The sequence below is a fragment of the Aquarana catesbeiana genome, linkage group LG12 (genome assembly GCF_042186555.1).
Source record: "Aquarana catesbeiana isolate 2022-GZ linkage group LG12, ASM4218655v1, whole genome shotgun sequence".
In the NCBI taxonomy this organism is placed as follows: Eukaryota; Metazoa; Chordata; class Amphibia; order Anura; family Ranidae; genus Aquarana; species Aquarana catesbeiana.
This window is the reverse complement of record NC_133335.1, coordinates 19,299,073-19,430,330: the sequence shown is the minus strand read 5'-3', so window position 1 is coordinate 19,430,330 and position 131,258 is coordinate 19,299,073. Positions and strand designations below refer to the sequence as shown.

The window sequence follows — 131,258 nt, the reverse complement described above, 5'->3', positions numbered from 1 at the left end:
ACAGAGAGAGCTGGACTTTGAAAAAAAATCTTTCAGGAAGAGAAAAGGTTAAACTGCAGAATTTTATTTCTGAATGCTTAGACGGCGGGCGCCAGTAAAAGGCCCGAGAGCTACGTGACTAGAAGAATAAGTGGGAGGAGTTACCCTACTTGCTACCGCGTGGGACACGTGTAGGTGTTTGGCGCCAGAGGAAAAGAGGAGCCTCGTGATCGTGCTGAGAAGATCAGAGTGTGGTCATGTCTTTTCCGGCGATGCAACCAGTTGTGGGACTGAGAATGTTCCCTGCAAACACCGTGATGAATACTGTGCTGTCTGGAACCCTGCTGACGGATACTGGAATTCGTTTGAAGCCTCAGGGGAGGTTTGTCCTGTATACCTCAGGAGATGTTGAGGGACTGGGCATGATCTGCCATCGATGTGAGGGATTGGCCGTGCATCTTCGTCCATTTGGCCAATGTCCGCAATGTGGAGAGTACTTGTTTGAACGACAGGTCACCACTTTGCCTGTTGTTGCTGATAGCGTTCCGGAGAGAGACACTGCTGCTGTCGTCTCGTCAGGGGACGTTACTTTGGTTTCTGCATCCACTACGCCTACTCCTGTTGTGCCTACTCAAAGGAAGGTGGGCTATGTAAAGGCTTCCCGCGGCCGTGGTCGAGGCCTACCCCAGAGGTTACCTGAACCGGAGCTATCAGAGTTCACGTCAGGAACGGGTAAGCCACTGTTGGAGAATGTGTCCAGGACTGTGAATAAATATTTGCCAGCAGAAGAGTTGGGAGATTCGGAAATAGAATCCATGTTGGATCTTTCCAGTGATGATGACCTATTTGAGACTATGTCACAAGAGCTGTTATGGTCACAAAGTGAGGATGTTGTCTCTACTATGACTTTCCCTGAATGGACAGCCCTGAGTTCTGGGAAGACGTCACCCTGTGTGGAGCCACACAGTACTGTTACTGGGACTTTGCCAAAAGTTGCTAGTTCACTACAGACACTGGCTGGGTCTATGGTGAGCAAATCATTGGATTCCTGTATACCGCCTGGTATGGGGAGAGACAGATCATTGCCAAAACTTGCACGCTTACAGAGTATGTTGAACAAGCGTGTGGCAGCCGAGTATGGTTTGGAGTTCCCCTATGTGCCCCAGAATATCATGCAGGTGATTGAATCTAACAGACCCACTTAAACCAGCAGCTCCACCGTGAGTTATTGCTACATACAAGCAGACACTAAGGTGCTAAATGTAATTGATTCCAGGACTGCAGATATTGAGCTGTAAAGAGTTAACCATATATGTAAGCAGCCGTGTACATGTGTCCATTGAAGCAGAGTAGTAAAGCACAGCAAGGACACAGAGGGTTCATTATCAGAGAGTCAGTATTTCAGATAACATGGTGATAGGAGAAACAAAGTTGGAGCACAGATAAGCCCTGTGTGAGGTTTTCAAGGAGAGACAGTGAAGAGGATCAGTATTTTCCTCTCACCCTCCAGGATATGCAGACTGTAGCTGGGTCTGCCCACTGAAGCCACAATCCAAAGATGCTGACAAGTTCTTTCTCTCTCCTGTCTGTGCAGAGGGGAAGGTGTGGGGGAGGGGGGGGGAAACTGTGAGCACACGCTGTGCTCCATGTGAGAGACGCTCACATGGAGCACAGCGAGCAACAGCCAGCAACCTCCTGCAGTGTGTGGACTGACTCGGGAGGCGGGGGGGGCTTTTTTCATGCGGATCGGCGGCGCCCCCCCCACAAAGTGCCGCCCTAGGCCTGGGCCTTGTTGGCCTAGGCCAAAATACAGCACTGTGTCCTATGCCTACATAATTTTGCTAATAGGTGTCCCTCGTTCCCATCTCAAAAAGTTGGGAGGTAAGCCTGGGAGTTTTGGATGAAGCTGAAGTTAGCTCCTTATTCGACCAGCTTCTTATTCAGGTTGGATCTTTATTCACAAAAGTGATTATTTACTGAACAATCATCTGCAATGTTTATAATAAAATTGTGAACTTTAACAACAATTCTATCTCCCTAAGGTCCATTCACACAGGGGCAACACGACTTCCAGCGCGACTTTGGGAGGCAACTTGGACACGACTTGAGTATGAATCACAGCACGACTTGGGGCAACTTGAAGGACAGGGGACTTTGCCAGTGGCCAATCACATAATAATCAGCTCTGTGGGAGGGAGGGGTTTGCCTAGAAAACTATTTTTACTTCCTGGAAAGTTGCTTCAGTTAAGACAGAGGATCCGACTTGGAGGCCACTTCCATTGAAATCAATGGGTACAAGTCACCTAGAAGTCGCATTGAAGTAGTACAGGAACCTTTTCTGAAGTCAGAGCGACTGCAGTAGAGTGCATTAAGATGGATCAATTCACTTGCATTGATTTTTTCATCTAGTGCGACTTGAGGCGACTAGGGGTGGCTTGGGGCGACTTGAAGTTGTATCCAAAGTTGCCCCTGTGTGAATGGACCCTTATGCCATGTATTTAAAGGGGTAATTCTGAATAAATATCTGAAAACCATCTTGGCTCACCCAAATTCCACATGTTTTATACTCATTGGGCATCCTACTATTAGTTAAAGTTCAATTTGTCCCGAGCCAAGAGATCTAAATCATAAAATATGGCACAAAACATGGCACCATGACAGCCATGCATTTCAATGGGAAATTCTGAATAAGAAACCAAGATATTCCTATATGAAAACCATCTTGGCTCATTGGCAAATTCCACTTGTTTTAAACTCATTGGGCATCCTACTATATAGGAAAGTTCAATTTGGCCCGAGCCAAGTGATTGAAATCATAAAATATGGCAGCAAACTTGTCACCCTGTCACCCATGCATTTCAATGGGAAATTCTGAATAAGAAGCCAAGCTATATAGTAGGATGCCCAGTGAGTATAAAACAAGTGGAATTTGGGTGAGCCAAGTTGGTTTTCATATAGGAATATCTTGGTTCCTTATTCAGAATTTCCCATTGAAAGGTATGGCTGTCAAGGTGCCATATTTTAAGATTTATATCACTTGGCTCGGGCCAAATTGAACTTTTCTATATAGTAGGATGCCCAATGAATATAAAACAAGTGGAATTTGGGTGAGCCAAGATGGATTTCATATAAGAATAGCTTGGCTTCTTATTCGGAATTTCCCATTGAAATGCATGGCTGGCAAGGTGCCATGTTTTAGGATTTCCATCACTTGGCTCGGGCCAAATTGAACTTTCCTATATAGTAGGATGCCCAATGATTATACAACAAGTGGAATGCCAAGATGGTTTTCATATAGGAATATCTTGGTTTCTTATTCAGAATTTCCCATTGAAACGCATGGCTGTCATGGTGCCATGTTTGGTGCCATATTTTATGAATTAGATCACTTGGCTCGGGCCAAATTGAACTTTAACTAATAGTAGGATGCCCAATGAGTATAAAACATTTGGGTGAGCCAAGATGGTTTTCGGATATTTATTCCCCAGGAAGACGCAAGGTATTGCGAAACATGTAGGGCGGTGCGTTGTGCTGACGTCATCACGCCATATGTGACCCCGGCATGCGGATGTTTTGTTTTTAGTTTTGTCTAGCTGGCTTTTATTGTTCGTTTGTCTGTATTTGTTTTTGCAGGCATCCGCACGTTTTTAATAAACACGCTTCTCTACTACACAATTGGCGTCCCCTATCTGGCCCCAGGAAGACGCAAGGTATTGCGAAACATGTAGGGCGGTGCGTTGTGCTGACGTCATCACGCCACTTGTGACCCTGGCACGCGGGTGTTTTGTTTTTAGTTTTGTCTAGCCGCTTTTATTGTTCGTTTGTCTGTATTTGTTTTTGCGGGCATCCGCACGTTTTTAATAAACACGCTTCTCTACTACACGATTGGCATCCCCTATCTCTCTCGCTTATACACTCGGGGCCCGGAGCCCGAGTGTGTTTTTTCTTTTCAGAGCTTGAGAGATCAGTCTATTGGCTTTTTGTTCTGCTTCCTGCTGGACACCTGCATTCATCAGAGCGAATCGGCGACCGAAGGCATCAGATACCAACACATCTACAGCTCCCCACAGAGGGTAATCTGTCTGCTTATACGACCCTGCGCTGGAGGGGGTCCACCTTGTCCGGTAAGGGACTGCACATACAGATTGCTGCTCTATAATTTGTGACTCAATCATATATTATCCATGCCCCTGGGAGTTTTCCATATATTTTTCACTTTGGGATTCAATATACTGGCTGTGTGTACCAATCCTTCTATGTTATGTTATGTGGACTATGTTTCTTTGCACTTTGTGATTGCTTTTCACTTTTTTTTTCACTATATAGGGAGTGCATTTAAATATTTATTGTATGAAATTTTCACACTATCACTTTTTTTAAGCGCAACTTTATTTATTTACCAGGGCTTTTTCCTGTTTTTTTGTTTGTTTGCCTGCATGAACCCATATGTGGGTAATGCGGTTTTAAGCTTGTTTTTAGCCTATTAAATATTTTGGCATACTTCACGATGGGAGTTTTTTTTATTCATTTTCTCCCCATTCATGGCACTCATGGTCTCTATGACCCATCTGTACTTGGGAAGTCCATTCGCATGCATCCAATCAGCCACAGTGTTCCCGAAGGTACCTGAGCTCCAGCACCTGAGTCCCAGCGCCTGAAACTTAGCCGTGACCGCGAGAAGCTTCATTGGTTGTTCTTTAAGGGTGTTTGACTCCTGTCATGGGAGTCACTTCAGTCTGGTGAGTAGGCTGTGTGGCTGGTGATGGTGGCGGAATACTGTTATCCCATGCTTTGCTGAACCCAAGGAAGATTTACCCAGAAGTTTATCTTACTCAGAAGCTCTGATTTACCATTGTTTGAACATTTCTTGATTCATCATTGTTTGAACATTTTTTGAACACATTTATATTTTTGGATTATTTTTCATATTTTTCACAACTCTCACAATTTTAGTATTTTGAATTTTTGTATTTTCTTCATTATGATGATTTAATGTTTTCACTTAGGTGGTAGTTATCATCACTGATATTATTTAACCATCTTCTATGGTTTTGTTTCACGTTAGAGTGTGATTATGCATTTGCACCTTAATAAGGAGCGCGGTTTGTAATTAACTTGTTAATTATATTGCTTTTTCATTATTGATATAACGTGCTGCTCGCCGAATTGATTAATTTTTCCATTTGCGCGAGTTGGTAGTTTCTACCATTTTCTACTTAAACCCACAAGTGCCTTTTTTATAACTGCTATTCATTTATATTGGCTTTTAGAATTTACAAATGCAGCAATTTAGAAATCAGATGAAAGGTTTAGCACTGGGAAACACTTTTTGATAGATAAAAAGTGCATTTTATATACAAGTATATAGATCAGACCAAAATGAGGGACAAATGAGGAGGAACGAGGGACAGAGGGACATTGCTTCAAATCAGGGACAGTTGGGAGCTGTGCTTTCCCAGTGACCCCCGTTACCCCTTACTTCTTGTCCTGTTGTCACAGAGGGCAGTTGAATTATTTAAAGCAAATAGGCTGTTGACTTTGCAAGGGAATTTTCCCTTAGCTTAGTGAAGGAAGTTAAGCTATGCCAACCTTTATCTTTAAACTATGTGTACGCAAGAAAAACTTTTATTTTCCTTGCATGTGGTTGGGAACTCCCCATGCAAAAAGTTATTAGTTAAAGTGATACTAAAGGATAATTTTTTATTTTTTTTTAAAATAACAAATATGTCATACTTACCTCCACTGTGCAGCTAGTTTTGCACAGTGGCCCCGAACACCAATTTCTGGGGTCCCTCGGCAGCTCTTGCGGCTCCTCCCTGCATTAGATAACCCCCTTGGAGAAGAGCTCTCCCGAAGGGGGTTACCTTGTGGGCGTGCTCCCGAGTCCAGCATTCGGCATCCATAGATGCCGAATGCAGGACTTGGCCCCGCCCCCCCCGTCATTGGATTTGATTGACAGCAGCGGGAGCCAATGGCTGTGCTGCTATCAATCTATCCAATCAAGAGTCGGTAACCCGTGGAGAGAGGGAAGACAGGGACGCGCCGACGGAAATTCGGGGCTCAGGTGAGTATAATGGGGGGGCTGGTGACTGCAGGATGCATTAAGGTGAAAAAACACGAACCTTTACAACCCCTTTTAACGGATAACTTCACTTTAAAAAAAATTAAAAAATAAATGCGCATACTTTAATTTTTTTTTGGAACCTGTAAAGCATTGCACCCGCGATCAGCAGATCACTGGTGCCATGCGCATCTCCTGCAGATCTGTCAGTGTACAGTGCCTTGAAAAAGTATTCATACCCCTTTAAATTTTCCACAATTTGTCGTGTTACAACCAAAAACGTAAATGTATTTTATTGGGATTTTATGTGATAGACCAACACAAAGTGGCACATAATTGTGAAGTGGAAGGAAAATGATAAAATGGTTTTCAAAATCTTTACAAAGAAATATGTGAAAAGTGTGGGGTACATTTGTATTCAGCCCCCTTTACTCTGATACCCCTAATTAAAATCTAGTGGAACCAATTGCCTTCAGAAGTCACCTAATTAGTAAATAGAGTCCACCTCTGTGTAATGTAATCTCAGTATAAATACAGCTGTTCTGTGAAGCCCTCAGAGGTTTGTTAGAGAACCTTAGTGAACAAACAGCATCATGAAGTCCAAGGAACACACCAGACAGGTCAGGGATAACGTTGTGGAGAAGTTTAAAGCAGGGTTAGGTTATATAAAAATATATCCCAAGCTTTGAACATCTCACACAGCACTGTTCAATCCATCATCCGAAAATGGAAAGAGTATGGCACAACTGCAAACCTACCAAGACATGGCCGTCCACCTAAACTGACAGGCCAGACAAGGAGAGCATTCATCAGAGAAGCAACCAAGAGGTCCATGGTAACTCTGGAGGAGCTGCAGAGATCCACAGCTCAGGTGGGAGAATCTGTCCACAGGACAACTACTAGTCGTGCTCGCCACAAATCTGGCCTATGGAAGAGTGGCAAGAAGAAAATCATTTGTGAAAGAAAGCCATAAGAAGTCCTGTTTGCAGTTTGCGAGAAGCCATGTGGGGGACACAACAAACATGTGGAAGAAGGTGCTCTGGTCAGATGAGACCAAAATTGAACCTAAAAGCAAAACTTTATGGGGTTGATTTACTAAAGGGAAAAAGACTGTGCACTTTGCAATTTGCCCTCTGCAAGAGCAGTTGCTCCAGAGCTTAGTAAATGAGCAGAAGCTCTGCTGACTTCCATCATCCAATCATGTGCAAGCAAAAATGCTGTTTTTTTAATTTTCCTTGCACGGGATTGGGTACTCTTTGCAAAGTCAAGCCTTACCTCATTTACTAAGCTCTGGAGCAATTGCACTTTCAGAGGGCAACTGCACTCTGCAATGTGCACAGTCTATTTGCCTTTAGTAAATCAACCCCTATGTGTGACAGAAAACTAACACTGGACATCACCCTGAACACACCATCCCCACTGTGAAACATGGTGGTGGCAGCATCACGTAGTGGGGATGCTTTTCTTCAGCAGGGAAAGGGAAGCTGGTCAGAGTTGATAGGAAGATGAATGGAGCCAAATACAGGGCAATCTTAGAAGAAAACCTGTTAGAGTCTGCAAAAGACTTGAGACTGGGGCGGAGGTTCACCTTCCAGCAGAACAACGACCCTAAACATACAGCCAGAGCTACAATGGAATGGTTTAGATCAAAGCATATTCATGTGTTAGAATGACCAGTCACAGTCCAGACCTAAATCCAATTGAGAATCTGTGACAAGACTTGAAAATAGCTGTTCACAGACGCTCTCCATCCAATCTGACAGAGCTTGAGATATTTTGCAAACAAGAATGGGCAAAAATGTCCCTCTCTAGATGTGCAAAGCTGGTCGAGACATGCCCAAAAAGACTTGCAACTGTAATTGCAGAGAAAGGCGGTTCTACAAAGTATTGACTCAGGGGGGCGCCATACAAATGTACCCTACACTTTTCACATATTTATTTGTAAAAAATGTTGGAAACCATTTATCATTTTCCTTCCACTTCACAATTATGTGCCACTTTGTGTTGGTCTATCACATGAAATCCCAATAAAATACACTTAAGCTTTTGGTTGTAACATGACAAAATTTGGAAAATGTTAAGGGCTATGAATACTTTTTCAAGGCACTGTATCTGTGTGCCAGTACATCTCGTACGGACAAGCAGATACACGGAGAGGAAGAATCAATGAACTACCACATCGCTGTGGTAGTTCATTGAGAACTACAAGCTGACAACTGCAAAGGATGTCGCGGCTTGTAGTTCATTCATACACAGAGCTGTGTGAATGAATGACGCAGCCATATGGGCGGAGCCCCGCACACTGATTTCGAAAAATGAGACAACTAGTACAGGGAACTTCTCCCCGTACTGCTGTCGCAGGGAGGGGGGATTGGGCATCAGCTGCAGCATTGGGAACATGTTACATGTTCCACTCTAAAAAATGGAGTGAAACATGTAACATGTTCCCAAAGATGAACTTATCCTTTAAATCAGTGGATCTCAACCTCAGTCCTCAAGTACCCCTATCGGGCCATGTTTTCAGGTTTTCCTTTACTTAGCACAGCTGCTTTAAATCAATAAAGGGGCTGTTAGCAGTCGTCTTTAATAATGATTGGACCCTGGGCAAACATTTTCTTGGGCTCCCCCCCCCCCATACAATTTCGCGCTCCACCTGCTCTGAGACATACAATAAATAGCAGCTAGACTTAAAATCAGTTTACTGTATCAGATCAGGCAGTTGGTTGCCAGAGGTTACAGTGTATCATTACCGCTTACTGACTGGTTGCTAGAGGTTACACCATACATTACAGCTCACTGATTAGTTGCTAGATGTTACAGCACAGGATTTCTGCTTGTTGATTGGTTGCTAGAGATTACTGTACAGTATTACTGCTCACTGATTGGTTGCTAGAGGTTACAGCACATCATCTCCTCACTGCAGGGGGCATGATATACATATGAATGCCGTCTTTATTTATATATCTATGCTGCCGAGCGCAGCTATTTACATATCAATGCCGGTTATTTACATGTAAACACAGGTCTGCAGGCGAGTTATCTGTACAAAACAATAGGGCAGCATTAGTACCAGTACTTCACACTGAGATATCAGGACACAGCAAGGGACAAGAGAATTTAAACTGGGATAGTTGGCAAGTATGAGCCAGCTGCTTTGGGCCCCACAACAATGACAGGGCCCAGGGCAGCTGCCCCTTTTGCCCTGCCTTAAAGACGGCCCTGGGTGTTAGGCTCTAATAGGCTTCAAAATAGGGTGCACTCGGAGCCCACCCAGGTGTGTTAGAAAAGCAAATGAATATTCACTTTTCTAACACTGATTTGCCTCTCTGCCAATCAGGAAGCGTGGGTCTGATACCCATTTCCTGATTGGCTGAAAGGTCAGGCGATCCTATTGGACGCCTAGGAAGAGGAGGATGCACGGCGGAACGCCCCGTGATCCACACCACAGTGCCGGGCTTTGATGATGGGGGGGTTGCCGCTGCCGCCGACCGTCTGACCCAGGGGGAGGGGGTGGTGGCTGTTTGCTGCCCCCCCAAAAGAAAAAAACACCAGCCGCCACTGAACCTGAAGGTTCTAGTTACGCCTCAACAGTAGAAATGGGACATGAGGAGAGGATAGGGATCCCTAGAGATCATAGAGAAAAAAATACACTTTAATATTCTGGAAGTTTTCTAGGTGTCATGACATAACAGTGGAATTCCCCTCCAAATAAAACTCCAATGTAATGTAGATGACCCTTTCCTGGAAGAAGACATAATAATGTATAGCTCCTCTCTGAATTGTTGAGTGGCTGATAATTCTCAGGAATGAAGAACAGGAAGAAGAAAGGAGAGCTCCAATCTGGACAGAACTCCTCTGAATCATCCATGGAATCAGTCATGGGTTATATCCTACTCATTGTTTTAGGCTAGGTTCACATCTATGGAGGTTGCGGTTAATGCATTTTTCCAGTGAGTTTTGCGTGTTTGACGTGTTTTGCGTTTTTTTTTGGGCTAATAGGAAAGTATTACAGTTCTGTTCATAGAGTGCGACTTTGATGCGACTTAACTCTCTCTGGCACTCAAGTAGCATCAAAGATGCTCTGTATGAACAGAACTGTCATACTTTCCTATTAGCCAACCCCCCCCCCCCCCCCCCCCCCCGCGAAATACATAAAAAATGCATCAAGAAACACAATGGTCCATTGAAGTCTATAGCATACGAAACATAATCTGCTGCGGGAAAACCCTTTCCAAGAAAATGCACCGGCTCAAAACGCACAGATGTGAGCTAGATCCATAGGTAACCAAGTTAAATGGACCATAGTGCATTTCTGCAAAATGCACTAAAGAACGCATGGGTGTGAACAAAGAGTTAATTTGTGGCATGAGCCACAGACGGCCTACTGCTGGAGGATTAACCTGTAGCAAGGTCCCGGGTCCCCAGAGGCCTAATGGTGACCTCCAGAGTTAGGGACAGCTGACATCCTTCTATGTAGAGTGGGTTACGAGGCATGGTGGGTGTAATGCAAGGTAGATTAATTGGCGCCAGACACTTCTTGAATACAAAGAGATTTATTGTCTCTTGAACAGAACTATGGGAGAGAGGGTTTAGGGCCAGGACACCCTTAAGTGGTTGCAATGTCAATTGGCAGACTCTGAGACTTCTATAGGCAGACAGCCATGGAGGGAAAGGCATCCAGCAAGACACCACATCTGCATGAGTAGGAGCGCTGTCTCCTATGGCAACGGTCTTGTAACAGTTTCTAACACAAGTTTTAATAAACTTCTTTACATCCTCTATAATCTCTTCTTGTAGACCTTCACTCAACCGAGCTCCCAGTCTTTCTTCCAGCCCCTGGAAGACGTCATCTGTGACGAAACGGCATACGGAGGAGCGGAGTGCTGACGTCACCACATACCGCGCTAATCCCGGAAGCAACGGGCACCTATTGAGAGCCGGCCGGCTCGTTTTTACATCTGAAAACGCTATATACCTACAGCGAAATTGTAAGTGCAATACTGTTTATTTTTAATAAATGTTTTTAAACGAGTTACACTATGGAAGCCTTTATGTCCTTTTTTGGGGAATGAGCGAACATCATTTGTACAGAGGATACCCTGAGCAGAGAGTCTGGGAACATCCAGCTATCCAAGAACAAAGACCCGGGGCTGGGGATAAAAGCCACAGGCACTTGCGATCTCCTTAAACAAGAGATCTAACAAGCTGGTAAGCGGCAGTATTATTACTGGTGGAGGAACTTTCCTGTCGCACTCTGTCACATCTTCTTTGGTGGTGTGGTCGCATGTCACTACTGAATAGAGGGTTGAGGAATCATCACCTGGAATACTATTAAGAACTGTATATTTATTCAGTGGAACTTCTTTTTAACAGTCCATCAGAGTGGATTGGATATTTTTGGAGAACTTTTGCTATTTTTTTTTCTTTTATTTTATTCAATTATTTTTTGCACATTCACTTGCGTATAATTACTTATGTATTAATAAGCTATATCACCTACCCTGTTTCCCCAAAAATAAGACCTAGCGTGATTGTCGGTGATGGCTGCAATATAAGCCCTACCCCCCAAATAATCCCTAGTTAAAGTCCTTGTAGGTCTTATTTTCAGGGTAGGGCTTATTTTCGGGGAAACAGGGTAGGGCTTATTTGGGGGGTAGGGCTTATATTGCAGCCATCACCGACAATCATGCTAGGTCTTATTTTCGGGGAAACAGGGTACATGTCACATTATTTTTTGATCACTATAATTATACAGCGCAGCTTTCTTTTTTATGTTTCTTAGTATATATATCTTAGTGTTTCTTTACAGTATGTGTGTATGCATGTAACTGAGTATATATATTTCCTGGATCCTCCCCATGTCAGCCTACTATGGGTCAGCTCCGCCCCCTCTGACCCCTCCAGGACCACCTCTTTTCTAGAAGGGCGGCTGTCTGCCCACACCAGTGTTCTTTTTTTGTCCTCGCTCCGGACGCCTTTTAAAGTTTATTTTTATTTATTTATTTATTTTATTTTTTCTCCATCCATCCATCCTGTCGGGTTCAGCCTCTCCCAGTTCAGAAGACCCCCCCCCCCATATAGGCTGTAAATCTCCTGAGGAGGTGGGTTCCCGTGGTGCTGGGATTGTATGGTACAGTATAAATAACTGTGTATTTCTGGCAAAGGTCACTGGCAGTATAAATGACTGTATATACCTTCGTTAGGCAGGTGCTGGCACTCTCTCCTTCCATGTGTTATTGTGTGTTCAGGCAGTGGTTTGGCTCGCTGGGACTTGTAGTTCACCGCCTCCACCTCCTCCTCCGTCTCTTCCTCAGAGGAAGGTCCAGGAGATCCAGTCTCAGACAAAGCAGTGATGGCCAGGCCTTCTATGATGCTGAAGGAATGCATGCAGTATCTGGGGGTTTTATCAGCCACAGTTCCAGTAGTCCGGGTCAGGTGGCGCAGAAGGAGGTTTCAATGCAATTTTCTTCTTCAGTGGGATCGTCTGCCAATTCCGATAATCTGGTCCCTGGTTGGTGGTCAGTAGCTCGCAATCTTTCCCGCGGAGTTCCGTTGAAGGCCTCAGAACCAATAGTGGTGTCAACCAATGCCAGTCTGGCAGGCTGCAGGGCACACTGCCTGGGACAGCAGGTTCAAGGCCAATGGAACCTTTGTGGGGCGAAGAGTTCAAATTTCCTGGGATTGGATGCTGTCAGACGCGCTCTTATGCCCCGTACACACAGTCGGACATTGATCGGACATTCCGACAACAAAATCCTAGGATTTTTTCCGACGGATGTTGGCTCAAACTTGCCTTGCATACACACGGTCACACAAAGTTGTCGGAAAATCCGATCATTCTGAACGCGGTGACGTAAAACATGTACGTCGGGACTATAAACGGGGCAGTAGCCAATAGCTTTCATCTCTTTATTTATTCTGAGCATGCGTGGCACTTTGTGCATCGGATTTGTGTACACACGTTTGGAAATTCCGACAACGGATTTTGTTGTCGGAAAATTTTATAGCCTGCTCTCAAACTTTGTGTGTCGGAAAACCCGATGTAAAATGTGTGATGGAGCCTACACATGGTCGGAATTTCCGACAACACATTTTCCGTCAGAAAATCCGACCGTGTGTACGGGGCATAAGCGTTCCAACCTATGTTGTGAGGTCGAGCTGTCAAGATTCTTTTAGACAACAAAACTACGGTGGCTTATGTGTCTCATCAAGGGGGCACAAGAAGTCAACCTCTCCTTCAGGTGGCATGTCAATCTTCCTATGTGCAGAGAAGAATTTCGGCTCTCTTACAGCATCTTATCTCCCAGGGCCTGGGAATGTTTTAGCAGATCACTTGAGTCGAGGCTTTGGGGATCACAACAAATGGGGCCTCAACCCCAAGTACCTACGCAAGATCTTCAGGGTCTGGGGGACGCCTTCGCTAGATCTTATGGCATTGGAGGAGAACTGTCAACTGCCTTGCTTCTTCTCCCGGACCTGGCATCCACAGGCATTGGGTCAGGGTGCTCTGTCCAGGTCTTGGAACTTCCCCTTGGTGTATGTGTTCCCGCCGCTTCCATTGGCTCTCAAAATCCTGCTGAAGATTTAGCGAGAAAGGGTCACAGCAATCGTAGTCCTACCTTACTGGCTCAGGGAGCTGTGGTTCCCTCTTGCTTGGAGGATAAAGTTGGGCTCACCAATCCCTCTGCCTCCTTGTCAAAATCTCCTTCTGCAGAGTGCGGCCTGACACCCGAACCGCAGGAGGATAACGTTAATGACATTATTACAGGCTCGTAAGAATGAATGTAACCTATCGCCGGATCTGGAATACTGGAAAGGGGTTGGGACCTTGGATCTCCTTCAGTATCTAACATTTTGGAGTTTCTGCAGAGTGGTCTCCAAGGGTTAGCTTATAATTCCCTGAAGGGTCAAATCCCTGCCTTGTCGGCTATGTCGTGTACAAGATATGCTCTACATCCGTTGGTGATCTGATTTTTAGGGGCAGCCAGAGAAATCAGATCTCCACTGAAATCGTTTTTTCCAAAAGAGGACTTAACACTAGTCTTGGGAACACTGCTGGTTCCTCAGTTTGATCAAGCTTTCTCTTGTTCATTATTTATTTTAACAGTTTTTTGTTTTTGTTTTTGTTTTTTACTAGCCGTGGCCTCGGCCAGAAGAGTCTCCGAGTTGTGCGCCATCTCATCTAAAGAACCATATTGTTTGGTGCTCCTAGATAAGATAGTCCTTAGGCTGATACCGAGCTTTCTACCTAAGGTGGCCACATAATTTCGTATGAACTGGGAGGTCATTCTTCCAGCCTTTCCGGCGGATACAGCTGATGATGAGTGGAGTAGGTTAGACCTGGTCTCTGCGGTTTCAACCCACCTGAAATGGACTAAAAGCTTTTGAAAACAAGATCAGCTGTAGGTTTTCCCATTGGGGCCTAAAAAGGGTATGCCAGCAACATCCAGAGTTGTGTCTTCCTGGTTTGTCAAGACCATGCATATTCATAGCTCCCAACTGTCCCTGATTTCAAGGGACTGTCCCTGATTTGGTGCAATGTCCCTCTGTCCCTCATTCCTCCTCATTTGTCCCTCATTTTGGTCTGATCTATATAATTGTATATCAAATGCACTTTTTTTCTTTTAAAAAGTGTTTCCCAGTACTAAACCTTTCATCTGATTTCTAAATTGCGGCATTTGTAAATTCCAAAAGCCAATATAAAGAAATATTAGTGGTAAAAAAAGCACTTATGGGTTTAACCAATCTTGTTTTTTTTTGTACAATTCTCCTTTAAGGGGACGTGGCAAGGGGTGTGTCCTATGCCTGCATACTTTTGCTGATAGATGTCCCTCATTCCCATCTGAAAAAATTGGGAGGTATGGCATACAAAGCGCTGGGCCTTCCTCCTCCTTCAGAGATCAAAGCACATTCAACGAGGGGTATGGCAGCATCCTGGGCATACACGAAGGTCGCCCCTGAGGTAGTTTGCAGAGCAGCAAGCTGGAGCGTGCCCAACACCTTTCATTAGGCATTACAGGCTTAATATGGCTTGTCCGCCTGAGGAAACGTTTGGCTCTGCGGTTATTACGGCGGCTGTTGCCCATTAAAAATTTTGAGTAGCATTGCATTGAGGGTTTGGCTTATTTTTTATTCTTTGTCTTCCCTCCTTTCTTAATATTGCTTGGTACATTCCATAGTAGGCTGACATGGGGAGGTCCAGGAATAAGGAAAATTGTTATCCATACTTACCGTAATTTTCCGTTCCTGGATCCTCCCCATGTCAGCTGGAGGATTCCCACCCAGTTTATCTGTCGCGAGGCGGGGCTTTTTTGAACACTGGTGTGGGCAGACAGCTGCCCTTTTATGGGTTAGAAAAGAGGTGGTCCTGGAGAGGTCAGAGGGGGCGGAGCTGACCCATAGTAGGCTGACATGGGGAGGATCCAGGAAAGGAAAATGACGGTAAGTATGGATAACAATTTTCCTTAATATATATATATAGATATATATATCTATATATATATATATGTGCATATGCTGTATGTAATTGAGCATATGTATATATCTCAGTATCTGTATGCATTTGAGTGTATATGCATGTTATTAACTGAACATATTTCTATATCTGAGTATGTAATTTACTAATATATACAATACGTATAGAATAGTGTGTTAATTGCTTTTAGGTTTATGTATATATGGGAAGGATTATTAAAGGTTAAGTTCAACTTTTGGAAAAAAAAAAATTTAAATGCCCCATTTTTTTTGCAGGTAAAAAATATGCAAATATTTTTTTTCTAAGAAATCTGTGAATAAATGGCCCAGCCTTGTGGACGCACACCATCATGGGGGGGGGGGGGTATTGGGTGGAGAGGGAGGGGTGGATGCTGAACATGTTACATGTTTGGTGTGGGAAGGATTTGTGCTAGGTGATGGAATTTGGGCTTAGAGGAAGGATTGGATTTGGAGGATTTGTGCTGGGGAGGTGGCATTTGTAGGGGAAGGGATTGTGCAAGGAGGGGGATTTTTTTTATGGGGGGGGGGTTGTACTAGGAGATAGAATGTGGGGGAGCTACAGCTGCTGATTAGCATTTTCTTGACAGGGTCTAGTGCTGCTGTCGGAATCCAATAGGGAGATTCCTCCATCTACATTACTTCATTTGCTTGGATCGAGTTAATTTTTTTTTTTTCGTTCAGCCCACTGGCTGAATGAGAAGTAACTGTGTATGGCCAGCTTAACAGACTCCTGCACTCTTCACACTATTATACATTACATACTTCTGACCAAAGTGATCATTGTCTCCACAGTTGCTGGTTGCTAATCAGTCCCTGACTATTTTAATGACGGTCTTCTTTAAGGTAGGCTCAAAGAGTTAGCTGTCTGTTTATATTCAGTGCACATAAAATCGTATGTAATGGTAGCGTTTCATATTTTTAAAAATGATAGTGCTGATGGGTATGCATATCTGTGAGACTATTTCTTGTCACAAAGCAAACAAAGCCTATTTTATGAGTTCACAAAGGTTTGATTGATTAAACCATACTCCTTTAAGTCCATTCACTGTTCTCTGTAATTGGGCCAGCACCCGATGTGCATGCCACATTACTGCTTGAAGCGGAAGTAAACCAATCCATAAAACAGTTACCTTTCCGGCACGTGCCGGAAATGTAACACTCCCATTGGTTGCGCTCTCAACCAAACTGTCAAACCATCCAATGGCTGGTGTCATAACTGATCACATGTGCAGCATCATGGCAGTTGTAGATTAAACAGAGTCCAAGATGGCGGCTCCCTTGACTGAAAACGATAGGGGGGTTTACTTCCACTTTAAGTTTGGGTGCCCCAGGTCTTGTATAGTTCTAGCAAGACCCCTGTATTGTACCCAGGCCATCCACAATGACCACCAACCCCATAAGGTACACAATACTCCACTCCTGGGTTGATTTAACCTAACATTTAAACAGATTGCAAAGTACTCATTGAAATTTTTTTAGAAGCATTGTCCATCTCACTACCCCCCTGTCCACTCCCACTCCAATGTCTTTAACAATCCTATTGTCTAACTAAAAAAAAATGCCGTGCGCCAGTAGTGTTCGGGTTTGGCTTGAAGAAAAGGTGGCAACCCTATATACACATGGTATACAGAGATGGTATACACAGATAGTATATACACAGATGGTATACAGAGATGGTATACACAGATGGTATATACACATGTTATACATAGATGGTATATATAGATGGTATATGGATGGGGTATACAGATGGTATATGGATGGGGTATACAGATAGTATATACAGATGGTATATACACATGTTATACAGAGATGGTATATACAAATGGTATACAGAGATGGTGTATACAGTAGGGCTGAGGAAAAAATCTATTTAAATCTTGATTCAAGTTGAGAGGTCAAATCGATTCAAAATTTCAGCAAATCGATTTTTTTAGAGTTTTTTTTTTTTTTCACCAGGACCGGCGCTGACCCCGCGAAGCCGCGGAGTCGCCTAAAAACTCCTGCCCGCAGCTCCTCAGGACTGGCGCGGTGTCCAAAAAGAAAAAAACTCGATTTGAATCGTGAATCAAGTTTTTTTTTTTTTTTGTTTTTTTTTTTAAATCGCAGATTTTTTTTTTTTTGGAGAAAATCGCCCAGCTCTAATATACAGATGGTATACAGATGGTATATACACATGTTATACACAGATGGTGTACACAGATGGTATACAGAACGCCCCCCAGAGATGTAATTTCCTGCTTGTGTGATTGGCTCAATGATATTCCTAGAAGTCTGCACTAAGATAAGTCAGATTTGAGCATCCCCTGCAACAGAAATGTGATTTTTGGTGGGATACTCTCAGAGGTTGGGGTCACACTTGCGCACATTTCGGCTCTCAGGAGGGTCCGGTGCGTCTCTATTCACCGTTTCAGGTCAGATTTCACCCCAAATTTTTGGCTGAAAAGGACCTTAAAAGGATCCAAAAGACGCACAGGACCCCCCCGGGTGCAATTCCCACTGGAGCCGCTGCAGAGATATGTGAACCGGCTCCTGCTATGCGAATTGGAAAAAAGGGAAATCACGTCTAAAGGGATGCAGACCCTGCCAATTTCCCTGGGCCACTTGTAACTGCACATCAATGGCCCTTGGATAAATAGAATGTACCAGTATGGCAGGAGCAATGTCTCATTTAGCTTCATGGAATGTTGGTGCAGGTCGGCCAGTGCTATATTTTTACTGGCCGGTCTGGATATGTGAAGATCGCAGCCATCAGAGGAGGCAAATAAGGACCTGTTGAGGCGGGGGGGGGGGTTTGTATTGGGGAACATGCGGGAATTCATAGTAAAAAGTGAACAAGTTGTTTATTGGACGGCTAGTTGAACACTTGTGACAATAATTAATCATCATTATAGGAAATACCAGGTGAAAGGGTTACAAAGCGTTGTAGAGTAAGGAACAATTAAGCCGCGTACACCCGGCCGGACTTCCCGACAGAAAAAGTCCGATGGGAGCTTTTGGTCGGACATTCCGACCGTGTGTATGGCCCATTGGACTTTTTCTGTCGGCATTTCCCGACGAACTCAGATATAGAACATGTTCTAAATCTTTCCGTCGCAAATGCCAATGGAGTTTAGCCCGTTGGCAAGTCCGCCCGTGTGTACGCAGCATAAGAGGAGCTTACTTTCATTAGTGAGTCTCAATCATGGATGTTTGCGGAATAAAGCGGAAGGGTAATAAATGATTATTTGGCTTGTAGGGAAAGGTACATTGATAGGAAGATGCAAGCTGAGTTCGGTCTTCTCTTTGGCAAGCTCTTAGCATGAAGTAATATCAGATTTGTCCACCACGTGGCGAAGAAGTCCATGTAATCGTGCAGCCACTTCACATTATTATCATCCTGCAGATTTTGGTGTTTATAGAGCGGAGTTAAATTGTTTAAATATTTTTGTACTTTTTGTGTTACCCAATAAGCACCAATAATGGTGGAAAAACTTCAAAAGAATTTATTAAGCACTTTAGTGATATCACAAGAGAATTGCAGGTATACTAGGCTATTTTTATTGCAAATAGTCATTGAAGTCAAATATGATATCAGGAGAAAGCTTTTGGCTGTGCCTAAATTTTTTACATTATTAATGACAAATTAATATAAAAGAAGCGTCCCCTAGGTGCCTTTTAGAACAGCATTGGCTGAAATATTCACCTTCTCTCTGGCATTGTCCTTGGTAGTAATTGTTTTATTCCACTAGATGTCCTCAGTCTTCCAGGTTGAATGACTCCCACTCTCCCAGCGTACTTCAGTCCAGAAGACTGAGGACATACTTTGAGTACAGGGTATCATGGACTCTTAGGCTCTATTCACACTAATGCGTTTTTTTGATGCATTTTGCAGAAATGCAGGGACATTTTTTAACATGGGTTCCTATGGAGCATGTTCACATTAATACATTTTTCTGCCTCTGCGTTTTTGGAAAGGGTCGGGGACTTTTTTTCCCCACAAAATGCAGTGTTTTGCATGTAATGGAATTCAATGGACCCGCATCCAAAACACGATTTTACCGTGATTTTGGTGCGATTTACGTTTTGCGTTTTTTTTATTTCTTTTTTTTACACTGTATGTAGTTGGTTGCTAAGGAGGGGGCTGGGAAGCTGGCCGCCGCGTCCACAACTGATGAGTCATCAGCTGTCAGCTGGCTTCCCGCTGAATGTAAAAAAAAAAATGCCGGCTAAAAAAAAAAATTGTGAAAAAAAACTGCGTGGGGTCCCCCCAGCTCCATACCAGGCCCTTGGGTCTAGTATGGATTTGGAGGGGACCCTCATGCCCAAATTTTTTTTAAAAATTGCGTGGGGGTCCCCCAAAATCCATACCAGACCCTTACCTAGCATGCAGCCCGGCAGGTCAGGAAAAGGAGGGGACGAGCGAGCGCCCCCCCTCTCCTGAACCATAACAGGCCGCATGCCCTCAATATGGGGGGATGGGTGCTTTGGAGCGGGAGGCGCTCTGCGCCCCCCCACCCCAAAGCACCTTGCCCCCATGTTGATGGGGACAAGGGCCTCTTCCCGACAACCCTTGCCCGGTGGTTGTCGGGGTCTGCGGGTGGGGGGGCTTATTGGAATCTGGAAGCCCCCTTTCACAAGGGGGACCCCAGATCCTGCCCCCCCCCATGTGAATGAGTATGGGGTGCATTGTACCCCTACCCATTCACTAAAAAAAAAAAAAATACAGTAGACAGTTTTTGACAAGTCTTTTATTAAAAAATCTTCTCCGCTTCTTCCTCCGGTCCTCCTCCATCTTCTCCCGCATCTTCATACTCCGTTCTTCTCCTTCTCCCCCTGCTTCTTCTTCCGCTCTTCTTCTGTCTTCTTTGTCCGGTGTTCTTCTTCCTCTGGCGCCGCTCCCGCCGCCGACCCTCCTCCAATGCTGCATCCCGCTGATCTGTGGGCGCCGATGTGCCGCATTTCTTAAATAATATTGGGGGCGTGGCAATCGGAGAAAGAAGCGGAGAAGATTTTTAATAAAAGACTTGTCAAAAACTGTCTACTGTATTTTTTAACACTACACTACTTTTTTTTTTTAGTGAATGGGTAGGGGTACAATGTACCCCATACTCATTCACATGGGGGGGCGGGATCTGGGGGCCCCCTTGTTAAAGGGGGCTTCCAGATTCCGATAAGCCCCCTGCCCGCAGACCCCGACAACCACAGAGCAAGGGTTGTCGGGAAGAGGCCCTTGTCCCCATCAACATGGGGCCAAGGTGCTTTGGGGTGGGGGGGGAGAGCCCCCCTTGCCCCAAAGCACCCATCCCCCTATGTTGAGGGCATGCGGCCTGGTATGTTTCAGGAGGGGGGGGGGGGCTCGCTCGGCCCCTCCCTTTCCTGACCTGCTGGGCTGCATGCTCGGATAAGGGTCTGATATGGATTTTGGGGGGACCCCACGCCATTTTTTTTTATTTTGGCATGGGGGTCCCCTCCGAATCCATACTAGACCCAAGGGCCTGGTATGGACCTGGAGGGGGGACCCCACGCTGTTTTTTTTTCACGATTTTTTTTTAGCCGGCAATTTTTTTTACATTCAGCAGGAAGCCCGCTGACATCTGATGACTCATCGGTTGTCATGGACGCAGCGGCCGGCTTCCCGGCACCCTCCTTAGCAACCAGCTGTATACAGTGTAAAAAAGAAAATGCAAATTGCGTCAAAATCGTGGAAAACGCATGTCCAAAAACGCGGCAAGCACCGCAAAAAGCACTGCAGAAACGCTAAAAAGCAACATGCACAGATGTGAATCGAGCCTAAGGCCTGGTTCACACCCATGTAGGTTGCAGTTTGCATATTCCAGGTGCAGTTTACTTTTTTCAATACACGTTTTTGATCCATTGAAATCTTTGGAACCAAAAACCAGAAATAAGTCCCATAGGAAACCATGTTAAATGTACTGTAGTGTGTTTATGCAAAACTGAAAATGCACTAAAAAAATGCATAGGTGTGAACCAGGCCTGAGTGTAATGATGCAGAAAGCGGCACTGCTCTTTCCATTATTGAGGACTGCCCACCGCTGGAGAAGGAAGTGAGGAAGAAAACCTGGCTTGTCATGTGACTAGCCTAAAGACATAAAAATTTGAAAAAAAGCAAAAATTACATCTGTGGGTCATCTCCAGGAAAATCTGGTGGGCCATCCCAGAGATGAGCTTAAAGGAGTTGTAAAGGCAGAAGATTTTTTATCTTAATGCACTGTATGCTATCCTCCTCTAATACTTACCTGATCCCCATCTCTCTCCAGCGATGTCCACGAGTGTCTAAGCCATCCGGGACACTCCTCCCGATTGGCTGAGACACAGCAGCAGCGTCATTGCCTCCCGTGGCTGTCAATCAAAGTCAGTCAGCCAATCGGGGCTCCGTGTCTGAATGGATACACAGAGCTCTGACTCGGCTCAGGTGCCCCCCCATAGGAAGCTGCTGGCTGAGGGGGCACGTGATAGGAGGGAGGGGCCAGGAGCTGCAATGAAGGACCCCAGAAGAGGAGGATCCGGGCTGCTCTGTGCAAAACCAACTGCACAGAGGAGGTAAGTATAACATGTTTATTATTTAAAAAATAATAAAAAAATAAAATGAGACGTTACAATCACTTTAAATCAATGATAAGATGGCTACAAGAGCATATTAGTGAATTATGGTGGACAGCACTTGTGAGAGAACTGTAAGTACCTCGGCCTTGTCAAATGTACCAGCAATAAACTGGGACCAGGCCAGGAAATTACTAGTTCAATGCTGGTAGAAAAGGAAGAGGAAGAAATTAGACTTTACATGAGGCATGATGCAATGAAGAACGTATAACCATGATTTAATTTGTCATAATGACAAATAATTCATAATATAATAAGACACAATGTACTATATTAATAATTAGCAATACATAATATAATCCTAAAGAATTAATGTTTTAGACATAATAATAATGATAAAGTATTTAATAAATGTTCAACAGACATGATTGGTACAATATATACAGTATAAATAATGCCAAACATAATGTGGACATGATTACCAGAGTATACCCACATAAACTCATACATCAATGATAAAAAACATTTACATATACAGATTAAAAATTCATACTTAAAGCAAGCTTGTCTTGGCACCCTATGTCGGAAACGACACGTTTCGTGGCATACAGCCTCTCATCAGAAGTTAGATGCATAGTTATACTAGAATGACAATAAATTCATAAAGAAAGTGATTCTAAATTCAGAAGTTTTTTTTTTAATACATTTTATGCATTAAGATTAAAAAAAAAAAAAACTTCTGTGTGCAGCAGCCCCCCTCACCCCCCCAATACCTGAGCCCCATTTCGATCCAGCAATGCTGCATGAGAGCCTCAGCTGTCCAGGACCCTCCCTCCTGATTGGCTGAGTCAATCAAAGTCAGTGAGCAAATGAGGAGAGTGAGGGGGCAGGGCCGAGCCGCGGCTCCGTATCTGAATCGACACACAGAGCAGCGGCTCAGCTCGGGTGCCCCCATAGCAAGCTGTTTGCTGGAGGGGCCAGGAGCCCCTCCAGCAAACAGCCCTATAAAGAAGGAATCAGTATACATATATTTTTTTTAAGCCGTTCCGATCCCACGCTGAGCTGTCAGCGGCGGATTCGCTGTGGAGGAGGGTGCAGAGGACATATCCAACAACAGAAGCTCCATAGTAAGTCTATGGGTGACGTCACTCATTCATTTCCCTGTGTCCTCTGCATGTCAGATTTTTTTTCCCCCACCATCTGTGTCCCATTGCGGAGATTTCCCTTCACTTCCTGTCCCATAGCCAAACAGGAAGTGAGAGGAAATCGCTGTAAATTAAGGGAATTCCTTGGGGACCCCCAGATCACCAGATCTAGTGTCTCCATTGGAAGATTTCCCCTCTTTTACTTTTCTGGGGACAATGCAAAATTTGGGATTTTCTTTTAATGGTAAACAGGACAAATAGAGAGGGGGAATGTCCTTAACGGAGGCACAGACAGCAATAAAAAACTGATAGATGTTCTAACCCATCGACACTCTTTTTTTTGTTTTTGTTTTTTTGAAAATTCTTTTTATTGAGTTGTTTAAAAAATAAAACTAAAAAGTTACATAATACAGCCTCTGGGGATACCCCGGCTGAGGTAACAACCAATAAAACAATCCTATACATTTATACTTATCTATAGAACTTCTATAAGTGAAACTACTCGTGTCATTTAGATTGAGAGGACAGGGGGAGGATAGTGTGTCATGCATTTCAGGTGACCACATCGGGTCAAGAGCTGCTGAGGTTGAGGATAACGCCTTTAGGAGAACCTTCAGATAATGGCAAAGTTAGGTCTTCACTGCTACAAGACTTATAGCTGAACCCATCGCCACTCTATCCAAAACAACAACAACAAAAAAACTTTGCCTTTAGTTATACTTTTAGACTGTAAATGGTAAAAAGATGGCTTCCCTCCAAAAATTTTTGTATTTAAAAAAAAATACTATGGTACTACTCCAGCGCTGCCCCCCCTGTCTGGTGAATGAGCGCAGGTTTTTATTAATGTTAGGTTTTCAAGTGGATCCAAAAACAAGTCGCAGGTAGGAGCCAAGAAACTGACCCCCCCCCCCCCCATATATAGCTCTACTTCATATTAGGAAGAAGGATCACAGCTTTGGATCTGCTGGAATGAAGCAGTATAAGACAGATTGCCATCCAATCTATGGCGCTCGGCTGCAAGGCATATCGCATCTCTCAGCGGTAGCATTTATTAAGCAATGATTTCCACATCTCTGATAAATATATCATCACAAGGAGCCAGCGGAGAGGCCAGGAGAACACTACACTGGAGACACTTAGAAGTGAAATATGACAGAGCGCCCAGGGCCTCCTGTATAAAAACATTAAAAAAAAAATGTAAAAAATAAAATAAAAATATGAAGGGCTCATTTTCACAGGTATTCTGGTTGCATGAATGAGTGGTTTCTTCATGCAGCTGAAGCCGCTTGTTAGGCTTGGTGACTGTCACCTAGGCTGTACGGGGCCCCATGACTTCTAACAGCAGCCCTGCTTAAAACTACATGTCCCATCATCCCTAGACTACAAGTCCCATCATGCCTAGTGCCTGTGTACATGCATGCCCCAGTCCTTCACATAAGTTGGTGTCACATTTACTCCCAACAGAGGCAGCAACCTCCCACCGGCATGTAGGCCTCCCCAGCAGCACATTCAACAGGGTTGCTCCAGGGTAGTGGTCCTCAACCTCAGTCCTCAAGTACCCCCATACAGGCCATGTTTTCAGGTTTTCCTTTACTTTGCACAGCTGCTTTAAATCAATATTAATGACATGGTATTGATAAGAGCTATTTTATCTAAGGGAAGTTCCCAAAACATGGCCCGTTGGGGGTACTTGAGGACTGAGGTTGAGAACCTCTGCTCCAGAGGAGCCTGCAAGCCAAGGAAGACACCTTAAAACTGGGAACGGGAGCAGAAGTCAGGGAAACCGGGATGGAATGCTGGGGTAGGCAATCTTTAAAGTTGAGGGAGCTGCACATCGTGTTAAAAATAGTTCAAGTTAAAAAATAAAACAATTGGCATTTAATATCACTTTAAAAACAGCAGGTTTCCAGTGTACAGGTAGAATTTTTCAGCTTTTCTTCATTCAGCAACACTTAGTTGTAATTCTTGTGATCCGAAAAGCTTGAAGCGTTGTCCTTCGAAGACCTTGCTGAAATTCAGCGAGGGCAGAGTTGCCTCCAGGTCCGTCATGATCACTACGTACCCCTGGAGGAGGAGAGGAAACCGAGGTCAGGCTTTCAACATTCTGCTGCACATGCTGTATTCAAGTATTGTCGGTAATAAAACTGGTGAGTGTGGTTAGGCTCGTTCACATGTGCTGCCCCTCTGAAAAGTGACCCCATGGTGGATTACTTTTCAGAGGTCATTGAGAGGTGGTGAGGTCGCAATATGCACTTGATTTAACCCTGTATGTGATTTGCTGGAGCCGTGATTGGCTGGAGCCGAGCATGTCTGAACATTTATTCGTTCACGGCACAGGGCTCGGAAGGAAGGACACCCGTGATGTCACTGGCTGCATGTAATGTAATGTTTACTTCCTGTTTAATTCCGGCTCCAGGCTGGAGAGGAGACAAGCTTGCTGCCAGTGCCTTTTCATTTTTAACCTCCAGGGGGAGTTTTTAAAAAATTTTGCCCAATTTTGGGGTTTAAAGTTTGTCCAACTGGAACTGTTTTTCTAAGTCTTGGAAGGTGCAGGGAAGGATTACCACCCCTGTAAGGTTTTTACTTCCAGGGCCCTATTTGAAATATTTGCCCTCAGTGATAGCAGTGTTAGGAAAAACTCTCCAACTGCAACACAGTCTGCAATAAAAGCCTCTTTCACACGTGTGGGCGAGAAGCCGTAAAAATAAGTGATAAAAGGGTAAGTTCATCTTTACAGAAAACCTGAACCTACACTGGACCCCCTCCCCAACCCCCCCCCAGTCCCACTGTGCCTGAGGCTGGTGATCACCTGCTAGGAGACATCGGGTCGCCACTTTACCAGTGCAGGGATTTGAAATCCCCGTGGCTTAATTTCCTAAACGTACCTCGTAAAGGTATGTATAGGTGGCATTCTAATTGGTTGGCACCGTCACATGCATGGTGACCAATCAGCCCTTTTTTTTCAGCCTGTCAGCGGGGGGGGGGGGGGGGGGGAAGAGAGAAAGCCGCAGGGGATTTCAAATCCCTGGACTGGTAAAAGGATGACCCAATGATTCCTAATGGATGATCGCCGGCCTCAGGTACAGCGGGACTGGGGGGGGGGGAGAGGGTCCAGATTTATTGTAAAGGTGAACTTCCACATTATTGCCAGTGACTGTGTTAATACACATCGCCACGGATGTGGTGCAGTGAAATTTTGACAACCCGTTGCATTTGGCAGGTAGTACAAATGTTTAACATGACCTATTCAAGTGCATGTGACTGCGCCGATGCAGCGGGTGTCACTGGTTAACACAGACATTTAGTAGGCAACATGTTTCCTCTGAGCCGCCTGTAAAATGCCTCTGGAAGGCGATCAGAAGGTTGCTTTTCATAGAGAGGGAAAACACCGCAGTGCATGTAAAAGGAGCCCTTGGAGTAGGGTAAGGCAGTAGCAAGATTTTTGTGGCTCACTATGTCCCTGTTGCTGATTTTCCCTTACTTTTTTGCCTGATGTAACCATTGTCAGCAGGACAGGAAGTGAGGGGAAATCGAGTTGGAACAATTCTTATCTCAGACACTTTGATAAGGGAGACCTAAAGACTTTACCTGCATAACGCGAACCACAGGATTCTGGAGGCGGAGCATGTTCGGAGGCAGCGGAATGATATTCTTGAGGTGCCCTATAGATGGATTAAGCAGAAAGGTCAAATAAAGAGATTTTGGATGAATGGGATAATGCCAGCCACAAATATTAATTAAATATCGAAAAACCTTTTGCAAGATTTTTGTTAACATGTACATGTCTCCAAGATTTGTAATAGAGAACAGGCAGATGTGTGGCATGCAGGAAACTATCTTAAAGCATTCAGAAGGATAAAAAAAAAAAAAAATTAGGGGCCAACTCACCATTCAGGAATGGAAGCAGGATTTTCAGGGCAAAGTTCAGTGTTTTCTGTATGACATCCACCTGCAGACAAAAGGGGGAAAAATGCTTTCTAAGTAATTCTACAATGCACAACAGGGTCACAAATCTGTAAACAGTGTGCATTATCTACATTGACCCCACTTATACATTATCTACTTATGCATTATCTGCATTGTTCCCACTTATACAGACTCTTTATAGAAAAAATTACATGGCTGTTCATCTATCAAAACCTGTAAATCCATTCTGTGCGAATGGGGCAAAATCGAATATTCTCAGGCTATCTTCTCTGCGAATGGAAGAAAATACCACATTATAGCCACTAGATGGAGCTGAGTGGCTATAAAAGATAACTGTGCTCCTCCAATCCATCAAATGGCAATATGTCCCCCATTTACACCGTTCTTTTTCAGTGAAAAACATTCGATCAGCTGGGAACATTTTATTTTGTCCCATTCGCACAGAACGAACAATCAGTTTCAATGGATAAACAGCAATGCAAATTCGTTTTTTTTTAAATAAATACACCCATTAAATTGGATCTAAACTCAAAATTAAGCTCGGTAATTGAAGTTGTTTCTTTCCTCAGTTGATATAGTTATTTATTTTTTTTAGTCACTGGGGCAACAAAGTCTTGTAAAATATATTGCTTTTTTATTTACTCTTTTATGCTGTTTTATCTTTATTATTTTTGTACTTGTTGTGTATACTAAATCTGCATTATTGATCTCTGGCAGGCTGTTCGGACCCGGATCCCTCCACGATATGGTGCCCATGCTGTTTGAACAACTGAGTGTTACCTCCCTTTGCCTATATTAGATTTGTTTGAATTTTATGTTTTTCATTTATTTATTGTATTCATTTATTACACTGTTTGATTTAGCGCTGCACTCTTTTCCACCTCCCTTTTGCCTGTTGGATGATTTATTAAATTTGACTTTCATCCATATATTCATAGTGCCTATCATGTTCATTATTAATATCCTCTATATACACAATGTATGGTGATTACTATGACTATGGTTATTTAGAAGGTAACCTGATTTGTTTTGTGAGTATCTTTTAAATGTTTTTATGGGTTAGGGTTGTACTTATAAATGTTGTAATTTTGTACTTTGCTGCTTTTTTGCACTTCATTCAACTTTTTATGCAATAAAATTGATAAACTTGTCTTTTTATAAAGTATTTTTGTGGTTGCAGTGTAGTGTGGGGTCCTTTTCTCCAGCATGCAGAGGTGGTGCAGCTCCAATGTACAAAAGAGATTTCTATGTCTCTGCCGGGAAGACCGGAAAGGTCATTGGCAATCCAAAATGTTAATAGAGTCTTTAGGTGTCCCTATTGGAAGATTTACCCACACCTGTTGATACCCGGCATCGGTGACAACTATTAAAGTGGGGGGATTTTTCTCAGTTTTAGGGGGTTTCTTTCACTTCCTGCTGTGTCTTTAGCACAGGAAGTGAATGAAAATCTCCCCAAAGGGATACAAACAATAACAAATTGATGGGTGTTTATTTCCATTTGTTACTATATATATGAACGTCTTTAAAAGTGCAGTTTTTAGTTGTGCATACGTACATACACACACATATACAGTATATGTATACACACACACACATTATCACAAAGGCTCGACAAAGGGGTCCTGCATGGCCCTGGGATGTTGCACTTTAACTTGTGATGTGATGACCTAATAAACACTTGGACTTTATTTCAATGATCCTTGGTGAACTGGCAACATATATAGTGCCTTGAAAAAGTATTCATACACCTTGAAATTTTCCACATTTTGTCATATTACAACCAAAAACTTAAATGTATTTTATTGGGATTTTATGTGATACACCAACACAAAGTGGCACATAATTGTGAAGTGGAAGGAAAATGATAAATGGTTGTCCAAATGTTTTACAAATAAATATGTGAAAAGTGTGGTGTACATTTGTATTCAGCCCCCTTTACTCTGATACCCCTAACTAAAATCTAGTGGAACCAATTGCCTTCAGAAGTCACCTAATTAGTAAATAGAGTCCACCTGTGTGTAAATTAATCTCAGTATAAATACAGTTGTTCTGTGAAGCCCTCAGAGGTTTGTTAGAGAACCTTTAGTGAACAAACAGCATAATGAAGGCCAAGGAACACACCAGACAGGTCAGGGATAAAGTTTAAAGCAGGGTTAGGTTATAAAAAAAAATATCCCAGGCTTTGAACATCTCACAGAGCTCTGTTCAATTCATCATCTGAAAAATGAGAAGAGTATGGCACAACTGCAAACCTACCATGACATGGCCGTCCACCTAAACTGACAGGCCGGGCAAGGAGAGCATTCAGAGAAGCAGCCAAGAGGCCCATGGTAACTCTGGAGGAGCTGCAGAGATCCACAGCTCAGGTGGGAGAATCTGTCCACAGGACAACTATTAGTCGTGTTCTCCACAAATCTGACCTTTATGGAAGAGTGGCAAGTAGAAAGCCATTGTTGAAAAAAAGGCATAAGAAGTCCCGTTTGCAGTTTGTGAGAAGCCATGTGGGGGACACAGCAAACATGTGGAAGAAGGTGCTCTGGTCAGATGAGACCAAAATTGAACTTTTTGGCCTAAAAGCAAAACGCTATGTGTGGCAGAAAACTAACACTGCACATCACCCTGAACACACCATCCCCACCGTGAAACATGGTGATGGCAGCATCATGTTGTGGGGATGCTTTTCTTGCCATGTGACAGCTGTATATCGATTTGAAAAAAAAAAAGGTATTTACAAGATATTTAGAAGGTATTAAAAAGGTATTTTTTTTTTATATTAAAATAATTACAGTGCCATCATCCATATACAGAAATATAAGGGACAATGTAAATTAAATAATGTGTGTTTAGTGTCACTTTAAATTAGGCTACTCACTACTAGCCACATTAGGCTTATATATTTGTTTGTGGCCCCTACTTTTATTAAAATAGGGGAATAAACACATGAGCTACTAAACAGAGGGGAATAGCTATATATTGACGCTTGATGTTCCAAATGCTTCCTGCTAAACCCCTGAGCCTAAATAAAAATATTCTAAGTCCCACTTATTACCTGCCATGCTACAGCAACTCATCATAAATGTAATCATAGACCAAATGAACGTTCAAGATCCTATGATGCCTATGGGCAGGCTTGATCTACTAGGGGCTGGCTGCCAAAACTCTAGGCCAGAGCCTATAAACAGAAAAAAAGATTCCTACTTTTTACCCACCTGGGAAGGACAGGTCGGTTTAAAAGTTTTTTCATGTATGTTACAGACCCTAGACCAAATGAACATCCAAGGATCCTCTGGGGCTGGCTCAATGATTTAGAAACTAGCCTATGACTGGGGAAAAAGTTTGGAGTTGCAGGTTTGAATTTTGGTTCATCTATTTTCATTATTTAGGGGTAACTGCTCACATTTCATTTACTAAGTCTTGATTTAGTTAGCAGCCAACCAAAGTGCTGGTTGGCTCAGGAGTTTAGTGGACAGCCCATGAGCCAACAGAGATTCTGGAATTGTAGGTTCAAATCCAATTTCCTCTATTGGAATTTGTGACGATACTTAACTGCAGAAATAGGAGAACGAACATATGAGTTAGTGAGCGGAGGTGAGTAGCTCAGAGGATAAGAGTGTTGACCCAGGGCGCCGTAGACCCGAGTTCAAATCCATGGAAGAGCTGCAGACCCCAAGGGTGATATTCTATGAATGTGCTGTAGATTCCAAGGACAAGTACAAGGAAGCACAGTGGACTCCGAGCTCAAATCCCTGAGTGAAAGCTTGGAGGCCATGGACAACCCACCAGCCTGCTCCAGTCCCAGGTCCCCACAGGCCTGTAACATGTGTGGGCATTACATTAGGTTGTGGACACCCTGCCTCTTCAGTCCGCAATCTGTGACATCACTGCAACATATATAATTAGAATGGGCTGTCTTACTGGGGCAGCCCATATCAAAAGTAAGGACTTAGGTTTTTTTCCCTCACCCCAGGTACTGAATAGTACCTGAACCTCTTGATGGTAGGATAGGGTAGAGGGTCTGAAACAGTTCCCACTACTCAATCACACCATCAAGGGATTCAGGCACTGCACAGCACCCAGGACACACAAGGCTTTCCCTCAGTGGGATTTGAACTCAGGTCTCCAGCAAACCAGTCAGAGCTCTTACCTCTGAGCTACCACCCATGTTCAAGGATTGAGGTCCTCGTTCTTCTATTTCAGGATTAGGTAGCATAAATAAAAAAATAAATAAAGAGAACTTAAAAAGAAAACTGCGCTATTTTTTTCACTCCATCCCAGGTAGTTCTGCCCAAAAATCAACTTTTGCCAAAATGACTGCGCTGATCTCTAACCCTCTAAGCCAGATCCCTCTGGCTTACAGACTTCGGAGCTGAACTCCAGCAAGTAACAAAATATCTAAAACCAAACCTTTTTTTTTTTTTTTTTTTTTTTGATAGAGTGCAGAAAAGTTAGAACCTCCATCAGGGTTTTCCCCACTGGGGAGATTTACCCCTCTATTTGTCCTGGTGAGCATTGTCTCCAGAAAGCGATGGTAAAATCCCAAATGTTTGAGTTGTCACAGGAAAAGGGAGTGAGAGTAATCCTCTTCTGTTGACAACTAAGGGCCCAATCACACTTTTGAGTAGCTGTAATTCATGCATTACTTACACATAATATGTGCGTTAGTCCATTATGGTACCATTTATTTTGAATAACACTCCAATGCACTAAGGGATTTTTTTTGGCGGGGGGTTGGGGGGATTGTGCTGAGAGAGGGGGTGGGGTGTGAGCGGGGTTTGGGCTAGAAGTGGGGATTTGGGAGCAAGGGAATTTGTGCTAGGAGGGGGGATTTGAGTGACATTTGGGAACAGGGGGGTTGTGCTAGGAATGAGGATTGGGGGGGGGGGGGCTATGCTAGGAGAGGGGATTAGGGGTATTGGAGCGGGGTTTGTGCTAGGGGTTGAGATTTAGGAGCAAGGGAGTTTGTGCTAGAAGGGGGGATTTGAAGGGGTTATGCTAACAGAGGGGATTGGGGGGGTTGGAGCAGGATTTGAGAGCAAGGGATCTGTGCTGGGGGGAGGGGGGTGCTAGAAGTGGGTATTTGTGCTAGAAGGGAGGAAATTTGGGAGGGGGTGCTCGGAGGGGGAATTTGGAGGGAGGAGATTTACAATCTAAGATCACTGTAATCTGCTGCACATTGTAGGGCTTGTTCACACCAGGTGTCGTGAGGTCTCACTTGTCAAATCACATTTTACAGTTGCATGTAAGTGCCATTATTTCTTAATGACACCCACTCGCATCTGTGGACAAAAATAAAAAAAAGGGGGAAAACATGACTTAACTAGTATGTAAAGAGCTGGCTCACCCTAAATTGAAGGGATGGGGTTTCCTGGAGCCACAAGGAACTATAGGCAAAAAGGTGATGACCCCGGTAAGAAAACCGGGGTCAGACAGAAAGGAGCTCCAAATGGAAAACACAACGCAGCATAAGTATAAATCTAAATTTTATTATTAATAGAAACATGTTTAGGGTCAGTAGAAAAGATGTCAAACCTTCACCACACCATATAAAAAAGCATTTATGACAACGTTGTCAAGAGCAACAATTAAAAACAACCCGGGCTCACCGACATTCATCCGATCATACCAAAAGGGGGACACCGATTGTGCAATGGTGGGAGAAAAAGGATGAGCTGTCAAAATGTATCACTGATGGCCAATAGATATAGAAAGGGGACACAAGGGTGATGATAACAACCTGCAGACAAATCTGGTGATGATTGGATATGAGTAAACCAGCACTGAAAAGACCTGATGGTGAAAGATTGAACAGTCCTGAAGAAGCAAGCGTAAAGCAGCAGGACAGCCAAGGGGGGGAAGGTGAAGAGCAGATAAAAAAAAAATCACAGGTAGGGAGACATATCAGCGCCGCTGTGCAAGCGCAATCACTGAACAAGCGTTCGGGAATGGCGTCCCGTGAACAGTCTCACCCACGATGCAGTCAGCTCCAGATTCCTGTGAGGTTTACTGCTCCTGGATGATGATTTATCTTACTTCACTGCCCGAGATGAAGGCTCCAAGTAGCTGCAGATGTCAGTGCTAGAGACGGTGTCAATGCCAGAAACAAGCGGATCCCAAATGTAAGTCCTTGCTGGCGCTGTGTAATCCAAGGCTGGATGATGCGGAGCGGCAGGTGTGAAAGCCGCGTTAATGAACTGGAGACGCCGGGTCACATGACGTGATGACATCAATGCATTTCGCTCACCACGTGAGCTTCGTCAGGACATGCATTGGATCTAGCAAATGCGTGTATGTTTGCACCCATTAAAAAACGCAACGTGCGTAAACACACAAAAAAGCGCATGCTCGAACGCACCTCCTGGTGTGAAGGCGCCCTCAGAATGGTGTGCCCCAGGAGTGTGCACAGTTCTAAAGGGTGCCTTGACTGAAGAAAGGTTGAAAAACACTGAGTTTGATAACTTTCTCCACCCGAACAACAGCCCCTATATTTCTATGTCAACAGGCCCACTGCAGAAACATGGAACTAACTTACCTTCACCGTCCCCACACTGGAATGAACCAAGGACAGCGAGAAACTGTAAAAGAAAAAAAAAAAGTGGAGGTGGACATCCAAAACTTACACACATGACTTTGGAAAAGTTAGCCTGGAGGGGAACTTTTAATAAGATTTTACATTTTTTTGCAAAGAAAACAAACACACAAACATACAAATAAAAAAAAAAGCATATACAATACATAACTACTGAGATCCACAGGGACATCCATTTCTCCAAAACATAGACTTTATTGGACTACTGAGTGACATTTGGTTTTATTCATATTTCACAGGAATGCTTTTTTTTTTTTTTTTTTAACAGGAAACACAGGTATGCATTTAGCACAGGAAACAAACCTTTATCATGTTTAATAACATAAAAAAAATGGTTAAAATTTGTTAAAATTAACAGCACATTCCAGGTTTTGCCGGCAGGTTTTCTGGGCCTGTGGTGTATTGTATTATGTTAGTGCACCACATTGTGTCATTCAAGTCCTTATTCCAATGACAGATTGTTTATGAAGCCAACATGTTTTGGGCACTGTATCCCCCCCTTCATCAGGGCTAAAGAAAAGGAATCAGCATATTTTGACTTAGTAATCAATACACAGTTGGGATTTATTGTAGTGTATAGAACAGCATCCATCAGCAGCTGATCCAAGTAGCAAATGCTGAAGGGGTTGGAGTTACAGCCCCCGAAAAACATGTTGGCTCTATAAACAGTCTATCATTCGATTAAGTTTGCTCTGGGCTTGAATATCACAGTGTGGTGCTTCAGGCCTAGAGTCACTCATCCCTATTACAAGCCATGGTGATGGTGGGAAATCTACTGTGTGCAGAATCTGCCAGCGTAATATTCAGATTATGGAGCAGCCATACCATTGGATGATATCAATAATATAAAATAAACATATAAAAAAAAAAAAAAAAAATCCGGGTTCTACCCCCTTTCCCATTCATCTACCTTCCCAAGCTTGTATTGTGAGGCAGATGGCGGTGCGGTTGAACTTACTTCCTAAAAGGCATTTACTATTATTAATAGACACAAATCTGTCAATATTACATTTGCAGGAAGGGGATGAAAGTTGAATTTGTTGTAGATCAGTCTGATATTCTTTTTTTTTTACACGTTCATAAGCTAGTTCAGGGAAAGTTCATATCGATCTATTCTTGGCTCCTGATAGAGAGGAACTTTTTATTAGATCGTTCTATAAATGCTCGTTAAATCGCAGATGCGAGTGATTAGTGTGGGATTTGGTCAGAACGAGGAAGTGAATGGAAGAAGTAATCTATAAAAGTATTACAATCAGCACTTAAAACCCAGCGATGGGCCTGCAGTGAGTGATCGGTATTGATTTTACAATAGTAACACGGGCTTACAGCTGAGCTCCGAGATAAGCAAATATTGTCTGAATACATGCGGCCCCATTCACACCTCCAAAACGCTGGAGGAGAAAGAGTTCACATCTTCACTACAAGTCACCTGAAGCCAAAGCTCAAAAAAGTTCTGGAGCTTTTTTTTTGTAGCTTGAATTGGGCAGATGTGAGCATTTTTGGTATGTTTTTATTCCCATAGAAATTAATGGAAAACGTGCAATTTATGCATTCGTGCATTTTTTACATGATTTTCTTCTCAAGTGAACAAAATGTAAAAATTAAATAGTAACAATAAATGAATAAATAAATGCATAAGTAACTAAAAATGTGTAATAATACATAAATAAATAATTTTAAAAAATATTATATAAATTATTATTAATAACAATATAAATAATATGAATATAATAATACATAAACACCCAAAGAAAAAAAAGATTGCTATTAATAATAATTTATGTATTTATTAATTTTGTGTTAGGGTTACGATGTTTAGTTATTTATTATTATTTGATTCAAACAACATGATGCATCGCTCAGAAAAATGCCCGCCCCTCTCTCCCTACGTCATCTACCTAATATCTCTGCCCCCTGTTATCGGCCATACCTGTGACTGGAGGAAGACATTAAGGTGGGCGTGACAGAGAACAGCCAAATCGCACACGGAGCCTCCCGCTCAGCTACGCAGTATTGAAATGGCACTCCCACCGCGTGCTCGAACCTGATTGGCTGCCTCTCTGTCCGGCTCCTTGATTTGGCTCCGCCCCCTTCCAATTACGCTGCTTTTCACCAGTAGCGACACCGGTAGCGTCGGATCGGCTCCGGTAAGCAGCGTAGACGACCGGAGAGCGGCAGGAGGGGGGGGCTGTCTCCTGCCCCCGATAAAAGTTATTTCGCTGCGAATCCGCTGCGAAGACCACTTTTATCTGAAAGCGGACCGCCCGCCGTTCAAGAAAATACTGGGGTTATGGCAGCTATCTGCTTCTATAGCCCCGGTATTCTACGTCAAAGTACCGAAGTATATCCACTGTGGGCGGTTTTAAGCATATATTTAAGCATATAATCAATTATTTATAATTATAGATATAGATGGATCATGAATGAGAGAAGCTTACTTTTTCACAGATATTGTTGCTCCCACAGTCTCTTCAGATAATACAATATCAACTCCGGTGAGGAAATCCTGAGAAGAAATGATAATGTCATTGTATTTACATTCTTACAGAGATACAATGTACTGAACTATACTCTAAATATGAAACTATATTCAGACTGAGTGAAGATTAACTTCAATCCCTTACCTCTTCCTCCAGACACTTCCCTTACCCCTTCTGTCCAGACACTTCCCTTTCCTCTTTCTCCAGTGACTTCTCCTACTTCTTCCTCCAGTAGCTTCTCCTTCCTCTTTCTTCAGTCACTTCTATACAGTGCCTCGAAAAAGTATTCATGCCCCTTGAAATTTTCCACATTTTGTCATGTTACAACCAAAAATGTAAATGTATTTTATTGGGATTTTATGTGATAGACCAACACAAAGTGGAACATAATTGTGAAGTGGAAGGAAAATAATAAATGGTTTTCAACATTTTTTACAAGTAAATATGTGATGTGGAACCAATTGCCTTCAGAAGTCACCTAATTAGTAAATAGAGTCCACCTGTGTGTAATTTAATAAATACAGCTGTTCTGTGAAGCCCCCAGAGGTCTATTAGTGAACAAACAGCATCATGAAGTCCAAGGAACACAGCAGACAGAAATAAAGTTGTGGAGAAGTTTAAAGCAGGGTTAGGTTATAAAAAAATATCCCAAACTTTGAACATCTCACAGAGCACTGTTCAATCCATCATCCGAAAATGGAAAGAGTATGACACAACTGCAAACCTACCAAGACTAGATAAAGGAAGGCCCGTAGACGTGGTGTATCTGGATTTTGCAAAGGAGTTTGATACAGTTCCCCATAAACGTTTACTATACAAGCCAAGGTCTGTCAGCATGAACCATAGGGTGAGTACCTGGAAAACTGGCTACAGGGGCGAGTTCAGAGGGTGTTGATAAATGGGGAGTACTCAGAATGGTCCAATGTGGAAAGTGGGGTCTCTCAGTGTTCTGTGCTGGGACCAATCCTATTTAATTTATTCATAAATGACCTGGAGGATGGGATAACGCTCAATCTCTGTATTTGCAGACAATACTAAGCTAAGCAGGGCAATAACTTCTCCTCAGGACGTGAAAACCTTGCAAGTAGATCTGAACAAATGAATGGGGGGGGCGACTACATGGCAAATGAGCTTTAATGTGGAAAAATGTAAAATAATGCATTTGGGTGGCAAAAATATGAATGCAATCTATACACTGGGGGAGAACCTCTGGGGGAATCTAGGATGGAAAAGGACCTGGGGGTCCTAGTAGATGATAGGCTCAGCAATGGCATGCAATACCAAGCTGCTGAAAGCAAAGCCAACAGAATACTGGCATGCATTAAAAAGGGGATTAACTTCAGGGATAAAACGATAATTCTCCCGCTCTACAAGACTCTGGTCCGGCCGCACCTGGAGTATGCTGTCCAGTTCTGGGCACCAGTCCTCAGGAAGGATGTACTGGAAATGGAGCGAGTACAAAGAAGGGCAACAAAGCTAATAATATAGGTCTGGAAGATCTTGGTTATGAAGAAAGATTACAAGACACTTGTAATCTTGACCCCACAATAGGGATAAAACTTTTCAGAGAAAGGGCATTTAAAAAGACTTGCGGCTATTCACTAAAATTAGAGGAAAAGCAATTCAACCGGAAACAGTGTAGAGGGTTCTTTACGGTAAGATCGATAAGAATGTGGAATTCTCTTCCACAAGCTGTGTTTTCAGCAGGGAGCATAGATAATTTCAAAAAACTATTAAATAGGCACCTAAACGACCACAACATACAGGGATATACAATGTAATATTGACATAAAAACACACACACAGGTTGGACTTGATGGACTTGTGTCTTTTTTCAACCTCACCTACTATGTAACTATGGCCGTCCACCTAAACTGACAGGCCAGGCAAGGAGAGCATTAATCAGAGAAGCAGCCAAAAGGCCCATGGAAACTCTGGAGGAGATGCAGAGATCCACAGCTCAGGTGGGAGAATCTGTCCACAGGACAACTATTAGTCGTGTTCTCCACAAATCTGGCCTTTATGGAAGAGTGTAAAGAAGAAAGCCGTAACAAGTACCGTTTGCGAAAAGCCATGTGACACAGCAAACATGTGGAAGAAGGTGCTCTGGTCAGATGAGACCATTATCAAATGTTTTGGCCTAAAAGTAAAACACTATCTGTGGCGGAAAACTAACACTGCACATCAAATACAGGGCAATCTTAGAAGAAAACCTGTTAGAGTCTGCAAGAGACTTGAGACTGGGGCGGAGGTTCACCTTCAAGCAGGACAACGACCCTAAACATACAGCCAGAGCTACAATGGAATGGTTTAGATCAAAGCATATTCATGTGTTAGAATGGCCCAGTCACAGTCCAGACCTAAATCCATTTGAGAATCTGTGGCAAGACTTGAAAATTGCTGTTCACAGACACTCTCCATCCAATCTGACAGAGCTTGAGTTATTTTGCAAAGAAGAATGGGCAAAAATGTCCCTCTCTAGATGTGCAAAGCTGGTAGAGACATCTCCAAAAAGACTTGCAGCTGTAATTGCAGAGAAAGGGGGTTCTACAAAGTATTGACTCCGGGGGGCTGAATACAAATGTACCCCACACTTTTCACATATTTATTTGTAAAAGAAATTGAAAATAATTTATCATTTTCCTTCCACTTCACAATTATGTGCCACTTTGTGTTAGTCTATCACATAAAATCCCAATAGAATACATTTACGTTTTTGGTTGTAACATGACAAAATGTGGAAAATTTCAAGAGGTATGAATAATTTTTCAAGGCACTGTACATCTTCCTGCAAACACTCCACTTAGTTCTTCTCAAAGACTTTTCTCTTACCTCTTTCTCCAAACACTTACCTTACTCCTTCTTCTAGACATTTCTTCCGACTCCTCTTCTTTCTGATGCTTTGTTTACTTCTTGTTCTAAACATTCTCATTCTCTTACCTTTTTACCTTCTTACCTCCTCTAGCAGGCACTATATTTGTAGACCTTCTCCATCCCCAGACAAATCCATTATGCCTTCCACTTGACACTGCCCCTATTTCCTTCTTCACAAACCTCCTTCTCTGTACATTTCCCAATCCTCCTTCTCCGTACACTTCCCTACCCTCCTTCTCCATACACTTCCCTACCCTCCTTCTTTGTACATTTCCCAAACCTCCTTCTCCATACATTTCCCTACCCTCCTTCTCCATACATTTTCCTATCCTCCTTCTCTGTACACTTCCCTACCCTCCTTCTCCCTACACTTCCCTACCCTCCTTCTCCCTACACTTCCCTACCCTCCTTCTTCGTACATTTCCCAAACCTCCTTCTCCATACATTTCCCTATCCTCCTTCTCCGTACACTTCCCGATCCTCCTTCTCCGTACACTTCCCCACCCTCCTTCTCCGTACACTTCCCTAACCTCCTTCTCCGTACACGTCCCTTACCTCCTTCTCAGTACATGTCCCTTACCTCCTTCTCAGTACATGCCCCTTACCTCCTTCTCAGTACACGTCCCTTACCTCCTTCTCCATACACGTTCCTTACCTCCTTCTCCGTACATGTCCCTTACCTCCTTCTCAGTGTATGTCCCTTACCTCCTTCTCAGTACATGTCCCTTACCTCCTTCTCCGTACACATTCCTTACCTCCTTCTCCGTACACATCCCTTACCTCCTTCTCAGTACATGTCCCTTACCTCCTTCTCAGTACACGTCCCTTACCTCCTTCTCAGTACAAGTTCCTTACCTCCTTCTCCGTACATGTCCCTTACCTCCTTCTCAGTAAACTTTCCTTACCTCCTTCTCCGTACATGTCCCTTACCTCCTTCTCAGTACACGTCCCTTACCTTCTTCTCAGTACACGTCCCTTACCTCCTTCTCCGTACATGTCCCTTACCTCCTTCTCCGTACACGTTTCTTACCTCCTTCTCTGTACATGTCCCTTACCTCCTTCACCGTACACATCCCTTACCTCCTTCTCCATACACATTCCTTACCTCCTTCTCCGTACATGTCCCTTACCTCCTTCTCAGTACATGTCCCTTACCTCCTTCTCAGTACATGTCCCTTACCTCCTTCTCAGTACACGTCCCTTACCTCCTTCTCAGTACATGTCCCTTACGTCCTTCTCCATACACGTTCCTTACCTCCTTCTCAGTACACGTCCCTTACCTCCTTCTCCATACATGTTCCTTACCTCCTTCTCAGTACACGTCCCTTACCTCCTTCTCCATACACGTTCCTTACCTCCTTCTCAGTACATGTCCCTTACCTCCTTCTCAGTACATGTCCCTTACCTCCTTCTCAGTACACGTCCCTTATCTCCTTCTCTATACACTTCCCTTACCTCCTTCTTCCTACCCCTCCCTAACCTCCTTTTCCAAATACCTTCCTAACCCCCTTCTCTGAACACCTTCCTAACCTCCTTCTCTGTACACTTCCCTTGCTTCCTCCTCCAACTATTGTTTAAGTATTTAGACTCCACCACCCCTTTCTGAAACGTACAGCTTGTATCTGGAATAGGGAGATCGATGGCCGGTCAGGACACATGGCAAAGACCTCAATGTCCATAGAAGCTTGCACTGTTAGTGAGTCAAGCAGGCAGGTCACCGTGGGAGCCGAGTGTGCCGAGATCTGGAGCAGCAGTGGCGGTGAATCTGGGTACCGAGAAGGCAGCTGAAAGGACAACAATACCATTATAAATGCAAACATTAGATATCAGAGTGAAACAATTTCTGTAAATCTGGATTACTATCTAATCTTCATAACACGTTAATAAACGGGAACTACACTAACCAAAAATAGAACTCACAAGAAATGTCTAACAAACAAACAAAATTAGCAGTATCCGTTTTGCTGAATCAGCTCAGTGAATATTTAGTGTCTGCACTACCTCTCAAATTGGGAAGACTGAGAGGAAGTTGTCAGTTTTGGCAGCATTTATGGATGGTGGGTTTTGCATGTGATCTGAGAGCCAGTTCACACCATGCCCGCAGATGATTTGCATCGGAACGCACTGGATTCAGACCGCATGTAAAGCGCACTCTATTTGCACTCTGCAGTGGGTGTCAATAGGAAGTTACCGACACCCCAAACGCAGGTTGCAAATGAGGTGCATTTGCCCGCACCAGATCGCATGGTCCTTTTGTACCATGCGATCCGGTTATGGTGTGCATTAAAATGTATCGCATGCACTACTTTGGTGTGGTGCGATTTTAAGCCCATGAGGGCCAATTCCCACCAGTGCGTTGATCTGCGGAAGGACATCTGAAAGTTAAGAATTTCTAATGTGTCCTATTCACCCCAATAACGCTGTGCATGCATGTCAACGGACGTAAAAATAAATGTAAACGGATGTCAGCGTGCGTTAAAACGAGACTAAAATGGATGGAGATGTACATGCTTTTTCCTCACATTTATTTTATGCGAGTCCTATATAGAGATGTTTGAGTCACCAATATATTTAGATTAATTAAGGTCATTGCAAATGAATTAAATTGAACAGTGGCAGGCCATCCAAGATCTTGACAAGATCTGATCATTGAACTAAGCAATGCACAAATGCATTTTTCAGAATGGTAACCCCAACAAATCTATGCAACAGTACAGAAGTATCTACAATTTCCCCCCATGTCTCCAGGGATAAAAAAAATGTCCTCTTACCTCGGGTGCGAAGATTTTTAAACTTTCTATGCTGAGCCGTATTGGAGATATTTTCGGAATCTAAAATAAACCACAATAAATTTTAAACTTTTTTAAAATGTTGGCTGCCGTTACTCATAAAATCTGACTGTTTGCAATACAAGGTAGGGGTGTGGACCTGGTGCTGCACTACCGTGGACCAGGCAACATAGCCAAAACTCCATCAGTAATGGTATGGTTTCCAGTGCACCTACGTCGACAGTTGTTCCAACTCTTCTTGGCTATGGACAGCCCAATCTGCAACTGGTGTGGTTGTTTTCTGCAGTTATGGGCAGGGGCTATGCAATGTAATTAGCAATAAAGGTGTCTGCACACCAACACTAGATTATGTTATCTAACAGTTACATACAGTATCTCACAAAAGTGAGTACACCCCTCACATTTCTGTAAATATTTTCTTCTATCTTTTCATGTGACAACACTGAAGAAATGACACTTTGCTACAATGTAAAGTAGTGAGTGTACAGCTTGTATAACAGTGTAAATTTGCTGTCCCCTCAAAATAACTCAACACACAGCCATTAATGTCTAAACCGCTGGCAACAAAAGTGAGTACACCCCTAAGTGAAAATGTCCAAATTGGGCCAAAAGTGTCAATATTTTGTGTGGCCACCATTATTTTCCAGCACTGCCTTAACCCTCTTGGGCATGGAGGTCACCAGAACTTCACAGGTTACCACTGGAGTCCTCTTCATCTCCTCAACAAAAGTGAGTACACCCCTAAGTGAAAATGTCCATATTGGGCCAAATTATCCATTTTCCCTCCCCTGTGTCATGTGACTCGTTTGTGTTACAAGGTCTCAGGTGTGAATGGGGAGCAGGTGTGTTAAATTTGGTGTTATCGCTCTCACTGTCTCATACTGGTCACTGGAAGTTCAACATGGCACCTCATGGCAAAGAACTCTCTGAGGATCTGAAAAAAAGAATTGTTGCTCTACATAAAGATGGCCTAGGCTATAAGAAGATTGCCAAGACCCTGAAACTGAGTTACAGCATGGTGGCCAAGACCATATGGCGGTTTTCCAGGACAGGTTCCACTCAGAACAGGCCTCGCCATGGTCGACCAAAGAAGTTGAGTGCACGTGCTCAGCGTCATATCCAGAGGTTATCTTTGGGAAATAGACGTATGAGTGCTGCCAGCATTGCTGCAGAGGTTGAAGGGGTGGGGGGTCAGCCTGTCAGTGCTCAGACCATACTCCGCACACTGCATCAAATTGGTCTGCATGGCTGTCATCCCAGAAGGAAGCCTCTTCTAAAGATGATGCACAAGAAAGCCTGCAAACAGTTTGCTGAAGACAAGCAGACTAAGGACATGGATTACTGGAACCATGTCCTGTGGTCTGATGAGACCAAGATAAACATATTTGGTTCAGATGGTGTCAAGCGTGTGTGGCGGCAACCAGGTGAGGAGTACAAAGACAAGTGTGTCTTGCCTACAGTCAAGCATGGTGGTGGGAGTGTCATGGTCTGAGGCTGCATAAGTGCTGCCGGCACTGGGGAGCTACAGTTCATTGAGGGAACCATGAATGCCAACATGTACTGTGACATACTGAAGCAGAGCATGATCCCCTCCCTTCAGAGACTGGGCCGCAGGGCAGTATTCCAACATGATAACGACCCCAACACACCTCCAAGACGACCAATGCCTTGCTAAAGAAGCTGAGGGTAAAGGTGATGGACTGGCCAAGCATGTCTCCAGACCTAAACCCTATTGAGCATCTGTGGGGCATCCTCAAATGGAAGGTGGAGGAGCGCAAGGTCTCTAACATCCACCAGCTCTGTGATGTCATCATGGAGGAGGGGAAGAGGACTCCAGTGACAACCTGTGAAGCTCTGGTGAACTCCATGCCCAAGAGGGTTAAGGCAGTGCTGGAAAATAATGGTGGCCACACAAAATATTGACACTTTTGGCCCAATTTGGACATTTTCACTTAGGGGTGTACTCACTTTTGTGGCCAGTGGTTTAGACATTAATGGCTGTGTGTTGAGTTATTTTGAGGGGACAGCAAATATACACTGTTATACAAGCTGTACACTCACTACTTTACATTGTAGCAAAGTGTCATTTCTTCAGTGTTGTCACATGAAAAGATAGAAGAAAATATTTACAAAAATGTGAGGGGTGTACTCACTTTTGTGAGATACTGTAAATGCACCAGTGTGGCCCCTGAGCATTTGCTTCTTCCATCTCGAGCATCAAATATAAAAGTGGAGGGATAGAAGGTCGTTGAAGTTGTAGTTGAGGCTGGGTCATATTTATGGGGTTAGTCTGAGCTGATAACCCCCTCAAAAAACATGGAAGGAGAATATCCTTAAGCAGAAAAAAAAGAGAAAATGGGGGCCCAGTCCAAACATTGCACCAGGGTTTGTACATCTTTAGATACTCTGGGGTACAAATGGGTAACTGTAGGCTCCAATTATTGTATTTGACAAAATAATAAAAGAACAAATCAGCGCAAATATGTATGTAACAATAGCAAATAGCTGCTGAACACCAGGGTCAAAAATCACAAATCCCTAAAAAACAATATATAAAACAGATGGTGCAGCGCTAAAATTGTTTGTAATAAAAGTCCATAAAACAAACCGTGAACAATGTATCCAAGTGGTCATCAGTGATGTAGCATCATGAAGAAAACTCAGTGGGTTATGTGACCCCTCCACCAATGCTAAAGATGGCCTCTCACCTCAGCGCAGGGACCCTTTAATTACAGAGGGTCAAAGGCACCTTCCCTTACGGGTCAATGAAGATAATTGGCAGCAGATCCCGATCAGTCTGGTTACAACAAAGAGCAGCTCCGCAAAATAGACATTTATTAATAGACAATTAAAATCAGACTTACAAACAAGGTACTATTCTATATCCGCTGATGAAGTCCCCGCCCATAGGGACGCAACGCGTTCGGAGGGAAGCCTCGTGACGTCACCCGCGGCCATCTCGCATCCTTGTCCTATTCACACACTTATGCATCTGGCACTGGAATAGTGCCTTGTTTGTAAGTCTGATTTTAACTGTCTATCAATAAATGTCTACTTTGCGGAGAGCACTATGTTGTACCCCTTTTTACTTACATGAAGTGCCCTAGGATTACTCTACACTGCATAGTCCTTGCTCTTTGTTGTAACCAGACTGATCAGGATCTGCTGCCAATTATCTTCACTGACACGTAAGGGAAGGTGCCTTTGACCCTCTGTAATTAAAGGGTCCCTGCGCTGAGGTGAGAGGCCATCTTTAGCATTGGTGGAGGGGTCACATAACCCACTGAGTTTTCTGCATGATGCTACATCACTGATGACCACTTGGATACATGTGTTTTTTTTATCTCCAGATATGTCTCAGTGCTTCTCCTGAGGAAGCAAGTTTTTCTATCTCGCGAAACGCGTCAAGAATTTCAGCACAGTACTTTTACTGTTGATACATTATGATACTAGTGACACCGATCGATTTCCTGCTGGTGGATTTACTTTCATTTGCCCATTACCCCTGCAGGGGTTGGGCTTTCCGGTGAGTGGGGACACAATTGGGGGTTCCAGAGAAGGAGATTATACAACGATCACAATTATTTACACGGGATTCTTTTGGAAGCAAAGTCACTTTTCACAGAGTCTCTTCCTTTTTATTTTTACATATATAGAACTTTAAATCTGCTCGGACACTTATATCATTTGGATGTGGATTTTGAAAATTCTGCTACATTACCACACTATTTATCATACTATTGTTTATATCTGTACATATTTTGGATATATAATTTTTTTTTTTTTTGGGGTATTTTTTATGCTTTTTCCTTTGCGATTTTGCAGACTAGCACTAATATTACACACATATTTATATATTATTTTTGCTGCCCTTTTTTGAGTGCACGTATTTCTTCTAGGATTATCTACACCGTATTTGCACTTGACTTTTTAATCATATGTTTTATTATGTGTTGTTTTATACCTGTGACACATACACCTGATATGTTGTTTGTTTATGATTTTTTCACAGTAGTTTTTATATACTACCACCACTTTGTAGGATATTAGTATCCTATTACATACATCTTTGAACAGCGCCACATTCCCCACTAGAGATTTCTTCATTATGATACTAGTGTTTTGATGAATTATCTCTGGAAACAAAAAATATGTTTTTATGAAAATACATTATTTGTGATTTGACTCACAAAGTCCCTTGGGCTATAAGTAGTTGGGTTGTATCTATTTATCTACAGTCTTCGCTTCTCTACAGCTGTTCAAAGTGCTGAAATCAACCTCCTGCTGCAATTTGTTTTTTTGGTCTGGTGGACACCTTGGCCTCGAAGAAAATGAAGAAAATGATACCTACCTCACTCTCCTTGCTATTTTATTATGCCAGGAAACTCATTATCTTATCATGGAAGAAACCTATGGCCTCGTCAATATCTGCCTGGAAGGACTTAATTACCAAAACGTTACCCTTCTAAAAGGCTACTTATGTCAGTAGAGGTGTGCCAGATAAGTCTGACAAGGTTTGGGGAAGGTCCCTCCCCTGTCACCTTTTTTCTCTTGGTGGCAGATAGCAGAGGAACGAAGCAGCAGACAGAAATTACACTTAGTGCTCTAGTCTGAGACAAGCACACACTATAGAGGGATATGCTTTGTTCATATTCTGTGTCTGAGGTTTACAGCCACTTTAAGCCACCAATCAGCGTGAGGCTTGATTCATTGTGCAACCAACTCAAGTCACTCTAACTCCCTTGCAGGGCAAGGTAAGTTCCAGCATATGGTCTCCTTTAACCACTTGACATCCCAGCTATTGTCAAATGACGTCCACAGGAGGGATCTCCCATCCTAGGCGGGCGCCATATGACGCCCTGGTCTTCCCGGCCATCTAAGGGGCGCATGCGCGCCACGTCACTTGGGAGCCAGTGTGGCCGCGATGTCAAATGGAGAGTGGACTTTCTCGAACCAGGTACAGAGGTTTGGGAGGATATGTGGGAATACCCTTTTCTCCAATTAGTGGCAGTTAAGGATCGCTTAATTCAATTCAGGATTCTACATCGGGTGTATTAAACGCTGCAACGGCTGAACAAAATTTATCCTGGGGCCCATCCTAGCTGTTGGAAATGTGGTAACCTAGAGGCCGGTTTCTGCCATATGTTGTGGTCCTGTCCCAAAGTGCACTCTTTCTGGGTAGAGGTGACGCAATTTGTAGCCTAACAATCCCAATCCCGCTGACTGTACCAGTCTGCTTGCTGGGCCTGGTGGGCTCTTTAGCGCACCGCACAGCAACTAGGACCCTCATAGGACTTCTGCTATTTTACGCCTGTAAAGCAATATTACTAAAATGGAAACAATCAGATGCACCCTCTCTGAACTCTTGGAAAGCCCTGGTCAATTCTACAATACCATTATATAAAGCCACATATCGTGGGTGTCCTGCTTAATTTGATAAAGTGTGAAAACTATGGCTCGACTTTGCCTCCACTAATGCCGCTCAAGAATAAACGGTTTATCTGACACCCATTGACTACTCATTCCGTGTTAACACCTGCTAATACCCACATGACACCCCTATAGGTGAACCCTTAGTATCCTAGGCCTAGTACCAGAGTTCCCTCTTGAAAAACCTCACCTCTATCGAACGAAGACGAGTTGCACATTCTCCTTTCATAATTTCTCCAAATGGAGTGGCTGAGCAGTGATGTTCTATTGTTTGTATCTTTTTTTTTTTTTTTTTTTCTGTCTGTTTTTCTGTCGCTAACAGCACTGTTTTAGGCAGATAACCTTTTGTTAGGTACCGATTTATGTGGGTTTTTTTTAATCGATTAATCGACTAATTTCGATTAAATATAACGCACATACAGATCCAACTACTTTTAGCTGATCTCCTTGCATTGCAACTCTGCATTAGTCAGTGGTAAATGTGGTATACACTATATACAATCACCCGACACTAGTTAGTTTCCACAACCCATGACTTAAATTCACAGTTCACACAAATACGTTTTAAATTCAAACTGTAGCACTCACATAAGTAATTTTTTTTTTATTAAACTTTAAGAAAAACGTAGAAAGTTAGTTTAACTTTAATTATAAAACTTATCTAGTGTATTGACTGTCAGTCACTTTATAGTAGACAAGTAGGCATCACTTTAGCCAGTCACGCAGACATACCAGAGTTTGTCAAAAGGTTATCAAATTTGCCTACACTTAGCTCACTGAATGATCCCAGTTAACCACATCCATATTTACCATCACTGTCCAGGCTGTCCGGTGACGTCACGGACATCGACATCACCGGACTCCTCCCCCCTTCCCTTCGTTAGCAGACAGAGGCACTTGAGGAAGGGGGGAGGAGTCCGGTGACGTCAATGTCCGTGACGTCACCGGTTCTCCGACGGAACTCCCTGAAGACCGGGAAGCCAGCGGAGAGGTGAGTACCATTTAAAAGAATTTTGATCGATCAAAAAAATTAACGATTAATCGAGTAATTAATCATTAATTTCCGCAGCCCTAGTTTTTTTTCAAACTTGTCACTCTTCTTTTGTTTATAGCGCAAGAAATAAAAAACGCAGAGGTGATCAAATGCCACCAAAAGAAAGTTTCATTTTTGGGAAAAAAATGATAAAAATTTCATTTGAGTACAGTGTTGTATGAACGTGCAATTGTCATTCAAAATGCGACAGCGCTGAAAACTGAAAATTGGCCTGAGCAGCAAGGGGGTGAAAATGCCCGGTATTGAAGTGGTTACTATAAATAAAATAAAAGAATAAATAAATAGTTCTACTCACCATGTCATCGGTGATATTATACTTCAAGAACCCAGCCTTGTAGTGCACAAACCCGGCTGAGTTGGCAGAAAACTGTGACAAAGCGATGAGCAACATGCGCGAGTCAACATCTGGCAACACGAGCTTCTCCGGGTGATAGGGCGTCAAGTGTTGTGATTGGGCGACGAAGTCCGCCTGGAGGGTGTAAGAGGGACAGTTAGGATAAGAAACCAGTTAATTTAAATGCTTACCTACATGTGCCTTTGAACTTTAATATTTGAATAGAAGAAAAGTCAAAAACAAGATTGGGACTTTATATGAAGACACAGGGCGTCTCAAGCCCAGTGCTTCCATCCCTATGTACTGAACATGGGAGGAAAGGTTGGGACTTTGTGTGAAGCATGCAACCAGGGAGATATCACATGTGGTTCACCAGTTAGCCTTGGTTTTTTACTATATTTACTTTTTATTGCCCTTTATATTGGGGCCAAATTAAGTCACCTGTCCCTGATTTAGGTACAGATCGTCATTACTCATTGGTCCCAGCACTAGTGACACTCCCTTCATTTATTAGCTACTCCATTTTATATCTTCATTTATAGTTTACACTTTACTATACACATTTTTTTATAGATGTTTACGCTGGTATGGATCCCATTTATTTCGAATATCCATGGGGGACTGCTGTTTTCTACTCGTATTCCACCTTATGTGCCAGGGTTTTTCCACCTAAGCTCCCAGGGCTTAGTACCCTTTCTTTGCCGGCCTCCAGCCCTCTACGCTTGCGCCCAATCTCACTAGCATGTCTGTAAGTAGCATTTGATAATATTCTCCTCCTCTCCCTATAGAAAAATCTCATATTACACAATTTCAACTCTTAGTAATTTTTGACAATTCTTGTAAACACCTATCCTACATCTGCTCTTGAAGAGTGACAGAAGCCACGAAACGCGTCGAGCTCTTAGATGCCTCCCTGTGTTCACATAACAAAAATACCATACCCATTTGGATTGTACCAACTAAGAAAGGCTATGTTTATTATTTTGTGGAGACACGCAACAATGAGTTTGTTTTTTTATAATGTCTACAATATGAACAAATATGGCACTATACTATTATATCACTAAATATTTTGTATATAATTAAATCTTATTGACTTTATATCATTGTTTTGCATCATGCCTTTATGCAATGATGCAATGTTTATAGTTCTAAACTTATTATGTACCCGCCAAACATATTTTTGTTGTGATATCTCCCTGGTTGCATGCTTCACACAAAGTCCCAACCATTCCTCCCATGTTTTATATTTGACTACTCCAGGCAGGGTCAGTTCCCCAGCACAGTCCCCTCCCTCCATTTATGTCAGAATCCTCTCCTGTTATGGGAGTGTTACATTACTGTATGTGCTGGCCCGGCTCCTATGCTCCTCCCTGCAGCCCTAAATAACCTTTTATGTAGCTGCAGGAAGAGAAGTGAAGGAGATTCCTGTAGAGTAGCCATTCTCAACCAGGGTTCCTCCAGAGGTTGCTAGGGGTTTGTTCGAGCTGTGGCCGATGAACCACCTATATGATGATGCCTACAGAGTTCAAGGTTCAACACCACTTGGCAAAGCCAGAAGCATGACACCAAATATCTTTTTAGTGGTCTTTAAGGGTGGCATTCTGAGCACCACTTTAAGGGGGACATTCTTCCTATTGACCAATATAAGGCGCATTGTTCCTATTGAGCCCTGATGAACTGGTTTCAGTAAGGGTTCCTTGAGACATGAAAATTATTTTTGGGGTTCCTCTAGGGTTAAAAGGTTGAAAAAGCCTGCTGTAGAGTGTCACCTGGGTCTGTTGGGCGAGCTGACATCACATCCAAGATGGCGCCACCTAGCAAAGCTTTTGGATGTCTACATAAGAGAGTCTTTTACAGGTAAATAACACAATAATAAGGGAAGAATTTTGTTGAAATTTTTAGATCCCCATTTTAGAGCCCCATATTTTTTACCCTGGTTTCCCTGCTTTCCTCTCCATCATATTCACCTTCACAAGAAGATCAAACTGTTTGCTTGCAATGAGCGGAGGTCCCACCAGATTGACTTCCACATCAGACACGGAATCCACCGGTATGGAGACTGCAGAATACAAAGAACTGCTCTATAGGTTTCTGTGTGTCATAATTCAAGGAATACTGCTCATAATGGGGGTCAACCAGTTGGTAGGTTGCCCAGTCTAGAAATTTACTAGATACTTATGGCATCACTATGTGCTGAAGCAATGCTTTCCATGGCACCAGGAACACATCTTTGTTGTAATATGTTCGCCGATTTATGTGGGATATTATATTATTATATATATATGTACAAATACAGTACAATATTGACCTAGCATAAACTCCCTCCCAGGGTACTAATATATCAAAGGGGACTTGTTGATGTTAATATGCAAGAATACAGATTAGGAATGTAGGTATTCCAAGGGCTCAAAAGGGTGTTCAGGTGGTATCTGTTAATCTAATCTAATTACACATATCTAAGGGGACTTGTTGATGTTGATATGCGGGAGTGCAGATTGGGGCGGTTTATGACTGCAGCTGTTCACGGCTGGGGGTTGTTGTCTGTCTGAAAGAATAAAGTATATCAAAGGCCTGAATGGAGACGGCCAATCAAATTGCTCAGCCATTCAATGTCTAGTGAATATAACATGACGTTCAGTCTATAGTAGGTATAGTCTTGTCTGTATATGACTATGAAGGCACAGACCTAGGAAAAAATGGGACTCTGAATTATATACTCTGTCGGATTTTTTGTCATCTGTGGACTTTGGACTTTGTTCTGTGTTGGAAGTCAATAAAGTGCATCTCTCTGGAAGAATTGGGTTGCTGCGGAAGAGTACTTACTAATTAATTATCATACCCACTATACTACTACACATATTATATCACTACAATCTTGATTCATTGACTTGAAATGCAGAACTCCTACACTAAAAAGTAATAATGATTAGAAGATTGCATTAGTTTATATCTACCTAGAGTTCAGCTTTACACATTGGTATAAGGATGCCCACAGACAGGGCCTTTATTCAGCGAGAACTTGGGGAAAGCAGTTCCGGCACCTCTCCCAGTGAATGTATGTCATGTCAAGGGGTGATGGGGTGTGCTGCAGGGTCTATTGATGCTAGCTGCTGGGGGGGATCTATTGCTGCTGGAGGTCATTTATTTTTTGCAGGGTATATTGTTGCTGGGAAAGTGTGTTGTTGCAAGTGGGGAATCTATTGTTGCTTGGGGTGGGTCTTATGTTGCTGGTGGTCCGTTATTGCTGGGAGGGGTGGGGTGGGGGTCTATTGTTGCTGGCTGCAGGGGATCTATTTTACTGTTTTTCTTGTTATCTGCTTGCTATGGGGGCACTCAGCAGGAGGAAGGGGCCAGGAGCAATGAAGAGAGACCCGGGAATAGGAGGATCTGGGCTGATCTGTGCAAAGCCACTGTACAGAGCAGGTAAGTATAACTTGTTTGATATGTTTTACAAAATAAGACTTTACAATTATTTAAAGTGTTACTAAACCCAGGACCTGGCATTCACTATATCTGGTCTCCCACAGTACATGGAAATGCAATTATTTTAGTAAATATAAACTGCTAAATACCTTTTCTCTTCAGCAGTATATAGCAGTCTTGTGACTTCTATCAGTGTCTGGTTAAAGCTAGAAGGAGGAGTTTTCATTCTACTCTGATTGACCTATGAGGCTGCAGGAGCCCTGTTCCTCTGTCTGGACAGTGCTGATTGGCCCTGTGCTGATCACATGCACCCTCCCAAGTAAAAAAAAAAAAAAAACTCTATAGCAATACAGACCAAACTGAGCATGCGCAGGGTGCCCCCAAGGCTCTATTCTATCAGGAGATGGACTGGGGACAGTAAAAGAAGATCAAACAGCCTTTAGCAATACACACCAAACTGAGCATGTGCAGAGTGCCTCCCAGGGCTCTGTTCTATCAGCAGATGGATTGGGGATAGTGGAAGAAGGGGAGGATCAGAGAAGACAGGATCAAACAGCCTTTATACACAATGCGGAGGATTAACCCCTTAGGTTCCACAGTGAGTATCATAAGCATGCAATACTGCTTATGCAGACTGATTTTACTACTGTGGGTTTAGTAACACTTTATTAAGTTCCCTGCTGACTGGAGAGCTCTAGCTCTGACTCAGTAGGGAGCATGTTAGGCCTTTTCAAAAAGACCACTGCTTTCACAAAGAGATCAAGGGTCCTCCTCTGCAGTATGCTGTCAGAGAACAGGCTTTTCTACCCAGGCTATGGCTTTTTTTTTTTTTTTTAAGGAAACCAACTGCAAGACTTTGAACACCTTTGAGTTTTATTGTACCATTTAGCTGATTTAAACTGAAAGTCCGATTGGGCTTTAAGATACACATCCAGACAACGATGAGATGTTAGTAATAGATATTGGCGCCAAATATTGTTTCGCCTCCGCAGTACGCACAGATCCATAGACACTCAGAGGTTTATGTATTCTGTGCTCCTCTTTCAACCAGACAATGGACAACCCAGCCTGGTTGTTGGACTATTACCCCCCTTCTACAAAGGGAGAGCTACCCAATTACCTGGGAGAGTGCTCAGTGTTTTCTCCATCTGTTGCACAGCTTTTTCAAACGAGGGACAGATCTAGATAAAAAAAAAAAAAGAGACAAATTTATGACATGTAAGACTTGCATTACAAAACTGGCAGATGGAATGCCTTTGGTTGGCCTTCCACATCAGCAAATACCTGGGAACTGATGGCGGAACGAATAGGTCCTATCATGGCACCTTTAAACATGCTAAAGACCCATCTGTAGGAAAAAAAAAACGGACCATGAGCCAGTAATATAACTTTATTGTATAACGTTAATGAGTAAGTCTTTATTTATACTGTAAAGAAAACTCATCAAAAGAGAATTATGTAGGCTCCTAGCACTGTCCTCCTGCTAGAAACTACTTTTTGCCTGGCTATCCTCCTAAACTCCTAAATGTGCTTCTTAGTCACTGACACCCTCTTCAGTTACAGTGGGTAAAATAATTATTTGATCCTCTGAAGATTTTGTAAGTTTGACCACTTACAACGAAATTAAGGGTCTATAATTTTTTATCATAGGTGTATTTTAAATGATAGAGACAGAATATCAACCACAAATCCAGAAAAAACACATGATACAAATGTTATAAATTGAGTTGCAGTTCAGTGAGTAAAATAAGTAATTGATCCCCAAGCAAAACATGACTTAGTACTTGGTGGAGAAACCCTTGTTGGCAAGCACAGAGGTCAGACGTTTCTTGTAGTTGGTGACCAGGTTTGCACACATCTCTTGGAGGGATTTTGGTCCATTCTTCTTTACAGATCTTCTCAAAACCTTAAGGCTCCCTCCATAAATTTTCTATAGGATTAAGGTCTGGAGACTGTCTACGTTGCTCCATGACCTTAATGTGCTTCTTCTTGAGCCACTCCTTTGTTGCCTTGGCAGTATGTTTTGGGTTATTGCCATGCTGGAAGACCCATCCACGACCCATCTTCACTGTTCTGGCTGAGGGAAGAAGGTTCTCATCCAAGATTTTACAATTCCATTGGCTCCTCAATTTGGCAAAGTCAGCATATACCTTTAGCAGAGAAACAGCCACAAAGCGTAATGTTTCCACCTCCATACTTGACTGTAGGGATGGTGTTCTTAGGATTATAGTCAGCAATTTTCTTCTTCCAAACACAACAAGTTGAGTTAATGCCAAAGAGCTCAATTTTGGCCTCATCTGACCACAACACTTTCTTCCAATCCTTTTCTGAATCATTTAGATGTTCATTGGCAAATTTCAGATGGGCCTGTACATGTGCCTTCTTGTGCCGTGTTTGGAGGAAGACAAATGCTGACTATGACCCTAAGAACACCATCCCTACAGTCAACCACGGAGGTGGAAACATTATGCTTTGGGGCTGTTCCTCTGCTAAAGGTACAAGCCGACTTTGCCACATTAAGGGGCCAGTGGACAGAGGCCATGTATTGTAAAATCTTGGATAAGAACCTTCTTCCCTTCCCTTGAAAATGGGTCGTGGATGGGTCTTCCAGCATGACAATGACCCAAAACATACTTCCAAGGCAACAAAGGAGTGGCTCAAGAAGAAGCACATTAAGGTCATGGAGCAAAGGATCTTCCCTATAGCATAGCAAATCTTTTTTAAATTCAAGCCTACTTTCACTTTTATTCATAGGTTGACGGAAGTGCCTAGGCACCCTCACATACCAGGAAGGGCACTGCTATTTTTTTCCAGGGGGACGCCAGACAAAAAGAAGATCCTGTTCACGCTCAATTAATATTTCTGGATGCTCCCAAAAGCAACTTTTTTAAAATTCAAGTCTGCTTAAACTGCATTGTCTGCAAGTTTCTGTGTTGCCCATACCCACCAACCCCACCCTTTGCATCTACCCCATTGTCTTCTTTAAATTGGGTTCTCTTATATCTCATGGGGCATCATTCACTCACCCAGATCCTCCAGAGAAAGAGAGATCCACCTGGACAACATCGGAGCTACAGCCGGCATCCCATACTGCGCCATGGCCGTAGTCATCACAGGTTATCCCGACAGATCCAGCCACAGAAAATCCCCACACTGATAACTTCATCTGAGAAGACCCTGAACTGTAAGCAGAAGAAAAATTCTATCAGGTTTAATGTCAATTCAGTTCACAAACTGAGCAGTAGGTTAAAACCACCAATGGTAACTCATATTATTATTATTATTATACAGGATTTATATAGCGCCAACAGTTTACGCAGCGCTTTACAACATGAGGGCAGACAGTAGAAATACAATACAAATCAATACAGGAGGGATCAGAGGGCCCTGCTCGTTAGAGCTTACAATCTAGAAATATACAGTTTAGCATATCTATAAATATATAAACAGGGTTTTTTTTTTTTTCAGCAAGAACGTGGGGGAACATAGTTCCGGCACCTTCAGAACTGAATGGCAAGGGGTGCTGGGGTGTGCTGGAGAGACTATTGATGCTGGCTGTTGAGGAATCTATTGTTGCTGGAAGGGAACTATTTTTGGGGAGGAAGGAGGTCTACTGTTGCTGGGGAGGACTAATGTTGCTCACGGGGGATCTATTGTTGTTGGGTGTGGGTCTTATGTTGCAGGGGGGGGTCAATCATTGCTGGGAGGGATCTACTGTTGAGGGAGGGGTCTTTGTAGCTGGATGCTGGAGGGTCTATTGATGCTGGATGGAATCTTTTTTGCAAGGGGGTCTATTGTTGCTGATGGGGGATCTAATGTTGCTGGGGGTGGGTCTTATGGTGCAGGGGGTCAATCGTTGCTGGGGGTCAATCGTTGCTGGGTGGGATCTACTGTTGAGGGAGGGGTCTTTGTAGCTGGCTGCTGGAGGATCTATTGATGCTGGATGGAATCTTTTTTGCAGGGGGGTCTATTGTTGCTGATGGGGGTTCTATTGTTGCTGGGGGTGTGTCTTATGTTGGAGGGGGTCAATCGTTGCTGGTGGTCAATCGTTGCTGGGTGGGATCTACTGTTGAGGGAGGGGTCTAATTTTGCTGGCTGCTGAAGGGTCTATTGATGCTGGCTGTTGGATATGCATAGTTCCTGGAGGGGATCTATTGTCACTGGGCTGTCTATTGTTGCTAGATCTATTCTACTGCCTTCTTTGTTATCATTAACAAATTCCATATAAAATACTTGGTTCTGTATTCCCTAAAATGAGCAGTACTGGGAGGTGGGTAAGGGTTGGACCCAAGGAACTGTGCTCGGAGGTGGGTAGAGGGCGGAGTCAAGGGGTGATTCTGAAGGGGGGGGGGGTTCCTGCACCGTATCTCTGAGAAAAAAGCTATATATATATATATATATATATACAGTGGGGACGGAAAGTATTCAGACCCCCTTAAATTTTTCACTCTTTGTTATATTGCAGCCATTTGCTAAAATCATTTAAGTTCATCTCTCCAGAGATGCTCAATTGGGTTTAAGTCAGGGCTCTGGCTGGGCCATTCAAGAACAGTCACGGAGTTGTTGTGAAGCCACTCCTTCGTTATTTTAGCTGTGTGCTTAGGGTCATTGTCTTGTTGGAAGGTAAACCTTCGGCCCAGTCTGAGGTCCCGGAGAAGGTTTTCATCCAGGATATCCCTGTACTTGGCCGCATTCATCTTTTCCTTGATTGCAACCAGTCGTCCTGTCCCTGCAGCTGAAAAACACCCCCACAGCATGATGCTGCCACCACCATGCTTCACTGTTGGGACTGTATTGGACAGGTGATGAGCAGTGCCTGGTTTTCTCCACACATACCGCTTAGAATTAAGGCCAAAAGGTTCTATCTTGGTCTCATCAGACCAGGGAATCTTATTTCTCACCATCTTGGAGTCCTTCAGGTGTTTTTTAGCAAACTCCATGCGGGCTTTCATGTATCTTGCACTGAGGAGAGGCTTCCGTCGGGCCACTCTGCCATAAAGCCCCAACTGGTGGAGGGCTGCAGTGGTGGTTGACTTTCTACAACTTTCTCCCATCTCCTGACTGCATCTCTGGAGCTCAGCCATAATAATCTTTGGGTTCTTCTTTACCTCTCTCACCAAGGCTCTTCTCCCCGATAGCTCAGTTTGGCCGGACGGCCAGCTCTAGGAAGGGTTCTGGTCGTCCCAAACGTCTTCCATTTAAGGATTATGGAGGCCACTGTGCTCTTAGGAACCTTAAGTGCAGCAGAAATTTTTTTGTAACCTTGGCCAGATCTGTGCCTTGCCACAATTCTGTGTTCTGAGCTCTTCAGGCAGTTCCTTTGACCTCATGATTCTCATTTGCTCTCACATGCACTGTGAGCTGTAAGGTCTTATATAGACCGGTGTGTGGCTTTCCTAATCAAGTCCAATCAGTATAATCAAACACAGCTGGACTCAAATGAAGGTGTAGAACCATCTCAAAGATGATCAGAAGAAATGGATAGCACCTGAGTTAAATATATGAGTGTCACAGCAAAGGGTCTGAATACTTAGGACCATGTGATATTTCAGTTTTTCTTTTTTAATAAATCTGCAAAAATGTCAACAATTCTGTGTTTTTCTGTCAATATGGGGTGCTGTGTGTACATTAATGAGGGGAAAAATGAACTTAAAGTGGAGTTCCACCCACTTTTACAACTCTTCAGCATAGGATATTTTTAAATTTTTTTTCTCAGCACCTACTGTATATCTGCTGTATTCATTTTTCACTTCCTCCTCCCTGGCCGTGACCAATCGCATCATTTCCTGTTTGCAATGCCTTCTGGGAAGGGGCGGCAACTTCCTCTGACACTGCCATTGCTATGGAAACCTGACCTGAAACCTATTACACTGCTTGCGCTGCACTGAGCATGTCCGAGATCTACAAGGATGAGATCCAGGAAGAAATACAGTCTGGCTTCAGATGCCCACACTTAAGATGGCCACGGCCTGCTGTAAGTTTATAAAATAACAAACTACTGCTATAAACTAACAAACAGACCTTAGTTTACAGACTAACTTTACTAGAATACATTAAGCTTGTGTATTATAGGGGTATTTTTATTTAAAAAGTATAATTTCAGCCGGAACACCACTTTAAATGATTTTAGCAAATGGCTGCAATATAACAAAGAGTGAAAAATGTAAGGGGGTCTGAATACTTTCCGTCCCCACTGTATATATATATATATATATATATATATATATATATATATATTCAACATTTAAAATGGGCCATGAGCATGAGTGGCGGCTGTCCACACACAGTCCCTGGGCTCACGTCCTGGATGACATGACATGCAGCCTGTTTATGTTGACATTGTCCCTCGTCCAAAATACTTGAGCAATCAGCAGAGTAACGTTGCATAGGAAAATCATTAAACATATTTTCTTTGAATTGGTAATCATTTTGCCACGCATCTAACAAATATGAGACACTCACAACAATGAACTGTGTATCCTTATGTGTCCAACGATCTGAAATTGTCCTTGACGGATAGCCACATTAATTCCAGTGTCTGGGCAATAGGTAAGGTTTGAATCAGAGAAATCTAAGTTCTCGATCTTTAACCTATAGGAAGAAAAAATATATTTGATTAATTTTGTCTGTTTTAGAGGCATTTTGTAAGTCTGAACAGATGTACCCACTGCTGTTCGCTCTCCCAGTTTTGGGTAGAGCGGGGAAGGGTTGGACCCTCTGCCAAGTTTTATTTAGTGCACTAAAGCTGGCCATACACGAGATTTTTCTAACGTTTGTACAAAAATTCTCATCAGTACATTGGATGACTTGATGAATGTCGTCCAAAAGTGCTTTAAAATTTTATTTCCTTTTTAATATTTGATGTTAGAAATTTGCTCAATTGAAAAAAAAATGTCCATCCTGCTAGTTCATATTTGTTTTTTTTACAGAAACAAATGTCCATTTGACCCCCCTAATAAGTAAAAAATCAAATGAACTAGTGTATGACCAGCTTAAATGTTGACACGGCTGTCCAACTCAGAAAAGAGTGACAACATTAGAGCTGAGCTTAGTAAGTGTTGTCACTCAAGGACAGGATATGTCTGTAGATACACCGTTCTATGATCTATGATTTACCTAAAATCAGGACCTTTAAAAAATAAAAATAAAAAAAAGGTGATAATAAAACCTTATTTAAAAAAAATAAAAAATCAACTCTAGATGTCTTTAGTTGCCTTATATGCTGCCTCTCCTGTTTTTCAAGCTTCCCTTTCTAACTGTCGGTCCCATGATTGCTGCCCCCACTTTCCTGTTCTTGGGCGTCTCCTGTGCCCTGTGGGGTCCCTTTGGACCGTGTCATGTTGCACACATGTGCCTTGTTATTACGGCTCTAGGGAACAGGGTGGTCATGTGAGCATAATGTGAGTGAGCTTCAACCAAGAACAGTGCACGCATGCGCTATTTTATGCACAGCTGACATGGGTTGCGCTGGGACATGTGCACGGCTATCACACAAGAGACCTAGTATTGCAGGCGCGAGAGGTCATGTAACCGCTACAGTGCGTGCGTCCCATCTTCCCCGACTGGAAGCTGAAGTTACATCACAATCCACATAAGAGTTCTCCCTTACATCAGGGTCCCCATCAGAGTGTCTCTTTACATCAGTGTCTACATCAGAGTTCCCCCTTACATCAGGGTTCACATAAGAGTTTTCCCTTATATCAGGGTCCACATCAGAGTTCCCCATTACATCAGGGTCCACATCAGAGTTCCCCATTACATCAGGGTCCACATCAGAGTTCCCCCTTACATCAGTGTCCACATCAGAGTTCCCCATTACATCAGGGTCCACATCAGAGTTCCCCATTACATCAGGGTCCACATCAGAGTTCCCCCTTACATCAGTGTCCACATCAGAGTTCCCCCTTACATCAGGGTTCACATAAGAGTTCTCCCTTACATCAGGGTCCACATCAGAGTTCCCCCTTACATCAGGGTCCACATCAGAGTTCCCCCTTACATCAGTGTCCACATCAGAGTTCCCCATTACATCAGGGTCCACATCAGAGTTCCCCCTTACATCAGTGTCCACATCAGAGTTCCCCCTTACATCAGGGTTCACATAAGAGTTCTCCCTTACATCAGGGTCCACATCAGAGTTCCCCCTTACATCAGGGTCTACATCAGAGTTCCCCCTTTACATCAGTGTCCACATCAGAGTTCCCCATTACATCAGGGTCCACATCAGAGTTCCCCATTACATCAGGGTCCACATCAGAGTTCCCCATTACATCAGGGTCCACATCAGAGTTCCCCCTTACATCAGGGTCCACATCAGAGTTCCCCATTACATCAGGGTCCACATCAGAGTTCCCCCTTACATCAGGGTCCACATCAGAGTTCCCCCTTACATCAGGGTCCACATCAGAGTTCCCCCTTTACATCAGTGTCCACATCAGAGTTCCCCATTACATCAGGGTCCACATCAGATTTCCCCATTACATCAGTGTCCACATCAGAGTTCCCCATTACATCAGGGTCCACATCAGAGTTCCCCCTTACATCAGGGTCCACATCAGAGTTCCCCATTACATCAGGGTCCACATCAGAGTTCCCCCTTACATCAGTGTCCACATCAGAGTTCCCCCTTACATCAGGGTTCACATAAGAGTTCTCCCTTACATCAGGGTCCACATCAGAGTTCCCCCTTACATCAGGGTCTACATCAGAGTTCCCCCTTTACATCAGTGTCCACATCAGAGTTCCCCATTACATCAGGGTCCACATCAGAGTTCCCCCTTTACATCAATGTCCACATCAGAGTTCCCCATTACATCCAGTGTCTCTTTACATCAGTGTCCACATCAGAGTTCCCCATTACATCAGGGTCCACATCAGAGTTCTCCCTTTACATCAGTGTCCACATCAGAGTTCTCCCTTACATCAGGGTCCACATCAGAGTTCCCCCTTTACATCAATGTCCACATCAGAGTTCCCTATTACATCAGGGTCCACATCAGAGTTTCCCCATTACATCAGGGTCCACATCAGAGTTCCCCCATTACATCAATGTCCACATCAGAGTTCCCCATTACATCAGGGTCCACATCAGAGTTCCCCATTACATCAGGGTTCACATAAGAGTTCTCCCTTATATCAGTGTCCACATCAGAGTTCCCCATTACATCAGGGTCCACATCAGAGTTCCCCATTACATCAGGGTCCACATCAGAGTTCCCCATTACATCAGGGTTCACATAAGAGTTCTCCCTTATATCAGTGTCCACATCAGAGTTCCCCATTACATCAAGGTCCACATCAGAGTTCCCCCTTACATCAGTGTCCACATCAGAGTTCCCCATTACATCAGGGTCCACATCAGAGTTCCCCATTACATCAGTGTCCACATCAGAGTTCCCCATTACATCAGGGTCCACATCAGAGTTCCCCCTTACATCAGGGTCCACATCAGAGTTCCCCCTTACATCAGGGTCCACATCAGAGTTCCCCATTACATCAGGGTCCACATCAGAGTTCCCCATTACATCAGGGTCCACATCAGAGTTCTCCATTACATCAGGGTCCACATAAGAGTTCTCCCTTACATCAGGGTCCACATCAGAGTTCCCCCATTACATCAGTGTCCACATCAGAGTTCCCCATTACATCAGGGTCCACATCAGAGTTCCCCCTTTACATCAATGTCCACATCAGAGTTCCCCATTACATCCAGTGTCTCTTTACATCAGTGTCCACATCAGAGTTCCCCATTACATCAGGGTCCACATCAGAGTTCCCCATTACATCAGGGTCCACATCAGAGTTCCCCATTACATCAGGGTCCACATCAGAGTTCCCCATTACATCAGGGTCCACATCAGAGTTCCCCATTACATCAGGGTCCACATCAGAGTTCTCCCATTACATCAGGGTCCACATCAGAGTTCCCCATTACATCAGGGTCCACATCAGAGTTCCCCATTACATCAGGGTCCACATCAGAGTTCTCCCATTACATCAGGGTCCACATCAGAGTTCCCCATTACATCAGGGTCCACATCAGAGTTCCCCATTACATCAGGGTCCACATCAGAGTTCCCCATTACATCAGGGTCCACATCAGAGTTCCCCATTACATCAGGGTCCACATCAGAGTTCCCCATTACATCAGGGTCCACATCAGAGTTCCCCATTACATCAGGGTCCACATCAGAGTTCCCCATTACATCAGGGTCCACATCAGAGTTCCCCATTACATCAGGGTTCACATAAGAGTTCTCCCTTATATCAGTGTCCACATCAGAGTTCCCCATTACATCAGGGTCCACATCAGAGTTCCCCATTACATCAGGGTCCACATCAGAGTTCCCCATTACATCAGGGTCAACATCAGAGTTCCCCATTACATCAGGGTCCACATCAGAGTTCCCCATTACATCAGGGTCCACATCAGAGTTCCTCATTACATCAGGGTCCACATCAGAGTTCCCCATTACATCAGGGTCAACATCAGAGTTCCCCATTACATCAGGGTCCACATCAGAGTTCCCCATTACATCAGGGTCCACATCAGAGTTCCCCATTACATCAGGGTCCACATCAGAGTTCCCCATTACATCAGGGTCCACATCAGAGTTCCCCATTACATCAGGGTCCACATCAGAGTTCCCCATTACATCAGGGTCCACATCAGAGTTCCCCATTACATCAGGGTCCACATCAGAGTTCCCCATTTACATCAGTGTCCACATCAGAGTTCCCCATTACATCAGGGTCCACATCAGAGTTCCCCCTTACATCAGGGTCCACATCAGAGTTCCCCATTTACATCAGTGTCCACATCAGAGTTCCCCATTACATCAGGGTCCACATCAGAGTTCCCCCTTACATCAGGGTCCACATCAGAGTTCCCCATTACATCAGGGTCCACATCAGAGTTCCCCCTTTACATCAGTGTCCACATCAGAGTTCCCCATTACATCAGGGTCCACATCAGAGTTCCCCATTACATCAGGGTCCACATCAGATTTCCCCATTACATCAGTGTCCACATCAGAGTTCCCCATTACATCAGGGTCCACATCAGATTTCCCCATTACATCAGTGTCCACATCAGAGTTCCCCATTACATCAGGGTCCACATCAGATTTCCCCATTACATCAGGGTCCACATCAGAGTTCCCCATTACATCAGGGTCCACATCAGAGTTCCCCATTACATCAGGGTTCACATAAGAGTTCCCCCCCTACATCAGGGTCCACATCACAGGTCTCCCTTATATCAGGGTCCACATCAGAGGTCTCCCTTATATCAGGGTCCACATCAGAGGTCCCCCTTACATCAGGGTCCACATCAGAGGTCTCCCTTATATCAGGGTCCACATCAGAGGTCTCCCTTACATCAGGGTCCACATCAGAGGTCTCCCTTATATCAGGGTCCACATCAGAGTTCCCCCTTACATCAGGGTCCACATCACAGGTCTCCCTTATATCAGGGTCCACATCAGAGGTCTCCCTTACATCAGGGTCCACATCAGAGTCCCCCCTTATATCAGGGTCCACATCAGAGTCCCCCCTTATATCAGGGTCCATGTACCTGACCTTAGTCATCAATAAGTGCACATTATGCTAATGCCACTGACCATCACTGTAGTCTGGAAAACAATCTTGCAGTGTGCTGGATATGGCCCGCGGGCTGTAGTTTGGAGACCTCTGGTTTAGGTGAACGCTTTCATATATACTGTATAAAAGAGGAGGGATAAGATCTACAGTATGTTAAACTTTTTGACACTGCAGGAAACAACATACCGGTATTTGGTGTGAGTGCTTGTGTTTCGACACAGTTTAATGTTTTGGGGTTTTCATTTCTTAATCTTTTAAGAGATACACATGAATCAGATCAGCTTTACGTGGAGCTGTGCGATTTTAAAACCACGTTATTCCTGATCAGGATCTCATCAGGGATGTCTCCAACTTACTCTGTAACGTAGTATTTTACATTTCCTATTACTGCAACTTTGACGGTGCCATCAATGTCGGGGATGTGGATAGTCGACAATTGCTTTTGCAGCTCTTCTAGCCCCACTTTCCAACCTGTGAATAAAAGAATGATGTGTTAAACAATACGCAGAGCCCGTCCGGTGAGGAGCACCAAAAAAGAGTAATACTGAGTATTATTACACAACTCCTTATAATGATACACCAACTTACCACCCTTCTCTTTATTCAGGTAATGCCCCACCCAACCCCATTACTTTCCTATTACATGCAGTTTGCAACCTTTTGCCATTAATGTCTAGTCACTCTCACTCCCTTTCGTGTCTTCAGAACAGGAACTAAGGGTAAATCTCCCTAATGGGACAGATGGAAAAAAAAAAAAAACTTTACCCTAACAATAACAAAAAATAGAGAGGGTTTTGGCTTTAGATACTCAGTTGGCAGAGTAGTGATGTTGCCAGACAGGTTGAACCCAGCAAGGCGTATGCCCGATGAGTCAACCAAACTTTTGGTGTAACACACCCAAGGAGGTGGGGGTTCTTGGGGTGCTATAATAATAATATTTAACCACTTCACCTCCGGAAGATTTTACCCCCCCCCCCCCTTCATTACCAGGCCATTTTTTTGTTTTTTTTGTTTTGCTATTTAGCACTGCGCTACTTTAATTTGTAAGTGTGTGGTTGTGCAACGCTGTACCCAAATTAAACCTATTTCATTTTTTTCACACTAATAGCTTTATATAATAGCTTTCTTCTGGTCATATTTAATCACCACTGGGGTTTTTATTTTTACAATCTAAATGAAAAAAGACTGAAAATTTTGAAAGAAAAACAATATTTTTTTTTTACTTTTCTTACATAGACAAAAAAGCAATTAAAAAAAAATCAAATTTCTTCATAAATTTTGGCCGAAATGTATTCTGCTACATGCTACATTTTTGGCTACATGTCTTTTGTAAAAGAAAAAAAAAATCCCTATTTGCTATTAAGCACTGCGCTACTTTAATTGGTAATTGTGTGGTCGTGCAACGCTATACCCAAATGAAACTTGTATCATATTTTTCACACTAAGCTTTCTTCTGGTCGTGTTTGATCACCACTGGGATTTTTATTTTTGCAATCTAAACGAAAAAAGACTGAAAATTTTGAAAGAAAAACAATATTTTTTTACTTTTCTCACAGATACAATAAAGAAATTAAAAAAAATCAAAACTCTTATTAAATTTTGGCCAAAATGTATTCTGCTACATGTTACATTTTGGGCTAAATATCTTTGGTAAAAAAAAAAAAAAAAATCCCAATAAGTGTATATTGATTGGCCTGAGTGAAAGTTCTAGCGTCTACAAACTTTGGTATATACTGTATACTGGAACATTTTTTTTTCTCTCTTTTTTTCTTGCAAAATCTGGTGCAGCTGTGCATGGTAGTCGGTCAGCTCCTGGCTGGGTTTACACTGAATTCGGATGCGGCTCACAGCAGGAGTCCGGTCTGTCCCTGTTGTCTGTTTCCGGGACAAATGAGGCCCAAATTTTTGCCCAAATTCGGACCTTTAATACGGGGCCAAAGACACACAGGACCCTTGTGCAATCCTCTCCGCAGCCGCCGCGGAGATGTGTAAGCCGGCTCCACTGAGAGCCATGCAACGCTCTCCTGTCATGCGAATTGGATCCAATTGCCACTAGTGTGAACCCAGCCTCTAACTTCAATTAAGCTTTGACAAAAAAAACCTGGATTGGTTTCTATGCAGAGCTGAACCATATTTTTGCATATCTAGTTTTAGTAAATCAACCCCTGACATTGGGGGGGGGGACTGACTAAATGCCACTGACCTAGCCAGTGACACTAATACAGTGATCGGTGATAATACTATACACTGTCACTGTACTGACACTCGCTGGGAAGGGGTTAACATCCAGGGTACAATGTGGGTACAATGTGGGGGATCAAAGGGTTAAATGTGTGCCTAACAATGTGTATAACGTGTGCTGATTTTACTAACAAATCTCTTTGTTTCTTATCCCTGCTTACCAGGGATAAGAAACAGAGAGATCGTTCCCTCTGTACAGAGCCCTGCATTGATTGTCAACACAGGGCTCTGGGCTGTGATTGGACACAGCCAATCAGCAGGTCCCAGGCATGAATCATTGGCCAGAACTTGCTGATAGACTACCTGCTGTGTACAGCGGGTGTCGGCGGGGGGAGGGGGGCACATGCACGCACCCGAAACCCGGAAGCAGGTAGCGACGTACCAGTACATCGGTTTGCCTGCATGGGCCGGCCCGCCGCAGTCCTCAATTGATTAATGGCTACTAAAGAGTGATGCGCATTTGCAGCACATTTCCAAAACGCGCGGCAAAGCCGCGAACACATGAAGCGTATGACGTGTCTAGGGTTTGCATTGACTTATTTATGGAATATATAAACAGGATGAACACGAGACAGAAATCAAAGACTGGTGACATGGTAAGAGGCAAACGCAGAGCGCGCCTTTCATTCTAGCCTGGCCTAGTGCACCAGATCGCTATAATTTCCCAATTAGAAAATTAAAAAATCATGGTTGGATTAAATATAATGTATTCATGGGCATTTGTCTAGCATACCAAAAATCACACAATATATGAATGACAACTGAAATGTGTTATTCCCGCATGAATCTTCAGGCAAATAAAGAAAAGCAGTCAATCAGCAGCTTTCCTGATTGGACCATTGCCGCTCCCCCCCCCCCCCGATCACTCACCGTACTCTAGACCCTTCAGAGTCAGCCTTCCAATAACACCTGGGTCCGTCTTCTTGGCCTCTAACAGAATGAAAGCCATAGCCAAGATCACGATCCCCTTCATTATCTGCAAGAAAGGAACATGAGCCAATCAGAGGACATATAAACCATCTTTGGTGAATGCTGCAGCTTCTTCAGTATAACTACTTATGCTACACAAGTGTATCTTCACATTTATCTAGGAGGGTAGAGGCTATGTGGACGGTGCATCAGCATTTGTTTGCGCCACAATTTCATTTGTTGTTTCTCAAGTAGTCGAATTTTCCGCGGACAAACATTGGATGGCAGGCTTAGAAATTTTCCGCGGACAAATGTGTGTTATCGGATTTTCAGAGCATGTGTACACAAGTCCGTCGGACAAAAGTCCAAAGTACAAACACGCATGCTCAGAAGCAAGGACGGGCCAGAAGCAGTCGGTCTTGTAAACTCGCGTTCGCAATGGAGAATTAACATTCGTGACGCGGCAAATTATGAAATCTCCAAATGCATCGCACAATTCTCTTCTTCTTTAATGGGATAATAATGAAGCTGTTTTGCTGGTGATACTGATGGAGTTATTGCAAACGTATTTTCAAAGGCTTTTTTTCTAGTGATATCAAGAATAATATTTTTATGCTTTTTTTTTTTGGGCAAGTTACCACAACACCATTATCCTGCAGTTTTTAAGATCAAAGATACAACTATGTTGGTGTCCCTTGTCAATTTTACATTGTATTTTTTTTAATGTAACTGCCGACTCCCAAACTGTCATTTGAAGTAAAACACATAGCCAAGTATTATTCTACACAATTTTTTTATTGTGCATTAAAAAAAGAAAACAAATAAAATTAGACATGCTATATGCCAAAAGAACTTAACCAAAAAGTACATTCTATGCATCCAAAAATATAGAAAATATACCAAATCAAATCATTATTATTCAACCAAAAAATAAAATAAAAGCCTCATGCATGTGTCCTGCTTCTTAATATAGGGGGTGAGCAATGCCAAGAGTTGGTGAAAGCAGGGGTCCGTCATCCGGAGATAATTCCGAAAATCATCCGGATTATTCTCCTGGAGCTCCCGCAGCAAAGGCATATGACATAATTGGTCACAATTAATAAAGCAAACAATTTTTGGTCCAAGAACTCCTTCTCCTGTTCCTGGACTGGACTGGACTTGGTTCAAAGCAATAACTCCAAAACACATTATCTCTTTCGATTCCGCAACATGGCAGGTTGACAAACGGCCATTCAGAAACAAACTGCACGAAATGAAAAACGCGAAATGAAAAGCGCAAAATGAAAAGCGCAAATCACTCACCAAACTTCTACTAACACGAAATTAGCAGAAGGAGCCCAAAGGGTGGCGCATGATAATTGAACTTCCTCTTTGAAGTCTCCTAGTACGTCTAATACGTCACTACGCTCGTGTTTGTTGGCCAACAATTCCTTGCCAACGCCCTTCGGACAAAAGTCCGACGTTTTGTCTTCGCAAAATATGATCATGTGTACGAAGCTTAAGTGTTGGATGAAATGATAAAGGGTTAGGGGTTAGAACTTTGGTCTGGTGTTATTGCTATCTGTAGCCCCATTGGGAAGATTTTATCTCACTTCCTATCTCAGTGACAACCCTGTCACTGGGACAGAAAATGAGAGGAGGTCACCGCAACAGGCCACAGACACCAGAGTTCTAACTCCTTGTCACTCCATCCAACACAAAAGGTGATAGCATATCTCAAATAAAATTTTCAAATCCTTGACAGTTTCCTTTATATCTCGGGGGCTCTATTGGTGAAATCTCTGTGCTGAATCTTGGGCCTCTACACCTGCTGTGCCAACTAAGAGGGGTTCCCACCATCCCTGTGCTGAGTTCCCGGGTCTGTACACTTGTTGTCTGGGCCTGTACATCTGCTGTGCCCATTATTAAGTGGTTCCCACCATCATTCCTTGTGCTGAGTTCCCAGGTCTGTACACCCGCTGTGCTCAGTATGAGGTGTTCCCACCATCCATGCGCTGAGTTCCTGCGTCTATACACTTTTTGTCCCCATTATGAGGTGTTCCCACCATCCTTATGTGAGTTCCCGGGTCTGTACCCCTGCTCTACCCATTATGAGGGGTTCCCACCATTCCTGTGCTGAGCAACTGGGCCTCTACATCTGCTGTGCCCATTGTGAGGGGTTCCCACCATCCTTCCTTGTGCTGAGTTCCCAGGTCTGTACACCTGCTGTGCCTATTATGAGGGGTTCCCACCATCCCTGTGCTGAGTTCCTAGGTCTGTACACCTGCTGTGCCTATTATGAGGGGTTCCCACCATCCCTGTGCTGAGTTCCTAGGTCTGTACACCTGCTGTGCCTATTATGAGGGGTTCCCACCATCCCTGTGCTGAGTTCCTAGGTCTGTATCCCTGCTGTACTCATTATGAGGGGTTCCCACCATCCCCTTTCCAAGTTCCCAGGTCTGTACCCCTGCTGTGTCCATTTTGAGGGGTTCCCACCATCCCTGTGCTGAGTTCCTGGATCTGTACACCTGCTGTGCCCATTATGAGGGGTTCCCACCATCCCTGTGCTGAGTTCCTGGGTCTGTACATCTGCTGTGCCCATTATGAGGGGTTCCCACCATCCCTGTGCTGAGTTCTCGGGTCTGTACATCTGCTGTGCCCATTATGAGGGGTTCCTACCATCCCTGTGCTGAGTTCTCGGGTCTGTACATCTGCTGTGCCCATTATGAGGGGTTCCCACCATCCCTGTGCTGAGTTCCAGAACAAAGCCAGGAATTATAAAAACAAAATCTCGCCATTGGAGCGCCCACCACATACAAATCCAGGGGATGACTCCATTCACCATTCTCTACTATAAGGTCACATTTGGGTGGACTGATGCCTTAAACTCAGTAGTTTAATAATGCGTGTTACAACATCTGTCTACACTATGACCCTCATCCTTCCAACCAAATTGCATTCAGTGTGCTAATCATCGACTATGTTGAGCCAAAACTATTTTTGGGGGCTTCACATAGACTTGTACCAACAATGGAAATTCCCAAGGACAGTTTGCAAGGACAGTTTGCCAATCTTTGCACTTTTGCTGGAAATCAGAGACAATTGGAAATATTGGTAATTATGTGAATAGGATACGTACCGGGCGACGTCTCTCCCCGTCCAATCAGGTGGCGCAGAATTCTCTCCGATGTCTCTCCAGCTTCTCAGTAAATCGTATTCTGTATTCAGCAGTCTGTGGTGAGAGTTTATACCAAGAGTGAAAGAAGGAAGTAAACTGGGAGGAGTTTGAGTCAGCAAAACGAGTGTGCAAAATTATCGAGACAAATACTTCAGATCCAAACACCTCCCACAGACAGACAGACAGACAGACTGACAACCTGTGCACAGTGTTTATGTATCACTCATCTTCAGTTCAGGATAGTCCCAGAAAGGACCAATCACACATTTGTTACCTTGTGTCTTCACTTCACCGCTAGAGAACAAATAATCCCAGTCTACTAAGATCTGAAATGGTGTGCCAGAGACTTAAAGGGTCAGTCCGCCCAGAAGTGGTATTTTAGGTTTAGGTGGAGTCTGGAGGGTAGTGTTAGCCCCTGGAGTTCTATTGGTCTCGGATGTTCTAACAGCAAGATCTCCCGGACATAATTCAAAAATCAGCCCCTGCATACCTGGAAGCATAGCTCCCAACTGTCCCTGATTTCCATCTCCTGAGGGGGGCGTGTCCTAGCCCTGCATACTTTGGCTAATAGGTGTCCCTCGTTCCCATCTGAAAAAGTTGGGAGGCATGCCTGGGAGTTTTGGTGAAGTTTGGTAACCTTGGTAAGATAGTCATTTTTTTTTTTTTTTTTTTGCCTTCCTTTCCCCATACCTCCCAACTTTTTGAGATGGGAATGAGAGACACCTATCAGCGAAAGTATGCAGGCATAGGACACACCCCTTGCCACGCCCCCTTAAAGGAGAATTGTACAAAAAAAACAAGATTTGTTAAACCCACAAATGCTTTTTTAACTACGACTATTCCTTTATATTGGCTTTTGGAATTTACAAATGCAGCAATTTAGAAATCAGATGAAAGGTTTAGCATTGGAAAACACTTTTTGAAAGATAAAAAGTGCATTTTATATACAACTATATAGATCAGACCAAAATGAGGGACAAATGAGGAGGAATGAGGGACAGAGGGACATTGCTCCAAATCAGGGACAGTTGGGAGCTGTGCTTTCCCAGTGACCCCCGTTACCCCTTACTTCTTGTCCTGTTGTCACAGGGGGGGGGTTCCCAAGACACACAGTGCAGCTGATTTATTTAAAGCAAGTAGGCTGTTGACTTTGCAAGGGAATTTTCCCTTAGCTTAGTGAAGGAAGTTAAGCTATGCCAACCTTTATCTTTATCTTTAAACTATGTGTACAAAAGAAAACCTTTTTTTGTCCTTGCATGTGGTTGGGAACTCCCCTGCAAAGTTATTAGTCAAAGTGATACTAAGGCTCTGTTTCCACTACTGTTAGTTGTTTTGCGACTTGACGCATGTCAAGTCGTATGACAAGTCAAAACCCACGTATTTCAATGGTCCCCATTCTAATTGGTGCGACTCAAGTCGCAGCGACTCCAAAAAAGGTTCTTGCACTACAGGATCATTTTTTATTTTTTTTTAAATAACAAACATATCATACTTACCTCCACTGTGCAGCTCGTTTTGCACAGAGTGAATGAATGAATGAATGAATGATTCGTAAAGCGCTGCAAATGCAAACCGAATCGCCTCAAGGCTCTATGGCCCCGAACATCCATTTCTGGGGTCCCTCGGCGGCTCTTCCCCACATTAGATAACCCCCTAGGAGAAGAGCTCTCCCGGGGGGGGGTTACCTTGCGGGTATTTGGCGTCCATAGAGGCCCCGCCCCACCGGCGCCCGCGTCATTGGATTTGATTGACAGCAGCGGGAGTCAGTGGCTGCGCTGCTATCAATCTATCCAATCAAGAGCCGGGAGCCTGTGGAGAGAGGGACGCCTGGGGACGTGCCAACGGAAATTCAGGGCTCAGGTAAAATGGGGGGGGGGCAGGGGGGCCGGTGACTGCAAAGTTTTTTTTCACCATAATGCATAGGATACATGAAAAAACACGAACCTTTACAACCCCTTTCAAAGATAACTTCACTTTAAAAAAAATAAATGCACTTTTTTTTGCAGGTAAAAAAATATGCATTCTTTTTTTTTTTTTTTTTTTGGAACCTGTAAAGCATTGCACCCGCAATCAACAGATCACTGGTGCCATGCGCATCTCCTGCAGATCTGTCAGTGTACAGTGCCTTGAAAAAGTATTCATACCCCTTTATATTTTCCACATTTTATCATGTTACAACCAAAAACGTAAATGTATTTTATTGGGATTTTATGTGATAGACCAACACAAAGTGGCACATAATTGTGAAGTGGAAGGAAAATGATAAATGTTTTTCAAAATTCTTTACAAATAAATATCTGAAAAGTGTGGGGGGCATTTGTATTCAGCCCCCTTTACTCTGATACCCCCTAACTAAAATCTAGTGGAACCAATTGCCTTCAGAAGTCACCTAATTAGTAAATAGAGTCCATCTGTGTGTAATTTAATCTCAGTATAAACACAGCTGTTCTTTTAAGCCCTTAGAGGTTTGTTAGAGAACCTTAGTGAACAAACAGCATCATAAAGGCCAAGGAACACACCAGACAGGTCAGGGATAAAGTTGTGTAGAAATTTAAAGCAGGGTTAGGTTATGTAAAAATATATCCTAAGCTTTGAACATCTCACGGAGCTCTGTTCAATCCATCATCCGAAAATGGAAAGAGTATGGCACAACTGCAAACCTACAAAGACATGGCCGTCCACCTAAACTGACCGGCCGGGCAAGGAGAGCATTCATCAGAGAAGCAGCCAAGAGGCCCATGGTAACTCTGGAGGAGCTGCAGAGATCCACAGCTCAGGTGGGAGAATCTGTCCACAGGACAACTATTATGCCGCGTATACACGAGCGGACTTTACGGCAGACTTTGCCCGGCGGGCTTTTCTACGTACTTTACGACGGACTTTCTGAATGAACGGACTTGCCTACACACAATCCACCAAAGTCCGTCGAATTCATATGTGATGACGTACACCGGACTAAAACAAGGAAGTTCATAGCCAGTAGCCAATAACTGCCCTAGCGTGGCTTTATGTCCGTCGAACTAGCATACAGACGAGCGGACTTTTCGACCGGACTCGATTTCGACGGATTAATTTAAAACATGTTTCAAATCTAAGTCCGTCCAACTTTTGAGAAAACAAAGTCCGCTGGAGCCCACACACGATCGAATTGTCCGACCAAATCCCGTCCGCTGGGCAAAGTCTGCCGTAAAGTCCGCTCGTGTATACGCGGCATTAGTCGTGCTCTCCACAAATCTGACCTTTATGGAAGAGTGACAAGAAGAAAGACATTGGTGAAAGAAAGTCATAAGAAGTCCTGTTTTCAGTTTGTGAGAAGCCATGTGGAGGACACAGCAAACATGTGGAAGAAGGTGCTCTGGTCAGATGAGACCAAAATTGAACCTAAAAGCAAAACTCTATGTGTGGCGGAAAACTAACACTGCACATCACCCTCAACAAACCATCCCCACCGTGAAACATGGTGGTGGCAGTAACATGTTGTGGGGATGATTTTCTTCAGCAGGGACAGGGATGCTGGTCAGAGTTGATGGGAAGATGGATGGAGCCAAATACAGGGCAATCTTAGAAGAAAACCTGTTATGCCGCGTACACACGGTCGGACTTTTCGTCTACAAAAGTCCGACGGACGCCGACGGACCAAATCCGGCGGACAATCCGATCATGTGTGGGCTTCCCCGGACTTTCAGCGGACTTTTCCAGCCGCAAATCTGATGGACTTTAGATTTGAAACATGCTTCAAATCTTTACGTCATAACTCCGCCGGACCCAGAAATCCGCTCGTCTGTATGCTAGTCCGACGGACAAAAACCGACGCTAGGGCAGCTATTGGCTACTGGCTATCAACTTCCTTATTTTAGTCCGGTGTACGTCATCACGTACGAATCCGTTGGACTTTTGTGTGATCGTGTGTAGGCAAGTCCGTTCGTTAGAAAGTCTGCCGCAAGTCCGCCAAAAGTCCACCAGAAGTCCGTCGAAAGTCTGTCGGACAGGCTGTCGGACTTTTGTAGCCGAAAAGTCCGACCGTGTGTACGCGGCATTAGAGTCTGCAAAAGACTTGAGACTGGGGCGGAGGTTCACCTTCCAGCAGGACAACGACCCTAAACATACAGCCAGAGCTACAATGGAATGGTTTAGATCAAAGCAAAATCATGTGTTAGAATCAAAATCAAAGTCCAGACCTAAATCCAATTGAGAATCTGTGGCAAGACTTGAAAATTGCTGTTCACAGACGCTCTCCATCCAATCTGACAGAGCTTGAGATATTTTGCAAAGAAGAATGGACAAAAATGTCCCTCTCTAGATGTGCAAAGCTGGTAGAGACATCCCCAAAAAGACTTGCAGCTGTAATTGCAGAGATAAGGGGTTCTACAAAGTATTGACTCAGAGGGGCTGAATACAAATGTACACCACACTTTTCACATATTTATTTGTAAAAAATGTTGGAAACCATTTATCATTCTCCTTCCACTTCACAATTATTTACCACTTTGTGTTGGTCTATCACATAAAATCTCAATAAAATACATTTATGTTTTTGGTTGTAACATGACAAAATGTGGAGAACTTTAAGGGGTATGAATACTTTTTCAAGGCACTGTATCTGTGTGCCAGTACATCCCGTATGGACAAGCAGATACATGGACAGGAAGAATCAATGAACTACCACGGCGCTCCACAGCGCCGTGGTAGTTCATTGAGAACTACAAGCTGACAACTGCAAAGGATGTCGCGGCTTGTAGTTCATTCATACACAGAGCTGTGTGAATGAATGACGCAGCCATATGGGCGGAGCCCCGCACACTGATTTCAAAAAGTGAGACAGCTAGTAAAGGGAACTTCTCCCCGTACTGCTGTCACAGGGAGGGGGGGATTGGGCAGCGGCTGCAGCATTGGGAACATATTACATGTTCCACTCTAAAAAAAGAGTGAAACATGTAACATGCTCCCAAAGGTGATCTTATCCTTTAATTCAGTGGATCTCAAACTCAGTCCTCAAGTACCCCTATCGGGCCATGTTTTCAGGTTTTTCTTTACTTTTCACAGCTGCTTTAAATCAATAAAGGGGGTGTTTTTTGAAGCACCTGATTAGAGCCACAGGCTTCAAAATAGGGTGGACTCAGAGTGCAGAGCATTGCACTCGGAGCCCACCCAGGTGTGTTAGAAAAGCAAAAGAATATTCGCTTTTCTAACACTGATTCGCCTCTCTGCCAATCAGGAATCGTGGGTCTGATACCCGTTTCTCGAATAGCTGAAAGGTCAGGCGATCCTATTGGACGCCTAGGAAGAGGAGGATGCACGGCGGAACGCCCCATGATCCACACCACAGTGCCGGGCTTTGATGATGGGGGGGGTTGCCGCCACCGCCGACTGACTGACCAGGGGGGGGGGGGGGGGTTAGGGGGTGGTGGCTGTTTGCTGCCCCCCCCCAAAAGAAAAAACCACCAGCTGAAGGTTCTAGTTACACCTCAACAGTAGAAATGGGACATGGGGAGAAGATAGGGATCCCTCGAGATCATAGAGAATAAATACACTTTAATATTCTGGAAGTTTTCTAGGTGTCATGACATAACAGTGGAATTCCCCTCCAAATAAAACTCCAATGTACGGAGATGACCCCTTCCTGGAAGAAGACATAATGAATACAGAAATGAGGTTTTCATAGTGTCCGATGTATAGCTCCTTTCTGAATTGTTGAGTAGCTGATAATTCTCAGGAATGAAGAACAGAAAGAAGAAAGGAGAGCTCCAATCTGGACAGAACTCCTCTGAATCATCATGGAATCAGTCATGGGTTATATCCTACTCATTGTATTAGGCTAGGTTCACATCTATGGAGGTTGCGGTTAATGCATTTTTCCAGTGAGTTTTGCATTTTTGACATGTTTTGCGTTTTTTTTTTGCCTAATAGGAAAGTATTACAGTATTCTGCAAAACGCACTAAAGAACGCATGGGTGTGAACAAAGAGTTCATTTGTGGTATGAACCACAGACGGCCTACTGCTGGAGGATTAAAATCACTAAAGACCTGTAGCAAGATCCCGGGTCCCCAGAGGCCTAATGATGACCTCCAGAGACAGCTGACATCCTTCTATGTAGAGTGGGGTACGAGGCATGGTGGGTGTAATGCAAGGTAGATTCATGGGTGCCAGACACTTCTTGAATGCAGAGATTTTTTTTTGTCTCTTGGACAGAACTGTGGAAGAGAGGGTTTAGGGCCAGGACACCCTTAAGTGGTTGCAATGTTAATTGGCAGACTCCGAGACTTCAATAGGCAGACAGCCATGGAGGGAAAGGCATCCAGCTAGACACCACATCTACGTGATTAGGAGCGCTGTCTCCTATGGCAACGGTCTTGTAACAGTTTCTAACACAAGTTGTAACAAACTTCTTTACTTCCTCTTCAATCTCCTCTTGTAGACCTTCACTCAACTGAGCTCCCAGTCTTTCACTAGACTTGCTGATCCACTGCCACTGGATCCCCTGAGCTCCTCCAACCTTCTCACTCAGTATCTTCCTCAAGTGTCACCCCCGTGTCCCTGCTGGGTCCCTAGATTGGCACTCACAGATACTCCTCAAGCTTCACCCAACTGGTCTACTCAGTCCCTGGCTTGGCACACAAGGCTGCTCTACAAGCGTCACCCTCGCTGGCTGGGTCTCTGGCTTGACACCTGCTGAAGTTTCCCAATTCTTCACCTTCCCCGGTTGGTGAGAAGACTGCTCTAATACTTGCTTCAGCTACTCACTGTGGTCCCTGGTAATAAGGTGGAAGGTCCCTTAGTGGAGACAGCTTCCCCTCTACCTCCAACCAGGACAGGTTCTCCGGCCGGCAGAACCGTCACTTCTGGTTGGACTGCAAGCCACAATCCCAACCCTGTGCTACTTTCTTGCTTCTGGATAGGCTCTCACACAGCCTAGCAGCCAGATGTCCTCAGGGATAGGCCTCAGGCTCCGGCCCAGCAGCCCGGGACACCCAAACACGTGTCCACCCAGACAGCCGTCCAGGTGGCACAGAACCCCGATCACCTGACTCCACCCACATAAATAGGCTTTCCCAGCAGGCCAAGGGACCCAAGAAAATCCCTGCCCATTGGCTGAGACACCCCATTCATTCCCAATCTGTCCTTCAATGCCCTTGTCTTATCTAATGCCACCAGATACCCGGCCATCTAGTGACAGAAGAGAGAAGTGCAACAATTCCAGAATTAGGGTGAAATCAACTGATCTCCTATCAATTGGACAAGGCGACTATCACTTGGCAGATAAGGTTAAGAGCAACCCTGCCTAAACATCAGGGTGCTTCAGACCTATCTGTGCACACGCTGCATCACGCATTAATGTGCGTTTTATTAAGACATCCCATTCATTTTGAGAGGGCTGCCAAAGCCAGAAAATGGAGCATGCAGCATTTTTTTCTGATATAGCCTGCAGCACTGATCAAGCGGGGAAAATATGACAGGGTGGTTATAAAGAAGCTTATTGGTAGATGGACTGTTGCACAACCACAGGGGCCCTACATGGATCGAAATTCCTGCTGAACCAGGTGAATTTTGATCCCTGTATGCAGGGCCGGGACAAGGGGTGGGCAGGAGGGGCGGCTGCCCCGGGCACTGTGGTATCATGTGAGGTGGGGAGAGAGGAGACTGAGGATATTGTTCCTTCTACCTGCAGCAGACTGATGGCATCATCACAGCTTTGGAAAGTTCAAGGATGGCTTTTTGATTATAAAAGGTGGGGCATTAGTGGAAAATGATACTCATGCTGTATAATGTGACTTGTCAACAGGGCTGGGAAAGGGGTGGGCAGGAGGGGAAGCTGCCCTGGGTACTGTGATATCATGTGAGGTGGGAGCACCACAAGGAGATTGGGGGGGGGGGGGGGATTTGTATTGGGAGGAGGAATGTGGCATGGAGGTAAGAATTGTTTTAGGAGGGGAAATTTGTGTTGAGAGGAAGGATGGGGGGAGAGGATTTATGCTAGGAGGAGGGATTTGTGCTAGAAAAGGTAAGATGTTAGGGGGGGGGGTATTTGTGCTAGGAGGGGAACTTTTGTTTGGGAGGGAGATTTGTACTAGTAGACATGTTTGGGGGGGCATTTCTGGTAGGAAATTTGGGTCGGGGGGATTTGTGCTTGGAGGGGACTTTGGAGGGGGGGATTTGTGCTTGGAGGGGACTTTGAAGGGGGGGGGGGATTTGTGCTAGGATGGAGGATTGGGGGAGGGAAATTTGTGCTGGGAGGGGGATTTGGAATGATGGTGGGGGGATTTGTGCTAGGACGGAGGATTGGGGGAGGGGAATTTGTGTTGGGAGGGGGATTTTGGAGGGGGGGGGGATTTGTGCATGCAGGGGACTTTGGGTGGGTGGGGGGTCTTGTACTAGGATGGGGGGGGGGAATGGTGCTGGGAACATATGCGGAATTAGAGGCTTTAAGCTGGGGGGAGGGAAAATTTGAGGTTTGAGGGGGGATTTCGGCAGGAGGGTGTATTTGTACTGGGAGGAGGGGCAATGTATGCTTAGGGGGTAAGCAAGCAGATAAGTGCTTAATTTTTTTTCTTTTTTTGGGGGGGTTGAGACGCAATTTCCCATGTTCTCCCTGGGTTCTAGGTGACCTTGTCCTGTGAGGCCATCTTTAGTCCATCCTCCCATTAAAACCCTTTACCTTGCCCGTCTGGCGATGTCCATGGCATACAGAGCTCAGAGGTCACCTGATATATGACAGTTGCAGCTCCGGCAACTGCCCAACCTCACCCTGATAACACACACTGCTCCTGACTGCAGACACCACAAGATGCCCTCTAATATCTTTGGTTAGAAAAGCCTCTGCTGTGCCCCTCTCTGATTTAGTTTCACTTAGCTACTCTACTTATGATTCTCCTCGACACCCGCATCCAATGATAGTGCCCTTGCTGGCCTCTGAGGCCGTGTCATTGGACAGTATCATGGTGGTGGGCAGGGCTTATCCCTAAACTTAGAAAAAGTCAAGGCCCCTTTAACAAAGTGAAACTTAATCAGAGAGGGGCTTTTCTGCAAAATCACTATAAAAAGTTTATCTAAACCCAAAATCGAAAAAATACATTGCAGCTTACTAGCCCTTAGATGTGGTGGTTGCAAAAGTTTTCTTTTTTTTTTTTTTCCTTTTATTTTTCACCTGGTGATAGCGATTAGCGCCAGTAACAAACTTCCAGCATTAGCATGACAACACATAGGCTGGATTCACACTTTTGTACTACGGGAACACACAAGTGACTGAACATGCGTGTGTTGTGTGTTAGGGTGCTGCAGTGCCATTCATTCTTAACCACTTAACCACCGCCGCCCGCCGTCGTTATACGTCGATACTTTGACGTTGAACACTGTTGTTATGGCAGCAGATAGCTTCCATAACCCCAGTATTTTCTTCAACAGTGGGCGGTCCGCAGCAGATTCGCCGTGAGACCACTTTTATCGGCGGCGGGTGCCCACCCCCCTTCCGCCGCGTTTCGGTCGTATCCGTCTCTGTCAGTGGCGGCGGAGGCGATCCAATCCTTTCCCCTCTGAGGCACTGTGTCCAGTGAGGGAATGATGGCCCCCATTTGACTCAATGACGTTAGATAACGGAAGCGACATCAAGCGTCACTTCCATCCAACGGCCTTAAAGGGACTTTTTTTTTTTTTTTTTTTTTTTATTGCATTTAAGTGTAAATGTGAGATCTGTGGTTATTTGACCCCAAATCTCACATTAAAGAGGTCCTGTCATATTTTTTTTCTATTACAAGGGATGTTTCCATTCCTTTTAATAGGAATAAAAGTGATCCAAAAAACTTTTTTTCAAAGGGACAGTGTAAAAATAAAAAGTTAAATAAATCACGCATATGTAAGTCGCGCCCGCATATGAATAAAAGTGATCCAAATAATTTTTTTTTAAAGGGACAGTGTAAAAACGAAAAGTTAAATTAAAAAAATAAATACAATTTATAGCTCCCCGTCCCGCTATGCTCACGCGCAGAAGCAAACGCATACGTAAGTAGCGCCCACAATATGTAAACGGTGTTCAAACCACACATGTGAGGTATCGCCGCGATCGTTACAGTGAGAGCAATAATGCTTTCGAAAGTTCTGATGGACCTAAGAAATAGAACATGTTTTAAATCTTTCCAACCGAATCAGTTCCTATCGGGAAAACCGTCGTCTGTATGTTAGTCCGACGGACCAAAAACGACGCAAGGGCAGCTATTGGCTACTGGCTATTGAACTTCCTTTTTCTAGTCCCGTCTTACATCATCACATTCTAAACAATCAGAATTTGGTGTGATCGTGTGTAGGCAAGTCCATTTCAGCGAACTCCGTCGGAAAAACCGTCAGAGTTTATTCTAATGGAAAAACGGTCGTGTGTACGCAGCATTATTCACCATTCAATATCAGAACAAAACAAACAAGACAGGACTATGGGACCCCATCCCTCTCTTATTCTACATAGAGGGGAGGGGTTCTGCTTTAGTGAGACTAAAATTATTTGGCGGTCAACACAAACCATTTGTCTGGTGGAAATCCAATACAGCTCACCATCCAAATAACACCATTCCTACAGTAAGCATGGAGGGGGTAATATCCTGTCTAGATGTGAAAAGTTAGTAGAGACAAATCCCAACAGAATAAAGGCTGGAATTAAAGCAAAAGGTGGTCCAACAAAATACTGACACAATTGGGTGATCCTTTTTCCAACTCAGTGATTGTTTTTGAATTTTTTTCTCTGACATGTTGGTGTTATATCTTCCACTTGGATGTTATAAGTTGCACATTTAAATACAGCTGGATAAAACAAAAATGGTGTCTGTCTTCATTTCAGGCTACAAAGCAACAACACGTGATTATTTAAAGGGGGGGGGGGGTTGATACTTTTCTATACCACTGTTTAGTATGTGATCTACTACGGTGTCAGAGGTGTAAGATGCAATAGGATATATAGTATGTGATCAGTGCCCTGATCGCAGTACCTTCCCAGCATTGCCCATCAGTGACACCAATCAGTGCCCATCAGTGACACCGATCAGTGCCCATTAGTGATGCCAGTCAGGGCTGCCTTTCCGTGCCGCCTCATCAGTGCCCATCAGTAAAGGAGAAAAATAACCGTATTTATCTGCATATAACACGCACAGGCGTATAACACGCACTTTCATTTTAAGAGGGAAGTTTCAGGAAAAAAACTTAAATAAATAAGGAACTTTGAAGCAAAATAAGGGTCACTGCCCATCTGCAGCCTCACCATTGCCATGAATGCAGCCTGATCATTGCCCATCTACAGCCTCATCAGTCCACATCAGTGCAGCCTCACCATTGCCATCATGCAGCAGCCTCACCATTCTCATCAATGCAGCAGCCTCACCATTGCCATCAGTGCAGCCTGATCGATGCCCATCTACAGCCTAGAGGGGACAGGAAGGGGGGGCGGGACGAGCGCCGACAGATTACATACAGTGAGAATCTCCTATGATAGACAGAACAGTGGTCCAATGGTGGCCCAGGAGACGGGACTTCCTATTACAGAGGCCGCCAAGTAAACAGGAGATTCTCACTGTATGTAATCTGACGGCGCTCGTCCCGCCCCCCTCCCTGTCCCCTCCGAGGCAGCTAAAATTGTATAACACGCATGCGCTATTGCACCCGATTTTCATGGTGAAAAAGTGAATGTTATAAGCCAATAAATACAGTAGTTATTACAAAATTTACTGACACAAACTAAGAAAACTTTTTTTTTGCCAAATTTTCGGTCTTTGTTCGTTTTTATAGCAAAAAAATAAAAAAGAAACAACGGCGATTAAATACCACCAAAAGAAAGCTCTGTTTGTGAAAAAAATGATAAAATTTAACATTTAGTTTGGGTACGGTGTTGCATGACCTTGTCATTGAAAGTGTGACGGAAAGTGTGACAGCGCTGAAAGCTGAAAATTGGCCTGGGCAGGAAGTGGGTATAAGTGCCCGGTAGGCAAGTGGTGCCGCTGTATCCCTGGCCATGGTATAAATGTGGCCTTCGTTTTCCCTGGAAAGAACCGGAAATCTAAACGGAGGCGAGCAGATCCAAAAATAGATCAAAACCCACTTTATATTGTGCCAGGTCAGTGACATGCCCCCGTCGGTGTACAATATCCGATGTATTACATGGAAGGATTTACAATGGACTTACTATGATACTACATGAGTAATTAGGGGGCACCTCTTTGTAAATAGCACAAAAGCCTAGTCTGAACACTACAATATGACATCCTAGGATGGGAACACAATAGGAAATCAAGTTCTTATTCAAAATATCCGAGGTTCCTCTCTGTATTGTTTTCCTATTATTGCCAGGAATGAGGAACCGTCCACAACCCGCAGACAAGGAAATCAGATGATCTGGCCAAAACGTGTGATCTTCTACAATATGATCTGTGTAGTGTGCAGGCAGTACTTACTTTATATCATTCAATACGAACCGTGGACAACCTATTATTGGAGAATAAAATTACATTTTATTTGGTAAATTAGTTACAATTTTGGATTCCGCACATTTATTATTGAATAACGGGTCTGTGGACTGTCTTCTTTTAATATAAGCCCAGCATGGGACACCAGTGATGGTGTACCTATAGGTAATCAGGCTGGTTTTCCTTTCTGTAAAGTGGACCTGTCAGTAAATAAATTCTTGCAGTCCCAGGACTGGGTCATCCTCCTCCCCACCCCCAAGAATTATGTGTCAGCAAAAATCCCCCCCCCCAAAGAAAAATCGAGCACTAATCTGCATGGTTACCCCCTAAGCATAAATTCCAGTACAAATCCACCCCCTGCTGAAATCCCCCCTCCGAACACAAATCTTCCACCCCCCCCAGCTAAAAATGCCCTCATTCCGCATATGCGCCCAGCACAATTCCCCCGCCCCGAAAAAAAAAAATCCTCCTTCCTAGCACACATCCTCTACCCCACAAATTTCCCCTCCAAGCACAAGTCCTCTCCTCCCCACTCTAAATTCCCCTGCCAGATCCTCCATCCTAGCACAACCCCCCCCCCCAAAAAAAAACTTCCCTCCTAGCACAAATGCCCCCCAAACCTCCCTACTAGCACAAATTCCCATCCAATAAAAGTTCCCCTCCTAGGACAAATACACTCCTTCGCTACCATATTACTTATTCTAGCACAAACCCCCCCCCCCCAAATTTGCCCCCTAGAACAAATCCTTTTCCCTGTCCCTCTCAACACAAATCCCCCCCCCCAAATCACCACAGTGATTGGACTTCAGGAGGGGAAGAGACAAGACAGTTAACCCACGGTTTTGTTGCGGTTTTGTGATATCACCGATCGTCTTACCACTGGACACTGCATGGTTGAGGTGTTCGCTGTGTTGTGCGGGGCTCTGCACCAGGAGAGAGAGCAGCAGTGATTTGGTCTTTATTTCAGGAGGAGGTGGAAACAAGACCAGTCACCATGCACAAGGAGAGAGAGAGCAGCAGTGATTGGTCTTTATTTCAGGAGGGGGTGGAGAAAAGACCAGTCAACTCTGCACAAGGAAAGAGAGCAGCAGTGATTGGACTTTATTACAGAAAGGGGCGGAGACAAGACCAGCTCACCTTGCACAAGGAAAGAGAGTAGCAGTGATTGGACTTTATTACAGGAAGGGGCGGAGAAGAAAGACCAGTCACCCTGCACAAGGAGAGAGAGCAGCAGTGAGCGGTCTTTATTACAGGAGGGGGCGGAGACAAGACAAGTCACCCTTGGCACAAGGAGAGAGAGCAGCAGTGATTGGACTTTATTACAGAAAGGGGCAGAGACAAGACCAGTCACCTTGCACAAGGAAAGAGAGCAGCAGTGATTGGACTTTATTACAGGGAAGGGGCGGTAGTCAAGACCAGTCACCTTGCACAAGGAGAGGAGAGCAGCAGTGATTGGACTTAATTACAGGAAGGGGGCGGAGAAGACAAGACCAGTCACCTTGCACAAGGGAGTGAGATCAGAAGTGATTGGACTTTATTACAGGAGGGGGTGGAGAAAAGACCAGTCAACTCTGCACAAGGAGAGAGAGCAGCAGTGATTGGACTTTATTACAGAAAGGGGCAGAGACAAGACCAGTCACCTTGCACAAGGAAAGAGAGCAGCAGTGATTGGACTTTATTACAGGAAGGGGCGGAGTCAAGACCAGTCACTCTGCACAAGGAGAGAGAGCAGCAGTGATTGGACTTAATTACAGGAGGGGGCGGAGACAAGACCAGTCACCTTGCACAAGGAGTGAGATCAGAAGTGATTGGACTTTATTACAGGAGGGGGGCGGAGACAAGACCAGTCACCTTGGACAAGGAGTGAGAGCAACAGTGAGCGGTCTTTATTACAGGAGGGGGGCGGAGACAAGGCCAGTCACCTTGCACAAGGAGTGAGAGCAGAAGTGATTGGACTTTATTACAGGAAGGGGGGCGGAGACCAAGACCAGTCACCATGCACAAGGAGAGAGAGAGCAGCAGTGATTGGTCTTTATTTCAGGGAGGGGGTGGAGAAAAGACCAGTCAACTCTGCACAAGGAGAGAGAGCAGCAGTGATTGGACTTTATTACAGAAAGGGGGCGGAGACAAGACAGTCACCTTGCACAATGAAAGAGAGCAGCAGTGATTGGGCTTTATTACAGGAAGGGGCGGAGTCAAGACCAGTCATCCTGCACAAGGACAGAGAGCAGCAGTGAGCGGTCTTTATTACAGGAGGGGGCGGAGACAAGGCCAGTCACCTTGCACAAGGAGTGAGAGCAGAAGTGATTGGACTTTATTACAGGAGGGGGCGGAGACAAGACCAGTCACCTTGCACAAGGAAGTGAGAGCAGAAGGTGATTGGACTTTATTACAGGAGGGGGCGGAGACAAGACCAATCACCTTGCACAAGGAGTGAGAGCAGAAGTGAGTGAAGGGGACTTTTGAAAGGAATTCTGCTAGATGCAACTGCATTTCTTGACTTTGCTTATATAGGACTTAAAATAACACACACTTAAAACATGTACTAAATAATGTACTAAAATTTTATAGGCACATAAAAAACAGCATACTGGAGCCACAGTGATGTGTACATACCATTGTATAAATGGACTTACAGTTTAGTGATTAATTGACCTCACTCATCACCTGTTATAGAGTGGTGGGCGGGCTTTCATTGTGCTTCTCTGATGATGCGATCTTGGACTCTTTGGTAGTCAGCTGTGTTCAGGATGCTTAAAAAACAGAGGGGTGGAGCTACTGCTAGAGGGGTGGGGTTTGTGTGTTGGATGGGGTCAAAGAGAACCTGTAGTGTGGAAATGAAAATGTCTCAATATGCTTTTTTGAAGGTTGTAGTGTACAGTGGGGAAAATAATTATTTGATCCACTGCAGATTTTGTACGTTTGCCGACTTACATAGAAATGAAGGGTCTATAATTTTTATCATAGGTGTATTTTAAATGATAGAGACAGAATATCAAATAAAATTCCAGAAAAAACACATGATACAAATGTTATAAATTGAGTCGCAGTTCAGTGAGTAAAATAAGTATTCAATCCCCTTCCAACCAACAGTAATCCTGGCTCCCACAGACTGGCTACAGTAGGTGCTCATGTGATACACAGATTAGTCCTGTCAATGTAAGAAGGTGCTCCTAATGACAACTCATTATGTGTATAAAAGACACCTGTCCACAGAATCTCTTTCTTCCATTCAAACCTCACCATCATGGGCAACACCAAAGAGCTGCCAAAGGACGTCAGGGACAAGATTGTAGACCTGCACAAGGCTGGAATGGACCATCAGCAAGAAGCTTGGTGAGCAGGATACAACTGTTGGAGCGATTATTCACAAATGGAAGAAATACAAAATAACCATCAATCACCCTCGGTCTGGAGCTCCATGCAATGTTTCACCTCATGGGGTAAGGAGGATCATGAGAAAAGTGAGGGACCAGTCCAGAACTACACAGAAGGAGCTTGTGAATGATCTCAAGGCAGTTGGGACCACAGTCACCAAACAAACCATTGGTAACACAATACACCGCCATGGATTGAAATCCTGCAGCACCTGCAAGGTCCTCCTCCTCAAGAAGTCACGTGTACAGGCATGTCTGAGGTTTACCAATGAACATCTAAATGATTCAGAGAAGGATTGGAAGAAAGTGCTGTGGTCAGATGAGACCAAACCTGAGCTCTTTGCCATTAACTTGACTTGCCGTGTTTGGAGGAAGAAAAATGCTGACTATGACCCTAAGAACACCATCCCTAAAGTAAAGCACGGAGGTGGAAACATTATGCTTTGGGGCTGTTTCTCTGCTAAAGGTGCAGGCCGACTTTGATGCATTAAGGGGCCAATGGATGGGGCCATGTATTGTAAAATCTTGGATGAGAACCTTCTTCCCTCAGCCAGAACACTGAAGATGGGTTGTGGATGGGTCTTCCATGATGACAATGACCGAAAACATAACGCCAAGGCAACAAAAGAGTGGCTCAAGAAGAAGCACATTAAGGTCATAGAATGGCCTACTCAGTCTCCAGACCTTAATCCTATAGAAAATTTATGGAGTGAGCTGAAACTTGAAGTTGCCAAGCGACAGCCAAGAAACGTTAAGGATTTAGAGAAGATCTGTAAAGAAGAGTGAACCAATATCCCTCCTGAGACCAGATGTACAATCCTGGTCACCAACTACAAGAAACGTCTTACCTCTGTGCTTGCCAACAAGGATTTCTCCACCAAGTCATGTTTTGCTTGGGGATAAAATACTTCTTTTACCCACTGAACTGCAACTCAATTTATAACATTTGTATTGTGTTTTTTTTTCTGGATTTTTGGTTGATATTCTGTCTCTATCATTTAAAATACACCTATGATAAAAATTATAGACCCTTCATTTCTTTGTAAGTGGTCAAACATACAAAATCTGCAGGGGATCAAATCAGTATTTTCCCCTCTGTATATTGGAAGGGTTATCTAAAAAAATACCCCTTTGACATTTTAGAGTTAAACTCTGGGCACCAAAAAACTTTCATATAAATATATATACAGTGGAACCTTTTTTTTTTAAATTCTGACTTGCTTTGCGAGCGTTGTCTCGCAAGACTAGCAGGATTCAAGCCTCTGGGGTGTGCAGTATCACATTTGGCCAGAGGTACCGGGGCGCCTGGGATGCTCAGAGACACTCCATTCCCGAGTGTCTCAGAGCGTCTTCTGGCCACATGCGGTACTGCATAGACAAGCAGTGGCTGTGGAACGGATTATCTGAGTTTCCATTATTTCCTCGTATATCAAAGGGAAACTCACTTTGATATACGAGTGCTTTGGATTACAAGCATTCTTCTGGAAAAAATGATGCTTCTAATCCAAGATATCACTGTACTTCAATAGCCACAAAGGCTCTAAATCCACTTTGCAAGCACCAAATGCCTTTGCAAACCCAGATATAACCTTGCAAAAGTAACATCATCACTGTGCTGTACAGAGCCTATGCAGAGAGCAGAGCTGTGGGAGGGGCCCAGCAGGCTCCACCCACTGCAGGCTGCCTGCAGAAAACTACAGGAGGGGCGGCGACCAGACCAGTCACAAGTGGCGGCTGGTGGTCAAAATTTTTTTGGGGGGGGCGCAAACAAACTGAAAAATACTGAAACCTCCCCCTCATCAATTGCAGCCTCACTGTGCCCATCAAATGCAGCCACTATGCCCATCAAAGGCAGCCATTGTGCCCATCATATGAAGCCACGTGTGCCCATCATATGCAGCCACTTGTTCCCATCATATGCAGCCACTTGTTCCCATCATATGCACCCACTGTGCCCGTCATATGCAGCCACTGTGCCCACCGACCCCCTTCATGGCTGACGGCTCCCACCCCGCTCGCAGCTCTGGCGCTCTGCGTGTTCGCGGCTCTGACTGACAGCACCAGCCCCCGCAGGTGGTCTGACACTTACCGCCAGTCCTGAGTCCACCAGAGCATCCATGGCAGCAGGGATGTCCGTCCTCGTGTCTTCTCTGTGCCACCTCTTCCTAAGCGCCAGGCATCCAATAGGATGCCCTGGCACTTTGGCCAATCGGGAAACAGGTCTGACGACCTGCCTCCCTGATTGGCGGGGAGGAGCTTTAGTGTGAAAATAGCGAAAATTCACTCGCTATCGTCACACAATTGGGTGGGATCAGGGCGCACTCTCTGCGCCCCGAGCCCACCCTATTTTGAATCTTATTAGAGCCTCTGGCTCTAATCAGGTGCTTCAAAAAGTACCACCCCCTCCCGCCCCTGCCATAGGAATATGTGCGTCCGGCGTCCTGAAAGGGCCCGGGCGCATGGATGGGGGGGGGGGGGGCGGCGCTCGTGCACCCAAAATGCATGGGCCGCCCCTGCCAGTCACCCTGCACAAGGAGAGAGAGCAGCAGTGAGCGGTCTTTATTACAGGAAGGGGCGGAGACAAGACCAGTCACCCTGCACAAGGAGAGAGAGCAGCAGTGATTGGTCTTTATTGTTGGAAGTCTCACACTAGAATACTGCACAGATCTGGAAGAAATAAACAAAGCACACCAAGATTCAAGGAGGAATACACATGTCTCTTGTATTAGGCGATGATTACTTATCCCAGAGCTTAGCTTTAAACTTCAAAAATTAAAGATCCTATTGAGATTATGTACCTTGTGATTATTTACTATTATTTTTGTTGGCCTTCTGTGTGCCCCTCTGATTCAGTTTCAAAAAGGGCCTAAGTTCTATGACTTTTAAAGTCCACACGCTAAAAATAGACCCCACCTCCAGCTAATAAAAGCAGCAAATTAGTCAATATTCATCCTCTCATTGGATAGAGGTGAAGGGTGGGGTTTATCTCTGCGGGGGGGAGGTCCGGTTTAGCCTAATGAAATTCTGTCCAGCAAAGGCCCCTCCTCCTATCTACATAACCATGCACTCAGCTGCTTGCAAATGCCTGGTAATGTTCAGTGCAGCTACAAGACTCCATAGGAAAAGATTCTAGAGCACGAGTGTAGATTTCTTGGCACGACTTTTCTGACTACACTTCTGCTTTTTTTTTCTCATTTATTATTCCTATGTTTGTTTTTCACGCTCATGGTTTACCGAACTTTGTGTTTGGCTCACAGACTGAGGGGCAAACTGAACACAAGTTCTCACAATGAAACAGAGATGTGGAAGATGAAGGCCAAAGAACAAGGAACCGAAACCCAGCGGTGGAGGAGAGGAAGTGGGCCTGATCAAGCAAGGATCAGGGGAACCTCGTCATGATGAATTGGGTTCAGGCGTTCAACCCCACGGGGGTCCATTTATAAATAATTTGCATAAAGCTATTCATCCAGTGAAAGTGAATGTACAGCTGTTGTGAGAATAGGGCAAAAATCAAATGTTTTCAGGTTATTTTCTGTTTGGTTTGAATGTTCTTCAAATAATATGTTTTATTCATAACAAAGGTTTACTGGTAACTGACATGGAGTGAATCAGGAAAATACCACATTATGGCCACTAGTTGGCGCAGAGGGTCAAAGAAAATACATACAACTTAGTAAGGAGAGATGCATTGTAACCATTCTTGAACACTGGAGAGAATGAGCAAATAAACAGGGATCCTTTAGTGCACAAATGTCAAAACACAAGGCCAGCAGGCTGAATCCGGACCACCAGGCCTTGTCATGTGGCTCTAGCACCCAGTTTTGCAACCTGGAATGTGGTGGAACTCCATTTCACCACCCCCGGCTTTCACCCTCCGCTGTCACTTGTAAACTCAGAAGCTTTCTGTGTTTGCAAGGGACAGCTTTGCTCTCAGCAGTTTCCGGAGGTAAAAGAACGCTGTACATAGCATACTCTTAACCTCTTCACTCTGTACGTAGCATACTCCTGACCTCTGCACTCTGTATGTAGCGTACTCCTGACCTCTACACTCTGTATGTAGCGTACTCCTGACCTCTACACTCTGTATGTAGCCTACTCCTGACCTCTACACTCTGTATGTAGCGTACTCCTGACCTCTACACTCCGCACGTAGCGTACTCCTGACCTCTACACTCCGCACGTAGCGTACTCCTGACCTCTACACTCTGTATGTAGCGTACTCCTGACCTCTACACTCCGCACGTAGCGTACTCCTGACCTCTACACTCTGTACGTAGCGTACTCCTGACCTCTACACTCTGTACGTAGCGTACTCCTGACCTCTACACTCTGTATGTAGCGTACTCCTGACCTCTACACTCTGTATGTAGCGTACTCCTGACCTCTACACTCTGTAAGTAGCGTACTCCTGACCTCTACACTCTGTATGTAGTGTACTCCTGACCTCTACACTCCGCACGTAGCGTACTCCTGACCTCTACACTCTGTAAGTAGCGTACTCCTGACCTCTACACTCTGTATGTAGTGTACTCCTGACCTCTACACTCCGCACGTAGCGTACTCCTGACCTCTACACTCTGTATGTAGTGTACTCCTGACCTCTACACTCCGCACGTAGCGTACTCCTGACCTCTACACTCTGTATGTAGCGTACTCCTGACCTCTACACTCCGCACGTAGCGTACTCCTGACCTCTGCACTCTGTATGTAGCGTACTCCTGACCTCTACACTCCGCACGTAGCGTAATCCTGACCTCTACACTCTGTATGTAGCGTACTCCTGACCTCTACACTCTGTATGTAGTGTACTCCTGACCTCTACACTCCGCACGTAGCGTACTCCTGACCTCTACACTCTGTATGTAGCGTACTCCTGACCTCTACACTCCGCACGTAGCGTACTCCTGACCTCTGCACTCTGTATGTAGCGTACTCCTGACCTCTACACTCTGCACGTAGCGTACTCCTGACCTCTGCACTCTGTATGTAGCGTACTCCTGACCTCTGCACTCTGTATGTAGCGTACTCCTGACCTCTACACTCTGCACGTAGCGTACTCCTGACCTCTACACTCTGTACGCAGCGTACTCCTGACCTTTGCACTCTGTACGTAGAGCACTCCTGAACTCTGCACTCTGTACGTAGTGTACTCCTGACCTCTGCACTCTGTATATAATGCTCTCCTGAACTCTGTATGCAATGCACTTCTGAACTCTGCACGTAGTGTACTCCTGACCTCTACACTCTGTATGTAGCGTACTCCTGACCTCTACACTCTGTATGTAGCGTACTCCTGACCTCTACACTCTGTATGTAGCGTACTCCTGACCTCTACACTCTGTAAGTAGCGTACTCCTGACCTCTACACTCTGTATGTAGCGTACTCCTGACCTCTGCACTCCGCACGTAGCGTACTCCTGACCTCTGCACTCTGTATGTAGCGTACTCCTGACCTCTACACTCTGCACGTAGCGTACTCCTGACCTCTGCACTCTGTATGTAGCGTACTCCTGACCTCTGCACTCTGTATGTAGCGTACTCCTGACCTCTACACTCTGCACGTAGCGTACTCCTGACCTCTACACTCTGTACGCAGCGTACTCCTGACCTCTGCACTCTGTACGTAGAGCACTCCTGAACTCTGCACTCTGTACGTAGTGTACTCCTGACCTCTGCACTCTGTATATAATGCTCTCCTGAACTCTGTATGCAATGCACTTCTGAACTCTGCACGTAGTGTACTCCTGACCTCTGAACTCTGCACTCTGTATGTAAAGTACTCCTCACTCTGTACGTAGCGTACTCCTAATCTCTGCATTCTTTAAGTAGTGCACACCTAAACCCTGAACTCTGTATTTAGCACACCCCTGAACTCTGCGCGCAGGACACCCCTAAACCTTGCATTGTGTACATAGTGCACCCCTGAAGTCTGCACGTAGCATACTTCTGAACTCTGCACACTGTACATTATGTACTCCTGAACTCTGTACACAGCGTACTTCTGATCTCTGCACTCTGTATGTAGCGTACTCCAGACCTCTGTATGCAATGCACTTCTGAACTCTGCACATAACACGCTCCTGAACCTTGCCCTCTGTATACAGCACCCCCCCAGGTAAAACCGGCCCTTTGAGGGCAACCATACTGCTGATGTGGCCAACAATGGCTTCCCAGGGCTGTTAAGGCTATCAATGCAGGAATGAAATGAAAGAGGTAACATAGTTTTATTTTTTAATATGAGGGCACTTTTTATACCTTTATAATATACTTTTATATATTTATATATATTATACACTTTTTGGTTAAATTCTATTGGCAGATAGCATGTCTAATTTTATTTGTTTTCTTTTTTTAATGCACAATAAAAAAATTGTGTAGAATAATACTTGGCTTTGTGTTTTACTTCCAATGACAGTTTGGGATTCGGCAGTTACATTAAAAAAAAAAAAAAATACAATGTAACATTGACAAGGGACACCAACATAGTTGTATCTTTGATCTTATAAACTACGGGATAATGGTGTTGTGGTAACTTGCCCAATAAAACCCAAAAAAAGCATAATAATATTATTCTTGATATCACTAGAAAAAAAAGCCTTTGAAAATTAGTTTGCAATAACTCCATCAGTATCACCAGCAAAGCAGCTTCATTATTATCCCATTAAAGAAGAAGAGAATTGTACGCTGCATTTCCAGATTTCATAATTTGCCGCGTCACGAATGTTAATTCTCCATTACGAGCGCGAGTTTACAAGACCGACCGATTCTGCTTCCGAGCATGTGCGTTTGTACTTTGGACTATTGTCCGACTGACTTGTGTACACACGCTCGGAAAATCCAACAACAGACACCGCGTAAAATTTTAAAACCTGCCATCCAACATTTGTCCGCGGAAAATCCGACAACAATTGTCCGATGGAGCGGTCAGATTTACCGCCAACAGCCTGTCATCGAACATTTCCCATCGGAAAGTCCGATCGTGTGCACGAGGCTTTAGGGTCCTTTAACATGGGCGGTCTGCCCGGCGGACTCCGCTGATCCCCACTGAGCAGGCGGACGACAGGTCCTTCTTCACTCGCTGTGCTGAGACAGACCTGTCAGAGTCCCGCTCTCCTCTATGGGGGGGATCTGTACGGACCGCCTGTCCGTTTTCATCTGATCCTCCAGAAGGATAGAAAATAGGGTCACCATCCATCTAGATTTCACAGACAGGATCAGATAGCAGCGGGCGTCAGCGGACATGTCACCACTGACATCCGCCACTCCATAGGAGTGAAAGAAGCGTTCGATCGGGTCCACCTGAAAAACTAGGTGATGGTGCCGGTTTATGCCAGGAATGAGGACAGACTTTACTTTTAACGCCAACATCATTTATTTCCAACAAACAGCATTTATTGTAAAGAGCACAGATGACAGGTTCTCTTTATTGATCTGAAGGAGCAATGGAGGCTGCACTATATTGTCAAAAGTATTGGGACACCTGCCTTTACACGCACATTAACCTTAACGGCATCCCAGTCTTAGTCCGTAGGGTTCAATATTGAGTTGGCCCACCCTTTGCAGCTATAACAGCTTCAACTCTTCTGGGAAGGCCGTCCACAAGGTTTAGGAGTGTGTCTATAGGAATGTTTGACCATTCTTCCAGAAGAGCATTTGTGAGGTCAGGCACTGATGTGGACGAGAAGGCCTGGCTCACAGTCTCCGCTCTAAATCATCCCAAAGGTGTTCTATTGGGTTGAGGTCAGGACTCTGTGCAGGCCAGTCAGGTTCCTCCACCTCAAACTCGCTCATCCATGTCTATATGGACCTTGCTTTGTGCACTGGTGCGCATTCATATTGGAACAGGAAGAAGCCATCCCCAAAGTGTTCCCACAAAGTTGGGAGCTTGAAATTGTCCAAAATGTCTTGATATGCTGATGCCTTAAGAGTTTCCTTCACTGGAACTAAAGCCTCGTACACACGATTAGATTTTCGGCAGGGAATTGTGTGATGACAGACTGTTGGCCTAAAATCCGACCGTTAGTACGCTTCATCAGACAATTGTTGTCCAACTTTCCGCCAACAAACGTTGGACGGCAGGCTAGTAAATTTACGCCGGACAACGGTCTGTTGTCAGATTTTCCTATCGTGTGTACACAAGACCGTCACACAAAAGTCCAAAGTACAAACATGCATGCTCGGAATCAATGCTCACCAAACACATTAGCAGAAGGTGCCCAAAGGGTGGCGCTCAAGAGCTGAAATTCCACATAATATGTTACTACGTTCGTGTTTGTTGGCCCACAATTGTGTACCGTTTGTATGCAAGACAAGTTCCTGGCACGCGCCCTTCGGACAAAAGTCTGACGCTTTGTTGGCCAACAATTCGATCGTGTGTACGAGGCTTAAGGGTCCAAGTACAACCCCTGAAAAAACAACCCCATGCCATAATCCCCACCTCCACCAAATGATTTGGACCAGTGCACAAAGTCCATAAAGACATGGATGAGTGAGTTTGGGGTGGAGGAACTTGACTAGCCTGCACAGAGTCCTGACCTCAACCTGATAGAACATCTTTGGGGTGAATTAGAGTGGAGACTGTGAGCCAGGCCTTCTCGTCCAACATCAGTGCCTGACCTTACAAATGCGCGTCTGGAAGAATGGTCAAACATTCCCATAGACACACTCCTAAACCTTGTGGACGGCCTTCCCAGAAGAGTTGAAGCTGTTATAGCTGCAAAGGGCGGAGCCAACCCAATATTGAACCCTACGGACTAAGACTGGGAGGTCATTAAAGGTCATGTGCGTGTAAAGGCAGGCGTCCTAATACTTTTGACAACATAGAAACAATAGAGGTTAATCATATTAAACCAATAAAAATGATTTTGATTTGAAAACAGTCCACAAGTGATGTGATATATTAATCCTGATGTCATTCTGCACCGTCCACCACCATAGTGATCATTAAAACCAACAGCTGAATGGCTCTCTTACCAGCTCCACTTGATCGCTCATTACAAGGGATCGTATGCGCTTGTGGCTTTAGCCCAGCCCAGGCCTTTATCGGGGTCCCGATGGTCTCCTGCACAGGATCACCCCTTGGCTCCGTATTTGATAAAAGGATTTCTCCTCTCTTGCCACAGCAATGTGTCCTCTGTACTTCCTGCCACACTTTTACCATATCTAATACGGAGCCAAGGGGTGATCCTGTGCAGGAGACCATCGGGACCCCGATAAAGGCCTGGGCTGGGATAAAGCCTCAAGCGCATACGATCCCTTGTAATGAGCGATCAAGTGGAGCTGGTAAGAGAGCCATTCAGCTATTGGTTTTAACCACTTCAGCCCCAGAAGGATTTACCCCCTTCCTGACCACTTTTTGCGATTCGGCACTGAGTCGCTTTAACTGACAAGTGTGCGGTCGTGCGACATTGTAGTCAAACAAAATTGTCATCCTTTTTTCACCACAAATAGAGCTTTCTTTTGGTGGTATTTGATCAGCTCTGCGTTTTTTATTTTTTGCGCTATAAACAAAAAAAAGGCGACAATTTTGAAAAAAATAAGCAATATTTTTTGTTACTTTTTGCTATAATAAATACCCAAAAATATATAAAAAAAAAAAAAAATTTTTTTCCTAGGTTTAGGAAGACATGTATTCTTCTACATATTTATGGTAAAAAAAAAAAATCGCAATAAGCGTATAGTGATTGGTTTGCGCAAAATTTATAGCGTCTACAAAATAGGGGATAGATTTATGCCATTTTTTTTATTACCGTATATACTCGAGTATAAGCCGACCCGAATATAAGCCGAGGCACCTAATTTTACCACAAAAAACTGGGAAAACTTATTGACTCGAGTATAAGCCTAGGGTGAGAAATGCAGCAGCTACTGTAAGTGGGAAAAGAGGGTCAACAATGCCCATTTGCAGCCTCACTGTGCCCATTTGCAGCCTCACTGTGCCCATTTGCAGCCATAGGTCCCCCGAACTTCAAACTCGGTAGTTAAGGGTTCCTAGATGTCCCCCTAGCTGCAGCCAAAATTTGGGGTCTCTGGACCCGAAGGGTCCCGAAATGACATTGCTGCAGATGGACACAGTTGACCAACTTTGGGGCCCTGTATCTCGGGGCCACTTGGTGCTAGGAACCCCAAATTTGGTGTGCAAACCCAGTGGAACCTGCACTACAACATATCCAAAGTGGCCCCGAGATACGGGGCCCCAAATTCGATTCGGAAAATGTCAAGCACTTTTCTGCAGCAGAGAATGACATTTTCTGAACTGAATTTGGGGCCCCGTATCTCAGGGTCACTTGGTGCTAGGAACCCCAGCTTTGGATATGTTCTAGTGCTAGTTCCACTTGGTTTGCACACCAAATTTGGGGTTCCTAGCACCAAGTGCCCCCGAGATACGGGGCCCCAAATTCAGTTCAGAAAATGCCAAGCACTTTTCTGCAGCAGAGAATGACATTTTCTGAACCAACTTTGGGGCCCCGTATCTCGGGGGCACTTGGTTCTAGGAACCCCAGCTTTGGATATGTTGTAGTGCTAGTTCCACTAGGTTTGCACACCAAATTTCCTAGCACCAAGTGACCCCGAGATACAGGGCCCCAAATTCAAGTTGGGAAATGTCATTCTCTGCTGCAGAAAAGTGCTTGACTCGAGTATAAGCCGAGGGGGGGCATTTTCAGCACAAAAAACTGTGCTCAAAAAACGGCTTATATTTGAGTATATTACGGTAATTTTTTATTATTAGTAATGGCGGCAATCTGCGATTTTTATCGGGACTGCGACATTATGGCGGACACATCGGACGCTTTTGAAACTATTTTGAGACCATTGTAGATCTCTGTCATGACACTAGGCAGAACGGGGAAATGCTTCGTTTACAAAAGCATCTCCCCGTTCTACCTCTCCGTGACACGATTGCGGGCACTCGGCGGACATCGAGTCCGAGGGACCCGCGGTCACGGTGAACACGGCGGGCGAGTGCCCGCAGCGCCGCTTCTTAAAGGGGACGTACCTGTACGCTCTTTTGCCCACCAGTGCCATTCTGCCAACATATATCGGCGTGGGCGTGCGCTGGTCGGGAAGCGGTTAATGATCACTATGGTGGTGGACGGTGCCGAATGACATCAGGATTAATATATCACTTGTGGACTGTTTTCAAATCAACTTGAATCATTTTTATTGGTTTAATATGATTGATTAGCGCAACCTTTATTGTTTTTATGTTTTTCACTGTGTATATGTCTCACAGGAGGTTTACTGCTTATATACACAATATATCTTTTATGTCAGATTATTCTTTAGCGTGTTTTTTTTTTTTTATACGTTTTTATTAGTTTTGGCAATACGGTGTATATTGATAAAATAAGAGGCGATTCTGGCCTCACACTAGATGGTGCAAGCTTACAGTTTTGTTTCAGGTTATCAGTTGGGTACACGTGTTTGTTGGGCTCATCGCTTCCTTTTTAGGGTGTACAATCTATAGTGCTTGTGTATGGTACTGCTGGATGACCACATACACACGTGTGATAAGTCTGCACCACGTATGCATTGGGGTATGTTGTTTAACTTGCAGTAAAATAATTTTTAAAGCTCAAATTTTAAATAAAATCGGGAAGTAGTACTGTTGTACAGGGTTCATAAAGTTACCTGCTGTCTGTGTCCCCATGAAAGAAAATTTCCTGTGCTTCCTGCCCTCCTGACACCAAGGCAAGGACGATGAAAAACAGGGCTCTCCAGGAGAGGAAGACAGACAGCAACAGAAAAAACTTTTTCTTCTTCCCAACTCTATCAAAAGCTAAAAAAATGAAATAAAAAAAATAAAAAAAAAAGTCATGAACAACGTAGAAGAGTCCCTCCTTCCAGATTAAAGTTCAAAATCAAGGCAGATTGAGAGACTATTAAAAAAAAAATAAGATTTTCTTTTTTCTAATGATTACACAGAATCACGTGTTTTTAATATGTATCTTTCTGTAGTTCTGCTTTTAATGCTAAACTCCCAACACTAGTCTAATGGGATTTTTTTTAGAATGTTCTCTTATAAAAACAGATGTAAATAACGATAGGAGGTAAAAGATTGTTCTTCTGAAAGAACTCAGTGAAAAGGTGAAACCTCAGGAAGTTTCAGCTAGGACACGTTCGTGTCAAATTACAAAAAGCATAACTTGAGCAGTATTTTCATCAAAATGAGTTGTTTCATAAATGCAATAATGTTTATTTCAGTTCCCTGTTTTATCACACAGGTCTGCAGAATTTATCACAAGCTCATTCCCCATCGGTTCCTACCCTCTCTTCTGTTGAGTTCTCGATGAGGTCCCACTTTGTCTTCCCTCAAGATGTTTTGGAGCCAACGATCTCTCAGTTTTCTAAACTTCTACTTCTATACCCCGTTCCCTGCCAGCTTCTACTCTGCTTCCTCTTCCCCCTCCCCTGCTTTGTCGTCAGCTTCTACTTTGTCTCATTGATCGCCTCCCCTGTCATCATCATCTATTCCGCCCCCTCCACCATCAACTTCTACAATGCCACCTCTACCCCCTTCTCTGCCCTCAGCATCTATCTCCTCTACCATCAAATTCTATAATGCCACCTCTATCCCCTATCCCCTGGTCCTGCCATCATCTGCTGGGTCTCCTTTACAATCAACCTCTACAATGCCACCTTTACCCCTTCTCTGCCCTCCGCATCTACCTCCTCTACCATCAACTTCTATAGTGTCACCTCTACCCCCTGCCATCATCATCTACTAGGTTTCCTCTATCAACTTCTACAATGCCAATGTCATCATCCAACTCCTCTACCATCAGCTTCTACAATGCCACCTCTACCCCTTCCCTGCCATCAGCATCAGCATCTATCTATCTCCTCTACCATCAAAGTCTATAATGCCACCTCTATCCCCCGGTCCTGCCATCATCTACTGTGTCTCCTTTACAATCAATTACTACAATGCCACCTTTTACCCCTTCTCTGCCCTCCGCATCTACCTCCTCTACCATCAACTTATACAGTGTCACCTCTACCCCCTGCCAACATCATCTACTAGGTTTCCTCTATCAACTTCTACAATGTCACATCTACCCGCTTCCCTGCTCTCATCATCCAACTCCTCTACCATCAGCTTCTACAATGCCACCTCTACCCCTTCCCTGCCATCAGCTTCCACGTCCTTTACCATCAACTTCTACAATGGCCATCTCTACTCCCCCCCTCCCACCACCACCATCATCTACTAAGTCTCCTCTACCATCAACTTCTACAATGCCAACCTCTACCCCCTTCCCTGCCATCAGACTCTACTCTACCTCATCTACAGTCAACTACTACAATGCCTCCTCTACCCCCACCCCTACTCCGCCCTTGACTTTTACCATGCCTCTTCTACACCCTCCTCTTCTCTGCCATCAACTTCTACCATGCCTCTTCTATGACCTCCCCTAATCTGCCATCAGCTTCTTAAAAACCTCCTCTATCCCCACCTCTGCTCTGCCATTAGGTTATACTCTGCCTCCTCTACCTGTAATCCCTACCCCAAACATCTGCTTCTACTCTTGCCTCCTCTAACCAAGCTCTGCTATCAGCTATCCCTCACCTGCTCCACCACCAGTTTTAACACTGTCTTGTCTACCCCCTCCCCTTCGCCACCATCAGCCTCTATTCTGTTGCCTGTACCCCCTTCCCTGGTCCATCAGCCACTAATCAGTTGCCTGTACCCCCTTCTCTGTTCCACCCCCAGCCTCTACTCTGCCTTACCTACCACACTCCCCAGCTTTTACTTTGCCCCCCGCCCCCCCCCCCCATTTCTCTGCTTCAGCAGCAGCATGATCTCTCCCTCTTTAAACCTGCCCATACACTGTTCAGTTTTTTTTTTCATTCAGCTGGCTGAACAAACAAAGCTGAACCAATGATGTGTGGTTGTGGGAATCCTCCCCGCCGTATTCTGTCAACATGGAGACTCCCCTGCCTGCCATCAAAATACACAAAGTGCAAATTTGTCCAGTAGTCCCATTTTGTGATTTACAGATCAATTTCTCATGAACAGGAATGACTGGCTATACATGGGATTGAAATCTGTCAGATTCCTGCTGAACCAGCTGAATTTCGATCCATGCATGGCCAGCTTAAGCCTTCCTCTGCTTTGTGCAATCAACTTCTACTCCACCTTCTTAACCCTCCACCTCTGCTCTACAGCCAGCTAGCACTCCATCTATCTTACCCATTCCAATGCCATCAGTATCTATGCTGCCTCCTCTACTTCACAATTCGTTTCTACTCTTCTTCCTCGACCCCCTCCAGTTTTACTGGCAGCTCTAGTCTGCCTCCTCTACCTTACTGGCAGCTCTACTCTAACTCCTTTACCTAACCAGTGGTTCTAGTGTGCCTCCTTTATCCCCTCCTCTGTTTTACTGGTAGCTCCAGTCTGCCACCTCTACCCCCTCCTCTGTTTCAATGGCAACTCTGCCCCCTCTACCAGTTCAATGCTCACAGTGTCCACTGCCAGCCTTGTTCTCTCCATCTTTGCCTCTAGATGAGTTACCTCCGCTCCTCAACTTCAAGTAGAATGGAAAGCTTGACCAAAAAAACAAACTTGTGCTTTGAATTATGCATAGGCCAAAAAAAAAAACAAAAAACAAAAAAAAACCCCCAAAAATATTTGTACCACAAATATCCATTTATGCAAGGGCACACGTGCTAGCAAATATCTAGAACTGTGCATAAATGCTGTACACTTAATTTTTTTTCCGCTCAGGATTTCTTCTAATGGCAGCTTTAAACAGCCAGCTTATAGAATCAACCATTTGTAACTTAGCACAGGTAGGCATTGTGCGGTGCACTATAATGGAAGTCAGCTCAATGTGGAAAAGAAAGCTTCAGTAAGCTAAGTGCACTTTATATTATAAACTTGCGAATTAAACGAGGATGCAAATCTAGTTTTATCCCTTCTTACGGTTTGGGTGGCAGGTCTTTTTCCGAATCTTTTGCTTGCCCCGTATGTAGAGCACAGGTTTACCTGATACAAAACCCTAGACATAAAATAGTACACATGTGAAAAGTGGGGTTATTACAATCCCTTGTGTTAAAACCAGGGGCATTACAAAGCCTGGAGTTGTCCTAAATCAGTACTGGCACTCAATTCTCTAATGCCCCGTACACACGGTCGGATTTTCCGATGGAAAATGTCCGATCGGAGCGTGTTGTCGGAAATTCCGACCGTGTGTGGGCTCCATCGGACATTTTCCATCGGACTTTCCGGCACACAAAGTTGGAGAGCAGGAGATAAAATTTTCCGACAACAAAATCCGTTGTCGGAATTTCCGATCGTGTGTACACAAATCCGACGGACAAAGTGCCACGCATGCTCAGAATAAATAAAGAGATGGCCACTGCCCCGTTTATAGTCCCAACGTAGGTGTTTTACATCACAGCGTTCAGAACGATCGGATTTTCCGACAACTTTGTGTGACCGTGTGTATGCAAGACAAGTTTGAGCCAACATCCGTCGGAAAAAATCCAAGGATTTTGCTGTCGGAATGTCCGAACAAAGTCCGACCGTGTGTACGCCCTATAACACTTTGAAGGGATAATGAAGGAACATGCACCTTTTTAAAGACAGCCTTTCTCAAGCTTTTACCCCAAAAGGAACCCTTGAAACTATTTTTAGGTCTCAGGGAACCCATGCTAAAATGAATTCATGCGTGGTCTTTGTGAAGAATGCCCGTCTTAGAGTGGTGGTCAGAACACCACCTTTGTGGACAACTGAAAGGATCATTGGGGTCATGCTACTGGCTCTGCCAAATGGCTCCAGACTCAGGACAAACCAAAGCACCATCAGATGGGAGGTCAATCAACGACAGCTCAAGGAACCCTTAAGCAACCTCTGAAGGAACCCGACCCTAGGGTTCCAAGACCCTGATTGAGAATGGCTGTCTTAAGAGGTGGTAGAAATACCTTTTGTCACACAACAGTGCGATTTGTCCTTCCTTCTACCAACTTTATTCATTTTTAAAGACCACAAGATGACAAGCCATTAGGAATGGAGTCTAGCCCATCTTGTTGCATCCTCTAAATTATTATTATAGAAAATCTAGGAATCTAGCGGCATCCAAGTCCCCATCATAAAGGCAATGACCAGGAGGCGTAACAAAAATCTCACTGCTAGGGCCTCCAAGAGATGTAGGAAGTAGAAGATTATTCCACATGTGCAAATGCAAGCAGCTTTAATTTCTAGTGCTCAATAACTTGAAGGGTTGCAAGGACCCAATTGTCAGGAGATACAAGCTCGTCCTTGGATCTTGTCACATGGTAGAGGATTGACGTCACAGTTTCCATCCCGGTAAACGCAATCCGGGACTGATAATATTCCTAAATACATAACCTTTTTTTCTGTGGAAGAATTGCAGGACAGAGAGACATCTTCACGGATGATTTAATACCATAGAAAGCAAATCCACCATACAAAATATAAAAATATCGGCCCAGCAACACATGACAGGCACAAACGCACACCCACTACGGGTGATGGAGAGGGACAAAAGCTGTTTATGCGCACATATACACAGAGAGCGCAAAGGAGGGGGAGGGGATTGGAGGGGAAGCGGTAATGGGAGGGGGGTAACACAAGGGGCAGCGCTCGACTCCCACAGACTTTTGGCCCTCCCCCTTTCCAGGGAACTGTCAAGGAATGGCAAATCAGTTCTCTTTTTTTTCATTCTCATTCGTTTGATCTGTTGACGTTTCCTTTGGCTGCTCCTCGTATCTGGAAGAAGGAGGGTGGCAATGATCATTCTGCCCCTAGATGCCCCCAGACAACACCCATCGCCAAGACCTTTGGTTATTCAAAACCTCAGGACTCAACTTGGGAATCCATGTGAAAAGGCATCATAAAGCATTTACAAATAGTCAACATTTATTTACAGTCAGTACCAGTTTGACAGCAGTTTTCGTGTGTCTTATGACTGAAATACGGCACGTACTAAAGCTGTTTTTTTTTTTTTTTAAGAAAAATGCAGGTCAAATGTATTAAATAAACACCCTTTTAAATGACATAAGGAAATGAGAAGAAACAGGGGGGAGAGGGAGGGAGGCAGAGAGGAGAGAAAGAGGGAGGGAGGCAGAGAGGAAAGAGGGAGGGAGGCAGGAGAGAGAGGGAGGGAGAGAGGGGGGAGAGAGAGGGAGGGAGAGAGAGAGGGAGGGAGAGAGAGAGGGAGGGAGAGAGGGGGGGAGAGAGAGGGAGGGGGGGAGAGAGAGGGAGGGGGAGAGAGGGAGGGAGAGGAAGAGGGGGTGAGGGAGGGAGAGGAAGAAGGGGGGAGAGAGAGAGGGAGGCAGAGAAGGGAAGGAGGCAGAGAGGGAGGAAGAGAGGAGATAGGAGATAGGAGGCAGAGAGGCAGAGAGGAGAGAGGAGATAGGAGGCAGAGAGGGAGGGAAGGAGGCAGAGAGGAGAGAGGGAAGGAGGCAGAGAGGGAGGGAGGGAAGGAGGCAGAGAGGGAGGGAAGGAGGCAGAGAGGAGGGAGGGAAGGAGGCAGAGAGGGAGGGAGGGAAGGAGGCAGAGAGGGAGGGAAGGAAGGAGGCAGAGAGGGAGGGAAGGAGGCAGAGAGGAGGGAGGGAAGGAGGCAGAGAGGCGGGAGGGTGGGAGTTAGAGAGGGAGGGAGGCGAGAGGATATAGGAGGCAGAGAGGGAGGGAAGGAGGCAGAGAGGAGAGAGGGAGGGAAGGAGGCAGAGAGGCGAGAGGAGGGAGAGAGGGAGGGAAGGAGGCAGAGAGGAGGGAGAGAGAGGGAAGGAGGCAGAGAGGGAAGGAGAGAGGGAGGGAAGGAGGCAGAGAGGAGGGAGAGAGGGAAGGAGGCAGAGAGGGAGGGAATGAGGCAGAGAGGAGGGAGAGAGGGAGGGAAGGAGGCAGAGAGGAGGGAGAGAGGGAAGGAAGGAGGCAGAGAGGGAAGGAGAGAGGGAGGGAAGGAGGGAGAGAGGGAGGGAAGGAGGGAGAGAGGGAGGGAAGGAGGGAGGGAAGGAGGCAGAGAGGAGGGAGAGAGGGAGGGAAGGAGGCAGAGAGGAGGGAAAGAGGGAGGGAAGGAGGCAGAGAGGAGGGAGAGAGGGAGGGAAGGAGGCAGAGAGGAGGGAGAGAGGGAGGGAAGGAGGCAGAGAGGGAGGGAAGGAGGCAGAGAGGAGGGAGAGAGGGAGGGAAGGAGGCAGAGAGGCAGGGAAGGAGGCAGAGAGGCAGGGAAGGAGGCAGAGAGGCGAGAGGAGGGAGAGAGGGAGGGAAGGAGGCAGAAAGGAGGGAGAGAGGGAGGGAAGGAGGCAGAGAGGGAAGGAGAGAGGGAGGGGGAAGGAGGCAGAGAGGGAAGGAGAGAGGGAGGGGGAAGGAGGCAGAGAGGGAAGGAGAGAGGGAGGGGGAAGGAGGCAGAGAGGGAAGGAGAGAGGGAGGGGGAAGGAGGCAGAGAGGGAAGGAGAGAGGGAGGGAAGGAGGCAGAGAGGGAAGGAGAGAGGGAGGGAAGGAGGCAGAGAGGAGGGAGAGAGGGAGGGAAGGAGGCAGAGAGGAGGGAAGGAGGCAGAGAGGAGGGAAGGAGGGAGAGAGGGAGGGAAGGAGAGAGGGAGGGAAGGAGAGAGGGAGGGAAGGAGAGAGGGAGGGAAGGAGAGAGGGAGGGAAGGAGGCAGAGAGGGAAGGAGAGAGGGAGGGAAGGAGGCAGAGAGGAGGGAGAGAGGGAGGGAAGGAGGCAGAGAGGAGGGAAGGAGGCAGAGAGGAGGGAAGGAGGCAGAGAGGAGGGAAGGAGGGAGAGAGGGAGGGAAGGAGGGAGAGAGGGAGGGAGAGAGGGAGGGAAGGAGGGAGAGAGGGAGGGAAGGAGGGAGAGAGGGAGGGAAGGAGGGAGGGAGAGAGGGAGGGAAGGAGGGAGAGAGGGAGGGAGGCAGAGAGGAGGGAGAGAGGGAGGGAAGGAGGCAGAGAGGAGGGAGAGAGGGAGGGAGGGAAGGGGGGAGAGAGGGAGGGAGGGAAGGAGGCAGAGAGGAGGGAGAGAGGGAGGGAAGGAGGGAAGGAGGGAGAGAGGAGGGAGAGAGGGAGGGAAGGAGGCGGAGAGGGAGGGAAGGAGGCAGAGAGGGAGGGAAGGAGGCAGAGAGGGAGGGAAGGAGGCAGAGAGGGAGGGAAGGAGGCAGAGAGGAGGGAGAGAGGGAGAAAAAGGAGGCAGAGAGGGAGGGAAGGAGGCAGAGAGGAGGGAGAGAGGGAGGGAAGGAGGCAGAGAGGAGGGAGAGAGGGAGGGAAGGAGGCAGAGAGGAGGGAGAGAGGGAGGGAAGGAGGCAGAGAGGAGGGAGAGAGGCGAGAGGAGATAGGAGGCAGAGAGGGAAGGAGGCAGAGGGGAGAGAGGGAGGGAAGGAGGCAGAGAGGGAAGGAAGGAAGGAAGGAAGGAAGGAAGGAAGGAAGGAAGGAAGGAAGGAAGGAAGGAAGGAAGGAAGGAAGGAAGGAAGGAGGAAGGAAGGAAGGAAGGAAGGAAGGTCAAAAGAGGAGGGAGGGTGCTGAATAAAAATATTTAAGCAGGTAAAATAATTCTTATGTGTGAACTGTGATTGCTCTGGAGTTGATCTAAATATTGCTCAATGTAAAAAGTATAACCTTTTGGATTAGGAGGCATAAGAAAAACCTATCAGCCTTTAAAGTGCTGTATTTCAGCCATCAAATATTATAAATACACACCAAAGGCAGAATTTACAAAGCTAATAGCCAAGGATTTTTTAAATGACAGTTATTTTCAGCAGAGTCCAATGAGTTTTGAAGAATACAGCCACATGGTTGAATTAGAGAGCCTTACCTTTGTGTAAAAGCTTTGTGAATTGATTCTAAAGCGAGGCATACTGTATATAACACTTTAGGCTCAGAGTGGCACAGAATACGGGAACCTGGCATGGACACAGCAAAAACCTACTCCTTCCCCTGCACTAACTAATCACTCTCATTTACTACAATGCTGACTAAATAGTGGACAATGTCATTGGTGCTCTTACAAGAGGCACTTTGAATTTGCGGTTGTTAAAGAAGGACTCCAATATGCAATACTTTTATGTCCAGCAATATCAGCCCTGTAAATGTGCATTGACCTGAATTAGAGTTCATGTGTACAGCTTCACTTTTTCACTGCAGTTTCCTCTGAGAGGATCTGAACCAGGGATAAGAAAAAAAACCTACAGCTCCCATAATGCAACGGTCTTCTCCAGCTCCACTTCTGTATTAAATCGGAGAATGATGTACTAGGGATGACTACACACACCAAAACACTGGCTAGGCACACATTGAACCCTTTGATCGCCATAGATGTTTAGCCCCTTCCCAACCAGTGTCATTAGTATAGTGACAGTGCATATTTTTTTTAAGCATATATCACTTTATTGGATCCCAAAAAGTGTCAGTGAGTGTCCAATTGTCTGCCACAATATTGTAGTCCCACTATAAAAGTCGCTGATCGCCGCCATTACTAGTAAAAAAAAAACTTTAGTAAATATCCCAAAGTTTGTAGACGCTATAACGTTTCCGTAAACCAATCCATATACGCTTATTGGGATTTTTTTTTTTTTACCAAAAATATGTAGCAGAATACATATTGGGCAAAATGTATCAAGAAATTAGATTTTTTCAATTTTTTTTTATTGGATTTGGTTTTATAGCAGAAAGTAAAAAAATGTTTTTCTTTCAAAAATGTTAAGTCTTTTTATGTTTATAGTACAAAAAATAAAAACCGCAGAAGTGATCAAATACCACCAAAAGAAAGCTCTATCGGTGGGAAAAGAGGACAAGTTTAATTTGGGTACAGCGCTGCATGACTACACAATTATATTTATTTATTTTTTTAGCGCTGGCGCTTATCACTGTAACGAAAGGTCAAGTGAAACCTCCCAAAGAAGAGGCCCAATTCTGTTAAAGGTTGGATTTCTTTTCACTTTTGTGCAATTTCTACTCACTTCTTCCTGTTGTGTCTCTGGAACAGGAAGTAAGGACAAAATCCCCGCAAAGGGGACTCAGACAGCAAAAGAAAGACCTGATAGAAGTTCTAAATACCCAATCTTATCCAAAGGAACTAAAAAACTTCTCAGCAGGACCAAAAATCAGCTAGGAACTATTGACATCACTGGGACTTCAAAGGTTGCATTCTTGGGAATCCTAGCAGAGCCCACTGTATCAAAGTCACCATCATGATTATATTGTTCCGTTAAAGTGTATGTAAACCCTTCTGCTCCCTGATCCTGCTAGAAATCCAGGGCTGTCCTGTGTACAGTGAGGAGAAAAAAAGTATTTGACCCCCTGCTGATTTTGTACGTTTGCCCACTGACAAAGAAATGATCAGTCTATAATTTTATTGGGAGGTTTATTTTACCAGTAAGAGACAGATTAACAAAAAATATGTAGAAAAATTGCTTTTCACAAAAGTTATAAATTGATTTGCATTTTAATGAGTGAAATAAGTATTTGATCAGTCAACAAGATTTCTGACTGCCAGGTGTCTTCTATACCGGTAATGAGCTGAGATTAGGAGCACTCTCTCAATGGGAGTGCCCCTAATCTCAGCTTGTTACTTGTATAAAAGACGCCTGTCCACAGAAACAATCAATCAAATTCCAATCTCTCCACCATGGCCAAGACCAAAGAGCTGTCCAAGGATGTCAGGTACAAGATTGTAGACCTACACAAGGCTGGAATGGGCTACAAGCAGCTTGGTGAGAGGGTGACAACAGTTGGTGCGATTATTTGCAAATGGAAGAAACATAAAATAACCGTCAATCTCCCTCAGTCTGGGGCTCCATGTAAGATCTCACCTCATGGAGTTTCAATGATCATGAGAACGGTGAGGAATTAGCCCAGAACTACACAGGAGAATCTTGTCAATGATCTCAAGGCAGCTGGGACCATACCATAATCACCAAAAAAACAATTGGTAACACACTACACCATGAAGGACTAAAATCCTGCAGCGCCCGCAAGGTCCCCCTGCTCAAGAAAGCACATGTACAGGACCGTCTGAAGTTTGCTAATGAACATCTGAATGATTCTGAGGAGAACTTGGTGAAAGTGTTGTGTCAGATGAGACCAAAATCGATCTCTTTGGCATCAACTCAACTCACCGTGCTTGGAGGAGGAGGAGGAATGCTGCCTATGACCCCAAGAACACCATCCCCACCGTCAAACATGGAGGTGGAAAAATTATGCTTTGAGAGTGTTTTTCTGCTAAGGGGACAGGACAACCTCACTGCATCAAAGGGATGATCAATGGGGCCCATGTACCTTCAAATCTTGGGTGAGAACTTCCTTCCCTCAGCCAGGGCATTGAAGATGGGTGGTGGATGGGTATTCCAGCATAACAAATGACCCAAAACACACGGCCAAGGCAACAAAAGAGTGGCTCAAGAAGAAGCACATTAAGGTCCTGGAGTGTCCTAGCTAGTCTCCAGATCTTAATCCCATAGAAAATATGTGGAGGGAGCTGGAGGTTCGAGTTACCAAACATAAGCCTCAAAACCTTAATGACTTGGAGAGGATCTGCAAAGAGAAGTGGGGCAAAATCCCTCCTGAGATGTGTGCAAACCTGGTGGCCAACTACAAGAAACGTCTGACCTCTGTGATTGCCAACAAGGGTTTTGGCACCAAGTACTAAGTCATGTTTTGGGAAGGGGTCAAATACTTATTTCACTCATTAAAAAAAAAATTACATTTATAACTTTTTTAAAATGCATTTTTCTGGATATTTTTGTTGTTATTCTGTCTCTCACTGTTAAAAAAAAAATACCATTAAAATTTTAGACTGACTATTTTTTTGTCAGTGGGAAAACGTACAAAATCAGCAGGGGGTCAAATACTGTTTTCCCCTCACTGTACCCGCAAGGAAAAAAGTATACTTACCTTGCCCCACCTTTTTTCTCATGGTGCTTAGGCGCGAGTGACATCATACGCCTTCCGGCAAGATCCTGAAGATTACAGAGCAGAACAAATCTGACGAGAAGCCGCACTTGCAACATACTGGAGTGCCTTCATATGATAATTTGGCCCGCTCTGCTTTCTCCAGGAATAATCCTAGAAGAACTGTGGTGTCATGCCCAGCAATGCTGAAGATGGAGGTAAGGTAAGTATATATTTAACTTTTTTTTCCTTACTTTTACTTCTTGCTTTTTTTCTTTTCCAAGTACTATTAGGCATCAGTTTATACAGCTGGAGGGGGCCCAAACCCAATCGGTGGACCTTGCATTTTACTACAAGGCTTGCTTTAAGTTAACAGGCAATCTGGTGTCCAAGCTGGTATATTAGACCTTCCCCTTTTCACATAAAAAATACAAAATGTAAAGCATAGTAATGTACAAGTTGTGCGACACTTTTGCTTCATAGCGAGACCCCAGGCCACAGTCTTTTGATCCAACAGGCACGGTGTAGCCGGATGCCCATCCCATGAATAATAAAAAGGGAGCGGGGTAATCTGTGTGAAATGGTCCCCCCTTACATATTTACAGTTATGGACTCCGGCACATGGAGTTAAATGTCCGCTGGGTAACAGAGGTGATGGGAGTCTAGTCATGTAGTCTTTTGGATGGCGGGTGAGGCTGCGTAAGGGGTTGTGGCTGAAGTGGGAGGGCAGGGCTGCGCCTGTCCGAATGCAGATATGAATAGAGGCCCTTCACATAGAGCTGGGGTTCAACTGCCGCCTGCGGCGGGGGGAAAAGGATTTTGGTTGCATGGATTCAGCCAGGCTGGCGGGAGATCCAGAGACCACCGGAAAGTGAGAGAGGCGAGGAGTGTGAGGTAGAAGTTCCGCAGAGGACTCATAGCTGTGGAGGAGGAGAGGACAGGAGGGCAGCAAGAACAGACCGGGAAGGGTTTAAAAAAAATAAAATAATGGGGGACAGAAGAAAAAAAAAAAAAAAGGAAGGACAAAAGACGAAGAAGCCAAGGCGCATGCATACAGAGGAGTGGAGGGGTCGGGGGGCGCAGGCATACAGAGGAGTGGAGGGGTCGGGGGGCGCAGGCATACAGAGGAGTGGAGGGGTCGGGGGGCGCAGGCATACAGAGGAGTGGAGGGGTCGGGGGCGCATGCATACAGAGGAGTGGAGGGGTCGGGGGGCGCAGCCATACAGAGGAGTGGAGGGGTCGGGGGGCGCAGCCATACAGAGGAGCGGAGGGGTCGGGGGGCACAGGCATACAGAGGAGTGGAGGGGTCGGGGGGCGCAGGCATACAGAGGAGCGGAGGGGGCGCAGGCATACAGAGGAGCGGAGGGGGCACATGCATACAGGAGTGGAAGGGTCGGGGGGCGCAGGCATACAGAGAAGCGGAGGGGGCACATGCATACAGAGGAGCGGAGGGGGCACATGCATACAGAGGAGCGGAGGGGGCACATGCATACAGAGGAGCGGAGGGGGCACATGCATACAGAGGAGCGGAGGGGGCACATGCATACAGAGGAGCGGAGGGGGCACGGGTATACAGAGGAGCGGAGGGGGCACGGGTATACAGAGGAGTGGAGGGGGCACGGGTATACAGAGGAGCGGAGGGGGCACGGGCATACAGAGGAGCGGAGGGGGCACAGGCATACAGAGGAGCGGAGGGGGCACAGGCATACAGAGGAGCGTAGGGGGCACATGCATACAGAGGAGCGTAGGGGGCACATGCATACAGAGGAGCGTAGGGGGCACATGCATACAGAGGAGCGGAGGGGGCACATGCATACAGAGGAGCGGAGGGGGCACGGGTATACAGAGGAGTGGAGGGGGCACAGGCATACAGAGGAGCGGAGGGGGGCACAGGCATACAGAGGAGCGAAGGGGGGCACAGGCATACAGAGGAGCGAAGGGGGGCACAGGCATACAGAGGAGCGGAGGGGGCACAGGCATACAGAGGAGCGGAGGGGGCACAGGCATACAGAGGAGCGGAGGGGGCACAGGCATACAGAGGAGTGGAGGGGGCACATGCATACAGAGGAGCGAAGGGGGGCACAGGCATACAGAGGAGTGGAGGGGGCACGGATGAAAGAATGACAAAGAAAAAAATGTGGGAAAATGTGGTCAGTAGAACAGAAGCCACATGAAAGGCAGAATGGCACACCGGATCATCGTTAAGGGATTGTACAACAAAATGAATGGAGGTGACAAAAAGGACAATGGAATAAAAAAAAAAAAAAAAAAAAAAAAAAAGAAAAGAAAAGCGTCAGAATGCAGAAAATGGTGGGAAAGGAGAAGGAAGAAGAGAAAAAAGGAGGCAGAATCGTGTGAAGAAATTTTCTATACGTCCCCCAACCCCAAATCTCTACTCTACTCCCCCCTCCCCCCCCCCAGGACAAATTCCCATCCTCACCTGAACATCTCGGTCAGCTCTCCTTTGACCAGCGCTACCAGCAGAGGGAAGCCGATGCAGGCCGGGACCAGGTACAGCAAAGCAGGCTGCGGAGGAGCAGAGAACAGTCACATGAGTACAGGACATATACAGGCAGCAATGAGCCACTGGACAGATTTGTCAATAAAATAACACTTTGCAGGGGAGGAAAAAGTATGAAGGTAACAAATAGCACATATGTCATTTTAGAATTGCAGGTACATTTTAGGACTGAACTCCAGTCAGATATGAAAAAAACTAAAATTAATTCAGCTCTATCATTAATACAACTGTCAGGACCAATGTTAATTTTGGCAGCAAATTTCGATTTCGTTTTAGTCTTAGGACTAAAATGGCATTTTAGTTTTAGTCCGATTTTAGTCTTCTGCAATTGTTTTAGTCGTATTTAGTTGACTAAATCTCCAGTACAAGAAGGATATCACCGCTCTAAGAAGGTCAATCAGGAACAGACATCTCCTCCATGCTGGAAGTAACAGGTGCTGGCAATGCTTGTAATGAAATAGAGAGAAAAAGTCCTGGACAGCCGCACTCAGAATAATGAATGGCCTTTATTGAATTTTGATCATAAAAGATACATGCCACAGCAGAAAATTGCAGGAAACTGACGCGTTTCACACTATAGTCAGTGCTTATATAGCTATGATTAAGCACTAACTAGTGTGAAACGCGTCAGTTTCCTGCAATTTTCTGCTGTAGCATGTATCTTTTATGATCATTCAATAAAGGCAATTCATTATTCTGAGTGCGGCTGTCCAGGACTTTTTCTCTCTACTTCTTTAAATCTCCAGTACATTTTAGTTGACTAAAACTCATTTTTAGTCACCTGAAATCGAATGGGTGTAATTAAATTGGAATGCATTAGTCAACATTTCTGTACAATTTCCAAACTCATTATATACTGCTGGAGTGAAAAATCTCTTCTGTTATTATTTAAGGTATTGAGGTATGAACATGCACTAAAGACCAGTGTAAATTTTGAAGTCAAATTTCAATTTAGTTTTAGTTTTACTCTTTCGACTAAAATGCCATTTTAATTTTAGTCCCATTTTAGTCTTTGGACTAAAATGCCATTTTAATTTTAGTCCCATTTTAGTCTTTGGACTAAAATGCCATTTTAGTTGTATTTTAGTCATCTCAATTGTTTTAGTAGTATTTTAGTTAACTAAAATAGTATTCATTTAGTCGACTAAAATGTTTTAGTCATTTTAGTCGACGAAGTTAACACTGGTCAGGACCAGGATCTTAAAGTGGTTATAAAGCATTGTTATTTTTATATATAAAAAAAAAAAACAAACATGCCTACACTTATTTATGTGGAAGAGCCCTTTCACACTGAGGCGGTTTTCAGGCGTTTTAGTGCTAGAAATAGCGAATGTAAAGCTGCCTCCCAATGTCGCCCGAACGTGAAAACCCGAGTGCTTTTACACTGGGGCAGTGCGCTTGCGGGACGTTAGAAAAAGTCCAGCAAGCAGCATCTTTGGGGCAGTTTGGGAGCGTTGTATATACTATATTATGTACATAATATAACTGGGTACTGACATTTATAGGTAAAGTTAATCCGGGGAAAATCCGATTGCCTTTTTTTTCCCCCTGCTGTAGCAAATTGGATCATGCTTTGCTGGGGTTTTTCGCCTTTCTCCGGATTACTGCAGGTATAGGATTGTGTATATGGGATTGTATGATTTTGTTTTTCCCCCTCCTTTTATTGGTTGGACTAGATGGACTTCTTTCAACCAGACTGACTATATTTTAATGTATATTTATCGGTTTTCCTGAGGAGAAGCTTTATAGAAATCCAGATGTTTTATTGCCTCACCTGAGCATGTTTGAAGGTGTGCATCACAAAGATGGTGAGGGCCAGACCAAAGATGTACGCCAAAAAGCTGGTATAGAAGTACGTGTGGGAGTTCTTCTTTAAGCTGTAAAAAAAGAAAAAAAAAGTCTTTACTTAAATGATAGACACATAAGCCATTATATAATGGTTCCTCTGCACCTGGTAAACCTTCTACAACAGGGGTAGGCAACCTGGGGCTCCTCCAGCTGTTGTAGAACTACAAGTCCCATCATGCCTCTGGGAGTAATTGTAACTGCCAGCCTTGCAATGCCTCATGGGAAATGTAGTTCCACAACAGCTGGAGGGCCCCAGGTTGCCTACCCCTGGAGGGCCCCAGGTTGCCTACCCCTGCCCTACAACACATACTAACAACCCTCCATACCATGTTAGCACTGACTAACCAAAAAACAAAAATGAAGGTGGCTGCCGGCACTGCCTAAAAGGTTTACTGTACCGGGGCATTTCATATGGTTTTGCAATTGCTTAGGAAGGTACACAGGTTATCTGTAGATCTCTTCCTTAGGCTATAAAAATTAATTTGCACAGTGAAAGGAAAAAAAAAAATAAAAACGTTATTAAGCCACATGCAACAGGCTGATTGCACAATCACAATATAAACAACCATCATTTGGCTTTAAATAGTTTGTTACCCCAACACTTCATTTTCCTGATATGTGCCTGCTGTACTATATTACTTGTATGAGAAAGTCTCCTGTTCTCTCTGTATTGCTTCCTTTATGTGAAATCCCTGGTGTTCCAGGCTAGTCCCTCTGCTTTCCTATTAAAAACTGACCACACTAAGCAGGAGAGCACACCGTGGTCATTTCTCTAGCTATGCTGGGAACTCCGCCTGCTCTCCTACAATGATCAGACTTATCCTGACACGCCTCCAGCTGCACAGCCATTCACTGGGAAGCTCAATGTGCTGCTGCTTCTCCTCCTCCTCCCCCAGCTCTTATGCAGCTGAGAACAGAAGGAATGTGATCATTTATAAAAAAATTAAAAAAAAAAAAAAGAGAGAAAATAGGTAATAACGTATTTTTATACAAATATGTTTTGCCTTTCATTTCTATTTAAATCTGAATGGGTTGTTTTACAAGGTGATCATTTACAATCATTTTAATGTATGGCCAGAAAAACAATGCATTATTAGCAGCAAGAGCATTTTGGTGCCCCCTTGTGGTTAGTGAGGATACAACAGCGCACTCAACAGGTTTTATATTCACCTGATGTCAAAACGGAGCAGCAAAGCAATGAAGATCCCTGGAAAGATGAAACAGAATACATAGTAAAAAAAAAGTGCTGCAAATATTTATTGATCAGGGTGGATAGTGTCCAAATGGTTAGAGACAGACATTATGGATTTCGGAGATTAACCGCCCCACAAACTTTTATTGCGGCAGGGCAGCCTGTTAGTGCGAAGCAACGTACAGGTACGTCGCAGCTTCTTCTGGGTCTGGGGTGTGCGTGCCACCGGCGACCCGCTGTGATTGTACACAGTGGGACCCAATCAGTGGGTCCAGTGGACTCGATGTTCGTCGGCACTCAGCGATCTCTCCAGAGAGAGGCAGAACGTAAACAAGGCAGATCGCCGTTCTGTCAGTAGGGAAGGCATTGATCTTTTGTTTCTGCTAAGCAGGAACACAGATCTCTCTCTTCCCCCCAGTCAAAAGCAACCCCCCCCCCCCCCGTTAGCAAGCACTCCCTAGGAGCACATTTAACCCTTTTATCGCCCAAGTTTAACCCCTTCCCTGTCAGTGTCATTAGTACAGTGCATTTTTTTTTTTAGCACTGGTCCCTGTATTGGTGTCACTGGTCTCATAGTTTGTAGACGCTATAAAACTTTTGTGCAAACCAATCAATATACACTTATTGGGATTTTTTTTTACCAAAAATATGTAGCAGAATACATATTGGCCTAAATTGATGAAGAAATTCCATTTTTATTACTGGATATGTTTTATAGCAGAGAGTAAAAAATATTTTTTTTTTTTTTTTTTTCAAAATTGTCGCTCTTTTTTTGGTTAATAGTGCAAAAAAAAAAACAAAAACAAAAAGAAAACTGCGGAGGTGATCAAATACCACCAAAAGAAAGCTCTATTTGTGGGGAAAAAAAAGGACATCAATTTTATTTGGGTACGTCGCATGACCGCGCAATTACCAGTTAAATTAACGCAGTGCCAAATTGCAATACATGCTCTGGTCAGGAAGGGGTATGAAACCTTCCGGGGCTGACGTGGTTAAAGCCATACAAGAGCCTTACCTGGAATGACGATGTCACCAAGTCCCAACATGGCAAAATTATTGGCTGCAAGTCCCTTTTCCAACAGGTCCTGAGGAAAGACCACTGAGGGGAACACAAGGAGGGAAAAATAGGGGGCAGATAAGGCAAAGCTAGAACGGTAAAGCTGACCTGAACTTAAAAAAAAAAAAAAAAAAAAAGGGAAAAGAAAAAGCAGGAGAAGAAAAAAAGAAGAAAAAAAGAAGAAAAAAAAAAAAAAAAAAAAAAAAGGGAAAAGAAAAAGCAGGAGAAGAAAAAAAGAAGAAAAAAAGAAGAAAAAAAAAAAAAAAAAAAAAAAAAAAAAGAAGAAGAAAAGAAAAAGGCAGCCATTTCCCACACAGGAAATTGAGTTAATAAAATGTTATTTATGGAAAGCCTAAAGTTTACACAATATATATATATATATATATATATATATATATATATATATATAAAAAATCTCACACAAGGGACATTACTTAACTTCAGTGAGACGTGTCCCTTGTGCTGCCGTGTTGTCATCCTGCGGAAATCTTCCTCCTCTGATGCCCCTCCCTCAACCCCACAATCTTTTGGTGTGTTGGGGGTTAACAGAACTAAGGAAGTGGTCACAGGCACTTATCAGGAGGGCATAGCTATACTTTTCTGCCCACTCCATCCATACTATAGCTTCAATGAATCTAATAATGAAGGAGGACCTTCTAATCATCCACCTGTCCTCCATTCATAAAAGCTGTAGTACAGGATTCTATGAATAGAGGAGCTGGGTGGAAAGGTTGAGCAAAGCTGGGCACTCTTAAGGAGTACCTGTGACAGTTCCCTTAGTTCTATTAACCCCATGCCTTACCAGAAGGTTGCAGCATTAACCCAGTGAAGCCAGGTTTGTATTTAAAGTGACTGTATAGTCTTTTTTTTTTTTTATAAAAACAAACATGTTATACTTACCTGCTCTGTGTAGTGGATTTGCACAGAGCAGCCCCGATCCTCCTCTTCTTGGGTCCCTCTTCTGCTCTCCTGACCCTCCCTCCTGCTAAGTGCCCCCACAGCAAGCAGCTTGCTATGGGGGGGCACCCGAGCCGAGCTACCTCTGTCCATTCAGACACGTAGCCACAACCTGGCCCCTCCCCCTTGCTTTCCTCATTGGCTGACTGACTTTGATTGACTGCAGCTAGAGCCAATGCTGCTGCTTCTGCGCCTCAGCCAATCAGGAGGGAGAGTCCCGGGAGGGATTCGCGGACATCGCTGGATAGAGATGGGGCTCAGGTAAGTGTTAGGGAGGCTGCTACACACAGAAGGCTTTTTACCTTAATGAATTAAGATATAAAAAAAAAACACTTCTGACTTTACAACCACTTTAAATACTGAGAGAATTACAGGAAGGGCAGATCCTGCCACTTAGCAGTCCCTTTTGGAATGGTCATGTAAATCGTCCTAAGAAAAATGGCGGAGTCATTTAATGAGATGTGTGAATTAGGAGAAAGATGAAAACCAATGGACCCGTCTAAGAAAACAAAGGATGGGATTTTGGTGGAGGGAGAGGAACAAGGAGGAAAAGTGAAGATGGAAGGATACTGTTTTTGAATTCTAAGAAACATGGATAAATTGCCATTAGATGCTTACACTTTATTGGCGCTTCAAAGGATTTAGCCACAGTTACCATGACATTGGTCCCAAATACCTAAAATAAAAAACAGCCAATTAGATTCTATTTCAGACGATTACCATCCTCCATATTGTATAACCGGCCCCTCACTGCACTCACCCAGAAGACATCGTAGATGAAGAGCCCCCCCAGCAGAATGCAGCCAGTGCTGACATTGTTTAGGTGAAGCAGCTCCACTCCATTGAGGGCGAACGCCAAACCAAAAAGGTTATTGGCAATCCAGTGCTGGAAAGATATGGCAACACACAGTCAGAGGTCAAAACCAGAAAATCAGGTTATATATATTATTAGTCATGTAAGTAATAAATATTTCTTAGCTGTCTTGATGGGGAAAAAAAAAAGTCTGTCTATAGAGGTGAATAGCTGGAAGTCCCCTTCCGCTGCTAGTTCTCAAATAGGTATAAAATAATAATAATAATAATAATAAATAATAATAATCATCCCATTTTTCTACCATTTCATGATTTGTAGGTTTTATTCAACAGCAAAACAGCTTCAGTTTCTGTGGTTTTCCTTATTTTGAGACGCTTTTTTCCACAAACCCTTCCTATTCCTCACATGCTACATTTTGTCATCTTATTACTATAGTAACTACTTTTTTTTTGTCCTAAATGGAACAAAAAAAAAAAAAAAGTATAAAAGCATGTCCTTTAACATGACTGGGAGCCAGGTCTTACCTTCTTCAGGAGGTACCAGACACCAACCACGCCGCTGATGATGAGACACACCAGATCCCGGGTATCAAATTCATAATTCAATATCTCTGCAAAACACAGAAAAGAAGTAAAAAAATAAAAAAAATAAAAAAAGCAGACTATAAAATACCTTTGAAAGAGAAGCTCACAAATTCACTGCACATCACCCTGAACACACCATCCCCACCGTGAAACATGGTGGTGACAGCACTTGTTGTGGGGATGCTTTTCTTCAGCAGGGACAGGGAAGCTGGTCAGAGTTGATGGGAAGATGGATGGAGCCAAATGCAGGGCAATCTTAGAAGAAAACCTGTTAGAATCTGCAAAAGACTTGACACTGGGGTGGAGGTTCACCTTCCAGCAGGACAACAACTCTAAACATACAGCCAGAATGGAATGGTTTAGAGCAGGGATATGCAATTAGCGGACCTCCAACTGTTGCAAAACTACAAGTCCCATCATGCCTCTGCCTCTGCGTGTCATGCTTGTGGCTGTCAGAGTCTCGCTATGCCTCATGAGAATTGTAGTTCTGCAAAAGCTGGAGGTCTGCGAATTGCATATCCCTGGTTTAGATCAAAGCATATTCATGTGTTAGAATGGCCCAGTCAAAGTCCAGACCTAAATCCAATTGAGAATCAGTGGCAAGACTTGAATATTGCTGTTCACAGACGCTCTCCACCCAAAATTGACAAAATTGGCAAAAATGTCCCTCTCTAGATGTACAAAGCTGGTAGAGACATCCCCAAAAAGACTTGCAGCTGTAATTGCAGAGAAAGGAGGTTCTACAAAGTATTGACTCAGGGGGGCTGAATACAAATGTACCCCACACTTTTCACATATTTATTTGTAAAAAAAATGTTGAAAACCATTTATCATTTTCCTTCCACTTCACAATTATGTGCCACTTTGTGTTGGTCTATCACATAAAATTCCAATAAAATACATTTACGTTTTTAGTTGTAAAATGACAAAATGTGGAAAATGTCAAGGGGTATGAATACTTTTTCAAGGCACTGTAAACATCCCTTGTAATAGGAATAGCACACGAAAGGTCCTGTTTATGGAGAGATCTTGGGTCTATAAGTCCCAACATCTCTCCTCTAGGCTGGAAAGCATGATATAAATATAAACAAATCAATAAATAAAAACACGATCTGAGGTCTCCCAGAAAAAAAAAAAGAAAAAAAAAAATGTCATTGTTTACATCTGCCAGCGCCCGGCGCTGGAAGTGACATCATGACATCGCTTGCGGCCTCCGTGGGTCATAGGGATGGCCGGGGACCATATGGTCCACAGTCAGTTCTATGGTAAACGGCCGTCGTCAGCTGATTCATTCTCCGGCTCCCGGATCACACGGGAGAGACCAGAGAAGCAACGGCGGGAGGCAACGGAGGGAGGCAGGGGGGTGGGTGGCCTCCCGCTGCCTGTAAAAGCAATTAAGCGGCTGAACAACCGCTTTGATTACTTCTACATTGCAGGGAATCACCGGCTGAAACAAAATGTTATCTGAATGATGCCTGCAGCTGCATCCATCATCCAGATATCTCCACTGCAAAGGACAACATATGACGTCCACCTAGGGTTAAGCAGTTAAACACAAAATAACAAAAAGGGAACTAACAATCAATGAATATGACTGACTGGAAAACCACTTTTATGAATAGTTATTTAATATATTGAAAAAATGATTGTAATTTAATAGTAAACCAAAATAAATGAACCAGGTTAGGCAATCTGATAGAAAGTGATTGGATTCTTTAACTCCTTCAATGTGTTTTTTATGGCCAGAGGTTAATGGAAAATAGAGGAAAATTAATGATCTTTAATGGAAAATGACAATTAAACAGACTGAATGATTGGATTAGATGTATGGGCAGAATTAGAGTGAGCAGTGATGGGGCTTCATTGGTTAGGAGGTGGAGGCCTTAGGTACAGGCTGGACACGGTGATTCTGGTCCCAGGTACTCGCAGGCCTCACAAGGTACAACACGTCGGCACTAGAATTAGCATTCTTAAGCGGAGTCAGATTCACTTTATGTGTTTAAGTGCTGGAGACCTGCAGGCTACCCGGCCCCAGGGCATTATCTGTGATCATGTGAACGGATCTTGGCGTTTAAATTAGCTGCTGCATAAAATCAAACAATTAAATGTTATAATCATAGCAACAGTATTGTTACACAGGCACAGAGCCTGTCAATGCTTCCGATACCGTAGAAGCTACACTATAACATGCAGCACATTAATGGGGGACAATTTGCTTGTGCTGTTAAAAGGACAACACAAAGAGTATCAGCCCACATAACTGGTGATGCATATTTCAGCTTGCTGGCTTTGAAACCCCTCAAAGCATCCGGTGGTGAGAGAATCCCACCGAAATTCAGTTTTTCCCCAGCAGCAATGAGAGAGAGAGAGAGAGAGAGAGAGAGAGAGAGCAAGAGAGAGCGAGCAAGAGAGAGAGAGCAAGAGAGAGCGAGCAAGAGAGAGAGAGCAAGAGAGAGCGAGCAAGAGAGAGCGAGCAAGAGAGAGCGAGCAAGAGAGAGCGAGCAAGAGAGAGCGCAAAAGAGAGACAGAGCAAGAGAGCGCAAAAGAGAGACACAGCAAGAGAGAGCGCAAAAGAGAGACAGAGCAAGAGAGCGCAAAAGAGAGACACAGCAAGAGAGAGCGCAAAAGAGAGACAGAGCAAGAGAGAGCAAAAGCGCGAGAGAACACGAGAGAGAGAGAGAACACGAGAGAGAGAGAGAACACGAGAGAGAGAGAGAACACGAGAGAGAGAGAGAACACGAGAGAGAGAGAGAACACGAGAGAGAGAGAGAACACGAGAGAGAGAGAGAACACGAGAGAGAGAGAGAACACGAGAGAGAGAGAGAACACGAGAGAGAGAGAACACGAGAGAGAGAGAACACGAGAGAGAGAGAGAACACGAGAGAGAGAGAGAACACGAGAGAGAGAGAGAACACGAGAGAGAGAGAGAACACGAGAGAGAACACGAGAGAGAGAGAGAACACGAGAGAGAGAGAGAACACGAGAGAGAGAGAACACGAGAGAGAGAGAGAACACGAGAGAGAGAGAGAACACGAGAGAGAGAGAGAACACGAGAGAGAGAGAGAACACGAGAGAGAGAGAGAACACGAGAGAGAGAGAGAACACGAGAGAGAGAGAACACGAGAGAGAGAGAGAACACGAGAGAGAGAGAACACGAGAGAGAGAGAGAACACGAGAGAGAGAGAGAACACGAGAGAGAGAGAGAACACGAGAGAGAGAGAGAACACGAGAGAGAGAGAGAACACGAGAGAGAGAGAGAACACGAGAGAGAGAGAGAACACGAGAGAGAGAGAACACGAGAGAGAGAGAGAGGAGAGGAGGGAAAGGGAGAGAAGATTATCCAGTCTGTCCACATCTCACCTTCCTTGCTCTCCCCGGAGCCCTGAGTGAAGAGCAGTTGATACTGTTTGCTGGGGAAGTTTTCTGGGAAGATCCTGTTCATGAATGGGCTGTAGAAGGAAAGAAGGAGACAATCAGTTGCCTGTTACAGAGAATGCCGAGTGTTTTCTGTGTGTTTTAGACAGATGTGAAAAAGAAATCAGCTTGCTGTATAGATTTTAAAAATCTCATGTCTGTGTGATTTGTATATATAGTGTATGTACCACAAGGAGAGACATATGTGCTCATTACATCCTCATGCTCTGGTGACCACTTTACAGCACTTTTCTGATCTCCCTGAAAACAATGCACTGCCCATGAGGCTGAGGTCTTCTCTACCATGTAGGGTCAGGCATGCTTCCTCACCTGATTGTGTGTGCCAGGGCCAAGACTCCCAGGATGAAGAAATACATTGACAGAAGAAGATTTATATACTCCTGTGAGAAGATCTGTGGAGGGAAAGAGTTTTAGAAGACACATTAGATTAAATCTCAGTATATATATATATTTGTGAGAGCCAGCACCAATACAGACAGTTGGTAACCTGGTATGTTTCCATCAAACCACCAAAATTAGACAAACACAGGGAGGGGGAAGCTGCATCCAGAGAATAATTTATTTGCTCTTTAAAGTGGAATATTATTCAGAAAGTAAAGTCCTGCTTGATGATTTCAGGCTGCCCCCTATAGTTGTTATGTAAAACATTATTACATGCCTACACTGTTTAAGCACTTCAATACCGGGCACTTATACCCCCTTCCTGCCCAGGCCAATTTTCAGCGCTGCCGCACTTTGAATGACAATTGCGAGGTCATACAACACTGTACCCAGACTAAATTTTTATCATTTTGTTCCCACAAATAGAGCTTTCTTTTGGTGGTATTTGATCACTGCTGGGATTTTATTTTTTGCGCAACAAATAAAAAATGACCGAAAAAAAAAAAAATAGACGGGCACCAATGAGGCTGCACTGATGGGCACTGATGAGGTGGCACTAATGGATGCTTATGGGTGGCATGGATGGGCATCACTGATCTGGCAGGCATTCATAATGGGCACTGACTGGCTCCATTTGTGGGCACTGATTGGCATATATTGGGCACACAGTGGCATCCCTGGTGGCCATCCATGTGTTGGGGGCTTCCCTGGTGGTCCAGGGTTGGCATCCACGGGGAAGCTGCACTGATAAACAATCAGCGCAGACACCCCCCTGTCAAGAGAGCTGCCGATCGGCTCTCCTCTACTCACATCTGTCAGACACGAGTGAGGAAAAGCCGATAAATGGCTCTTCATGTTTACATCATGATCAGCCGTGATTGGACACAGCTAATCACGTGGTAAAGAGCCTCCGTCAGAGACTCTTTACCGAGATCGGTGTAGCAAACCGACACACCACCAATCGCCGCGATGCGCGCCCCGGCAGTTATCCTGCTGGACGTCATATGACGCCCTGTCAGGCTAACTGAACCACTGCCCAGCCTATAGCAGAATGACGGCTGGGAAGTGGTTAAAATCCAGTAATACGCTGTCCCACCATGCTCTACACATGCTCAGTTGCTCTCCCCTTTTTCGGCCCTGTTTAATTTGTAGAGTCCGCTTTGCTGACAGCTTAAAGATTTACTGCTGCTCAGGGGCTCTGGGCTTCAGCAAAATGGCAGCCTCCAGCAAGAAAAAGGAGAAATGCTGGAGGGAATTTACAGCACTCATTTTGGTATCATAATTATTAATGTGAAATGTATGTTTCTTGCTAAAAGAACATTTTTTTTTTTTATCAAGGTATGGGTAAAATTCCACTTTAAGAAGCAAAACCGTACGGCAATGTTTCAGGCAACCCTGCCTTTTAGCAAGCTAATTGCAATCAGATTAGTAATAGAGCTGAAGACCTGAAACGACATAAAAAGGACTCTTGCATACGGGAGTAAAAAACGCTGCCATTTTTTACTGAAATGATTGTTGTCTATGGAACCATGCACACAGCTGAGTACAGATCAGTATTACAGCATTGAATAAAGAGCAGAGACACAAAAATAGAAAATGATACATTTAAGTGCATTAATTTACTTGCGTAAGCGCGTTTCCTCGTCTATAAGCATGATTACATGACTATAAGTGTGTATATTACAACAGAAATGTAGAAGAATTTTACTCGTCTATACTCAACATTACTCAGGTCATAAAGGAGAAGTACAGGGAAAGCTTGTTTGGCTGTACTTCTCCTGAGGATCACAAGAGTACAGTGTGTTCTGCACTCCTGTGACCTGTTTTCAGCAGACAGCGGGCTGAAGCCTACTGTTGGCTGATGTCACAGAGCCAGGGCAAGATTGGGACAATGAAGTCAGGATCCGCCCACATGCCTGGACCGGCACCGCCCCTCTCACAGAGCAGGTCCCACCAACTCCAACATTCATGTACTCAGCTTGAAAAAAAAAAAAAAATTCCAGTGTTCCTGTCCTAGTGATGGTAAATTATTACACCCGTGTGCAACTGGCCTTAGAATACAAAAGTAAAAATTGGTTTTAAAAAAAAAATAAAAAGATGTAAATTAACAACATCATTATCTGTCAGGTGTAAATGCTGAGTCAGGTGTAAAATGTCTACTTCAGATTCAAAGGGATTCTGCAACACAAAGGAATAAAACAGTAAAATACATATCATAGACACAAATGAAGATCAAAGTCACCCTAGCGGTGACAAGATCCTTAACCACTTCAATACCGGGCACTTAGACATCTTCCCGCCCAGGCCAATTTTCAGCTTTCAGCGCTGTCGTAATTTGAATGACAATTGCGCGGTCATGCTAAACTGTACTCAAACAATTTTGTTTATCATTTTGTTCCCACAAATAGAGCTTGCTTTTGGTGGTATTTGATCACCTCTGTGGTTATTTTTTGCGCAACAAATAAAAAAAGACCAAAAATGTTGAAAAAAAAAACAAGTTTTTCTTTGTTTCTGTTAAAATTTTTTGGAAATAAGTACGTTTTCTTCTTCAATGACGGGCACTGATATGGCTGCACTGACGGGCATTGATACGGAGGCACTGATGGGCACCGATGAGGTGGCACTGATGATGAGCACTGATATGCGGCACCGATGGGCACTCATAGGTGGCACTGATGGGCATTTGTAGGTGGCATTGATGGGTACTTATGGGTTGCACAGATGGGCACTGATAGGTGGGCACGGATGGGCACTGACAGGTGGCACCGATGGACACTGATGGGTGGCACTGATGACACTGATTGATGGCACTGATGTCCCTAAGGGTGGCATTGCTGGGCATCAGTGCTATATAATGGTGCCAGTGCCCATTTGTGGGCACAGATTGGGCACATGTGGATGGCCATGGGGTACATACCTGGCCATCCACATGTTGCCCCTGTCCCTGGTGGTCCTAGTTGTGATCCCTGGTGGTCCAGTGTGGTGATCTGAGGGGGGGCTGCGCTGACTGACCCCTCCCTGTCAGGAGAGCCGCTGATCGGCTCTCCTCTACTCACGTCCATCAGACGCGAGTGAGGAAAAGCCGATCAACGGCTCTTCCTATTGACATCGTGATCAGCCGTTATTGGACACGGCTGATCACGTGGTAAAGAGCCTCCGCCGGAGGCTCTTTACCAAGATCGGTGTAGCGTTGTGTCAGACTGACACACCGATCGCCGCGATGCGCGCCAGGCGCGCGGCGGCATGTTATCCTGCTGGACGTCATATGACGCCCAGTCAGGATAACTGAACCACTGCCCGGCCGTCATCTGCTATGGGCCAGGCGGGAAGTGGTTAAAGTGAAACTTCACTCTTCCAATCCACACCTTTTTTATTTTATTTTTTTATTTCTTCAGTTACTTCCTGGTTTCTTGCCTAGGCAAATGATGTCATACATCCCAGGAGTCTCCAGGAAGTAGGGAGGGGTATTCTCAGATAAGCACATCCTCTTGCCTGCATGCTTGAGCTAAAGGTAGATGGAATCCAGGAAGTAAATGCTACATGAATCATCTGCCCTTACTCAAAATGGCCACGGCCAGAAATGCTAAGGGGGGGGGGGGGGGGGGTTCAAAGTGATTTTTCAACAAAATAAAGCATGGAGTGGTGTGAGGAGTTAACTGACAGGGGTTACGACCCTCCCTGACTCTACCCAAAATGAAAACAGAAATTGCTTTTAGTTCTACTTTACTGGAGAAATTGTTGTTACACAAGATAAACTCCAAAGTCATTTCCTAGTTCATTACACAAGTCTCACTCCTGTAGTGGTAGCTGACACGCATGAATGCCCTCTGTATTGGTTAATGATGTATATAGACTCTCTACATGCCAACTTACTGAACACATCTCAGAGTCTACAGGGAAAGTAAATCTATTTATAATTATTATTATTATTATTAATAATAATCAGCTGTAGCTCCAAGCTAACCCTTTGATTTTTTTTTATAACTTTGGAGTAGCAATCATAGGCCGGCTCTCTTATGGATGAGTATTTATACCTGGTGACAGCCTCTGTTACTTTGTATCTTGTATAAGCAATGATTACATTGTATTCCAATGGTGTCATTTCTGGTGTGCGGCTCTATATACATATCACTGAATTGACTGGAGTGAGCTTGATAAAAGGACAGGCATGTCCCAACATTGCTGTATGCTTTTGCTTCTGAATCAGCAACAACACTTCAGATACTCCAAAAGGGGGAGGCAACGACACCCCAGATATTCCGGGGTGGTGGGGGGGGGGGGGACAACTCCCCAGCACTCACCTTAAAAAAGATGTAAAGCCCAAAAAGGGTACAACTGGCGATGATGGGAAAGCGGGCCGCATCCCGGCTGGTAATCGTCTCTGGCATGTCAGAGGCATTCTGGGGACAAACAACATAGAGTTATAGAGTTATAGAGGAGAACTGATAATATATTGCTGTATGTGTGTGGTATTGGGACATGGACAGAGAGGAGATCATAGAAGAAGAACGGACAGAGGGGAGGAGATCATAGAAGAAGAACGGACAGAGGGGAGGAGATCATAGAAGAAGAACGGACAGAGGGGAGGAGATCATAGAAGAAGAACGGACAGAGGGGAGGAGATCATAGAAGAAGAACGGACAGAGGGGAGGAGATCATAGAAGAAGAACGGACAGAGGGGAGGAGATCATAGAAGAAGAACGGACAGAGGGGAGGAGATCATAGAAGAAGAACGGACAGAGGGGAGGAGATCATAGAAGAAGAACGGACAGAGGGGAGGAGATCATAGAAGAAGAACGGACAGAGGGGAGGAGATCATAGAAGAAGAACGGACAGAGGGGAGGAGATCATAGAAGAAGAACGGACAGAGGGGAGGAGATCATAGAAGAAGAACGGACAGAGGGGAGGAGATCATAGAAGAAGAACGGACAGAGGGGAGGAGATCATAGAAGAAGAACGGACAGAGGGGAGGAGATCATAGAAGAAGAACGGACAGAGGGGAGGAGATCATAGAAGAAGAACGGACAGAGGGGAGGAGATCATAGAAGAAGAACGGACAGAGGGGAGGAGATCATAGAAGAAGAACGGACAGAGGGGAGGAGATCATAGAAGAAGAACGGACAGAGGGGAGGAGATCATAGAAGAAGAACGGACAGAGGGGAGGAGATCATAGAAGAAGAACGGACAGAGGGGAGGAGATCATAGAAGAAGAACGGACAGAGGGGAGGAGATCATAGAAGAAGAACGGACAGAGGGGAGGAGATCATAGAAGAAGAACGGACAGAGGGGAGGAGATCATAGAAGAAGAACGGACAGAGAGGAGGAGATCATAGAAGAAGAACGGACAGAGAGGAGGAGATCATAGAAGAAGAACGGACAGAGAGGAGGAGATCATAGAAGAAGAACGGACAGAGAGGAGGAGATCATAGAAGAAGAACGGACAGAGAGGAGGAGATCATAGAAGAAGAACGGACAGAGAGGAGGAGATCATAGAAGAAGAACGGACAGAGAGGAGGAGATCATAGAAGAAGAACGGACAGAGAGGAGGAGATCATAGAAGAAGAACGGACAGAGAGGAGGAGATCATAGAAGAAGAACGGACAGAGAGGAGGAGATCATAGAAGAAGAACGGACAGAGAGGAGGAGATCATAGAAGAAGAACGGACAGAGAGGAGGAGATCATAGAAGAAGAACGGACAGAGAGGAGGAGATCATAGAAGAAGAACGGACAGAGAGGAGGAGATCATAGAAGAAGAACGGACAGAGAGGAGGAGAACATAGAAGAAGAACGGACAGAGAGGAGGAGATCATAGAAGAAGAACGGACAGAGAGGAGGAGATCATAGAAGAAGAACGGACAGAGAGGAGGAGATCATAGAAGAAGAACGGACAGAGAGGAGGAGATCATAGAAGAAGAACGGACAGAGAGGAGGAGATCATAGAAGAAGAACGGACAGAGAGGAGGAGATCATAGAAGAAGAACGGACAGAGAGGAGGAGATCATAGAAGAAGAACGGACAGAGAGGAGGAGATCATAGAAGAAGAACGGACAGAGAGGAGGAGATCATAGAAGAAGAACGGACAGAGAGGAGGAGATCATAGAAGAAGAACGGACAGAGAGGAGGAGATCATAGAAGAAGAACGGACAGAGAGGAGGAGATCATAGAAGAAGAACGGACAGAGAGGAGGAGATCATAGAAGAAGAACGGACAGAGAGGAGGAGATCATAGAAGAAGAACGGACAGGGAGGAGGAGATCATAGAAGAAGAACGGACAGGGAGGAGGAGATCATAGAAGAAGAACGGACAGGGAGGAGGAGATCATAGAAGAAGAACGGACAGGGAGGAGGAGATCATAGAAGAAGAACGGACAGGGAGGAGGAGATCATAGAAGAAGAACGGACAGAGAGGAGGAGATCATAGAAGAAGAACGGACAGAGAGGAGGAGATCATAGAAGAAGAACGGACAGAGAGGAGATCATAGAAGAAGAACGGACAGAGAGGAGATCATAGAAGAAGAACGGACAGAGAGGAGATCATAGAAGAAGAACGGACAGGGAGGAGGAGATCATAGAAGAAGAACGGACAGGGAGGAGGAGATCATAGAAGAAGAACGGACAGGGAGGAGGAGATCATAGAAGAAGAACGGACAGAGAGGAGGAGATCATAGAAGAAGAACGGACAGAGAGGAGGAGATCATAGAAGAAGAATGGACAGAGAGGAGGAGATCATAGAAGAAGAACGGACAGAGAGGAGATCATAGAAGAAGAACGGACAGAGAGGAGATCATAGAAGAAGAACGGACAGAGAGGAGATCATAGAAGAAGAACGGACAGAGAGGAGGAGATCATAGAAGAAGAACGGACAGAGAGGAGGAGATCATAGAAGAAGAATGGACAGAGAGGAGGAGATCATAGAAGAAGAACGGACAGAGGGGAGATCATAGAAGAAGAACGGACAGGGAGGAGGAGATCATAGAAGAAGAACGGACAGGGAGGAGGAGATCATAGAAGAAGAACGGACAGGGAGGAGGAGATCATAGAAGAAGAACGGACAGGGAGGAGGAGATCATAGAAGAAGAACGGACAGAGAGGAGGAGATCATAGAAGAAGAACGGACAGAGAGGAGGAGATCATAGAAGAAGAATGGACAGAGAGGAGGAGATCATAGAAGAAGAACGGACAGAGGGGAGGAGATCATAGAAGAAGAACGGACAGAGAGGAGGAGATCATAGAAGAAGAATGGACAGAGAGGAGGAGATCATAGAAGAAGAACGGACAGAGAGGAGATCATAGAAGAAGAACGGACAGAGAGGAGATCATAGAAGAAGAACGGACAGAGAGGAGATCATAGAAGAAGAACGGACAGAGAGGAGGAGATCATAGAAGAAGAATGGACAGAGGGGAGGAGATCATAGAAGAAGAACGGACAGAGGGGAGATCATAGAAGAAGAACGGACAGAGAGGAGGAGATCATAGAAGAAGAACGGACAGAGAGGAGGAGATCATAGAAGAAGAACGGACAGAGAGGAGGAGATCATAGAAGAAGAATGGACAGAGAGGAGGAGATCATAGAGAATGGACAGAGGACAGATAGGAGCCCCCTCTCTCACCTTCCCCCGGGCACAGGTGACACTCCTCATGGCCCCGAAGAAGATGGGGAGCAGGGCCATCCCCAGCAGGCTGCCATAGGCCAGAGCGGTTCCCTCCGGAGAGCTTAGCAGCTTGGCCGTGCCGTTCCCGGGCACCTCGGTGCTGTCATTGTTTAGGGCGGAGGGTTCCAGCTCCGCCATGTCCGGGTCCTCGATGTGTTGATCACGGTTCGCCGGTGTAAGGACACGTTACCAATAGATACCGGAACTGACGTCAGATATGCGCGACTGACTCCGCTCCGCTCTCTTCCCTGGCAACTGGCTCCGGCGTCACTAGGGGGCGGGGCAGGGTCCCTAGCAACGGGAAGCTGAACGGGTACCAGGCAGCGGTCAGAGCGCATAGCACCGTGTACATGGGAGAGCTAGACTCCGCCCCTTCCCATCACTACACCTCCTCTCCTTATCACTCCGAGTATTCCACCCTTTATCCTCATCATCATCACTCCGAGCATTCCACCCTTCATCATCATCATCACCCCGAGCATTCCGCCCTTCATCATCATCATCATCATCACTCCGAGCATTCCACCCTTCATCATCATCACTCCGAGCATTCCACCCTTCATCCTCATCATCATCATCATCATCATCATCATCATCATCACTCCGAGCATTCCACCCTTCTTCATCCTCATCATCATCATCACTCCGGGCTCTCCATCCCTCCTCCTCCTCATCATCACCAGCACTCCAGACCCTCCATCCTTCTTCCTCATCATCATCACTCCAGGCTCTCCATCCTTCCTCCTCATCATCATTATCATCATCACCATCACTCCAGACTCTCCATCCTTCCTCCTCATCATCACTCCAGACTCTCCATCCTCCCTCTTCCGCCTCATCATCATCACTCCAGACTCTTCATTCTTCCTCCTCCTCATCATCATCACTCCAGACTCTCCATCCTCCCTCTTCCTCCTCATCATCATCATCATCACTCCAGACTCTCCATCCTTCATCATCATCATTATCACTCCAGACTCTCCATCCTTCCTCCTCATCACTCTGAACTCTCCATCCTTCCTCCTCCTCATCATCATCACTCCAGACTCTCCATCCTTCCTCCTCCTCCTCATCACTCCAGACTCTCCATCCTTCCTCCTCCTCCTCCTCCTCCTCATCATCATCATCACTCCAAACTCTCCATCCTTGTTCCTCATCATCATCACTCCAGGCTCTCCATCCTTCCTCCTCATCATCATTATCATCATCACCATCACTCCAGACTCTCCATCCTTCCTCCTCATCATCACTCCAGACTCTCCATCCTCCCTCTTCCTCCTCATCATCATCACTCCAGACTCTTCATCCTTCCTCCTCCTCATCATCATCACTCCAGACTCTCCATCCTCCCTCTTCCTCCTCATCATCATCACTCAGACTCTTCATCCTTCTCCTCCTCCTCATCATCAATCACTCAGACTCTCCATCCTCCCTCTTCCTCCTCCTCATCATCACTCCAGACTCTCCATCCTCCCTCTTCCTCCTCCTCCTCATCATCATCACACCAGACTCTCCATCCTTCCTTCTCCTCCTCCTCCTCCTCCTCATCACTCCAGACTCTCCATCCTTCCTCCTCCTCCTCATCATCATCATCACTCCAGACTCTTCATCCTTCCTCCTTACCACTCTGGGCTCTCAATCTCTTCCCTCCTCATTACTCTGCACTCTCCATCCTTCCTCCTCATCACTCTGGGCTCTCCATCTTCCTCCTCATCACTCTGGGCTCTTTAGCTTTTCCCCCCTCATCAGTCAGACTCTCCATCCTTCCTCCTCCTCATCACTCCAGACTCTCCATCCTTCCTCCTCCTCATCACTCCAGACTCTCCATCCTTCCTCCTCCTCATCACTCCAGACTCTCCATCCTTCCTCCTCATCACTCCAGACTCTCCATCCTTCCTCCTCATCACTTCAGACTCTCCATCCTTCCTCCTCATCACTCCGGCCCTCCATCTCTTCCCCCTCATTCCCTGGCTCTAAATCCCCCCCCCTGCATCACCCCAGGCTCCCTATCCTCATTACTCTAGGTTCTCCATCCCTTCCCTCCTCATCACTCTGGCTCCCTTTCTTTCCCCCCCTCATCATTCCAGATTCTAAAATCACTCCTCCTCATCACTCTAGACTCTCCATCCTTCCT

At 44.7% G+C, this 131,258-nt stretch overlaps 2 protein-coding genes across 4 annotated transcripts; both read right to left on the bottom strand.

Moving 5' to 3' along the window:
• Nucleotides 1–22,465: 22,465 nt before the first annotated feature.
• Nucleotides 22,466–98,234, bottom strand: LOC141113944 (bactericidal permeability-increasing protein-like). Of its 2 annotated transcripts, none has more exons than XM_073607316.1 (17): nt 98,111–98,234; nt 69,993–70,085; nt 66,836–66,941; nt 64,081–64,195; nt 58,586–58,714; nt 55,150–55,305; nt 53,408–53,471; nt 53,244–53,304; nt 50,668–50,759; nt 48,659–48,832; nt 41,862–41,921; nt 40,704–40,874; nt 36,175–36,242; nt 33,680–33,722; nt 27,112–27,172; nt 26,812–26,885; nt 22,466–25,287 (listed from the first exon to the last, which is right to left on the bottom strand). In XM_073607316.1, the coding sequence occupies exons 3-17, from the start codon at nt 66,936–66,938 to the stop codon at nt 25,162–25,164; spliced, it is 1,497 nt and encodes a 498-aa protein (XP_073463417.1). In that variant the 5' UTR covers nt 66,939–66,941; nt 69,993–70,085; nt 98,111–98,234; the 3' UTR covers nt 22,466–25,161. The 2 variants fall into 2 exon arrangements, with proteins under 2 accessions (XP_073463417.1, XP_073463418.1); XM_073607317.1 differs by lacking the exon at nt 98,111–98,234 and adding an exon at nt 70,522–70,891.
• Nucleotides 98,235–102,230: 3,996 nt separating this feature from the next.
• HM13 (histocompatibility minor 13) lies at nt 102,231–129,276 on the bottom strand. Of its 2 annotated transcripts, none has more exons than XM_073607314.1 (12): nt 129,083–129,276; nt 125,774–125,872; nt 121,401–121,483; nt 121,017–121,105; nt 117,597–117,682; nt 117,019–117,144; nt 116,877–116,934; nt 115,260–115,343; nt 114,223–114,259; nt 112,979–113,081; nt 111,124–111,209; nt 102,231–102,578 (listed from the first exon to the last, which is right to left on the bottom strand). In XM_073607314.1, exons 1-12 carry the CDS (start codon nt 129,260–129,262, stop codon nt 102,512–102,514), a joined length of 1,098 nt encoding a protein of 365 aa, XP_073463415.1. In that variant the 5' UTR covers nt 129,263–129,276; the 3' UTR covers nt 102,231–102,511. The 2 variants fall into 2 exon arrangements, with proteins under 2 accessions (XP_073463415.1, XP_073463416.1); XM_073607315.1 differs by lacking the exon at nt 102,231–102,578 and adding an exon at nt 108,729–109,603.
• Between the last annotated feature and the right edge of the window lie 1,982 nt (nt 129,277–131,258).

What these genes read in the sequence shown, in the direction of transcription:
- LOC141113944 (XM_073607316.1), bottom strand. Translation starts at nt 66,938, where the DNA reads ATGAAGGGGATCGTGATCTTGGCTATGGCTTTCATTCTGTTAGAGGCC. An exon ending in GTAAAATACTACGTTACAGA is followed by an intron (nt 58,715 to 64,080) that starts GTAAGTTGGAGA and finishes TTCTTCCTATAG; the next exon opens with GTTAAAGATCGAGAACTTAG. An exon ending in AGGATACACAGTTCATTGTT is followed by an intron (nt 55,306 to 58,585) that starts GTGAGTGTCTCA and finishes TTCTGCTTACAG; the next exon opens with TTCAGGGTCTTCTCAGATGA.
- HM13 (XM_073607315.1), bottom strand. Translation starts at nt 129,262, where the DNA reads ATGGCGGAGCTGGAACCCTCCGCCCTAAACAATGACAGCACCGAGGTG. An exon ending in CTCCGGGGAGAGCAAGGAAG is followed by an intron (nt 117,683 to 121,016) that starts GTGAGATGTGGA and finishes TGTGTTTTGCAG; the next exon opens with AGATATTGAATTATGAATTT. An exon ending in TCTGGTACCTCCTGAAGAAG is followed by an intron (nt 117,145 to 117,596) that starts GTAAGACCTGGC and finishes ATATCTTTCCAG; the next exon opens with CACTGGATTGCCAATAACCT.